Here is a 144,179-nt window from a genome sequence, read left to right as displayed (position 1 = left end):
ATTAGGCAACCGCTGAGATGTTGTAAAACAGCATTTTATTCGGTGTTCATACTATGTTATTCAGTGGCTTCCAGGTGTGGGGTGAAGATGTGAGTAGAGATGAATAAGCAGAGCACAATGGACGTTAGGGTATTGAAAATATTTTGTATAATATTATAACGATGGACATCCATCATTATACTTTTTTTCCAAACCTATAGAATGTACAATACCAAGAGTGAATGCTAAGGTAAATGATGAACTCTGGGTGACTGTGAAGGTTCAATATATGTTCATCTTTGTTTAAAAAAAAAGAGTGCCATTCTAGGCAGTAATGTTGATGCTAGGGAAGGTGTAGGGGCAGAGGGTACAGGTATATGGGAAATCTCTGTGCCTTCCCTTCAATTTTGTTGTATACCTAAAGCTTTTATAAAATAATAAAGTCTATTTTTAAATGAAAAAAGGAAACTCTTATAAAATAAAATGTTAAATAACATTTTAATAAGGTAATTACAAATAGCAAGCTGCATTTCATTTTTAAGAGTTTGCATATATTATCTTAGTTTCTTCTCCCACAAAGTGAATAATATTATCCACATTTTATAGGTGAGGTAATTAAGGCACTGAGAGATTAAAATACTTGCCCAACATCACAATCAGTGACAGATTTGAAAGTAGGATCTGAGACCCCCAAGTTTGCACTCTTAACCCTCTTTGTATAAATAACGCCAGACAGTAAACAAAGCACATCTATATATACCATGGTAATGCCCCAGGGAAGGAAACAAGCAAGTTTTCTTTTTCTTTTGTTTAACTGAACAATAAACTTTAATTACTTTTGAAATACAGGAAAAATAACTTTAAAAAACTAGAAAATTAAAAAAAGGTTTAAAACTCTTTTGAGGGATTCTTTAAAAAATAGTTCCTATTTTTATTTTTAGGAAAAACTTTCACCTTTTTTATTTAAAACTAAATTGCTCTGAAGATTTTATATATATAAATGTCTAAAGAATGAAATTATGTCATGACCTACTTGATTACATACCATTCATAGTTTTTGCAAATTAACATATGCATATTTCTTAAAATCAGTACATTTTCTTTTAAATATCAATAAAGATACCTATGAAAAAATGTAACATTGGAGACTGAACTGAACAATTAACCCCACAGGGGAAAATGGCATCTAGTTAGCCATGCCCCACCCCATCACCACTAACAAGTAAAATACAAAGATATACAAAAAACTACCAGTGAGTTTCCAATAAATATTCATAGAATTAATGAATATATCTTTTAGAAAAATATTCTAAATCTTCAATGAATAACAAAAAGTCTTTCACTCCATAAGGCATGGATATAAAGCTACAAAGAAAGTAAGCTGAACCCCAAAAAAGTAAGGGAATTGTACAAAGATAATTTAAAAGAAAATATAAGTAAAATGATGGAGTAATAGATAATATACAAATACTTTTCAATATATTTCAAATACTTATTCTCAGTCTATAACTTGTCTTTGAACTTATGTTATTTTTTAAGGTACAGAAATATTTAAATTTTATATACTACAATATTTCTTTGTTCTTTCTGGTTTCTCGTTTGAAATATCTGACAGAAAAACTCTTATAATACTAATATTATAAAAAAATTATTTTTATAATTTGTAATGTAAATCTCTTTAACCCAACTGAAATATATTATTTACGATGAGAGATTTGTATTTAATGATGTTTAAAGTAGTAAAATGTCTTTAAATAAATATTTCTATAGTGACTTCAGCTTCTTATAATATCAGATTAAGTAATTTACATCATTACTCTGAACAAAGACAATAGGAAACACTGAAACATTATTTTTTTAAAAATGTTTAAATTATGTTCTTGAAGACTTTGGAGAATTAACATGTCAGGGACAAAATAACAGGCAGAGACCCATAAAGAATTGAAATCTAGAGAGGGAAGGTTGGTATGTGGGGCTACTTTTCTTAGAAGTATTTACCAATTTGGGAAGTGGTCAGACAGCTGAGAGTCTGAGACGCCCAAGTAGGAGTCCAGGACCCGCCTGGATCAGAGGCCTCGGAACCTCCCCTGTTCTGGTGGCCCTTCAAGACCAAACCCAAGAGTTGACTATGAGCAGGAAGTAAATAAGCCTCAGAGCACCTGCAGCTCATTTCAAATCATTTCAGTGCCTGGAACTAAATTCACAAGATTTTGGATTACTAGGTGCCTGAAATTAGCAAATATAAATTCTCACTTTGCCTTCCTCACCGATTTCTAAGAAGCACCCTTATGAATACAATGTCTAACAAAAAGGGATAGCTAGGAATCCAAAAAGATAAGACACTAAAACTAAAATCAAGTCAGGATTCAATCAAAAAAGAGCACCTATGTATGCTACTACCAACCCTGGAAGATCTGAGGGACTGAAAATCTGAGAAGCTACCCCTGGAAATTACAGCACTCAGCCAGAGCACCAAAGTACGAGTCCTGAAAGCTTTCTCAAAGCTTCTGCAATTCTCAAGAAGTTCTCAGAAGCTCCCACAAACTGCCACAGTCTGCAGAAGTGAAATAGGCGGATCTCAAAGGCTCATCAGAAAGCCACTGTGAATCTCCCTGCAGCCCACATCTTTAGCCACAATAGCCTCTGGGAGAATAATGGCTTCTTTTCCACGTTCCAAATCATGTCCAAGAGTCTCTCACCTGCAAGTATGTGGGGAAGGGGATTTTGAAAACTGAGTAATTTGGCTTATTTTCTTAGTTTCTAGAAGATAAATAGAAACATGAGGGAATTTCTTAATGAGCAATGGAAGGGTTTTGAACTGTAAGAGAGCACTTTGGATGGATCTTGAGAATATCATACTAGGCAAAATAAATCAGACAGAAAAAAATCGAGAATGATATGTTTTCACTTATATGTGGGATATAAAACTGAAAGCAACAAATGAATAAACAAGACAAACAAAAACTCATAGACACAAACAGTGGTTACCAGAGGGAAGGGGAGTGAAGCGGAGGGTAAAGAGGGTCAAATATATAGCGATAGACGATTTAACTTTGGGTGATAAACACACAATGAGATATATAGATGATGTACTATAGAATTGCACACTTGAAACATATATAATTTTATTAACCAATGAGTTTAATAAAAAGAAATAAAAACTTTAAAAGAAAGCACTAATCATAAAAGATTAATTGATTGGATTGCATTAATATGAAGAAATTCTGCTTTATCAAAAATTATAAGGTATGAAAAGATGTTTTCAACATACATAAAGATTTATGTCTAGAATATGTATAAAGAACTATGATTCAATAAAGGGGAGAAAAGGTTACCCTGGGAGCCCAATAGAAAAATGGCAATTAAAGGCAAGTCACAAAAGAGACTATTCAAAGAGTTAATAAACATATGAAAGATATTCAAGCTCACAAGTAATTAGAGAAATGCAAATTTAAAGCATAATGAGATTCTATTACATAGCTATTAGAATGGCTACAACTTAAAAGGTTGAAAATACTAATTGTTGGGAACCAAGATGGTGGCATAGATAAACACCTATACTTGCTGCCTCTCACAACCACATCAAAATTAGAACTACCACCCAGAACCTCAGGAAAGCTGGCTGACTGGAAGTTCCACAACTAGAGAGGTGAAGAAAGTGCAGTGAGACTGATAAGAGGTGCAGAAGTGTAGAAAGTGCTGGCATCTGGATGTGCTGCTCTTTTAATCGGGAGGGAGATACAAGCTCCCCTTTGCTCTGAACTCCAGTTCCGGACGAGACTCTGGGGGACCCAGACATGTACAGGGAGAAACTGGACTGTCTGGCATCGAAATAGGAACATGAGGGCGGCTTTCTCTCAAAGGTGCTCGCAGCAATCATTGTTCCTGCACGGGGGCACGGGGGCACGGGACGTGGAGACTCAGGGACCTCTCTGGTGCCATTGCTGTTTGCTCTGCCCTGGTGATTCCCAGAGGCCCTGCCCCACCCAATTTACAACCCCACCCAAGCTGTGCCCATTGGCTTTTGCATATGAATGGCTTGTCCTTTCTCTGCCTAAAACCTGTCAGAGAGCCCCAGAGTTTCCAAAAGAAGGCCCAAGGCCTGGCAGCAGCAGCTTTTCTTGCTTCACAGCAGGGCCTCATCGTGGCACTTCCAAACCCCATACAAAGAGGAGGAATCTGCAGATGCCTCTGTAGCTCCTGCTGAGCAGCCCCAGACAGTGGCTGACCTTGCACCTCCTTGGTCCAAGAGCCAGTGTACCCATTGGTCAGAGTGAGACCATACCAGATTACAACTCTTCACATCCATAAGAGACACACTCAAGGAGCAGACTCAGTGAGCAACAAAGCCTGACTGAAGCAAGTCCTGCCCCATAAGGGTGTCTCCTGCACAACAGATCTTCCAGTGTAGACACAGCTGGTCATCATAGCCAATTGGCCTGGAGGTCAATTCCTCCTAGTGATACCAACAGCAATCAAGGGTTAACTACAACAAGACTGTGCAAACAGCCCACAAAGGGGTGCACCAAGAGTGTCCACGTCAGGTGACTGAGGAGGCTGAGCCACTGGGCCCTATAGGACACCTACCACACAAGGCCACTCTATCAACTCAAGGAGACTTAGCAGCTACCCAATACATAGAAACAAACACAGGGAAGCAGCCAAAATGCTGAGACAAACAAGTAACAAATGAGAGAAATGGATGAAAGCAAAATACTGGATATAGAGTTCAAAACCACAGTTATAAGGTTCAAGAATCTTCTAGGAATCTCCAAGAAATTTAGTGAGACCCTCAAGGATATGAAAAAGGACCAATCAGAAATTAAGCATACACTGACTGAAATAAAGAATAATATACAGAGATTCAACAGCAGACTAGAGGATCCCAAGAATCAAGTCAAAGATTTGAAATACAAAGAAGCAAAAAACACCCAACAGGAAAAGCAAAATGAAAAAAGGATCCAAAAATATGAAGATAGTGTAAGGAGCCTCTGGGACAACTTCACGTGTTCCAACATCTGAATTATGAGGGTGCCAGAAGAAGAGAGAGAGCAAGATATTGAAAACCTATTTGAAGAAATAATGACAGAAAACTTCCCCTAACTGGTGAAAGAAATAGACTTACAAGTCCAGGAATCGCAGAGAACCCCAAACAAAGAGAACCACACCAAGAAACATCATAATTAAAATGCCAAGGGCAAAAGACAAAGAGAGAATATTAAAATCAGCAAGAGAAAAACAGTTACCTACAAGGGAGCACCCATACGACTGTCAACTGATTTCTCAACAGAAACTATACAGGCCAGAAAGGAGTGGCAAGAAATATACAAAGTGACGAATAGCAAGAACCTATAACCAAGATTACTCTACCCAGCAAAGCTATCATTTAGAATTGAAGGTCAGATAAAGAGCTTCACAGACAAGAAAAAGCTAAAGGATTTCATCACCACCAAACCAGTATTATATAAAATGCTGAAGGGTATTCTCTAAGAAGAGGAAAAAGAAGAAAAAGGTAAAGATAAAAAATTATGAACAACAAAGTGATAACAAATACATATCTATCAACAAGTAAACCTAAAAATCAAATGAATAAAAAACCTGATGAATAGAACAGACTGGTGAATGTAATGGTTCTCTTGTGGGGTGAAAGGATGTAGGTGACTACAAGTGGTCTTTGGGCTGTCTCTAAAATGTGGGTAATGTTCTATCTTTTGACCTAATTATTCATTTTGTGATAATTAGTTGAGCTTTGTAGATAATTTTGTGGACTTTTCTGCATATTATGCTACTAAAAAGAAGTTACCTAGAGAGTCCTCACACGATGGTTGATAATTCTTTCATTGTATTATCAACTAAAGGGAGGTGGTTAGAGAGAAATAATGTAAAGAAATCTTGCTTCTGATATATTTGTTTTTGCCTTTGAGAGATATTATCTCAAGTGATACGTTTTCAACTTACCTTATTTTGTTATTCAGCCTACTCTAATCTCACACTTGGCCCTTTGCTGATACCATGTTTTAATGGTAATAAACATGCCCTCCTGTTTACCTGCCCTTCCCCTATATCTGGTGAAGTCCTGGTCTTTCCTAGAGTCTACCTACCTTACTTGTTATATACTCTAACTTGTCTTGATCCATTCTGCCTTCATGTCCTTCTCTTCCTTCTTAGAATTAGTCATTCCTCTATGCTATTTTCTGTAATATGCATGATCCTATAGGTATAATATCAAGCAGTATATGCATTAATTGTGTGCATATCTGCTTCATTCATATGACTATGGTCACTTTTGAGGGCAGGTACATATGTCTTAGTCATTTTCTCTTATACTTAGCTCACTGCCTCACTGAGATTAGGATCTCAATACTTTTGTTGAATATTCTTACTTGCCTATTTCATTGCCAGCTGTCAGTAAAGTTGAGAAATCTGGATCTGTTTGGAGTATACCCCCCAAAATTCTGCAAATAATGGTTTGTTATATCACACAAATATACCACACAGAGTGATATAACAATATCATGAGCAATTGGTCAAATATTTATGTCAAAGACATAGTTTAATCACCAAACTGCCACTACTCTTTCTCACTGGAAATATTTGACAGATTGCAGTGGGGATTGTGTATACATTCATTCTAACATAGGCCTTTCAAAGTAAGCTTTTAAAAAATCAGGGCCAGAAAAATTATACCTCTCAATCAAATTTTAAAGTTTTTATAATAATGGACATCATGCAGCTGTAGACCCATGTAAAAATATCCTAAAAGTAACAGATATCCTCAGGAATTTTCTCACATAATTCCAATCTTACTTGAAGATTAAGGAAAATAAATGTGTACTTTGATTTCAATAAAAGCTTTTATGAGGCAATCAGTAGGACACTATTTTCAACATCTAATTTAGGCTGTTGTTCTTCAAGCCTGCAGTACAGGAAAGAAAATCATATGTAGTTAATGACTGAAAAGTGTAATACTTTTCCCTAGTTGGTGAGTGCTGTGGTAGCAGCCCTCAGCCTCAGCCACACATGCAGCGTGAGCAGTTTGTGATAATGTCACAGCTTCTGTTCACCCCTCAAGTTCAGCAACTTCGCCATTAATTTTGCCAGAATTTCTGCAGGTATTCATACTGCTGGGTTTCTTTTTAAAAAAAAGTATGTTGCACCTAGCAAATTACTGGTTCTTTAAAAAGAAAAATGGTGTTGAACACATTTTATGTTTATAAAACTTCCCATATTATATTAGTCACCAAATATTAAACAATGATATGACAGTGTATGGATCCCTTCTCTCAGAGAGCTGAGAATTCTTGGAATCTCAGTATGACACAAGAATGCCAGAAATTCAGGGGTTTGTATTATCCATGTCATTTCTATTTGCCAGTTTAAAACTAGAGTTTTTAACTGTTTTTAAATTATATTTTAAAATAGGAACATATAACGGTGGTTAGAAACAGGAAGCGTAAAGCAGAACCTTGAAGTCTATTATGAAAACAGGCCAAAAAAGAAAATTCTGTCTTGTGACATGGCATCTCTTGTCTGATTCCACTGCTCCCTGGAGAAAGTTGACTGTGAAGACCAGTCTAGATGCTCAATGCATTCACTGGGAGTAAGCATAGCAGTCAAGTTGGGGAGAACAGACCACCCCTGTTTCAAATGACTGTCTTATGTTTGTGGAGATAAAAGTGATCTAAATCTGAATGTTACTTCTGCTGCAACATTTACACAGTTCTGACACAAATTCTGAGTGGTTTATTTTGGGGAGTGTGTGTGTGTGTGTGTGTGTGTGTGTGTGTGTGTGTGTGTTTTGTGACTACTAAAAAGAGGAAGAATTGGTTAGGAGCTATTACATGAGAAACTACTTTTAATGCTCAAATGTTTTCTTTCAAAATCAATTACAGAATCACCTATGGGATAAAGTTCATGAAATAAAAAATATATATATAAAACTGTGTGTTATAATGCCAATGGTTGATGAAACAAAATGACATTTTATGGCTCTCAGAAGACATATGGACAAAATGGTTCAGATGCTTTGGTTTACCTCAGTCATTACTTTAGAACTAGATAGATTCAGATGTATTAAGGACTTTGGTCATTTATTGATATATTCTCAATATTTAGAATGATGCTATGCATAAATGATGCTTAACAGTAAATTAAGCAAAATAAGAATTTAACTTACTATGTGAGATTTAAGTCAGCACTCTACCTACTGGTTCTACCTACCTTAAGCCCTGTACTTACTGTGCCTGCTGGATGCACGGCCCTTCAGCTGGAATATTTCTTTATTTCAGTCAGCTTATTGCATGAAGCATAAACATGAATGTTTGCCTGAGGGGCAGGGGTGGGTTATCCACATCAAACCCATTGGGCAGAGTGCTCCCCTCAGCACCCATCAGAAACCCTCACCTCTGAGGCATTGTCTTAATGTGCTCAATGGGCTAGTAAAACCGATACCTTTTAGTTATTAAAACATAGTTTAATATGTTTATGCAAATTTAGAATAAAATGCTAAGTATCTTTGAGACTTTATAACACAGATTTATTGTCTCAGACAGAGGGGTAGCCATGGTCGGTGCTTCCTACTTAGGGTTGCATCATTCTCTTTCAAGGAGAAAAAACAATATCACAACAAAGGGAATGGGGATGCATAAAGGAGTGAATTCACACTTCACTTTAATGATCTTCAATCACAATGCTGGCTTACCAATGGAGTTTTTCTTTAAATGTTATACACTCTCAAGCAATAACTTCAATGGAACACTGAGTATTTCTATCACCTATATAGAAATTGTTGTGGTAGTAAATTATAATGTAAGTGGAAAACATCATTAGATATCTTTACTACCTGGAAATGCACTTGGAAGGAGATTTTTTTTTTTTTTTGAGATAAGAAGACTGGGCAGTGCCTTTAAGTGATCCTGTCACATGAGCATACAAACCTCTCAGGAAGGGGCTGGGGCTAACACAGTTCTCACCCAGAGCAGTACTCCATTTGGGCAGCATTTTTAGCTTCTCTCTTCAATTATATTCTTGACTGAAGCTTTTAAGCAATTTAAACACATTGCAATTTGTTTCTGTAAGGTTACTTTAGTCTGTATTACTAAATATTATGATACCAAGAGTGACATGAGGATTTTACTGTATACTGAAACTTATAACAGAATCAATTCTCGTTAATTCTGCAGAATGTTCTGAAGTTATTGGCATCAGAGCTATAGCATCCCCTAACTAATGGGACATATAGACACGGCTGCATTAGGACTCATGGCCCTAGGCACTTTTGCCTTTGATGGGTTCCTTCCCCCAAATAAATAAATAAAATTAGATTTTATGAACATGCTAGTACAAAGACAAATATAATCTAGTCTGTTTTTATTGTTCTGTTTTTTATTATATTGATTTTAAGGAAACTAAAATCAAAATAGACTTTCACAAACCTTAAAAATGATCATGGGCTTTAAGCCCTGTACCTACTGTGCCTGCTAGATGCATTGGCCCTGCAGATAGAATATTTCCTTATTGCATTATGTCAAGAATTTCGAACATGAGTTTTATGTTCAATTCACCTCCATTCTGGATTAGATTGGTTCATAACTATGTCTGAGGACTCCTTAGTTCTCTGGGGGTGCTGCACAGACCAGGCAGGATGGGGGAGGTCCCCTCCCCTGCTTCAAGGAGAACATTTTTGTTGAACCTACTTTATATTTTAGGTCCTTTAATTTGTAAAGGGGGACCTTACTGCTTTTTAAAAATTTGAAAATCATTGATATGGAATCTGTATATTAAATAAAAATCTATTACTTCAAAGTATATATATATATATATATATATATATATATATATATTTAATTTAAATCTTTATTGTTGAAAGTATTACATATGTCCCCATTTTTTCTCCCATTGACCTCTTAACCTGACCCCATTCCCTGCCCCAGGCCTTCACCACCATATTATCTGTATCCATGGGTTATGTATATATGCATACAAGTTCTTTGGTTGATCTCTTACCACCCATCTCCACCTTTCCTCTGAGATTCTACAGTCTGTTCCATGCTTTTATGTCTCTGAATCTAATTTTTTTATTGATTTCAGAGAGGAAGGGAGAGTGAGAGAGAGAGATAGAAAGATCAATGATGAGAAAGAATCATTGATCAGCCTTGACCAGGAATCGAACTGTGATCTGCTGGTTCATAGGTCAATGCTCAACCACTGAGCCACACCAGCTGGGCCAAAGTATCTTTTCATTAACTTGGTATTTTATATACAGTACACCTTGGAGTTTACTGAGCAAAATGTGTTCAGTAAAATCTCACACATGCTGTCAATACTAAATACCGGAGTATGTATTCTCTTATCAGGGAGAGACAACTAGAGATGGTATTACACAAGTTCATTGCTTTAAACTCCTTATTCTTTGGTTTATTAAGCAAAACATTTTTGTCAAAGTTTTTCACCATTATTTTGAGTTTCATTGTCTATAAAAAATAAGGTAATGAGACTACTCTGTTGCTTTATTTTTTAGTGTGCAATCTCCAGTTAAACTATGCAAATAAGTGTATCACAGCTGATTGCATTTGTCAGCTGTTTGATGTTTTTGTCGTTTTGGGGTTTTTGGTTGTTGTTTTTTTCACTACCCTATTTTGGCAAGTATATTGAAGCCGTGACCTAGCTGTGTTCATAGCTCAAAGCTCTGATGAGCAATCTAGTAGCAAGAGATTATTAGAAGAGATAAGTGGAAGATAGGTTAATAAATATGAAAGCCTAAGGGATTTTAGCTTCTATTAATATATATGTCCTTGATAGTTTTTTTCATTTCTTTTTTTTAATGTATCTTTATATATGATAGTAGATGTCAGCATAAGTTTTGGTGTACAAGCTGTTATTTATAATAAATACATATTTAATCAGTTGTTCTTACATACTAAAGCCCCCATAAAACCCAAAAGGAGTGAGTTCAGGGAGCTTCCAGACTGGTTATCCAGAGTGCTCCCACATGCCATCATGGCACACCCCAAACGCCATGAGGACAGAAGCTCCTTTGTTCAAGACCTTGCCCTCTATGTCTCTTTTTTCTGGCTGTTGATTGGTCTCCTTTAATATCTTTTGTAATAAATCAGAAATCTAGTGAATAAATGGGTTTCCTGAGTTCTGTGAGCTGCTCTAGCAAATTAACCAAACCCAAGGAGGGGGTGTTGGGAACCTCTGCTTTATAGTCAGCTCATCAGAAGTACAGGTAACAATCTGGACTTGCAGTGGGCATCTGAAGTGGAGGCAGTCTTGTGGAACTGAGCCCTAACCTGTGGAATCGATGCTATCTCTGGGTCTATGTGGTCAGAATTGAGTTGAATTGTAGGGCACCTAGCTGGTGTCCGAGAATTGCTTGTTGCTGTGTGGGAAACTCACCTCCATCCAAACACACGCGCGCGCGCGCGCGCGCGCACACACACACACACACACACACACACACACACACATTGGAATTAGGTCCAGAACCCTTAGTGTGTATTGAAATCACCTGGTGTTAGCAGTAGAAGAAATTGTGGGGGAGGGGCCACAATATGTTGGAGAGAACAGTAGGCCAGGAGAGAGGTGATGCAGGCTCTGCCACTTACTACTTGCTCTCGGGGTAATCATACAGCTTCCCCAAGCCTCCACATCCTTGCTGGTAAAATCCATTACTGGCCAAGATGAAAACAAGACTATTAGAGACCAGCAGTGTTACAGACAGGATGATCCGAAATCGCTCCTAATATTAAAACTTAGAAATATTAGATAAAAATTCAACAAATATCCTTATCAATGGGAGCAAGAAGGCAAGATACATCTCCAGAGATCAGACAGAAAAAGGGAGCCATAAGCCAGAGACATTGGACTGAGAGTTGACTGTGTGACTGCCCTGGGGAGCTGGTCAATTGTGATTCTCTAGTTGGTGTCACTCAGGAACAGAAGACGGTGGTGGGCTGCATGGGATGGAGAGTTAAACACCTCTCATCGCCTGCGTTTAAAAAGGGGGGCCCTTTAAAATGCTATAGTCTCAGTGAAAGTACTAGGAAAAAAAATCTAACCACCCACACAGAGAGAAAAAAGAAAGAAGCTTGTCCTTTTTTGGCCTGAATTCTGTGTGTACAAGAAAACAAAAATCCTCTGAGAAATGTAATCATATCTGTACTACATTCCAGTTAGGGGGTTCAAATTTATAATATCTGCATGTTGTAGGATCCCCAAGTCAGAAACACACTTTTTCTAAACCAGTGGTTATCCCTGGCAAATAAACCCTCTTCTGAAGGATACTCCCCCCGCTGAAGGAGAACAGGTTCCCTACAAAGTACAGCCTGGTGAAGGTGCACTTACAATTCAAACTGTAAAAATACACAAGGTGAAATCTCCATAAGGAAGAGTTGAAAACAAGAAAATAATAACCAAAAAAAGGTATTTTCTTATTTCAGTGCAAATCCTCAAGATAGGTCATTTGACATTGAAAGCTGGCATTTGCAGCAATTGGTTCTGTGACTCTGATTCCATATAAGTGCCAGTTCACTCACCCACTAATGGACACACACAAGGGGGTGAGGGCATGAGTGGGGGTTGGGCCATGGGGAGATAAGGGCATATATGTAATATTTTAATCAATAAAGAAAAAAGAAAAAGAAAGAAGAATAAGTTAATGGTTGGAGTAGACCATAAACCAGTGTCTCTAATAGTTAGGAAATGGGTTGTACTACTTCAGCTATTCATTTTGTTTTCATACTCATGGAGAGATCCATTCTGTTTTCTTAAGGTAGAAACTAGAGAGTGAGCATTAAATAATTATATCATGGCACAATGACAGAACCAGGTATAGACAAGGAGAGACTCCACGGCGTATCCTAAAAGGAGTTTCAGTTAGCTATGTTTTAGAACAAATGCTGAGTTTGGGTTGTTTGTTTTTGCCATCATGCACTTTAAAACTGGCTAAGGGATGATGACTTGCTTCTGAGGTTCTGTGGATGGACTCTCAAGGTTCTGCTGTGAGCACCAGAAAGGCTTAGTTTCTATGCTGCCGATGCCATTTATGTCCTTAAATATCTACTTAAAATTTCACCAGATCAATCTCTTTGACAGATAAAGAAACCAAAAATATGGATTATCACCGATTATTTTCCCCAGTATCCTTTCTTTTGTACATATATTTTATTTATAACTCTCTGCCTATAAATATCTCTTCCATTATTGCATTAGGCATTCCTGTGGGCTTAAAGGAATTTAAGGTTAGAGTACTTAAATTCCAAAACTACTTCAGGAAAATGTTCTTTTAATATGATGTAAGTCAATATGTGGCCTCTGGTAGCCTATTTCAGTGCAGAAAATTTATTTGTTTTAAAAGAATATCCAGTCTAATGGAGCATATTGTTATCAAAGAAAAACACATTCTCAGAAATGTGCTGAAACAGGTACATAATTTACCAGAAATGAAGTTAAATTCAGAATATTCTGGAAAAATGAATCACATGAGGCTTGAATCGTGTGTTATGCATTTAACTTAAATAGCATTGTTTGCCTTTTACAGCCACAATGATTTTAGAGAAGCCAAACATATAGTCACATTGGAAAAATGGCTGCAGTGAACTCCGGCTTTTATATGCATCTTTCCAACAATGGAATTTGTAACAATACTTTAGGGTATAACACAGAGAGACATTTTTTAAATTGTTATAATTGTATGTTTGCATGTTTTTCTTTACTTTGCCAAAACATCTAAGCTCCTACAATCTTTTTCCTCCCTCTCACAACCATTCTTCTTTGAGTTGCCATTTAGTACTAGGGCTGTAATTTCAATATATACTCATTGTGGTTTTATGTGTTTCCTCTCTTTTCTTCTCCATGATAATTTTCAGCTCTTTCATTATTTTTATTTTCCCTATAACATTACATATTTTCTCTTCTCTCAAACTTTTTTGAAAATAACTGGCAATGAAGGTGGCCATTTGGGCTTTTCCCCATGGATTTTTACTTTTACTATAAACCAGGTTTCAGGAAACTTTCTGTAAATGACCAGATAGTAAATATTTTCAGCTTTGCAGGCCACATAATATATTATAACCACTTAAGTCTGCCATTGTAGTGTGAAAGCAGCCATAGATAATATGTATATGATTGAGCTTGGCTATATCCAATAAAACACCGCTTACAAAAGCGGTGTTTTATTGGATATAGCCAAGCTGTATTGGATATGACCACTGTTTGTTGGTGCCTGCTATAAACTATAGACTCACAAAATAAGTAAAATCTTCACCATTAACTAGAAAACATGCAAAAAATGCCACAAGATGGCCACCACAAGATGGCCACCCCAAGATGGCTGGCAGGGAAGGACAGTTGTTGGCGATCAGGCTTGTAGGGGAGGGCAGTTAGGGGCTAATAGGCCAGCAGGGGAGGGCAGTTGGAGGGGACCAGGCCTGCAGAGGAGGGCAGTCAGGAGCGACCAGGCCAGCAGGGGAGGGCAGTTGAGGGTGAGATCAGGCTGGCAGGGGAGGGCAGTTGGGGGCAATCGGGCCAGCAGAGGAACAGTTAGGCGTCAATCAGGCCAGCAGGGGAGCGGTTAGGGGGCGATTGGGCTGGCAGGCAGAAGCGGTTGGGGCAATCAGGCAGGCAGGTAGGCAAGTAGTTAGGAGTCAGCAGTCCCAGATTGTGAGAGGGATGTCTGACTGGTCCCAAATTGGAGAGGGTCCAGGCTGGGCTGAGGGACACCTCCCCCACACCAAACCCAGTGCATGAATTTAGTGCACCAGGTCTCTAGTATATGATAAATATATAGAATAGGCCCTTGATTTTCAGAAGGTATAGATATTAAAACCTTTGGTAAAACCCAGATTTATGAATATGACAAGAGTTAATTTCAGCCCTAGCTGGTTTGGCTCAGTGGATAGAGTGTCGGCCTGCAGACTGAAGGGTCCCAGGTTTGATTCCAGTCAAGGGCACATGCCTGGGTTGCTGGCTCAATCCCCAGTAGGGGGCAATGCAGGAGGCAGCCGATCAATGATTCCCTCTCATCATTGATGTTTCTATCTTTCTCTCCCTCTCCCTTCCTCTCTGAAATCAATAAAAATATATTTTTAAAAAGAGTTAATTGCCATTAGAAACCTCTTTTATTCCCCTACAAACATCCATCATTTTCTTATACTATTATCAGTCATAATAACAAAATTATAGGAATTGTAATAACTTCAGTTCTTTGTTCTCCCAAACAATATTATTACTTGATTTCCCTATGCTCTCTCAACCAAAGTTAAACTATCATTTTCTTCTTCAAAAGTGACAGTTTTGATGAAGTAAGAACTCAGATGTTAAGAAATATTTTTTAGATTCTTATAGCAGACACTATTTAGAAATTAACATATAGAAAATGCAAGAATGACATATTATGACATTAAACGTATTTGTCAGATGCTAAAAATGACATTAGGGACAACTCAGTGATTGCACTTATAGGTTGACATGATAATGAGATTTTGTGTTAAAACCATAAAAATGCAAATTATACATGAAAGAAGTATGAAAACTGAGACTAATATTGTAGTGTTTTTACATTATCTTGCCTTAATTGCCCATTTGTACCCCTTTCGCATTTTAAATAGATAAGTAAACATTCCCTTTGATATAGATCATGTGATTTTAATGAATAAAGGATGACCCTTACAATTAGCTCAAATATTGTATTATTACTCTAAAGATTTACCAATCAACTACCAAAACTAAATGTGTTTTTGCTTATGTAAAATGCCAATAATCTTGTATAAAAATCCAATGTGTGCAGTCACTTAGACGTTGGCAAGCTGTTTAATTTGGTGGATATAATATAAGGTGGCAACTCAGGCATTAAATATACTTTTTGTGGTTTGCTGAAGTGAATTTTTTATAAACATGGGGGAATTATGATTGGACCTACTTGAAAAATTTTCCAGGCTAAAATTATCTATAGCTTTGGCCCAGGGTGTTGAAATTTGAGATCTTAACTGTCCTTTCCTCTGTACACACTTAAGTGCACCTCAGTAGCTTCTTCTGATAGCTCTCAGTCCTATGTGTATGTACATCTTTGACTAATTTTCTTGTGGTTATTTGCTGGCCTTTTATTTAGGCAGACATTTTGAATATATTTATATATATTCCAAAAAAAACTGTATATACATTTTAACAGCTCAATTTTGAAAATGAAATGTACTAGTATTTTAATAAACAGTGCCTTTATAATTATTCAAAGTGTATGTGTAGATGGATAGATGATAGATAGATTGATGATAGATAGATACATAGATACATAGATACATAGATAGATACTGGAGACACAGTATATATAACATATTAACTCATCTGTAGCTTTTCCTCTAAAGTTAATTCCTGAATTAAGCCAGATAGTAGAGAGTAGTTTAGATACCATATTTTGCTCTTCTGTATGGCTGCTTTTCATTGGTATATTCTAAATAAATCCAGGACTTCTTGTTTCCAATTTAAGTCCTGTGTCAACACAAAATGTCATTCAAAAGAAATGCAATTCCAGTTCTGAAAGCACTTGTGAACTTTTATATGGTTTTCCTTGGAGTGGTCTATGGATTGGAGGCAGAAGTGGAGTTGAAGCTGGAATCAGGGCAAAGAGCACATAGCAAGGATTCCTAAAAGATCCTTTATCTCTATCCCCTAAAGGCTCTTTCATTTAAACAGTGGCTCCTCTTCATCTCAACCACAAATCTCCTAAAGCTGTTCTCAGCTCCCTATCACTCTGCTCTTACTCCATCTCCTTATTGGATCTTATTTATTTCCTTTTCAGACTTCTTTTGTAGAGACATCGATCCCACCTCTCATTCTCCCTGTGTCACTGTCTGCTATTCAGATCTCATGAAGACCTGGCAGAAAAGCAGTGAAGATTTTAAAAGGGAGGAGGTAGAGGAAGGAGCTAAGAATACTTTATAATGAACACAATAATGAATTTCAAGCACATGTGCATTATTATTTTCCGATAGTAAAATGTCAAAGTGAAAGTTTTCCTGTGGCAATGAGTTTTACTTTGACCTTATGCCATCGGAAAATAATAATGGGCGTGTGTTTGGAACTCAGGATTGTATTCATTATAAAAGTTGTGTTGAGCAATAAAATGTTCATCATTATTTCACTCAGACAGGAACATTCTTTTTGGTCTCACAACCAGAAATTGTGCTTTTTCTAATGGTTCGCTTTGTTTTTATCTTATGGAAAGTACATGTGATTCTTTGTATCAGGGACTAGAGAATTTAGAAATTCATTTGGCTTACTGCTCTAACCAGAGTACCCAAAGGTATGTATATCATCTTTTCTACTCTCAGTTCTTCTTTGCCCCATTGTCTTCTTACGTTTAAAAAAAAAATTAACACACAACATAAAATGTGCTATATTGACCAATTTTAAGTGTACAAGTTCAATAGTTTTAAGTACATTCACAATCTCTAGAACTCTTCATCTTGCAAAACTAAAAGTCAATATCCAATAAACAACAAAACAACACACACACACACACACACACACACACACACACACACACTACTCCACAGCCCCTGGCAACCACCATTCTACTTCTGTCTCTATGAATTTGACTACTTCAGGTATCCTATATAATAAAGAGGTAATATGCAAATTGACCATCACTTCAACACAAGATGGCCACCCCCATGTGGACACAAGATGGCCAGCAGGGGAGGGCAGTTGTGGGCAATCAGGCCAGCAGGGAAGGACAGTTAGGGGGATCAGGCTAGCAGGGGAGGGCAGTTAGAGGTGACCAGGCTGGCAATCGGGCTGGCAGGGGAGCAGTTAGGTGTCAATCAGGCTGGCAGGGGAGTGGTTAAAGGGTGATCAGGCTGGCAGGCAGAAGCAGTTAGGGGCAATCAGGCAGGCAGGCAGGCAAGCGGTTGGGAGCCAGCAGTCCTGGATTGTGAGAGGGATGTCTCAGATTGGAGAGAGTGCAGGCTGGGCTGAGGGACACACACCCCCATGCACGAATTTCATGCACCGAGCCTCTCTTCTCATATATAAGTGGAATCATACAGCATTTGACTTTTTGTGTGTCTGGCTTATGTCACTTAGCATAGTGTTTTTAAGGTTTATTCATGTTGTAGAATGTGTCAGAATTTCCTTGCTTTTTAAGGCTGAAGAATATTCTATTTTATACTGTAATTTGCTTATCCATTCATCCATTGATGTGCAAAGGGATGCTTCCACATTTCCACGTTTTGGTTACTGTGAAAAATGCTGCTAGGAATAATCGTATATAAGTTTTGCTATTGGTGGGCATATGCTTTTATTTCTCTTGGGTAAATACAGAAAAGTAGGATGGCTAGGTCATATGGTAGGTACATTTCACTTTATGTGAAACTGCTAAATGATTTCCCCTTTCACATTTCCTCCAGTAATGTACAGAAGTTATTGCTTTGTATTCCTGCCAGTGCTTGATATTACCAGTAATTTTTTTTTAATATTGACCATATTACAAATTTCTCCCATTTTCTCCCTTTTTGCCCTCCTCCACCCAAACCTTGCCCCCCACCCCCGGCCTTCCCCACACTATTGTCTGTGTCCATGGGTTATGCATATATGTGTATATGTTCTTTGGTTAATCTCTTCCTGTCCCTCCCCCCGCCCACCCCACCCCCGAGATCTGTTGTTCTGTTCTATGCATCCATACCTCTAAACCTATTTTGTTTGTCAGTTTATTGTGTTCATTAGATTACACATATAAGTGAGATCATGTGATATCTGTCATTCATTAGCTGGCTTATGCCACTGACCATAATAGTCTCTAAATCTATCCATGCTGTCTCAAAGGGTAAGAGTCCCTTCTTTTTTACAGCCACATAGTATTCCATCGTGTAAATGTTCAATACTTTTAAGTACATTCTCACTGTTGTGCAACCAATCTCTAGAACTCTTTTTTATCCACTCATCAACTGATGGGCACTTGGGCTGTTTCCAGATCTTAGCTATTATAAATAGTGCTGCTATGAACATGGGGATGCATATATTTTATGATTGGCGTTTAGGGATTCTTAGGATATATTCCCAGAAGTGGGATCGCTGGATCATTCTAATGAGTGTGTAGTGGCATGTGCTTGTGGCTTTAATTTGCATTTCACTGATGATAAATTATTTAAAGTATCTTTTCAAATGTTTGTTGAAATTTACATATGTTTTTAAATGGCTGCTCAAATACTTAGCCTATATTTATCAGGTGTTTGTCTTTTTAATTACTAAGTTTTAAGAGTATAAGAATTGTTTATATACTCTAGATATAAGTTTTTTAGCCAATATGCATATCACATTTTCTCTTTCTTTATAATGCCTTTCTAAGAGCAAAAGTATTTTATTTATATAAAATATAATCTATTGACAATTTATTTTATGTTGTGTGCTTTTTGTGTCTCATCTAGAAAATATTTTCCTACTTTGAGGTCTCAAGGATGTTCTTCTAATTTTTTTTCTCAGAATTTTATAATTATAGTTTTTTGTTTTGAATAAATCATTTTAAGTAATTTTTAATATGTTGTAAGGTAAGTATTGAGATTAATTTTCTTCAATGTGAAAATCCATTTGTTCTAGCCCCATTTGTTTGAAAGATGTTTCTTTCCTCATTGAATTGCCTTGGCACCTTTGTCATATATCAGTTAATTATATCTGTGACTCTATTTCTAGATTCTCTATTCTGTCTCATTGATTAGTTTGTATTTATTATAGTTTGGGTGCTATTATAAGTGGATATTTTGTTTCTTTTTTCCATAGATAAACTTTATTTAAAAACACTTATCATCCTTATAGCCTAACTAGAGGCCCGGTGCACGAAATTCGTGCACTGGGGGGGTGGGGGGGGTGCCCCTCAGCCCAATCTGCACCCTCTTCAATCTGGGACCCCTCAGGGGATGTCCAACTTCCAGCAGTCGGACATCCCTCTCACAATCCGGAACCGCTGGCTCCTAACCACTCACCTGCCTGCCTGCCTGATTGTCCCTAACCCCACTGCCTGCCTGCCTGCTCGCCCCTACCTTGATCTCCTGCCAGCCTGATTGCCCCTACCTTGCCCTCCCCTATCAGCCTGATCACCCCAAACTGCCTGTGCCTTGGCCCCCAGTCTGGCCTCCCTCTGGAGGCACCATCCCCATAACCCCAATGCTGCTGCCACTGCAGCTGGTTATGGCTGCCTGAGCCTTGGCCTTTGTAGCCACTGCGGCTTTGTCTGGAAAGATGTCCGGAAGACATTTATTAGTATAGATTTGGGGACCATTACAACCACGCAGAACTTGAAGAAAACACATGGCCCTGGTCAGTTTGGCTTAATGGAGAGAGCATCGGCCTGTGGACTGAAGAGTCCAGGTTTGATTCTGATCAGGGGCACACATGCCTGGGTTTCGGGCTCAATCCCCAGTAGGGGGCCTGTGGGCGGCAGCTGATCAGTGATTCTTTTTTTTTTTTTTTTTAATATATTTTATTGATTTTTCACAGAGAGGAAGGGAGAGGGATAGAGAGCTAGAAACATCGATGAGAGAGAAACATCGACCAGCTGCTTCCTGCACACCCCACACCGGGATATGTGCCAGCAACCAATGTACATGCCCTTAACCGGAATCGAACCTGGGACCTTCCAGTCCGCAGACCGACGCTCTATCCACTGAGCCAAACCGGTTTCGGCTGATCAGTGATTCTTATCATTGATGTTTCTATCTCTCTCTCCCTCTCCCTTTCTGAAATTTTAAAAATATATATTTTTTAAAGAAAACACATGATCTTCACTTTGGGCTTTGTCATCTTAAAATATCCTTTGTGCAGTGTTTTAACTTCCCTCAACTTTCCTTTACCCACCTTTAAAGTGCAATCTATTTTGGGGAAGATGATCAGGAAAGTGATTCCAATGGGTAGAAGTTTTTTTTGGAGGGGATGGGTCATGAAGATATTTAAAAATTGAGCATGGTGATGGTTGTACCACTCTGAATTTACTTTAAAAAGCCAGTTCATTGTACACTTTAGGTGACATGTACAGTATATGGGTTATATCTCAACAAAGCTGTTCTTTTATTTCTTTTTAAATAAAGACCAGTCTTATAATCAATTGCAGATGTTTTCAGAGGCCCCTCAAGATTTGCTCACCACGTCCCAAATCACGGCTGTGATTCCCAGTTGCCCCCAGTCCTGGTGGATCTGGATGGTGTGGTTTGCAAAGGAGAAGGTGGCAAGAGGCTTAGGGAATTTCGGCAACCCCATTCCCCCGGTCTCCTCATAGGGCACCAGGGCCATTCCCACTGTGCCAGCTCTGCTCCCTTTAACCTGTTGGGCAAAAGAATCCTGCGTGCTCTGGCCAGAAAGTGCATTCTTTCTTAGCTGGCCCCGATGCTTTTTTTAAGGTCGTTTTATGGATTCAAAAGAATAAACAGAGATGTGGAAAGCTTTTGTCAAAATCCTTTTACATGGTTCTTCCAGTCTCATGGGAAATGAGATGTGGCTCTGAATTCATCCCAAAGTGTGTATTTGGGCAAAAGCACCCAAAACGGCACAACTCCTGCAGAATGCCCCACACACTTTGCTGTCAGGACTCAGGGGGGCTTGAGGGTGAGCGAGGCGGAGGTGCCAGCACAGGACCTGGGAGAAGGTAGCGCATTCTACACTGCCCAGGCCACGTGGACTACAGCAGTACCCGCCCAGGTGGGCAGGGTGTTTCTGCTGTTTTGTTTTGGTCTGGCCTCCACCCCGTCAGCCACGGACCTGTGCCTGCACTGAGACTGAATGGTTTGATGGCCCTACTTTTTGGTGGACAGTGGATGCACTCCCAGAGACTGGCAGTTAGACTCTGGTGGCTTCTGAGTCCCTTGCGGGGAGAGCCCGGCCCTAGGTCAAGAACAGACTCAGGCGTCCTCGGCCAGGAGGCCTCCTTGGGCTAGGGGCCGCCACAGTTTGAAGGCTGGCCATGACCCCAATCCTGGCAGGGGTCTCCTCTGGGGTGCTGGCAGGCCTGGGCTAGGGCTGCGGGCGGTTTAGAGGCTGGTCACGCCCCCGATCCTGGTGGGGATCTCCTCTGGGGCGCTGGCAGGCCTGGGTTAGGGTCACTGGCGGTTTGGAGGCCGGTCACACCCCCGATCCTGGTGGGGGTCTCCTCTGGGGTGCTGGCAGGCCTGGGCTAATGGCCACCCTGGTTTAGAGACTGGTCAAGCCCCCGATCCTGGCAGGGGGCTCCTCTGGAGCGCTGGCAGGCCTGGGCTCTGGCGCTGCAAAGGGAGAGGTTCCTGAACCTGCTTCCCACACACCTAGGCTAGGATACATCTTGTAGGAGGCGGCTTCAATGCCGGGGGTCGGTGACCAGGTCCTCTGGAGCCTCGCTTTCTGGGCTGCAGTCCCACGTCTCCCAGTGCCCCAGCCTCGGATGCGCCCACGCAGTTGCCCCCACCACCAGCCACCTCAGCGCAGGCCACAGCAGCTGAAGCCAGCCTCTTGGAAGCCAGGCCACCACACCCACCACCGTTAGTAGCTCTCTGCTGCTCGCTCTCTGTGCCCTTTCCACTGGGGTGGGGGAGTGCTCCCAGCCCAGAGGCCCTCCCTCCCTCCGCAGCCTGGCTTGGGAAGCTAGCCTCATGCTGGGGCTACTAAGCCAGCATGCCCACTCGGCTACTATGGGTGCGACACGGGCCCCACGGAGGCCAACCTGGAGAACGTGGACCCCAGCTCTGCATCCTGCTGCTGCAGATGGCCTCGGTGGTCAACTACCACCTGCTCCCTCCACTGGCCCCATTGATCCCTCTCAGCACCAGCCATTTAGGCCAGGGTGGCGATTGCCCGGGGACCCCGCCCCCGGAGCGGCTGGCTGGGCCCGGACACGCCCCCGGGAGGCTTCTGGCTGTGGCCGGCCACGCCCCCCCCCCGGGTTATGATCCAGCCCGGGACCCCCCGGGAGGCTTCTGGCTGTGGCTGGCCACGCCCCCCCGTCGAGATCTGCCCCGGGACCCCCGGGAGGCTTCTGGCTGTGGCCGGCCACGCCCCCCCGGGTGGCGATCCGCCCCGGGACCCCCGGGAGGCTTCTGGCTGTGGCCGGCCACGCCCCCCCAGGTCGCGATCCGCCCCGGGACCCCTGGGAGGCTTCTGGCTGTGGCCGGCCACGCCCCCAGTCGTGATCCGCCCCGGGACCCCTGGGAGGCTTCTGGCTGTGGCCGGCCACGCCCCCAGTCGCGATCCGCCCCGGGACCCCCGGGAGGCTTCTGGCTGTGGCCGGCCACGCCCCCAGTCGTGATCCGCCCCGGGACCCCCGGGAGGCTTCTGGCTGTGCCCGGCCAGGCCCCTCTAGGGTTGCCATCGCTCCCCAGGACCCCCGGAACTAAGAGGATTTGGCGCCGCCATCTTGGTTTTTCTCAATGGCCAGATAGGCCACCCGGAGTCCCGCCCCCAGCCTCTCGCAGGCCCAATCATGGGCATAGCGGAGGTGCGGTCAATTTGCATGTTTCCCTATTATAAGGTAGGATCAGAACCTTCACTGATTACATATCAAAATTATAGAACCCCCCAACCAGTGAGGCTCAGTAGTTGAGCATTGACCTATGAACCAGGAGGTCATGGTTTGATTCCAGTCAGGGCGCATGCCCAGGTTTCTAGCTCGATCCCCAGTAGGTGGCATGCAGGAGGCAGACAATGAATGATTCCCATCATTGATATTTCTATCTCTCTCTCCATCTCCTTTCCTCTCTGAAATTAATACAAATTTTAAAAATGTAGAACCCTACTTAACCTGACATTGAAGTTTCATCATTATCTAAAATCTTCCTTTATAGATTTATTACTGGTATCCTATGTTTCCAATAAATTTGATTACTCATTGCTCCAAATATATACTTCAAATTTTTATATAAAACTGCATAGTATACTCTAAACTCACATAAGAGGATCAAGGAGGGGGTGTGAGAATACAGTACACATGAGGATCACTGAGAAGTGTCCTAGCGTAGGAGAAAGACTTAAAGATTAAGTAAACTCTGTGTGGCTATGGAGGGTTGAACTAGAATTAGTGCTGGAAACCACAGAGAAACACTTCAATGTGATGGTAGGATGATACTGTTGGACAATATAGCTAGAGAAATACAAGGGAAGTTCCCAGGAGACAGTGAGTTCTGCTACTGACCAAGCAGGGGCTGGATGATCACCCACTGAGAGTGCTGTAAATGGGGTAATAGTGTCAGCTGGTGTGAGGCCAAGTCTCCTCTATGGAGTTCTCCGTAGCCCTGAGATTGCATAAATATATTTCCTAAATTTATTTCTTTTAATCATTAAATGTCATTTTCACAAACAAAAAGTGGCTTTTGACAGTTTTGGGCTTATTTTCTCTTCCCTTGAGCCAGTTTTATATTTCATTTAATACTTAATTCTTCAACATGTTATTCATGAACTACTGCTGAAATTAATGAAGACTTTTAAAAACAGGAAGCTTCTGCAATAGCAGTTCCCATCTGAAGTTCCAGAATCATTCTTCAGGAGGCATTGTTAATGTAACAGTAAATAAGAGAAGCAAATTTTAAATGATTGTGCATGACTATTCTTTGTCACATCCATAACTTATATACCAAGTTCCCCACAACTGGTCAGGGCAGCAGGAGGCAAGAGCTTTGGCGTTTTTTGAAACAGTAATTAATTTTCAAAATACCAAGGCTAATTGGCAATAGTTAACATTGCCCCCAGAGCACAATCATGGTCTGGATGCCATAGAGACAAGTTGTCTTGTGTTGCCTATAAATGGATTCTCAGAAAACCTAATTTGAAATTACTGCCTTTAATTATATGGCAGATATAAATAACTTTGATAAAATTAGTGCAGCTGGCCTCCTGTTTGTTTTCCCATTTGAATGCACTGTACAATGTAATCATCTGAAATAAACATCCATTACAAAGAATGCTGTATTTCAAAGAATATATTATTCTGCTCATCCAGACAATTGTTATTTTCCCCTTCCCAACCGCATTTTAATCTTGCACCTATTAAAGGGATGAGCAAATTACCCAACTCTCATAATGTGCCAACCAGCAAATGAAAACAATTCATTGTTACTGAATAGGGCCATGCATTTAAGAAATTTTAGTTTCTTTTTATTCTCAATTATTATGTTTTTCTTTTAAACAGACTCTGCCAGCTTCAAAATTGATGAAAGACATATTCTTCTTTATACAATATAGTTATGTCACTTCCTCAACAAGAATCCCTATCTTTAAAAGAAAACAAAAGATATATCTTTAAGTTGATGTGTTTTTAAACACCAAAGTCCAAGAAAAGGGTCTCAAGTATTATATAAAAATTGGCCTCCATTCATTTATTTTGTTATAGAGCAGAACTGCCTCCTTTACAGGGGAGCGGGGAGCCCCCTTTCATCTTGGGTCACTGGATGTGATTGTCTGTCATCTTTATCTCTACTGCAATCAGGACAGGATTTACCAAGGTCAATTCAACTCAGTCCAACTATTACCAAGCACAGTTCAACCCCACAGCCCTTTATTAGCTATCTGACACATACAAGTCACTCTGAAAATTTCCAAAGTGAAAAGACATGGCCTCTCTTATAAATCTGATAGGGAAGCAAAAAAAAAATTTAATGGTAGAATGTCCTGGCAGTTTGGAAATGATCAGACAGGAATACAGCTGATAAAATAAATGCTAGAGCAAGAGTGATGCCAGCAGAAAAGTTTTAAAAAGTTTTGAACTCCTGGAGTTCAAAATGGCTGTGCATAAAGGTGGAAAAATTAACTGGACCTTGAGGAAAATTCCAAGCCTTTTCTCTTGCTACTTCCTTCACAGAGAAAGGCATGGAAATAAAAGTATGGGACTTACTGGTGATAACAAATAAGCTAGAAATATAAAAGCGAGATTTGGGAATTTAGAAAACCTTTGCTCTATCAAAAAAAAATCAGATTTTCAGGAATATGATCATTGGAGTCTCAGGGGGAAAAAAAGGTAATATGAAACTTTAAGTAGAATAATGTCCCTTTTGACCTAAGCCAATAATTTAGGTCCTTAATTTTGGATACATTGAATCACTCACTGGGGCAGCTTTTAAGAACACAGATCATCAGGTTTGATGCCCTGAGTCCCATTCCTCAGAGATTCTAAAATTAGACACAGCAAGAGGTATTTAAAAAAAAACACAAACTTCCCAGTGATTCTAATTTTCAGCCAGGATTAAGAATCCTTGACTTAAGGCTGTTATGTGTCTTCTCTTTGGATGAGGGTATACCATTGAGTCCATATATGTGGATAAAACATGATTTGTTCAGAATGAATAAAAAAAATTCTCATAATCCAAGGTTACTATTCTTAACAACCCTTGGACATGCTACAAAGCACTTACCTGATCGATGTTTTTATGATATCCTCCTAACAATCCTTTTATGTGGATGTCATATTGGCTATACATAGTTAAAGAAGGGAAGTGGAGTTCCAAGAGACTAAACAAGCAATGACTTTATCACTTAAATTGTGTTGTTTTTTTAAATCTCTTCACCTCCCAATGTGCCTTCTTTACAGTCTGGAAATGACTTACTACACAGCAGCCGCAACTGGCAGAAAACTAGGTGCCAGAGAAGAGCAGTGATGTAGTGTCACACCCTTTAGATGGCAGGGAAGGGAGCCAGGTCCTCGGTAATTAGTCTGGTGAATAATTGCATTGAATACATTTCAAGTCATTCTTGGATGTGTCTCAGGGGCTTTTATGCTACACATTCTTATACAAATCAATAATTTATGTATAGGTGTTCAGGTTATTTTGACAAAATAATTAAAGTAATGATATGGGAAAAAAATCTCATGTGTCATGATTCTTGGCATTAATAGGTGTCATTTATAACATCGCTAGAGGCCTGGTGCATGAAAATTCATGCACTGGAGTGGGGGGTCCCTCAGCCCGGCCTGCCCCCTCTCACAGTCATGGAGCCCTCAGGGGCAGAAGGCGACCTGGCGATCAGGGGAAGGTGACACCCCCATCACACCTCTGCTGCTACCACTGCCAGCAGCGCAAGCCTGGGCCGGCCCTGGTTACCTGAGCCTTGGGTGGCCCTGGGCAGCTAGGCAGCCAACATCTGAGGCTTGCCTGTGCCTCGGCCGGCCCTGGTCGGCTGGGGGCTTAGGGGACTGGGGGACTCTGGAGGCAGGTGTGCAGAGTGGCCAGAACCTCCTGGGGGCAGGCCCAGCCGTGCCACGCTCCTGTCGCCCCAGCGGGGACTGAGGGGACTTGGTGCCACCATCTTGTGGCCGTTAGCGCTGCCATATTTGAGGGCATGACAGTCAATTAGTATATTCCCTCCTTATTGGCTGTGGGTGCTGACGTTTTTGAAGGCGTGATGGTTAATTATCATATTCCCTCTTTATTAGATAGGATTAGTATTATTAAAATTAAATAATTAATTAAATATTTTAAATATTACAGAAATATGTAACCTGAAAATTAAGTTTCTCATAATTCTACCTCTCAAAGGTAATCACTGCTAATGTTTGGATGTATACTTCTCCAAATGTGTCCTATTCATATGATAACATGCATCATGAAAGCATTATTTACCCCCACATGAGATCATACTATATACTATTTTGAGACTTGACTTTTCACATAAAAGTATATCCTACGTGTGTGTGTGTGTGTGTGTGTGTGTGTGTGATTGTGTGTGCATGCGTGTGGTGTATCTCATTTCATTGAATGGCTTTTGTATTTTATTGTAGGTAACTAAACATTTGGGTTGTTTCCAATTTCTGGCTGTTACAAACAATGTTATAATGAACATTCTTGTTATAATGAAAATATCTTTGGGCAATTGTGCAAGTGTTTTAGCAAAATTGATTCCTATGATTAGAATTTCTCAATTGAATAGCATAGACATTTTCTGTTTTAATAGAGTTTACCAAATTGCCTTTGAACAAGTTGTGCCAATTTACAATGATGTACTTGAACAATATATGGCCACGCTTGGGCTCCCACAACTCAATACACTGGGTGTTATCAATCTTTAAAAGGTGCTGATCTGATACGTGAAAGTAAATACCATTGTCAACTGAATTTGCATTTGTTTGCTCATTATTAAAATTGAGCATCTTTTTTACATCTGGCTTTGGCCGTGTGAAATTCCTTCTCTGAGAACTGTCTGTGTGTTTTACTCATTTTTTTCAAAGTTCAATCAACTCTTCTTCCTTACTTTGTAAAAGATCTCTGAATACTAGAGAAAGTAGCTGTTTGGCTATCAGTTCTGTACCTTCCAAATCTCAGTTACCAAAGTGAGCTTTCTAGTGCCCAGATTTAATCATTTCCATTTGTTGCTGCATATCTGTCAATTTGTTTGAGGATATATCCCAAACATTTCAATGTGGTATACAGTACCTCTGTCTACTCTTTCATCCTGATTTTGTATTACTTTCATTCACTACCTTCCCTCCAGTCCTTACAAAACTCCTGTGTTCCCCAAACAAGCCACATTCTTTCTACTCTGTGTGCTTCTACACCCTTCTCCCTGCCTGGACTGCCCTCCCCCACTTTAGAGGTCAGGTGTCATCTCCTTTGTGACATATACTTTAAGCCTCTGCTCCCTTCGGCATCAGGTGTCCGTCCTTCATCAGAATTCCATCACTAGACTCTCAGGATATCCTAGACTATTAAAATCACCTGTTCATTGACATCTCTTCTCCACTAAATAAGAGGCCCCTCAGGATACCATCTATTTCTTTATTCCAAAAACTTATCATTGAATCTTTACATAATACACTCTTAATTCATGTTCACTGAGCAAATGAGTCAAAAGTGACACCAGCTGGGATTAATTTTATATCAAGCATCTGGTCAAATAGAATTCAGTCTTAATTCTGGCCTTTTCCAGCTTCTAGAAGCTATCTGAATTCTTCGGGTAAGGGACCCCTCCCTTCATCTTTAAAAACAGCAATGTAGCATCTTCCCTTCTCTCTGACCACTGCTCTTATCCTTACATTCTCTCTCTCTGATTCTAACTCTTCTGCCTCCACCTTATAAGGTTCTTTGTGATTGCATTGGGCCCACCAAGATAATCCAGGACAATTTCCCCATCTCAGAATAATTAACTTCCTCATATCTACAAAGTTGCAAAGTGCCTTTAGGATATATACTGACAAATTCCAGGAATTAGGATGGTAACATCTTGGTTGGTGGTTAGGGAGGGTGGGGGTTGCAATATTATTCAGCCTACCATGCCTTCCCTTGAAAGTTTTTCTGACTTCTTGTATTGATATTAGTTTATCTTTCTATGGATCCCACAATATCTCAAATATGGGAATTTTTAGAACAACTTTGAAACTTGGGATTAATTTTTCTACCTTCACTGTTTCTTTCTTGGTGGCAAAATTATGTATTTAATCTGGGCAGTCAGACTGACCTAAAAATGGAACTAAGACTTCCTTGGTTTTGTCCTTTGTAAAGGAGAAGTGTATTGCTAGGTGGATAAGAGAACAGATGGAGGGGCAAGATTCCTCATCCCAACCTCTGCTCTAACAGCTACTAGTAAGAAATAGCACCAATTTCTCAGTTTCTTCATCTGGAACATAGAAATAATTATATTTACTACATACATTTCTTGTATTAATAAGAGAACAAATATAAATTATTTAAAACAGTGCCCTACCTGGTTTGGCTCAGAGGATAGAGTGTCAGCCTGCAGACTGAAGGGTCCTAGGTTTGATTCCAGCCAAGGGCACATGCCAGGGTTGTGGGTTCAAACCCCAGTAGGGGGAGTGCAGGAGTCAGCCGATCAATGATTCTCTCTCATCATTGATGCTTCTATCTCACTCTCCCTGTCCTTTCCTCTCTGAAATAAAAAAATATGTATATATTTTTTAAAATTACTTAAAACAGTGGTTGGCCTATAATATTCACTCAAAACTGTTATTATTTCCCACTTGAGAGATTATTATAAGAGTTAAAGAGAGTAGAAAGTGCCACAACACAACGCAGGGCACACAGTAAATTCTCAATACACTCTAGATTTTTTTAAAGGTATTTTTATGGATTTTTAGAGAGAGGGGAAGGGAGAGGAAGAGAGAGAGGGGAAAAAACATTAATATGAGAGTGGAACATCAATTGGCAGCTTCCTACTGGGGATCGAGCTTGCAACCTGGGCACGTGCCCTGACCAGAAATTGAACCATCAAACTTTTGGTGCACGGAGCGATGTCCGACCAACTGAGCAACACCAGCCAGGGCTACACTCTAGCTTTTGATTGATCATCATCTGTATTAAATACAACAGGTTGAAGAAATCAAATAGAGTGAAGCAATAGGGAGTTTAGTGAAATGTATTCAACTTTGTGCCAATAATCTGAATTGTTTTAGACTCTCTTATTCTTAAACTCAGTATGGTCACAGGGTTAAAGGATATGAAAGGTCAATAATGTTGTGACAGATGGATTTTATTAGTTTTTATGATAAAGTAGAGATAACTGCAAGCCTTTAAATATTAGTGTTTTCAAATATTTTATCTCATGGGGCCTGGTTATGACAATGTTAACTCCAGGCAATATATAGCAATCTAATGGCTATTTGGTTATTTAGGTTTTCTAGATTATTATCATCATCCTTGTCATATAATAGCCTTTATGCCCTTTATATCATAGGATAGTCAGGTGTTACTCATTTGCTTCCAAGGCAAATTGAGTCATTCCACTCAAATGTTTACAGTAAGTAGAATAGAAACTTGTAGAATCATCTTCCTCTCTCATAAATGAAGCAACAGCAAACAAAGTGGCACAGCTTCTCAACTGTTGCAAGCCAGTTCCTCAAATAAGTTTTACTTTTGCAAAACGGACTTCTAACTTCCCACATTCCGTGAGCTGTGTTATAGTCAACATGACTTGCAGCCACGTTTGTTGTAATTTTTTAAACATGTGGAAAAAAAGAAAGATATCGACCATGTATTACCTTAACCAAGATGCCAAATTATCTAACTTGTTTCTCCAGGCAAGCAGCCCAACCACAGGGACAGCTCCCAGGAGCCAGTCAAGATTGTCTGTCTGTCCATCCACTCAGGACATCTGCAGGTAAGTGCTCAGCAAATGGTTCTACTCAATGTTTTTCAGACCAGTGTTTTGTATTCTTGTTTTACCTTCTGACTGTGTGGCTCTTGCTTCTGCCTTATGTTGGCCATGGATAATTTATACTGGCTTTATTTTTTTTTTCCTTTAGTGTATTTCCTTTATTTGATCTTTATTTACCAACTTCTGGTCCATGCTATCCTTTTCATTGTTCTTTCTCTCTCTCTGTTTTCCCATGGCTTTCTGTCCATTCCCATTCTTTGCCTGCTGCTTTGTCTAGATCTGCCCTCTTGCATGACATGTCAGAAGATGCTTTTGAGCAATGCACGCCTGCCATGGTGCTGAGCCCTGCTAGGAAAGAGTCTGGTAAGAAATCAGTAAAACAGAGGCCTAGGAGGAGGAAAAGGGCCTCTGAGAGATAAGAGTGTGCAGACGAACAAATAAAAGGGAGAAGAAATGATTTTCAACTGCAGATCTCGAGCCCCAGGTGGAGTGAGCTTTGTGATTCCTCAGATTCATCTCCCATAGATGAGAGTCCTTGGATGCAGGCCAAAAGAAGAGCCCAAGTGAAATTCCAACTGTCACAAAGAAGGAGAAATAATAATAAATCATGTGGAAGCTTGGATGGGTCTTCTGCTCCTAATGGAATTGATCTGGTAAATTTGGGATCCAAAGGTAAAAAGCAACAAGAACTGACTGAATGTGAGAGTTGCTCTTTAAACCTCTGCAGAGGAAAATGCCCCTGGGACCAAGAGTGCAGTCTTTCCCTGCCTAGAGGACCCTATGAGATTAAGAGATCCTCAAGGCACCATGAAGAAAGCAAAGGCAGATACCACCACAGGGATCCACAGCTCTTGCATAGTCTTAGGCAAAATGAGGCAATCAAGAAAAGATTTTCAGAAACAGATTCCAGCACTGAAATATTGGCAGTAACAGAAGGCGGCAAGTCTATGAGTGATGCAGGGTTCCAGGTGAATGACTGTTCAGAAGCCTCCTGCCAGCTACCATGACGGGTCTGATAATTTAAAACTATGCAGGTCAGTCACTATAGAGTAAGACTTGATGCCATGCAAATGTATTTCTTTCTGCTGTGAGCTATGTGTGTGTTTGACACTTAGCCTTAATGCATAACATTTATTCATGCTGTTGTCTGGTGGATATAAGGTGGTAAAATCAAAAAAGGTGCATCTGAGAAGAACAATAGAATTTGATTTCCCCTTTTTCCTTTTTGTTAATTGAATAATGGTTCATCCTAGTAAAGGGGCTGACAAACCAGTTAGTCTTGTACCCATTCTAGTTAAGACAAGACTAATAGAGGGAATATGAGTGAGAGCATAGGAAACCTTAGATTCTTCAGTGTAAATCTGGCGATCTGTTAGCACCCCAACAGAAAAAAATATTCAAGGTAAGGGGTTTTTAAGGTCAGAATTTTGTATCAGAAAAATCTCCTCCACAGTTGGTGCTAATTTGTTCTCTAGTTGTTTGATTCAGCGGGGTAATTTAAGACGGAAAGGACACAGAAACAGGTCCTGGACATACCAGTGCAGTTGCTGGAGCCTTCAGGGAAGGAGACCACATAGACTGTACTGAAAGGTCTCAAACATGCAGGCATTTCATAGCTGTAAAGCTGCTTTCTTGCACTTTTTACCCAACTGGACACATTTTCGTCACTTATTCACTTAAGCCTCCATTGTGCATCAGGTTTTATTCTAGGTTTGAAAATATCATAATGCCTGAGGTTTGTATAGTCTCTGACATCATAACTTATAGCCAGAAGAGGATAACAGATACAAAACTCTTTCAGAGTTATATATAATTATGACTGTGATAAGGAATATGATAACACAACAAGGAAGCTTTACTTATTCTGGGAGACCAGAGAAGAACTCTCTTAAGGAAGTGACAAGCTGACCATGGCTCAAAAGCTGACGAGTTGGTCAAGGAAAGAACCCAATGAGACCATCCAGGGAGAGTGCCACTATGAAGCCAGGATGAGGGGAGGAGTTTAGCAATCCAGGGAACTAAAAGCTGGCTGTCCTGGCCAGGGGGTAGGGGGAGGAGGGGCATGGGTGGTAGTGAGGAGAACTGAGAGGTGGAGAGAGGTATGAAAAACATGCTAAGGGATTTAAAGAGAAATGACATCATTTTATTTGTATGTTAATGTGAGTTTCTTGTAATCTTTTGAATATGATTTAAGTGTGGCTTGGCTAAAATGTTGGGGGATAGAATAAAGCACTCTTTCCAGTCTAGATTAAGAACTCCCACTTGCAACCATCTGTTGCCATTTTCCCAAACCTCCTTCCAACATAATTTAATGAAAGACAGTCAGAGAAGCTGGTTGTAGGCTTAATGGTAATTGGAGAAAAAAGTAATGCTTGCAATTAAAGTCATAGTGACTGGTTCTCCTAACTCAAAAGCACTGCTCTGGAGGAACATTTTCAAAGACAGGATATTTCACTTAGATTTCTATTAATGAAAGTGAGATCGATGGGCCTATTTTCTTGCTGTGAGTTATCATCAAAATATACCCACTAAGCAAATACTAAGGACAGCATATTGTACTAGATGCTGAGGCTAAAAAGTGACAAAAGATGTGATTCTTCCCGTAAGTGGCCTATTATCTATTAGCAGAAATTGAACACACACCTGAAAAGATGAAAGTTCAAGGCAGTTCAGGGTGAATTTAAGAAGAGGAATACTGCTAGCATTTGAAGAAAGGAAACTTGCTGAGAGCTGGAACAATCTGGAAAACCCCTAAGAAGGGGGATTATTGGGACTGAGAAAAGTAGAATTTAGTTTGGCAGAGATGTATGGATGGCATTCCAGGCACTCAAGGCAGGGAAAATACCATGAGCTCAGACTGGGATGCGGGAATGACTATGCACTTAAAAATATTGTGTGAATTTTTGTGACTAGTTTTGAAGGTTTGCATAGATTGATAACAACTAAACTTTTTTAAAGAGACATTATAAACAAAACATGCATATCCTTCCAAGGAGTTTAATTCTATTCTGTAGTCTTATTTTCAAACAGCCTCTTGGTGCCAAAGAGGCGGCCTGGAAAGTTGAGGACAGAGTAAGAGGATTGTACTTCCTTTAGCCCATCTTCAACCAGAGAAGTTTCATGATAATCTCATATAATGGGGTTCCACATTGTATTCCTTTAAGGAGAAAAGAGGATTCCACTGCAAAGGATAATACAGAACAGCCTTTGCTAAATAAAATAGGCTCAGTGAAGAACTGTAAACACAGAGTAGTCACAGTGCCCCGAGGGTGTCCTGGGAAAGGAACCTAGGTGTAGGAGAATGAGTTGGGATGAGGTAGAAGTATTCTACTTTGAGATAACTAGGACTAGGATGATACAGGGTAATGAAAGGGGGGTAACATTGGCATATTGGCATCCCACCAGGTGAACAGGAGCAATCTAAATGCTTGGCATTGGTGAGAGCATAAGACAAAGGCACCAATGATGACTCCAAATCTTGGAACTTAGGAGACACTAAATGCTGATGATATTGGCAAAGGCAGAAGAGGTCAGAGGGAAGCTGGTTTGGGAAAGACATGATGAGTTCAATTACAGGCAGGCTATTTGTTATTGCAGTGACATTCCAGGGTCAGCTGTCCAGCAGACAGTATGAGACATGTCACTGAAACACAGGAGAGCAGTCAGGGCTGGGTCTGTGTTCTTGTTCAAGAATTAGTGAACTATACACAGACCAACACTAAACCATCGCATTTTTGCAATTGTCATTAGTATGATATATTAGCACAGGGCAATAGCACAAAGATATTAAAAATGAAAATATAATTATGATCATAGAGGACATTTAGATTCTCAGGGAGGTGACTGTGAGGCCAGGAAAGTGAATGAAATCTGTAAATGAGGTCATATTTAGGTGGGGGGGAAACCTCTAGATGGACACAGCCTGAGCACCAGGGTCCCTGTGAAGGAAAGATGACCCTGAGAGAAGCAGCAATTGCCTTGAACTTGCAGTCCAGCTTCAGAAATGCATAGGCAGGACCAGTCTCAGCCACAACCACAAAGCAGAAGCTTCCGAGCCCTTCCTCCTTCTCTGTTCCGAGCACTGATTCCCCACGTGGACACTATGCTCCTTCCCACCTCATCAAAGCCTTATTTAGGGAAAGTTCCTCTTAGCCAGTTATAACTTGCAGGAAATTTAAATCATCACAGTTGTGCAGTGGGAGAAGCTTTTCCTTTTTTAATAGAAAAATTTACATTTAGAAAAAAACCTGAATTAGCTCATGTTAGCTCATGCTTGAAACTTTTTAACGGCCTCTTAATAGTCCTCAGTGGCAAGTTCAAAATCTTTAATATACTTTACAAGTCCTGAATGATCTATCAGAGCTGCCTCCCCAGCTTCAATACCCATCATTGACAATGGCCTATTCATGCTGGTCTGTCTTCAATTCCCTGAAAGTGGCCAGACCTGTCTCTTTTAGGCCTAGAATGCCTACACATTATCCCCTCTGCCCTTCACCAGACTAACTCCTAGTCATCCTTTCCTGATTTAAGTGTCATTTCTTTAGGGATGCCTTCACGATGCTCTAACCAATATTCAGGTCACCTGGGAGTCAATTTCATGGCATAATTTTAAATTGCTAATGTATAGATATTCTTGTAATCGACTGTATCATACTTGTTCACGGCAGTATTCACAGTGCCTGAAAGATAGCACACACTCAACACAGTTTTTTAATAAGTTTAGGGCTAATGAATTTTTCTAAGGGAGTCATTCTTACTGTGTGAAATCATAGCAGTAAGGGGTGGATTACCTCACTTTCTATGAAGCCAACTTGTAAAGAATACTCTACATCAGCAGTTCTCAAACCTTAGTGGATATCAGTTGACTACAGGGCTTGTCAAAATACAGATTGTTGGATGTACCCCCAGAGTTTCTGATTCACTTACTTTGGGGTTGAGCCCATGCATTTGCATTTCTAAAATGTTCCCAGGTGATACAGATGTTGTTGATCTACGGACCACTTCTTTAGAACTGCTGCTCTATGCTACAAATTCTCTCTAGGCTTTAAGTGAGAAAAGAAAAGAGTAAAAGTAATTGAACAGATGAGTGTGAGAAGCATACTTACAGTTTTCTATCATATCCTATTGAATTCTGATACAAAGCATAATTCACTTAGTTTTCTGTATTTCACCCTGTCATACCAGGATCGTTTGGGTCATCTCACTAAAGCCATAGACTGACAAAGTCTCAACTTTACAAGGAACTCAGATGCAATGGTTTGGGTATTGTTTCCCTTCAAATCCACTTCCTCATCTCAACTACCCCCATTTCTATCAGTGACTCCACAAATTCCCTGCATTTTCAGTTTTAACTATTTTCTTCTGCATTTAATATATCCGGTCTCTAACTAAGTCCTGTCATTTCTCCCTCCAGAGATCTGTGTGCCTTCTTTCTCATTGTCAGTGTTCCATTTTGGTCATATTCTCCACAGCCACCCCTCAGCCTGCTTCCTGCTTTGGTCAGGACTCTTCCATTAGATTAAAATGGACTGAAACCAATTCGAATGTGCTTAAGTGACAAAGGGAAGTATTAGCCACCAGAAATAGAAAATCCAGGTATACAGATGGCTTTAGGGACTCTAAAAAGTCAAACAATGTGATCTCTCTCTCTCTCTCTCTCTCTCTCTCTCTCTCTCTCTCTCCCTTCTCATCTTTGTCTTTTCCTAATTTCCCCCAACAGAGGGAAGAGGCCATGTGGATAGGAATAGCTTCAGGCTTACATTTTACCCATCAGTGACCTAACTGAAAAGAGGAATGTTCTCTTCCAGCAGTTGCTCATAAAATCTCAGCCTGCCTTAGGTCACATCCTTGGGCTAATCATAGTCACCAGAGGCAAGAGGCATTATGCTTGTAGCAAGTTCTTGGATAGGGAAGTTGGATTTAAAATGTAGCTGTTGGAAACCCCTCTAGAACCTTATGAATTGGGGATAGAACATTTCAACAACAAAAAGAGCAGCACTAGGACCAGAAGACATGGAAGAAGAATTATGAGCAAAAAAATATGTAGTAGTGTTCAATCACCATCAAACTCACGTCTCCCTCCCAAAAAATGTCTCTATCCTTCTCTTTAAATGCCCATATTTAGACATGTTGTCCTCATTTTTATCCTTTTTCATGAAGCTTTTCCAAACTTTTTTATTGGAATTCCCATAACCTTTGTAATAAATATCATATATTTAGTATTCAGTTTTCTTCTAATAGTTTCATGTGTATTAGCTCTCTTTTCTCTATAGAATAAGCTCCTTGAAGATAGGTAGGGATCATGTCTTATACCTATTTTGTACATTTCACAGTTCTCAAAATAATTCTGGACTTTAAAAATTACTCCAGTAGAATTTTGGGGTTGGCTTTATAATCAGTGAGTGCTAAGCCTTGCAAAATCCATGGGCATGATAATGAGAATTGGGTGATTCAGAGTAAAACAATTAAGTAGTAATGAATTACATCAATGGTTTCTTTAAAAGAAGAAGAATCTCAAAGTAAACAATAACTCCTTAGTAATATTCAAGTTCTAGCTTGGGTTGGATGGTGAGTTTATATTTTCTTCCTATAGCCTTCATTAGGCATATTCTCATTGAGAAAAAATGTCTTGAGAAAAAATTGAATGTAAAAATGGTAAAAAAAAAAAAAAAAAAAAGTAGTCTGTATTTTGACTTCTTTAATTCTATCAAGGTATAGGAACTATAAAGTGGGTGTGAGAATATGTATAAAGCTCTGGATGTTCATAGCAGGAGATCCTTTTCAAGAGCAATTGGATCAGGCTCTGTGATAAAGCACTAGCATCTGTTAGATTGATGTAGATAACTTTTGAATAATAGGCTTGAGCTTAAAATCAACCTTTTTTATCTCTGTCATCATATCTGTGTACTCATTCATTTCACACATGGAGCAACTATTTCTTGGGAATTTACTCTATATTTAGGCAATGTTCTAGAAGCTGGACGTATAATGAAAAGTACAGTAATGATCCCTGACCTCATGAACTTATATTCCAGTTGGTAAGACAAATAATTAAACAGGAAAATGTAAAAAAAAAAAATCATGAATTAAGCTAAAGGAACACATTGCATCTAGTAGAACAAAGCAGGTTTCCCTGAGGAACTAACAATTTAAAGAGAAACCCAAAGGAGAAGTAAAAGTAAGCCAAGCAAAGAGAAGAGATCATCTGTTCCAGGAAAATGATGTGGCATATGTGAACACGCAAAGATGGTATAAAAGGATCTCAGTGTGGCCTGGCAGAGAAGAGAAGGAGGGGAATGGTAGACTATCATAGAAGTCTTTATCAACCAGTAGGAGACTGGACTATGTTCTAAAAATAAGGAGAAATTTCTGTAGACTTTTAAGCAAAAGAATGACCCTGTTTGTGTTTTGAAAGATCACTCAAGCTGCTTTTGGAAAGTTGACTGGAAGGTGCAAGACTGAAGTCAATGGAGACCAATTAGAAAGCTGTTGTGGTGTTCTAGGGGACAGGTGATGGTGACTGAATAAAATTAAATAGATGGATTTTTAAAGTATTTTGAAAGGAAATCAAATAGGACTTGATGATAAAATACATATCTATATGATCTCAAGTTTCTGATTTAGAGAACTGTGTAGATTATAGTGCCATTCACTATTGAAAGAATGAACACACTGCTTGAGAGAGATTTAAAAGGAGAAGATGGAGCTCAGTTTTAGACTGATAGTTTGTGATGCAAAGCATATATCCAGAGAGATATTCAGGAGGCAAGCATATATAAAGGTCTAGCATTCAGAAGATGTATCTCAACTTTAGATGAAGATTATGAAGCTGTGAGCATATAGGTGGTGATTGTCAAAATCTCCCATGGAAAATTTGCAAACTGAGAGGATGAGAGCATGAAGAACCCTGTGGAATAGCAACATTTAATGGTTTTGGAAAAGAAAAAGGAATCAACAGAGAGAGGAGCAGAATGGATAAAAATCACATGAAAAACCCAGAAGTGTGTAAAGGAAAGATAAAATGTGATAAATGGAGGGAAGGATGAATTTGGGGGGCTTTTTTGGTTTGTCTTTTAATGTAGAGGACCCTTGAGCTGAAAGAGGAGAGAGAGAGAGAGAGAGAGAGAGAGAGAGAGAGAGAGAGAGAGAGAGAGAACTCATTGAACATGCAGAAAACAGAGGATTTTTATTTCTTTATTAAGGTCCCACAGAGAAGTTAGGAAAGGATGGGACTCAAAACTCAAAGTAGAAGGATCGTCATGGCAAAGAAAATAGGTATGTCTTTTTTTGCAATAGAGGTAGATCAGGATATGACAAATGTGGACAAATATGAATCTACAGATTGTTAGAGTTTCTTTTTTTTTTAATGAATCTTTATTGTTCAGATTACAATTGTTTCTCCTTTTTCCCCACATATCTCCCCACCACCCAGTTCCCACCCCCCCTCTGCCCTTACCTCCCCCCCTCTGACCTTATCCATAGGTGTATGATTTTTGTCCAGTCTCTTCCCATACCCCCCACACAGACACCCCTTTCCCCCTGAGAATTATCAATCCACTCCCATTCTATACCTCTGATTCTATTAAGTTCACCAGTTTATTCTGTTCCTCAGATTTTTAATTCACTTGACTTTTAGATTCACTTGTTGATAAATATGTATTTGTTGTTCATAATTTTTATCTTTCTTCTTCTTTTTCCTCTTTTTAAAGAATACCTTTCAGCATTTCATATAATGCTGGTTTGGTGGTGATGAACTCCTTTAGCTTTTTTTTATCTGTGAAGCTCTTTATCTGCCCTTCAATTCTGAATGATAACTTTGCTGGGTAGAGTAGTCTTGGTTGTAGGTTCCTGCTATTCATCACTGAATATTTCTTGCCACTCCCGTCTGGCCTGCATGGTTTCTGTTGAGAAATTAGTTGATAATCGTATGGGAGCTCCCTTGTAGGTAACTAACTGTTTTTCTCTTGCTGCTTGTAAGATTCTCTCTTTGTCTTTTGCTCTTGGCATTTTAATTATGATGTGTCTTGGTGTGGTCCTCTTTGGATTCCTTTTGTTTGGGGTTCTGTGCGCTTCCTGGACTTGTAAGTCTATTTCTTTCATCAGGTGGGGGAAGTTTTCGTTTATTATTTCTTCAAATAGGTTTTCAGCATCTTGCTCTCTCTCTTCTTCTGGTACCCCCATAATTCTGATGTTGGTTCGCTTGAAGTTGTCCCAGAGGCTTCTTACACTATCTTCAACTCTCTGAATTCTCTTCTCTTCATGCTTCTCTGGAGGAGTGTCCTTGGCCTCTTTGTATTCCAAATCTTTGAGTTGATTCTTGCAATCCTCTAGTCTGCTTTTGGGTCTCTGTATAATATTTTTTATCTCAGTCAGTGTATGTTTAATTTCTAGTTGGTCCTCATGGAATTTATCGGCCTTTTCCATGAAATTCTTGAAAAACCTTAGAACCATGGTTCTGAACTCTATGTCCAATCGCTTGTTTTCCTCCATTTCTTTGGTTTGTGATCTGTTTCCTTGCCTTCTCATATTCTCTGCTTCCCTGAGTTGGTAGGGTAGTTTTGTGTACTAGGTGTCCTATTGGTTCAACGGGTCAGCCTCCCAGTTACTTGAGGTGGACACTCTTGGTATACCCTTGTGTACTGTGTGTCCCCCAGCAGGAGCTACAGCAAGGGCTAGTTTTCTCCTCCTTTGCTTGGGCGGTTTTGGAGCAGTCTGGAGCTGCAGTTGGTTAAGCTGCCACAGAACAGGCCATTTATATGTAAAAGCCGCTGTGTGGAGCCTGGGCGGGTTTGTAGAATGTGCGGGGCGGGGCCTCAGGGCGGGGCCTCAGGGCGGGGCCTCAGGGCTGGGCGGGGTCTCAGGGCGTCACTAGGCTGGGGCGTGGCCAATGGTGATGGCTGCAGTCAGCTGTCTCTGCCTTTCCACATTTCCAAGTCCCTGCGCCCCGCGCTCCAGCGCAGTAAACAATGATTGCTGGGCGCACCTCCGCAAAAAAGTCACTCTCACTTTCCGACCCGATGGCCGAGAGTCCAGCTTCTCCCCGTAGGTGTCTGGTTCCCCCGAGTGTCCCCAGAAACTGGATTTCAGAGTGATCGGGAGCTTGTCTCCCTGCGGGTTGAAGAAAAGCCGCGCACCCAGCCGCCCGCCGCCGGCCCGATTCGCGTGCCTCCGTACCTCAGCTTTTCAGCGATTGTGCTCCTTTCTGTTCTTAGTTGTAAATCTTCCACTCAGCCAGCTTTCCCGTGGTTCTGGGTGGTAGACGTTTTTGTCTTTTAGTTGTGTTTTTGAAATTGTTGTGTGAGGCAGCAGATTAGTTGTTTAACTATGCCGCCATCTTGGTTCCTCCTTTCCAACTCTAGAGTTTCTTTTTGATGGCCTTGTAGAAAAGGGGGGTGGTTGCAGGGTCAAACATCCAGTGAAATTTGAATTTCAGATAAACAACAGATAATTTTTTATTAGGACATACTAAAAAATATATTTATTGTTTATCTGAAATTCAAATGTAACTGGGCCTCCTGTATATTTTTGCTAAGTCGGGCAATGCTAAACATAATCATACAGAAAAGCATTATTGAAAGTTCTGCTGAGGTTTGTAACTATGAATTTATGTGGCCACAGACTGCAGGAAGTCTAATTTACCTCCGCAGCACATCATCTAAATGCAGATACAACCATAAAAGGCAATTGAACATGGATCTAAGGTCATATATATATATATATATATATATATATATATATATATAATCTTGAAATTTAAAAACTAAGAAAAATATGCTCAACAAATAAGAGTTTTGAAGTAAAATAACATTTCAGTGAGTAGTTTTATTGTCAATATTTATTTAGAGAAAAATAATACTTCTCTTTACCTTAATATTTAAAGCAATTATCATAGTCACTGGGAAGATTGGGTTCCTAGATTCACAGATCACCTCGGTCACTTTCCTATCTGCTCTTTGAAGACCTTTGAGACACCCACACATATCATCTATCTCTTTCTTGGACATATTATTCCTGGGGCATTATCATCCCCTCTATAGCTCTAATTATGTGAACATTTCTCCTAATATTTAACCAGCCTATATTATTGCATTTTCTACCTGGTAGTCCTAGATTGATATCCACTCAGTAATAATTTTTTTTACTTTTGTAACACATTCTATTACTTATTTTTATTACTTTTTCTTTACAAAAAAAATAAGACTGATGTTCTATTTTCAAAGTCCATTCCATGAGTAAAACATAAGCTGTTCAGTCTTCAATGTTCATGTGAGCAAGGTCTTCCTAAGGGACCTTAAGAAAAGCATTCATTTCTCAAATTTATTCTTTTCCTTATGCCTCTGCCTTTCTTTTGTTGAGTCTTGTAGGAATTAATAACAAACCTTCTCCTGCTCATTTTAATAACAGCTGAGTTGGTAGGAAGTATAGGTATGAACACTGCTGGTAACCTGCCAGAGATGAGTTACTTGGGATGACCCAACATAGACTCACAAGGTCTCACTTCCAGCTCTGGCTTTCTCTCCACATGAAGTGTTCAAATTTGCAGAAGGTAAAATGTTCCTCTCTTCATTTCCATGATAAAAAAGAGAAAAATGGATGAGCATTATAAATGTGTGTAATACTAGTATGATACAAAGTTTTAGAACTATTTTCTTCGTTGAAATGAATAATTTTATTTATTTTCGTCCTCGGTAAAAATTCAGATAGATACTATGCTACTTTATTTTACAGACTAAAGTTTCTCCAACAAATAAAAGAAAAACATTTATCACAACACATTTTAATGTTATAAACATTTAGTGTGATTTCACACCATCTATTAACGTTTATCTCAGTAATTTGTATTTTGACACTGATGTATGTACACACACACACACACACACACACACACACACACTACGAAACTTACGAGAGAAATAAAAAGATTTGTAGAAATGGCATTATTTAATATATTTTTTTATATATCTTTCAAAGACATGCCTTGTCCTTGGCAGTTTTTTTTTTCCTATAATTGTTCTCAATTTTGGGAGATAATCTTCTCAGGAACGGAATGACAGTATCATCAATAATACTGATTGTCTTGACTGGTAAATTATCTTACATGACCAAAACCAAGTGGATTTGATTAATTACCTTTTAATTTGGAAAAATAGGTCATTCTGATTTTTGGAAATAGCATGTATTTATAAGCCAATTATTTGGCAAGTTGACTTTTAGAAAGGAAAAAAGAAAAAATAGATATTTCCCTGTTTGTACAATTATCTTAAAGTAGATTTGAGGATCAGGGGTTTTCCAACCTGATTTCAGGCAAAAATAAATAGAAGCATGAGGCTCCTTTAGACATATAAATTAGTATTTACACATTATAAAGCTGTTTTTACTGTGCTATATTTATCTTTTCTTTGTTAATTTCTAAGTTTATTATGCCCAATTATACCAAAGTGCAAAATACTAAATAAGAAGGAATATCAACCAGATGGAGTTTGTCTACTTCTTTATTTAAGAACAATATGTTTTGAACTTAAAAAAAAAACACACAATATTTGTTCATGATTACAGTTAGTTTGAACTATGTGCTTGCTTCCTTTAATAAACTTATATTTGTTTGGCAATATGGAATTTCTCCTCTGTCTCAAAAAGAAAATAGAAACACTCCCTCTTCTCTCACACAAATTCATTTTTAAACTATTATGTATATGCTAAATGTATGTATCCTATATATTTATGCAAACAGAAAATGGATAGTGTGCATTTTACAATCATAAATATTGAGTACAGTGATTTCTGCTTCCCAATTATGATTGATATCTGACAATTTAGTTATAGCTTGAACATTTCCTCCATTTGTGAGTACCATTTAGGTCCTCATCTTCCTTATAGCTGTGCACAGTGGGTATACAGTCATTTCAAATCTTCTGCAATGGTCCTCAGACAAGGTAAATTTAAATACCAGTGTCTGGTTTGGTTCAAAAATGTAAAAGTCCCTGGGACAGCCTGGGGGAGTTGGCGTTTGTTTATCACACTCTGACAGTCTTACCCTCAGCTCAGTGCTCTCCTTCCAACCTTTGTCATGCAAGGACCCCAGGAGTCTATTAGCTCCCCTTCATTCACTCCCAGGTTCATGCAGAACTAAAGAGGCCATAACCCAGGAGTCCCTGTGTTTGGGAAGCTTCTGGGAGGTGGATTTTACTTTAGACATTATGCTGAACATTTCCTTCTTTCCCTCATGGTTACCTAACAAGTAATCAAAACCTCTCTGTTTTCTGCCTCACTTGATGGGCTTGGTTTTATTTTGGCCCTTCTGAGCCTCGCCTTAACTAACTCTGACATCTTTATTTCACACTCTTTGATCTAAGCTAGCTCACAACTCTTTGATCTAAGGTGCTCACAACCAAATGAAAGTGTTTTGCCACACTGCAAGATAGTAACAATGAAAAATAAAAATAAAAGAGGAATAAAGACAGAAAAAAATAGAATGAAACAGAAGTCATATACACTGTCAAAATGTCCATGCATCAGAGGAGTCCTGGTTGCAATCAGCATTCCAAAGCCTCGGATTTCTACCAGATAGACTAGCAAGGATCAGAGCTCACCACACTTAGTGGTTCTCAATCTGGGCTGCATGGTAGACTCACCTGAGAAGTTAAAAAAAAAAAAAAAAAAACAGTTGCTGTCAGGACCCTTTCAAATCCCCTGGAAGTGATGTCTCACCATGGGTCCAGAGATGATTTTAACGAGCACCCAGGGCTGAGAGTCACTGATTTTTAGCCCAGTCTCAAGCAAAGCAAATGAAGCCAGTATGATAATATATTGCAAGACCTATACTTGGGTAGGAGGTCCACTAGGCAGCACTTCTATAATCTGGACACACCAAAATGGAGCCTGGGGGTGAGCAACAATTTATGAGGTCATTTGGGACAGTGATTCTCAAACTTGACAACTCTATTGGCGGATAAAAGATATAGTTGCTTTTAACAGCTTCCTCCTTGAATTAAACCTCAAATTTCTTACCTGTGTGCAAGTTTTTGACACTACAACTTAAAAAGACATGCCAAAAACTAAATCCATGGCTCTCAAAGCACAGTCCCTGCACCAGAAGCATCACAATTACCTGGGAACTTGCTAAACATGCATTATTGGGCCCCAACCTAGACCTGTGGAATCAGAAACTCTCCGAGTGGGGCTCAGCCATCTGGGTAGTAACTGGCCCTCTATGTGAGTGCGATGCACGCTAAAGTTTGAGAACCACTGAAGTAGAGACTATAGATAAGAAAACAGGCAGGGTAAGAGAGTGTGTTCATGCTGCAGGAGGCTAAAAAGAGGTGCTTTAGAGTACCAGGGAAAGGGCCTGATGTAAATCTGTGCATGAGGGACAGCCAAACATCTAATCTAATAATAGACAAATATGCAAATTGACCATACCTCCGACACACCCACAAGCCACGCCCACAAACCACGCCCACCATCTAATCAGAGCGAGTATGCAAATTAACCCAAACCAAGATGGCTACAGCCACAGAGAGCAAGGTTTCCTAGGTAACAGAGGAGGCCAAGCTTTCCGCCTGCCCTTTCCAGGCCTAAGCCTCCACTCAAGCTACAAAGTTTCAATTATAGAAGGTAAACAAATTCAAACAAATGGCGGCAGAACGGAGCTTGAGAGAGCAGGCCAGGGTTGCCGCCGGCAACAGGGGAAGCAAAGCTTTCTGCACACCCTGGCTGGGCCCACCCGCTTAAGGCAACATAGTTTCAATTATAACCCCAACACAAATGGCTTCCAGCCTCGGAGGGAGCCCCAGGCTTGGCTTGGCTCTGCTCCAGGCTACAAAGTTTCAATTGTAGAAGGAAAATAAATTCCAGATACCAGGGCCTCTGCTTGGGTTGTCAGGGGGCGTGGCCGGCCTGCAAACCACCACAGGCCCCTCGCTCAGGCCGCCCCACACCCCAAGGGAACCACCACCTGATCCGGGACACCCTTCAGGGCAAACCAGCTGGCCCCCACCCCTGTACCAGGCCTCTATCCTATCTAATAAAAGAATAATATGCAGATTGATCATCATTGCAACACACAATATAGCTGCCCCCATGTGGACACAAGATGGCCACCACAAGATGGCCAGCAGGAGAGGGCAGTTGGGAGGCACCCGGCCTGCAAGGGAGGGCAGTTGTGAGGGATCAGCCCTGCAAGGGAGGGCAGTTGAGAGGGACCAGGCCTGCAAGAAAGGGCAGTTGGAGGTGATCAACCCTCCAGGAGAGGGCAGTTAGGAGTGACCAGGCCGGCAGAGGAGGGAAGTTGGGGGCAAACAGGCTGGCAGGGGAGCTGTTAGGCATCAATCAGGCTGGCAGCGGAGTGGTTAGGGGGTGATCAGGCTGGCAGGCAGAAGTGGTTAGGGCCAATCAGGAAGGCAGGCAGGCAAGCAGTTGGGAGCCAGCAGTCCTGGATTGTGAGAGGGATGTCCGACTGCCCGTTTAGGCCCGATCCCACTGGGATCGGGCCTAAACGGGCAGTCGGACATCCCTCAAGGGGTCTCATATTGGAGAGGGTACAGGCTGGGCTGAGGGAGAACCCCCCTCCGTGCACGAATTTCATGCACCGGGCCTCTAGTCAAGCAAATAAATGACATGATATTTGTTGGTATTTGATGATTTTCCATTTCCTTTTTAAAAATGACATACTAGTACTAAATGTATAGTCACATAGACATAAATGTCTATGTTTCTATATGTTTCTACAGTTGGCCCTCCATATCCATGGGTTCCACATCTGAGGATTCAACCACCATGGATCAAAAATATTTGGAGGGAAAAGTTATGTTGTTGCTGGCAGGTGCTATGTAGTTAGGCCTATCATGGTTGTGTCTGTACTGAACATGTACCAATTTTTTTTCTTGTCATTATTCCCTAAACACAGTATAACAACTATGTACATCACATTTATATTGTATTAGTATTATAAGTAATGTAGATATAGTTTAAAACATAGGAGAGGATTGTGTGGGTTACATGCAAATCTATACCATTTTATATAAGGGACTTGAGCACCCATAGATTTTGGTATCTGTCGGGGATTCTGGAACCAATCTCCCACAGATACCAAGGGACGACTATATATACACATATACACACACAGACATATATATGTATAAACAGGGTAGGTTTACAGTTTCACGTATGTGAAACAGAGTTTATTCTAGTATTATTATTTATTAATTATTATATTATTTTCCATATAAACAACTATAAACCTCCTTTTGCCTTACTCTAAACCGAGAAAATAGAAGGCCAAGAACGAGATGGATTGACTCCATAAAAGAAGCCATAGGCATGAGTTGTCTATAGGAGCTGAGCAGGGCTGTTGAGGACATGATATTAAGGACATCACTGGGTCACAGCGTTGTCAGGAGTTGGAGCCAACTCAACAGCTTGTAATACACACATATATGTGCATGTGTATGTGTGACATATACATTTGTACCTACACACTCCACCATACTTGGGGTTTGCACTTTAGCACTTGCACTTTTCACTTTTGTAGTTTGTGTGTGAAAATAAAATGTCTACTTTACCTTTCATTAAACTCTATATTGAAGTTGCACATTTTAAATTTTTTTAGTGTTTCTATTTTCAAACAAGACAGCTGCTTTAGAGACATAATAGAAAGGCAAAAATATCAGGGAAGAACTATATGTAATGATTGCACCTGGCATATATGATTATTTAAGTACATTCACATTGGATGTGGAAGAAAAATGATATCAATTTATCATTTAGATTATTTCATAGCAGAAAATTTTGTCCAAGAAGGAGAAAGGTCAAAAGATGATGAAAATGCAAAGATACAAATGAAGGATAGAGTAAGACTCAGTGGACAGTGATGAGAATAGAGAAGGTTTAGACACACCCACAAATCCAGCCAGTTTAAATACTAATGATGCAGTTGAAGACACCCCTTGCAGCTAGCAAGGAACAGGATAAATAGGTTTTAGCTTCTAAGAAACTGAAGCAGGACCTCAAATACCTACAATGGAATGTCAGAATACCCATACTTGCATAGATCATAGATGTACACCATGCCTGACATGAAATAGCAAGTTTTATATACTTAAATTTAGATAATACAAGTTATTCCCAACATTGGCATATGTGTATAGAGTGAAGGTGGAGGACAAAGTATTCTTCATACTTTTCCGTCTTTCCAATAGGTAAGTATTTGGGGTATAGAATGGAGACTTGCAAAGAGGATTAACACCTGTGTAGCCAAAATATTAAAAGGATGACACCTGAAGCTAAACAGGAAAGCAATGCGCATGGCCTGATAACAGACAAGGCACTTTCCAAATCCTTCTAATATTTATAACTTGGTTAATTTACTAGAGACTAAGAGAAAAGAAAGGGAAGTGGAGCTGGAAAAATATTCTTCACTCTCTCTATTTTTCGTTTATTTTAGTATTTCCTTTAGTGCTTATTACAGTAGTTGTGGTTATTGTAAAGAAAATATAAAATAGAGAAAACTCCTATTTTAAACTTAATTATACAGATTTTGGTATATTTCCTTTGAATCATTTTATGCATATAAGTTTAATAGGATTATACAATGTTTTCATTTATGTTTCTTAATCATAAGATATAAAGTTCTACACATAGCTTTTGAAGAATGAAACCTGTCAGGAAAAAAAAATCTTAAAGGTTTTTGTCTAAATGGAAATTCTGTTTTCTCAGGATTCTGAATAAAATATAATTTTATTTTTATAAGCATTTTAATTTAGTTCCATAAAATTGTACTTTGTGTCTGATGATCAAGAAACAAATGATTGAAATAAACAAATGGAAATCATTCTGGATTTACTTACACACTAGGAAAATATGAATTAGAAAGAGGAAGTAAGGAGCTACATTATTAATTTACATATTTGTAATTCTATTACTAGTTGTAAAATATATTTTAAATATAATTATTCCTTGGAATAATGTCATTGGTAATTCTACCACTGTTAGGAAAAAATATTTTCAAATATAATTATTCACTGAAATATTTTAAATTCAAGATAGTACAAAATTACTTCCTTCTACTTTTTAAAATGACTGTCTCCATACATGTGACTAAGGTAAAAGTTAAATTATGAACATCATGGTTTCCAAATGGTACCTGTGGTGACAAACAAATGCTTAGATGCCCTATAAATAGATTAATCTTGAGCATCTCTCCTGAGGAGCTTTAATTAAAACCCTAAAGTCAATTTAATCTGTCCTTGACTCCCATTCTCCCATAGTTCATCCCCTTTACTTTTCCCAAATTGATGCCTGAGTTTTACCAACTTTACTTCATAGTCTCTTGTTCTCTTTTTCTATTTTCACAACTATTACACTAGTTCTTTCTTTTATTATTATTGACTTTAACTTTTATAATATTCTCTTCTTTTTCTTTCTAATACCTGAAGTAACACAGCTAGATTAATTATTTTTGGAGGGGAGACATAGACAAGCTGATTGTATTTTACTTTTTTAACTATATTTTTATTGACTTCAGAGAGGAAGGGAGAGGAAGAGAAAGAAAGAAACATCAGTGATGAGAGAGAATCACTGATCAGCTGCCTCCTGCATGCCCCACACTGGGGATCGAGTCTGAAACCTGTGCATGTGCCCTGACTGGAAATCAAACTGTGACCTGGTTCATAGGTCAGTGCTCAACCACTGAGCCATGCCGGCAGGGCTCAAATTCTTTTTTATTAATTTATTTTTTATTTTATTTTTATTTTTATTGTTGAATTACAAATGTTCCCCATTTTCTCCTCATTGCTCCCCTCCAGTTCCCACCCCACCCTAGGCCTTCACCACACTATTCTCTTTGTCCATGGATTACGCATATACTAGTAAGCATAGAAGTTCTTTTGTTATTCTCCCGCTCTACCCCCTTTTCCTCTAAGATTGGTCATGTGTTTCCATACCTCTGGAGTTATTTTTTTTCATCAGTTTATTTTGTTCATTAGATTCCACATATAAGTGAGATCATGTGATACTTGTCTTTCTCTAACTGGCTTATTTCCCTAGTATAATACTCTCCAGGTCCCTCCATGCTCTCAAAGGGTAAGATAGCCTTCTTTTTTATAGCTGCATAGTATTCCATTGTGTAAATGTACCAAAGCTTTTTTATCCACTCATCTATTAATGGGCACTTGGGCTGTTTCCAGATCTTAGCTATTGTAAATAGTGCTGCACTGAACATAGGGGTTCATATACTCTTTCTGATTGGTGTTTCAGGATTCTTAGACTATATTCCTAGAAGTGGTATCACTGGATCAAAAGGCAGTTTGATTTTTTTAATGTTTTAGGAAATTCCGTACTGTTTTCCATATTGGTGCAACAGTCTACATTCTCACCAAGTGCTTTAGTAAGTTGCTGTTACAATTGAATAGAGTTAAAGCTTTTTATGTGTGTGTGCATGTGTGTGTATGTGTGTGCACATGTCGCCACTGGATGAAGAAAATGTATTTTAGGTTCTCCAAATCTTACTTTATTCTTCAGCATGACATCCCACCCTAACTTTTCTCTTCTTTTCAAACTTGGCCACATACTTGACCAGTTTACCTGGTCAATTCTACTTCTAAGCATTCACTGAAAATATCTTCTATGTCTGGAGTCTTCTACGAACTTCCATCTCCATCTGCCAAAATTCCACCCAGGATCCAATTTCATTTCACATACTGCATCTTCCATTAGGCTTAACCACTCCCTACCCCCAATCTGTACTTTATCTTTACCTCCTTTGCATATAACAGCACTTGATATGACACACATCACATTGTAACTTGGACTCTAGGTAGTTGTGCAATTGTCCAATGTATAAACTATCAAAGTATAAGCTCCATGAAGGACACAAAGCCTGAGAATTATTGATCTTTTTATTTATCACAGCACCCTGTCTGATCTTACACATAGTAAATATGCAACAAATTATTTCTTGAGATAATGATCAAATAAATAAATAAACACACGAATAAATAAGTGAATGAATGAATTAAGACCTACCATTCTTCATTCAGAGTTCTGGAACCACCCAGCCACTGTGGCTCATTTGTTGAGCACCAACCTATGAACCAGGAAGCCACAGTTCAATTCCTGGTCAGGGCACACGCCTGGGTTGTGGGCTCAATCCCCAGTGGGGACTGTAAAGGAGGCAGACAATCAATGATTCTCTCTCATCATTGATGTTTCTGTCTCTCTCTTCCTCTCCCTTCCTCTCTAAAATCAATAAAAATATATTTTTTTAATTACTGGAACTACTGTAACATTGATATTTTGCTGAGACACTCAGTTGCCTGTATAGAAGAATTCATATGCAGGAGCATATTTCTGATTCATTCAATGCATTCTTGGTTGTCTGTAAATAAATTACTTTGTCAATTATCCATGAGCCTTGAGACTTCCTTTGATGTAATGCTCAGCCAGATAAGATTAATGAATGAACAAAATACAGAAGGAAGTCATGGTTGAGAATGAGGTTATGAGGATTCAAACACTTAGCAATCACAAAGAAAGAGCTATCACAAAATCAATTTGGAATTAAGAGTCTCTGCCACATGGAGAAAAGAAGACTAAAAAGTTATAATGATATTTTTCTGATAGGGGTGTTATTATGTATGTACCAAAGCCCTACTCTGTATCTGACCAAAATATATTTATTTATACCTACACAGAAAGCAAATGAGTGTGTATTATCTGTCCTTTTGTTTTTTTCTTTCCACCTCAATGTATGCTGGTAATAAAAATTGAGCCTATTAACTTTAAAATTACTTGCATAGAAAATTTTGTCAATCTTACTAACAAACCCCAAAACTCTCAAAACTTACATATAAAATCAATGTTAGCGATGTGTGAGAATGTAGAGAAAATCATTTATATGGATTATCTCAAAGGGAACATTCCACATTTTGATCTCTCCTGACTTGGAGGATTTGGACACTTTGAGCTGACTCTAAGACTAGTGAGAAAGATCTATTCTGTTATTGGGTACTTGGGGCTGGGACTCGAGGAGTGACACCTGCCATCATACAGGGGGGGAAACATCTAACGTACTCCATGAACTCACGGAGCCTTCAGAAAGTCCCCAAGGAGGGCCTAGCCCCCTATGAGACTGAATCACTAGGCTAGATGATAGCAGAGGAGTCCATGTAAAAATGCTCAATCCCAATCAGGGTTTAAACTCCTGGTATCAATAAAATTGAACCATAACCAGAGGTGATGAGGGCCACAAGCGGAGCAATTTACTAGTAAATAGAATATTCCCAATCCATAGCTGCGCACACAACCACGATAACCTTTGAACACAAATAAGACTTGGCCTCCTCTGCTTTCATTACTGGCACAGCAAGGTGATCATTTTCTTCTCCACGTTTTTCATCAGTGTGATATCTAGTGGGAAGAAAATGCAGCTGATTAGTTGTGACTTTGGATCAGCTCCAGGATCAAGCTAGGAGCCAGGGACATTGCTATGCCATTGTCTTTGGTGTTGATCATTCCCTCCAGCCTGTGCAGATGGTCTGAAGTGTTGACCAAGTCAGTGGTGACAAATTAGGGCATGAAATTAAACTCAGGAAGTCATTCTATGTAGCAGGGTTTTGTTTTGTTTTTTTAGTTGAAAATATTCCTTTGAGAAAAGTAAACACTTTAAAAAATCACTTGTGTGTGAAAAGCTGTCACTCTTCTGTAGATGTTAAAAAGATTGTAGATTCAGAGTGGCCAATCTTATGATTATAAAAATTGTATCAGCCGTCTATAAAATATTTTATCCTTATATCATAATTATATTTTTAATTAGAGTATATAAGATATTTTTAATCTCAGGCCAAATGGTAGCTTATAATGCTTAGCTTCATTTCTCTAAAGAAAATCTTTAAAAATCTGATTTAAGGTTGTTTGTATTTTGAAATCCAAAAATGTATGCTCACTCCATCTTAATCAGAGTTGCTGGGAACAGCTGTTAGTAAGAATACTATTATTAAATGCTGTCCATGTTCTTCTCTACTTATTAAATAAGAGTTACTTCTCCTTTCTTTATCCGATCAGTTTACTTGACTTCCTCTGATGCTCAGAGAGGGTATAAAATTGGTATACCTCAGTTTAGTTCCTCAAATGTTAATGAAAGAGTAAAGGGTATGTGCAAGGATCATGCATTTCTCACTTTCATTATAAGTGAGTTTTCCCGAAACATAAACAAAGTGCTGGTAGTTGGTAACAATTTCTGAGAATTGCTAAATCATCTCACTAAGCTATCTCTTTTGGTTTGTGCTCTGTAATACCTTAAACTATGTTCAAGTAACACCTTCAGCTATGCCATTCCCAGGCCATTTATGGTCTAGTAATTTGTCATCTTTACCCTGACTTTTTAACATTCTTATCATATAAATTACTCTTAATATCATGCTGTTCTTTCCATACAAAGAAGATTCTGCCCCCCCAAAATTAATAATTAATAGGAATTTATTCAGCTCATAATAACAGAACTTAGATAGATTAAGCAATAACAAACAACAAAGAAAAGATTAAGCAATAACAAACAACAAAGAAAAGAACTGTATGGAATACAATTTAAGAGCAATGAAACCTCAAGAAATGGAGGGAGCATTGTAGGGGAAGAAGATTCAGAGGCTCTTGCATTAATGCTGTGAGTCTTAGGATAGCTTCAACTTAGATTCGGTATTATCAAGAGAGAGAGGATATCAAGTATATGAGATTATATTTGAGAAAGTTCTCAGAGGCACACATCACCAGAATGCAGGAGGCTGGCAAAATAACCGTCTGAGCATTACCTTTAAAAAATACTATTTGTCTTTATTGACAATTAACTTAATCCTTATAAATAGTCCTATGAAGTAGATGATGCTACTTTCTTATTTTATTGATGAGGAACTTGAAAATACAAGTAACTTAAAAAACATACATATGATTCTAATGCTGATTGTAATTATAACAACCACACCAGCTTTTCCCAACGTTCGTCACATTGGGACACAAACAGAATATGACAACATTTGTGAGTTAACTGGGATTAATGGATAACACACCCAGGGCCTTTACACTGTCCTCTAGGCTCAGAGGAAGCAAGATCTTGGAACAGTGGTAATTTATTTGTGGCAAAAGTTATAGCTTATGATCTGATAAATATTGTAAGATGCTACTATGCCTGTATGTTAGGGATTAGTGGGAAATAATGACAATAGTATGGTCAAGGTAAATTTGGATTATGGAAGGTCATATTAAAATCGGGTGAAGTAATTTATTTTTTTTAATATATTTTATTGATTTTTACAGAGAGGAAAGGAGAAGGATAGAGAGTTAAAAACATCGATGAGAGAGAAATATCAATCAGCTGCCTCCTGCACACTCCCTCCTGGGTATGTGCCCGCAACAAAGGTACATGCCCTTGACCGGAATAGAACCTGGGACCCTTGAGTCTGCAGGCCGACACTCTATCCACTGAGCCAAACCAATTAGGGCTCGGGTGAAGTAATTTAGACTTGATTTGATTGATGATAGAGTTATTTTTTTAAATTTCTTTATTGATTAAGGTATCACATATTTGTCCTCATCCCCCCATTCCCATCCCAAACCCCTCCCCACGCATGCCCCTACCCTCCTGTTGTTCATGACCACTGGTTAGGCTCATATGCATGCACACAAGTCCTTTGGTTGATCTATCTCCCTTGTCCCCACCCTCCCCTACCTTCCTTCTGAGGTCTGACAGTCTGATCAATGCTGTTCTTGTTCATCAGTCTATGTTGTTCATCATTTCCCCTAGATGAGTGAGATCATGTGCTACTAGAAATACACTTATAAGAACCGAAAATGAGACAAGCAATAATGGTTATGCTGGGAGGCAAATGAATCAGTCTGTAGTGAGTTTCTTTCTGGGCCAACAGTTCTTTTGAAACCCAATTTCAATGTCAAACAGTTCCTTATGTGTACATGTCAGCAATGATATTTTAGTTCTGGATGGTGGACAAATGGTGGTAATGCAGGTCCGACCCTCTCTGGTTTAGTCCTGGGAAACCTGCAGCGACGCACAGCTGCTGACTGCTAGTATGGCAAGGCATCGTCAGCATCTTCCATCTCTGGACTGTTTCTCTTCTGTCTTCATGGCTGGAGCACTCCTGTCAATTCCTCTCTGTTGCAGGAATCCACATGGTCTAGGAGTTGTTTTCTAAAAATATACAAACATATTCTTGACCAAAAGTTAGTAAAGGAATCTTTTCTATAAATTTGACTTGCAATCCTTTTTCATTTTTTTGCCCAAACGATTTTCCTTTGGCTTGTTTTGACATCATGTATGTTTTACATGGGTGTCTTGCTATTAGCATTACAAATGGAAGTTAATTTTCTAAAGTAAAAATTTTCTACCCTTGGTCTGGGAGAGGCCACGCACCCCTGGGTCCGGGTGAGGCCATGTGTCCCTGGATCCGGGTGCGGCCTCGCGCACCTAGGTCCGGGTGAGGCCACGCACCCCTGGGTCTGGGAGAGGCCACGCGCCCCCGGGTCCAGGTGAGGCCATGTGTCCCTGGATCCGGGTGAGGCTGGGTCCCGGGTCCGGGTGAGGCCACGTGCCCCTGGGTCCGGGTGAGGCCATGTGTCCCTGGATCCGGGTGAGGCCTCGTGCACCTAGGTCCGGGTGAGGCCACGTGCCCCTGGGTCTGGGAGAGGCCACGCGCCCCCGGGTCCAGGTGAGGCCATGTGTCCCTGGATCCGGGTGAGGCTGGGTCCCGGGTCCGGGTGAGGCCTCGCGCACCTAGGTCCGGGTGAGGCCACGCGCCCCTGGGTCTGGGAGAGGCCCCGCGCCCCCGGGTCCGGGTGAGGCCATGTGTCCCTGGATCCGGGTGAGGCTGGGTCCCTGGGCCCGGGTGAGGCCACGCGCCCCAGGCTCCTTAAAGAAATGATTCATTCCAGGTCTGGGGCAACAACTATACAAAATGAGCCTGGGTCACCGTGTTGTGGCCAGAAAACAAAGAAGCTATTCAAGATTAATGGGGTCATGTCAATGATACAGGTCACTTACAGGCTGGGGCGGTCCTGTTCCCACTCTTCAAGGACTGGTCAATTTGAACATAATAAAGAACAATGACTGCAATGGAAAAAAAAAATTTCTAGATGTAATTTACTTACAGGATATTTTTCCTTACATGATATTCTTCTACTATCCCCACTTTTTTTATTTAAATATTGGGAAGCTTTTGGAAATTTTATAGTGTAGTCTTGATAGCTTTTAAATTTTAATTTTTTGCACTAAAATATGACTGCTTTAGGTTCATTACATGTTACACAATTTTACCATGACATGAACTACCAATAAAAATTTTAGTTAACACTTTAGGAACAGCTTTTTTTTTCCCCAGTACAATTAATTTTTCTAGAATATTCACATATTTCAATTAGCCAATTTAAATTAGCCTGAAAACTTGACTACTATTTTACTGTCAAATTTAATACTCTAACAACAATCTTATTTTACCCTGTAAATATTAGTGGAAAGGATTATTTGCCTTCTTGAGTAGGCCCTGAGCATTCCTGGTGCTAGGCTGGGTTTAGATATCAAAAACCCACTTCCCCACACCATGGGTACAAGACAACTCAAACAAGTCTTGTTGCAGCGAGAGGGCAGCTGCTGTCGGCCAAGTCTCTGTCTGTTACCTGGGTCCCGATTTGAGCTGGGCATGGGAAGCTAAGCAACCATGGGGGCAGGAGACCTCCCTTAGAAGGGGTGAGGGTTCAGGCCCCTGCAAAGTTGGGGGGGTGAGGGTCTGTGCCCCACCTCTGTCGACCCCCAAGTTCTCTCCTGATGGCCCCTCTGCGACTGTGCCTGTCTTAGGTTGTTCCTCCCTTGAGGAATCTTACCCGTCATTGACTAACCAGCCATCCTCCAGGGCCAACCAGGGTGATGTGAGGTTCAGTTCTGTCTCCTTGGTAGCCTATGCCCCCATGGACTCCACGCCCAGCACCTGCCGTGGGATCCCCTCGCCTGCTGGTGGGGCCCCAGCACTGATCACATATCTTGGGGAACCCGGGTTTCTTCTCCAGGGAGGGCCCAGCTCGCCCCACTGGGCAAGAGACAGATCCATGGTACCAGCCATCACGAGGCTTCAACCTTGGCTTGAACAGAAAGCTCAGGCAACAGCTGTGGGCAATTGGATTGTGAGAAGAGGGTCCCTCTTGGCCAAAAAGGCAAGAGGGACCAATATAGAATGCTCAGGTGCCTTCCCAGGGGGCCCTCTACACAATGGAAGGGATTAAATCCTTTCATATCCTTTTTAAATTGCTGCCAGACATTCAAAGAATTAGTTTGTAAGTTTGTTTAGGATAATTGTATATTATGATGTTGTAGTTCTAAAATATCAAGAGATGTGTTACCTTTGTCTCCAAGCACCAAAAAGATTATATTTTATTGATGATAGAGTTCTTAAAGAGTGGCCATATATTAAGAATAACTATGTTTTAAAAATGATTTGGAAGGAGCAAAACCTTAAAGATAGTTTGTGTCAAAGATAATTGATAGTTGACCATTCAAAACTACTAGAGAGGTGACAGTGAGGATGAAAATGAGGAAGATATGGAAAACACTGAGGGAGAAAAATATTGCCACATTGATGACAATTTCAGTATACAATCTGAAGTACATGGAAGGTTCAAAGATAAAGGCACACCAAGAGAATGGGATATGTGTAGAATGGCATCTTTGGGATGAATAGCTATTTTGGAGAAGATGAGATTTAGGAAAGAGTAAGTGTCCCTTTGAGGATACACTGTTATTAAAGTTAGAAAACTGGCTGGAGTTTTTTGCTATTAGAGGGGCAGAGGTGTTTTTGGAGATGGATGTTTTAAAATCACAAATCCAGGAGCAATGCTTGAAGTTGTGGCCCTAGATTGCCTTCCTACAAGAGGTAGTCAGTATAGAAGAAAAAAAAAAAAGGCCAAGTACAAAATTTCCAGGATAAGCAGAGAGGAAATGCTGATAAAGAAATGGTGGTGGTGGTGGTGTAGAAATCAGTCTGTGGGAACATGAGAATAGCAGATTGCAACATTGGAAACTAAATATGAGGTTGTGTTCCTTTAGCACAGTGATTTTCAACCTTTTTCATCTCATGGCACACATGAGCTAATTACTAAAGTTCTGCGGCACACCAAAAATATATTTTTTTGCTGATCTGACAAAAAATACATATAATTTTGATTGATTCACACCAGATGTCTATTGTTGTGTTGGCTGTTGTCGTTTTTTTATTTTAAATATAAGGGAGGAAATAGTCAGATATTGCATGTTTAAAAAATTCTTGTGGCACAGGTTGAAAATCATTGCTTTAACACTATGTCAGCCATATTGTGCTTGAGTACTTTCAATGATGGGAAATTTACACTCTCCTCAGGCAGCTTCTAACATCTTTTGAAAGCTCTCTTTGTTTCTTTGACTTTTACTCATTGGATGCTGTTGTAGAACAGAACAAGACCAGTTAGTTGCCTTTCACACAGCAGCCTTTCACACATCCAAAGAAAGCTGTCATGTAATTTTCGCTTCCCTCCCTTTTCTTCCCCTCAGAAGTTAAATGTGACTTAGTATTTCTTTTTATTTGTCCCCAAATAACTACACTCATACTTTAGAAGGTTGTCCCTTTGACCTACAGTTTTTAGTTATTGTAGAAGAGTCTGAGTCATGGATTTACACATGTTGAATTCCATGTTATTCTCCTATCTTCTCTCGCCATCAAAGCTCACCTATCATATCTCTCCTATCATTTCTCACCTTCTCAGGCTCCAGAATCCTAACATTTTTTTATCTGTCCTCCATAAGTATTCACTATTCCAAACCTAAAATCATGTTTTTTAAAATATTTTTTATTGATTTCAGAGAGGAAGGGACAGGAATAGAGAGATAGAAACATCAATGATGAGAGAGAATCATTGATTGGCTGCCTTCTGCATGCCCCCTACTGGGGATCGAGCCCACTACCTGGGCATGTGCTCTGACCAGGAATGGAACTGTGACCTCCTGGTTCACAGGTTGGTGTTCAACCACTGAGTCATGCCAGCCGGGCCTTACAATCATCTTATATGCCCTTCTGATTCCACTTTTCCTAAATTTAAGGTTAACAATATAAGAGCAATGTCACATGAGTCAAAAAGAGATAAATTTGAAGGGCAGATAAGTCAACAATGCAAAAAAATATAGGAAAGATAAAGAGCTTAGAAAGGGTCCTTAAACTTGGCTGTAAGGAGAGTGTTGGTAGTTTAGCAGAAAAGTGATCGAAGAAATAAAGTAGATGGAGAAAATGTTTCCTTTTCTTACATCTCAGCTCTTTATGATGAAAAATGACAGTCTGTAAGCTGAAATGCAGACACGAAAAATTGGGTTGCTTTTATAAAAAGCGTGTGATGTATTGCATCTGTTACCTAGTAGCAATTTTTGTTGATGTTATTGATTATTTATAGATTGACAATAAGGCCTTAATGTGGCATGACATTTATACTTTGCAATATATTCTCATATACCCTATTTTATTTGAGCCTCATGATAGCCATGTAAGATTTTACAAATAAATAAAACCTACTGTTTAAAAAACTTCTCGGAGGCCATCCAATGTATAGAAGACCAAAGCTAAATTTAATCCCAATTTTACCCTAACACAGTCTAAATCCGTGGTCGGCAAACTGCGGCTCGCGAGCCACATGCGGCTCTATGGCCCCTTGAGTGTGGCTCTTCCACAAAATACCACAGCCTGGGCGAGTCTATTTTGAAGAAGTGGCATTAGCAGAAGTTTAAGTTTAAAAAATTTAGCTCTCAAAAGAAATTTCAATCGTTGTACTATTGATATTTGGCTCTGTTAACTAATGACTTTGCCGACCACCGGTCTAAATGTACTCCCTGGACTAGTTTTATTTGAGACATGTCTTTGACTTGACCCACCTGGGGATTCAAATGTGTCAGTAAGTAACTCACCTGTGCAGAGTCAGAATTCATGACCTTGGTTTCACAAGCATTTGCTCTAAGCAACTTACAAACTATCTTCTAAAAACTCTGAGTTCCAAAGAACTGAAAGCAATGACATAGATAAACCAAATTAGTAGTAGTCTCAGTAGTATTAATCCCATGATAAAATTAATAATAATAATAATAATAATATAATTAACAAATGATTGCCTACGATATGCCATATACTATACTTTCTTATTTAATCCTCATGACTCCCTGAGATGTATTTTTAACCTCACTTTACACATGAGTAGACTGAGAACTTCTCTAGTTTCCTGGAACAAATAGTGAGGATATGAGTCAGAATTTGATTTGCTTGTTGTGAGTCTCAAGCACCAAACGATTCCATATTATTTTTCCTATGACAATGAAAAAAATACAATCAAAGGGATATGAAGTCAAACACAAATACTCTACATATAAACAGTTTTTGTCTCATTTCCTCCCACTTTCAAAACCAGTTCTCCACCAACATTGTGATTTGCAGTCTCCCAAACCCATTCTTTTCTCATAATACATTAACCATGCAATGGTTTCACTCTCCTTCCTACTATGTGAGAGTCTGTCTATTCTAGACCCCGTGGCCAATGGTTTTCACACCGTAATCTCTGATGCATCACAATGCTTCACTCGTTTGTCCTTCCCTTTTCTGACCCAGTGATCTCAAGATGTGAGATTGTGCTACGACCTGTAGGATTGCTGTCTGACTGCTGAACACCGCCAAGTCACAATGTAGTGTTAACAGCGTCTACTATGAATCCGTGCTGTCTCATCTCACCAGGGACCCCATGGCTGCTCCACATTTCTAATATTCATGCTTGGCTAATTTTCCATTACATTCTCCAAGTGGCACTTTCTAATTATTTACAGCCTCTATAAGACCTTAACCGTCTGCCTTCTGCCATCTGTTTAGTCTACATGTTGTGTCCTATATCACGCAAGATATTCAGACCTCCCAGACCCAGCCACTGCGATTTCCTCTGCCTCCACCCCCTTTGATGTTCACTGTCATTTTTTTTTTCTACCTCTTGCTCACAGGAAACTGTGTCTGCTTCCCTGCAAAGATAATCCTTTACCATACTTTCTTGCCTCATACTGTCTAAACTTCTCAAAAACCTTCATTTAACAATGGGGCATTCTCTTGTCTATGTGCCTTTTTTTTTTTTAAGGAAACCCTCTCTTTGGCACCTTTGCTTCTGCTTTATGAACAAGAAATCTGTTAAAAGAAAATGAAATTAAAAATAAAACTTTCTATAGTCTGCTCTCCTTTCATTGCTCTGCTGTATTTCTCAAAAAGAGAGATTATATCTCCTCACCCATTTACCTGAGCACTAATTTCTCACCCAAAGCTTAATACCTTTCAATATGGCTCTGACCAACATGTCCTCATAGTCATTTTTTTAGCTTAGTAAAGTGAATTCAAATAATAAATGCCAAACTCTGAAGTATGATGATTAGTTCTGAATAAAGAAAAACATCCAAATGAAACCATTACAAACATAGCAGTATCCATACTTACTGTGCTTAAAGATCATTTAGTTAGAGAGAAGTATGGAGAAAAAAATGTAGGTAAGGAAGTGAGGGGATATACCAGAAAGATTTGCCAAAAGAGAAACGGAAATGTGGCATGGAACATGGGAAGCGAGAGTTGACAGGCCTGTCCGTGAGATGCCGTCTGAAGATTACAGATGTTGACTTCCTTCAGGAGGCACATATTACAAATGTGCAGGCTGCCACAGCCAGTCACGGAAACCCAGCAAGGTCCTTGGGACCTCTGCACGCTCTGCAGGCCGTGTCCCATCTCCTCCCCAATGTTACCACAGTGTTCCAGATTCTTAATACCAAGATGATTGTAATCATTGCCCAAGTGGGGTACCTGCCTGCAAATCCTTTTCTCTCCCTCTCAATTTACCCTACATGCTGATGCTATTATCTGAATTTTCTTTGCATATAGCAAGAACCAAGAAAATGTGAGTGAATGCAATGACAAAGGAATGAATAGGGGGGGGGGGGAATGCCCAAAGTTACATAATCACTATGGCCTTCATGAATATTTTTTTCACTGGTGAATTATTTTTTTTAAATTATGCAGAAAAAAATTATCCTACCAGAACCAAGAAGCCTTGGTAAGGGAAGGGGTGGGGAGCAGTGTAGGTCATTTTGAGCTACATAAGATCCTCCCCCCCGAAAAAAAAAAAGCTTATTTTTCTTAAAACTTAAACATTAAGGAACTTTAAGTGCGCGCGCGCACACACACACACACACACACCCACACACACACACACAAAATTTTCAAAATTTAATTTCAAAAATGGTATTTTTGTGGTCTGCTCTTCACAGAAAGCTAGAAATAATATAGAAGTAGAAGTTTATTCAAGTTATAAAATGTGAAAGTCTCAATATATGCTGATTAAATTCTAAGCAGCCAGTTCATATGCTAAAATACCAAAAAATATGACACCAATGAAGTTCACCAATGATTTTATAGAATCACTCAAATCGTAAGCCATAATTTCCCATAAGGTAAACATGCATCAAAATTATGAATGTTTTGCAATGCAATTTTCTTTGTTGAAATCATTTTGTGCACACAATTATTCTTTTGGAAAAAGCATGTTTATGTTTTCATTGATAATTTAGCAATTGTAGTTTGTGCTAAGTATATCAATTTAAGAATTGTTTAATTCTTTCTGTAATGGCATTATCACATTATTTTTTATTTCTAGTAGATACCTGAAGTTTATAGTTAGCTCTTAAATTCATTTAGAACAATCTCAACATGATTTTTAAAAGTCTCCTGGGATCCAACATCATTTGGATAATTTGGAAAAAGTTCAAAATGTTAAAATAATGTAAAAATAAATCTTGTGAAATGGGAATGAAAATGAATTAGGCTCTTTAGGATTTTTCCTGTGGGAAATAATCTTAATTTTATGGGAAAAAAAATGCTGGTGCTACTTCAGGTAACAGTTTCAGCAAAAAAAATTTTAAAAGAAGTCTGTAAGGTACAGTAAGTTGGACTATGCAATCAGTAAACGGTTCAGATCAGTTTGAATTCAGTAACCATCAAGGTCGTTGTTTAAATCCGCTTATGAATAGATTACAGTTTTCATGTCAGTAAAAAATCAGAGCCTCAGAATCATCTTGACAGCTGTGCAGCATTTCACACAATCGTATTTTCTTTTTGACGTTTTAAAATTAAATGTACTGGGGTGACATTGCTTAATAAAATTATGTAAGTTTTAAGTGTACAATTCTGTGATACATCATCTGTATATTGCACTGTGTGTCCACCACCCAAGGTCAAATCTTCTTCCGTTACCATATATTTGATCCCTTTTACTATTTACTACCCTCCCCACCTTACTCCCCCCTGCTAACCACCATGCTGTTGTCTGTGTCTATGAGTTTTTGTCTTTCTTGTTTGTTCATTCATTGCTTTCAGTTTTATATGCCACGTCTAAGTGAAATCATATGGTCCTTGCCTTTCTTTTTTTGATTTATTTTGCTAAGCATAATATTCTCCAGGTCCATCCATGTTGTCACAAATGGCAGTGTTTCATCTTTCCTTATGGCTAAGCTGTATTCCTTTAACACGATTGTTTTTTAGTGATGAATTATCAGATGGCATTAACTGCTAGTTTTTATTTTTCAAATGAGAAATTGTGCCCTCTGTCCCTGCAGACTGTTCATGGTTCAGCAGGCTCCAAAGCCAGGTCAGGAGGGACTTTCACTTTTATTGTGTGCTTCTCTATGTAACCTTTACTTCAACTTCTGTTCCTTGCAGAAGTTGAGGTGATTTTTTATAACCTGGATTTTTATTATTGTTCATGATACTCATGCATTGTCTTTAACTCATAAACACCATGTTTAAGGCGGGAGTAAGTAGACGGGTTCTGTAAAGGGATGGATAGTAAATATGTTAGTCTTTGCAGCATGTTGCATATGGTCCCTGCAACAACTCTCAATTCTGCAGGTATAGTGCAAACACAGCTCTAAACACTACATAAACAGTGTGCATGGGTGTGTTTCAATAAAACTTTACTTACAAAGACATGCATCAGGAAGTACTAGGCCATAGTTTGCTGACCCCTGACCTAAGGGAGTATCTTTGTGTGGAGGTAGGGAGAGAAGAGTTTCGAGGACTTAAGAAATATCAACCTCTCATGCCCTATAATTCATTCAGTTTCACAGGCTCCAAGGATAAGTATTACAACAAAATGAAGTGCTACAGAAACCCGATTTGCTTTCACTGGTTGCTGTTATACTAAGTCAAAGTTGACGGAACAGTTCCTTTGCTTAACAGTCTTCTACTGGGCCTGATGGTGCAACCAACACTCTATTGGCAATGGGTGTGATACAGTGTATACTAAGCCTTGATCCCTACAACCTACACCTCTGGAGAGGAGGTATTTCAGGCTTTTATATTAAAAATTGGCTCTCAGATAATTTTCAATTTGTTCCCACCACATCAGCCATTTATTCTTGCTGCTACAACCCACACTGTTCCTTCCTAACTCGCTACAGGAGAAGGCGGACTATGCTTTCATCCCAGCACTCCCACCCCTAGGACTTTAGAAGTCAGTGTTTGCTTTTGCTTACTTTATTTTTACTTGAGAAACGGAGATTCAAGTACTACTGCCCTGTGTCATACTTCTTTATTTTGAGGTTGGGGAAGGGCTGGGTTTCGATTCCTGTATCTTGCTGCAGTAACCAGCTGAGCAGCCATTTCATTTCCCCTGGGGAGGCAGCTGAGGTAGATATAAGTGTATTTTAAAGATCCACTCTTTAAAACGCCTGCTTCTGGAGAACAGAGCACACAGACTGAAAAGGAAAGAGCAGTAGCAGCAATTTAAACATTCTTCCAGGGCGCCACTGCCACTGGGCTCTAAAAGTAACTATACAGATATATTTTCAATGTCCATTCCTGACTTAAATTTACCACATTGAGGTTAACTAATTATGTTTTAAAATTTGAAGATGAGAATAATGATTTCATACACTGTGAATCTATGAGTCTAAAATTCATGGTAATTCGGTAAACTAGTTGAACTCTGAATTCCTTGGAAGATGTAGTAATTAACATTTTGAAACAATAGGATTTACTCCACTTGAACTTTGTGCAACCAGTAATTTTTGTAACTTTTAAACAATGATGGTTATGACAGTTTAGGCCATTCATTGTGACCAAATTTGTGTGCATCTTTCTAGAGAAATATTTATAATATTTCCTAGGTGAGAGGTTATATATTCACTTTATTCTTTGGTAATATGTTACATTTTTCAGAATTCTTCCTCATTGGTAGGATACCCTATGTCTAAATTATACACCATGCCCCTGTAAAACTATCCTCTCTAATAAAATGGTAATATGCAAATTAACCATCACTCCACTACATAAGCCATGCCCACCAGCCAAGCCACGCCCACCAGCCAATCAGGGCGAGTATGCAAATTAACCCCATCCAAGATGGCTACAGCCACAGAGAGCAAGGTTTCCCAGGTAACAGAGTAAGCCACGCTTTCCATAGCCATTGCAGGCCTAAGCCTCCACTCAAGCTACAAAGTTTCAATTATAGAAGGTAAACAAATTCAAACAAATGGCAGTAGAATGGAGCTTGAGAGAGCAGGCCAGGGTTGCCGCCGGCAACAGAGGAAGCAAAGCTTTCCACATACCCTGGCCGGTCTCACCCGCTTAAGGCTACAAAGTTTCAATTGTAGAAGGTGAATTAACTGCCACAGAAATGGCTGCCGCCCTGGAGGGAGCAGCAGGCTTGGCTCTGCTCCAGGCTACAAAGTTTCAATTGTAGAAGGAAAATAAATTCCAGATACCAGGGCCTCCCCTTGGGTTGCCAGGGAGCGTGGCCAGCCTGCAAACCACCACAAGCCCCTCACTCAGGCCGCCCCACACCCCAAGGGAACCCCACCCTGATCTGGGACAACCTTCAGGGCAAACCAGCTGGCCCTCACCCGTGCACCAGGCCTCTATACTATCTAATAAAAGAGTAATATACAGATTGATCATCACTGCAACACACAATATAGCTGCCCCCATGTGGTCAAAGATCCTGCCCCCTTGTGGACACAAGATGGCCACCACAAGATGGCCAGCAGGAGAGGGCAGTTGGGAGGCACCCGGCCTGCAAGGGAGGGCAGTTGTGAGGGACCAGGCCTGCAAGGGAGGGCAGTTGAGAGGGACCAGGCTTGCAAGGGAGGGCAGTTGGAGGTGATCAACCCTGCAGGAAAGGGCAGTTAGGGGTGACCAGGCTGGCAGAGGAGGGAAGTTGGGGGCAAACAGGCTGGTAGGGGAGCAGTTAAGCATCAACCAGGCTGGCAGCGGAGTGGTTAGGGGGTGATCAGGCTGGCAGGCAGAAGCGGTTAGGGGCAATCAGGAAGGCAGGCAGGCAAGCAGTTGGGAGCCAGCAGTCCTGGATTGTGAGAGGGATGTCTGACTGCCCGTTTAGGCCCGATCCCACCAGGATCGGGCCTAAACAGGCAGTCGGACATCCCTCCAGGAGTCCCAGATTGGAGAGGGTACAGGCTGGGCTGAGGGACAACCCCCCACCATGCACGAATTTCGTGCACCGGGCTTCTAGTCATCAAAATAAAAGAATGAAATTATCAGATTACAACATCCCTTAGAAGACTTAGAATTTAGAACTTTTATGTATGAAAGCATATGCCATAGACACTGACCTGATAAACAGATTAAGCTGGGACACAGCTCAATAGTTGTGCTGTTAAAATTGGCTTTAGTGTAGAAGCGTAGCAGTGTTCATGCCTCCTAACATGACTTAAGAGTTGAGCAATGACTGCACAAATGAAAGAAAATTAATATCAGTCATAGATGCAGTTCTAGCATCAAGTTGGAATGAAACGGTCATGCCTTCTAAAGCTCAGGGTGCAGTTCCTCATACAGCCTGGGATGAACGAGGAAGGAAATCCATTGGTGGGAGATCTCACCCTGGCCGCTATGTCCTTCCCCAGGATCTGTCACTGCGAAGGGGATGAAGAGAGCCCTCTCATCACACCCTGTCGCTGCACGGGCACTCTGCGCTTTGTCCACCAGTCCTGCCTCCATCAGTGGATCAAGAGCTCAGACACGCGCTGCTGTGAGCTCTGCAAGTATGACTTCATAATGGAGACCAAGCTCAAGCCCCTCCGGAAGGTACAGTATTTGTAGGAGTTGTTTTGGAGGCGAGAAATTATAAAGCTGGCTTGTTTTAAAAATCCATTTGTTTCCCCAGCAAGGTTTTGCTACTATGCTAATATCCATGAAGAGTACATGCCTCATGTTACAGTCAATGTGTAAAATGCAGCCAAGTGTTTGCAGATAATGCTTCCTTCTCTGTTTATATTCCAGAGCCTCTGATTTTTACATCACTCTTCAAACTAAAAAAAAATAAATAGTGTGTGTATGAATGTATATTCATATATGTGCCTGTGTAGATATGTATATATGTGCATATATATGTAGATATATATGCACATATATACATATGCAAAATATTCTTGTAATTCAATGTAAATGAATTAATGGGAACTGGGAGAACATTTTATTTACTGAGGTCAATTCCCAAGAAGGTCAGATAATAGATTACATTAAATAATATGAACCCATCGAATTTCTTGAAAGTCAGGCATTAGCTAATAGAAGAGAATGATTTTTTTTTCTATACGGTGTGGACTCTTTTTTGTGTTTATCTTTATTTGGGGATTTGGTGTAGAGGTTCACATATAATTAGAGTACATAGAAAAAGTATTATTTTCCATAATGTTCACCAAACTCTAAGGCAGAGGTAAGTATACTTTTACCTATAAATTTAATCCTCGAATTCCTCATTTATGTTATATTTTTCTAAAGAATAAATAATTATATGAATAAAACATAAAATTAGCATCTCACTCAAAGCTAGTGGAGGAAAACTAGTAAAGGATACAAAGAAAATGAACTTCATGTAACTCATGCTTGATGGCTGGGCCCTTAGATTATTGCATGGAACTTATTCATCTTTTTACCCAACTGCAGCCTGACATATATGGATGCCTCAATTTCCAAATGAGAGTATAGAGACTGCGATTTAAATAATGAATCTGCCTACAGCTGCTTTTTCATTTGAATTATATGCAATGAAAAAGTGTATAAAGAGAACATTACTTGGAAATGAACATGATGGGTTTGGAGATGAGCAGAAATGTAAAGCAAACAAGAATATTCCAATAGGCATCTGACTGGTGGCTAGCCAGCTCAAGTCTTCATTAAAACTCTGTAAATTATGGAGAGAGAGAATAGCATCCCCTGCTTTTGTGGGAGCCTTAATTTTAAAATTCTGCAAGTAGTTTAGAGATGTCAAAACTGCTGCACAAAATGCCTCTGGGAAACACATTGTCTTGAACATCTAGGGTGACCTGAGTGCAAAAAGATGACCCTATGTTCCTCTGGCCCCAGAGCAATCAAATGACACAAACAGAAATGGGCCCTTGCTCCTTGCCCTTTGCTTTATCCACTGACCAGATGCTGTATGTTGTCTGGAGAAGCTACATGACACACTGTGCTCCATGATTCTGTAAATTTCTCTCCTGACCCTCCAGGGAACTACAAATTATTTCATATCATCTGTATATTTCTCCATGTTGTTTTTTTCTTAACCTAAATCTATATAAAATTTTCATTTCAACGTTGTCAAACATAACATTCAATTTGAAAGTTACAACCTAGAATAATAAAATATTTACATTTTCTCTTCTTCATGCTGTCTACCCTCTTCCCCACTTTGTATAATAAACAATACATGATGCTATATATAACTTGAAAAGTATTCTTATTCTACCTTCAGCTTTTATAGAATCATCCCTTATATACAACTCTGATCCTTTCTTAATATTTTATTGCCAATAATTTACAACACCATCGAGAAATTCTATTTTTGCCTCAACTAACCTATTTACAAACTAGAGAAATGCAGTGAATACATCTACCCTTTTTAATGAATATGAATATTCATTACATACTAAAGTAATAAATATATTCCTAGTAATGAATATGTTGTGGCAACCTACTGGGCACCTACTATCTGTTGATTAATGAAATATCCTAGTTTTCTTATAAATATTTCCTTTGAGTGGTCATAAATATTAATGAAGGACAGCATGTCAACATCCTTCATTTTTAATAGCATTTATATATCTACAGAGGATGTTAGAACCTCATCCGGAGGTTGCTTCCTAACAGCCCACTGATGTGTTTTATTTGATCCACAAAGATTAAAATTTGAATTAATTACCAATATTTAAATAGGTGATTATATTATGTAAAACTCTACACATTTGAAAATCACAGTATCTGGTTTTACTGGAACCATATTTCCATAGGACAATAGCCTGGGAGCTAGATGATGGCTAGACTTTCAAAAGTCTATTTGCCTTTAAGTTCTTCACATTTCTCAGCCTTTTCGCTTTTCCAATCCTGAGACTTTGTGCCATCTCCACTCATCTGAGTACTCTGTGGCTCCAGGGAAGGTATTTGAATTTTCAACTCCTGGTTTAATACATGACTCCTAGACATACATTCTCTTCCTACCTCTGTGGTTTATGGGTTAAAAGCCTAGAAAACATATTCCAAACTTTCACTTTCTTCCTTAAACCTGTGGGGCACTGGGACAATACTTAAATGTCAGTATCCAAAATGACTTTTCAGATTCTGAGGTGGTACAAACTGTATAGATTTGAGGCATTTTAAAACTTTTCTAGATGGTTTGTTTTGATGGCACTAAGATTCAGCAACAATTTTCTTTTGCTAGTTTTTAAGTGGTCATCAAGAATGAAAGGCATAGCTCTAGCGTATTTGGCTCAGTGGATAGAGTGTTGGCCTGCGGACTGAAGGGTCCCAGGTTTGATTCTGGTCAAGGGCACATGCTTGGGTTGCGGGCTTGATCACCAGTTGGTGGGGGGATGCAGGAGGCAGCCAATCAATGCTTTTCTCTCATCACTGATGTCTCTATCTTTCTCTCCCTCTCTCTTCCTCTCTGAAATCAATAAAAATATATTTTTTAAAAGAATGACAGGCATAATAACCTGTGGACACAGACAATGGGGTGGTGAGGGCCTGGGGTGGGGGGGTCGGGAGCAGGCTGGAAGAGGTTAATGGTGGGGTGAGGATCTACTTTCAACAATTAAGATTTAAAAAAAAAAATGACAGGTATAGCATTTGGTTAGAATATATTTGAAATATATCCAATTAATTGCTCTCGATTCAGCAATTCTATTACAGCTTATAACGGTCTAAAGACCAGTCACATGAAACAATTACTTTAGCTAATGATTCTGAATTTCTAACATTAGCCAATGGAAGTGGGATATTCTGTTAAGATGAAATAGCTTCTTAAAATAAAAAGGTGCAAAGCTTCATAATCTGATGAACATAGTTGCTTAATAGTTAGTCTCTACAGATATCAGCAAAACCTTACTTCATTAATGGCTAATAATACTACATGAAAAGCTATAGTTAGTAAATTCCTCAAGGTATGCTAATGTTTCGAGAAGAAAACCTTTAAAGTCTAAATAAAATCAAGAGTTTATTTGAGAAAAAAGCAATTTTTATCATCTTTACGTCAGTAGCGCAGCTACTTGTATAACATTTAAGCAATGTCCCATTGCTTTAGCTGGTTTGGCTCAGTGGATAGAGCGTCAGCCTGCGGACTGATTGGTCCCAGTTTGATTCCGATCAAGGGCACATGCCCAGGTTGCAGGCTCAATACATAATAGGGGATGTGCAAGAGGCAGCCAATCAATGATTCTCTCTCATCATTGATGTTTCTATCTCTCTCTCCCTCTTCCTTTCTCTCTGAAATCAATATAAAGATATATATTTTTTAAAAGAAAAGTTCCATTAATCTACTGAGTTACCTGCATCAGAAATAATTCCTAGGGCCAAGAAAAAAAAAGCCAAAAATATAGCAAGCAGAATGACAACTCAGTGAAATTTCAAAATGGACACAATATCAGTTTGGAAGCATAAACTAATATTCTGTTCTGAAGTTGAAGAATTGCATAGGGCTCAGGTTTGAATCACTCCTGAGTGGGAGAAACCAGTTGCTAAGCTTGAAGATAGCAAATGCTACTGACAATTTATGTCCTCCCCTAAAATGTTCCTTTATATAGCTTTCCATATACAACGATTTGACAAATATTCAACTCTATGTATCCATTTATTCCTTGCCTCATTTCTACAGATAAAATGAGGCAGTGAATCAATTACCTTTGCTTTAGTAACAATTAGGTTGAGCCATATGCACTTGTCATTTTTGCAGATCAAAAATAATTGAATATTGGAAAGCTCATAATAGATAAGTTCTGTGTGAACTTATTATGCCAAATAAAAAGAAATAATCATTTTGGTATTTCTACATTTCCATCATAATGACTTACGGTGATTTAGTTACAATATCTTTTTTTTAAAATAAAGAACTGTATATGGCAAATACTATGTTAATTCCTTCCTTTTCTAATTTGATGTAGCATCCCATCCTATCTAATAAAAGAGTAATATGCAAATTGACCATCACTCCAACACATAAGATGGCTGCCCCATGTGGTCAAAGATGGCTGCCCCGATGTGGACACAAGATGGCTGCCACAAGATGGCCAGCAGGGGAGGGCAGTTGGGAGGGACCAGGCCTGCAAGGGAGGGCAGTTGTGGGCTATCAGGCCTGCAAGGGAGGGCAGTTGGGAGGGACCAGACCTGCAGGAAAGGGCAGTTGGGGGGGACCCAGGCCTGCAGAGAAGAGAAGTTGGGAGGGACCCAGGCCTGCAGAGAAGAGAAGTTGGGGGGGACCAGGCCTGCAGGGGAGGTCAGTTGGGGAGACCAGGCTTGAAGGGGAGGGTAGTTAGGGGCAATCAGGCTGGCAAGGGAGCAGTTAGGCATCAATCAGGCTGGCAGGGGAGTGTTTAGTGGGTGATCAGGCTGGCAGGCAGAAGTGGTTAGGGGCAATCAGGAAGGCAGGCAGGCGAGCAGTTGGGAGCCAGCAGTCCTGGATTGTGAGAGGGATGGTAGTCAGATATCCCTCGAGGGGCCCCAGATTGGAGAGGGTACAGGCTGGGCTGAGGGACACCCTCCCCCCTCCGTGCACGAATTTTGTGCACTGGACCTCTAGTCTTTTAAAAGAGCCAAGAGCCTATATAAACTGCCCTAGTGAGTCAACTGCTCAAAGGTTATTATCGATTCTCTGCTAAGCTGCAGGTCTTGCAATTCATAGCGTTAAAATTGGACAGGGCAGGAAATGCGATTGGATTCTTAGTTAGGGTCTTTCAGTACTCTATTGAATAATGTTGCCTAATCATCTAAGAAATTTAAAATACATCATTTACGTAACCATTGTGGGGGATTTGTAATTTCACTAATACAACGATCACATACTGAATTTCTGCTATGTGCCAGATATTTAGAACAGGCCACTTAGTTGCCGAAACCGGTTTGGCTCAGTGGATAGAGCATCAGCCTGCAGACTCAAGGGTCCCAGGTTCGATTCCGGTCAAGGGCATGTACCTTGGTTGTGGGCACATCCCCAGTAGGGGGTGTGCAAGAGGCAGCTGATCGATGTTTCTCTCTCATCGATGTTTCTGGCTCTCTATCCCTCTCTCTTCCTCTCTGTAAAAAATCAATAAAATATATTAAAAAAAAAAAAAAGAACAGGCCACTTAGTTAATTTAATCTCCATTACAATCCCATTTTTATGTAGGTATGCATAAAACCCATTTTACAGATGAAAAAAAATGAGACACAGCATCAAACTTACTTGATATCATCACCCCAAAGCTCCCTGATGCTAAAGCTTATACTCATCACACTGACTTACCACCTTAAGTAGCTGAAATCCTGTCCCTTCAAGCATCAAAACGTTAGCTTTTGTGTAAATTTCTAATGGCAATCTTTCAAAAGAAATTTTTATAAAATAAATTTTTTTCTAAAAAATCTTCCTTCTTAAACATGCATGTTTTCCCCAATGTATTTTCCTAACAGTTAGTTACATCATTACATTGTTTTGCAGGCTAAAAAACATTAACCAACAGCCACAAAAGCTTGAAACATATATAAGGCTGTTCTGCTTCCACCAGTCTGCTGTGATTTGAAAGCCTTTCTATCTGCTTTTCTTTGTTTTTCTTAGTTCCCTGCTCTCAAAGCATCCACCGTCACTTCTTTGTTCCTCCACTAGCCCGTATTCAACATTTTAAATAGCTACTGCTTTTCTATTTCAAATAACAACAAAAATCAAGAGTTATAGAATTCCATCTAGATAAAGCTGAAGTGAGTTCTAGATGAACTTTGGCAGGATTCTTTTGATCATTGGGAAGAGTTTCATGGGCATGAACATTCTGGCATTATTCTTGGAATCTTGGAGTTCTCTTTGACATCCTTCTTAATTTCCAATTTCACTCAAATTACTGAGGATTCCAGGATTTATTTTTTTAAAACCTTTAACAAATGAAGATTTCCATTGCCTCCAGGCTATTTCCCCATAATCAGAGCTCAGTTTGGGGGCGTGGGTTTGCTGTTTAATTTCTTCACAAATATAGGAAATATATGTTCTACCCTGAGGCCAGACAAAGCTTTCTGTATATGTATTGCAAAAAAATCCTCATAATTTGCAATGCATGCTCATTCTCTCATCTTTTTTGCTATGCTTCAATTCCACTGCTATATGAACCCTAAGGGTAGTCTAAGTGATTTAGAATAATCCTAGGAAATGATTTTATTTTCAAACTCGCACTCCTCACATGAATAAGGTAAGTTTTCCACAACAACTTCCTTGCTGTTCAGTGGTGCTGTGTACAGCCAAACACTTCCCTTTACCTTCTCGCTGCTTTGTTCAATGAGAAAGAGGAACCCAACGGGCTACTTAGCTGACTGCTGTGGGAAGGAAAAAGATGGGTAAACTACAAAATAAAAAGAATATCATTACAAGAAAAGTATTCAACAAGAAAAGTATTCAAGTCAATTGAAGTATTATATTTTCCACTAAAATGTTTTCCTTGTATTTTATTTGTTTTATTGCCTTAATGCATTCATGCTGTCAGGACTATAATTGATATTTCAATTAAAATAATATTCCAGTGTGAGTAGATAACAATGCCAGTATGTCTTATCTCGAACGATTATGAAATGGAAAAACAAGTGGCTAATGTTTTTTTTCTAGTAGACACTTTGGACTTTTTACATGACCTCATCCTTTTGTCTTTTAAGGAAATTCTATACTAATAGGTTGATTAGTCTTAAAAATTTCAAAACAAAATTGTCTGGTCAGCTTGGATCAATATTATGATATTGTTTGTGCAAAATAGAAATATATTCTTCTCTCCGTAACAGACAAGCTTATTCTTTTATGAAGCTTCCATCCATAAACATGGTACAACCTCTAGGCAGATTTGAGCCCTGAGCAGCAAATTGTGTTCTGAGTAATTTTTCTGAGGAGGCTCCAATAATGCCCAGTTCATACATTTACCCACTGTACTATCCACTATATGCCAGTTGTGTTCAGTAGTGAACCAGATAGGAAAAAAACACTACTCCCAGAGAACATATAGTCCACTGCAAGAAAGATGAAAAAGGATGAATTACTTACAAGATTTTGTAATAAATTTGAAGGGCATGGTAGTGGTGTGAGGATCGAGAATTTTCTGTAACTTCAGAGGGAATGCTAAATAAAGGTAATTCAAAGAGAGCAAGCCACCATATGTTTGGTCTTTACTTATGAGACCATCCACATGAACAAATTTTTTTTACAATAACTATAAACACATAGCAAGATGACTGTCTTTTCTCTTTTATTCTCCATGCGTCGTATAATATAGGCTAATCAAGAAGGTATTAGTTAGCAGTTGGGCAACCAGGACATTAGGGAGAGAGAATTGGAATATAGAGCAGGACTTGATAGAGGATGTCTCGAAGGAGACTTAAATAAACAACCCCTGAATAACCATTGTTGGCGAAAACATTTCTCTTCAGTATTTGTTATTAGTAGGTCCGATAATATATTACTTCAGCTCTGTTCCTCCCTTTGAAAATTATCACTTGAAGGACTTAGCCTCATTTGCTTGGTAAGAATGCCACCTTATGCCACTGTTCTAGATCTGCAAAGGAACAGTTAACTTACGTTAGATACACTATTGAAGTATTTAACAGGATACGGTCCTCCCTTGGGGAAATCCGTTTTTGTTTTGACAAGAAGTGACACAAAAGGGAACTTCTTTTATATATTGTGTATTTTGAAATTTAAAACATAAACTGTGATTAAAATGATGGAATCAATATTACAGTGATCCATATGGAAAGCATAAAAGCATCAAATTAGAATTTGCAGAAGCATATGTACATCCATGTGTGTGCACACACGCACACACAGTTACAAATAAAGATTTCCCTAAAGCATCATCTTATGATTGAGTTTTTTAAATGAGAAAGAAGTTATATGTCTTTCATTTTAATTTTTTTAACATGATATAATTATTGAGTTTTAAATTACTTTTATATTTAAATTTTCCTCCAGCTAAAGATTTTTTTTTCTTCTTCAGCTGGAATTTTATTTTAAATTTATTATTCTAATTTCTCAAATCTTGGCATACAACTTAAGAAAAAACTTCCCTAAATTTTTGGCTTAATTTATTGAACCATAAGGCACTGAAAATCAATATGGCTTTCTATAAAGCAAATATTTTAGACAAATCAAAGTCCTTTCCTATTGGATTGACAAGAAAAAGAGAGAAGTGAGGAATATGTTGGTATGTTCTATCTGGATCATACTTTTTATTTATTTGTTTTCCTCACCTGAGGATATTTTCCCATTGATCTTTTAGAGAGAGTGGAATAGAGAAGGAAAAACAGACAGAAACATCGATGTGAGAGAAATACATTGATTAGTTGCCTCCTGCACGTGCCCCAACCAGGGCCAGGCCGGGGAGGAGCCTGCAAGCGAGGTACTCGCCCCGACCAGAATCGAACCTGGAACCCTTTGGTCTGCAGGCTGAAGCTCTATCCACTGAGCCAAGCTGGTCAGGGCTCCACCTTTCTTCATATCCCACAACTTCTGTCTTCCCATTGAGGATCTATTCACCCAAATTTCTCAATCGTAGACAGTTATCCGGTGACTTTGGGGAAATAGCAGAAATTCAGCTCCCAGCTTACCCCTTGATTTTAGCTCAATAAACATCCCAACCAAAGTCATCACATCCTTAAGTGTTCCTGCTCCTCACAGGCCATCATTTATCTATCTCCTTTAAAAATCAATCCTAAAACAAAACTGGCTGATGTGGCTCAGTTGTTTGAGTGTCATCATGTGCACCTGCGGGTTACTGGTTTAATTCTTGGTCAGGGCACATGTCCAGATTTCCAGCTCAATCGCTGTGGAGGGTGTGCAGGAGTTAGCCAATCAATGTTCAGCTCTCACATTAATGTTATCAATCTCTCTGTCTCTCTCTCTCTCTCTCCCTGACTCCCTCCCTCTCTCCTTCTCCCTTCCTTTCTCTCTGAAAGTCAACTTTTAAAAAATCTTTAAAAATAAATAAAAAATAAAAATTATTCCCCTACCAGTGTTGCTCAACGGTTGAGCGGAACCAGGAAATCATGTTCGATTCTTGGTCAGGGCACATCCCTGGATTTCGGGCTCCATCCCCAGTAGGAGGCATACAGGAGGCAGATGATCAATGATTCTCTCTCATCATTGATGTTTCTATCTTTCTCTCCCTCTCCCTTCTTCTCTCTGAAGTCAATAAAAACATATTAAAAATAAAAAAATAAAAGACCAAAAAAAAAGGATGTTTGTATGAAAGTTGTGATGGTTAGCTTGTCAATTGATACAGTGAAAGGACTTAGCTAAGAGCATAAATTATCACTTATAGCTTGGATTCTCTATATTCTTATCTTGATTGAGAAATCTTAATGAGTACGATTGAATCAGAAATTGTCCGTAATGGTAATGCCTACTTTGGCATACTTCCCAACAATATGCCTATTTTTCTGCTTGCTATACAGTTAGGGAGTCATTGTTGATGTCATGCCTAGTCATTTGTCTCTTCTAAAGATACTTCTAAAAAGCAAGTTTCCATTTATCCACTGCCACCCTTTAAATTATTCATAGACTTAGAGTGAAGGTTTTTCTGCCATGAATGGACACAAAGCCTCGTGAATCACAGTGGCCTTTAATGTAGGTGATGGGTTCATCTATTATGCTTGTCTATTACCCAGAAGAAAGAAAATAAATGTCACTTGGAACAAAAACATTGTTCTTGTACTCAACGGCACACTCTGCTAGGTTACCGAGGCCCTGCACATGTGGCAGCTGTCACTGTCCACCCGCTAACACCATCTCAACTCAGAGGAGCTTGTGCTAATGTTTCTCAACTTTGTAATTACAGAGGCAACTCCTCTGCCCTAATGTGTGTCCTTCCAGTCCCAGTTCCCTTCTATGACCTTAAAGCCAGGAAATACAAAGGGAAGGCCCAGCCACACATATGTCTTCTGCACCCAGGACCCATCTCTGATAATATCAGGTGGATCACAGCATGAGATTATGTTGGGGGGAGATGGGGGACCCTCAAAACTGCAGTGTAAGCCAAAGAAAGGCAGATCTCCGTTTACCTTTTAAAAAATCATTTATGAAAGAAAAATGCAAACTCCTCATTTAAAATTGCTTTATGGTGATTTTTAGAAGAAGAGTATCAACACTATGTACTAAGAACAGTGTCACCAAGGGACCCTTGTGAGGGAAGGAAACAAACTTGTTCAATAATGTAGGTTTTCAGTAACAGGCTTTGTCTTAGAGGCATGACACTGCAGATAAATCCCTCCTCAGCCCTGCCAGAATAATTGGACCACAGGACTCATATGTTAGCAGGTTTTGTTTTCTATTCAACTAATAACCAGCTTTGTTGTGGTCATCCTTATGATGCTCATTATTTAAGAATATGCACTACGGCAAGTGCTATTCCCCATAGAGGAGCTTTGTGGGAGACTCAAGAGAGTCTGGGCAAGACACACTTTTCTTAGCAGAATCAGCTTTCAGAGAATAGGCAGGGACTTCTGAAATCCTGTTGCGGGGTGCGATGGTTTAGAGGAGAGGGGGACAGACTCTTGAATAACACCCTTGCACTTTCTGTTTTCTTCCTGCTTTCCTGTCTCACCCACCTAGATTTTTCATCTCTTTCCTAATAAGGGTCATGATAAAAAGTGAGAACTGATATTTTATAGGTCAGGTAACACTGCCTTGCAGTGGGATTAGTTTTCTTTTAACCTAATTTGATAGATAGTTTCCAATCTTGACGCACTAGAAGGTCCTGCATTGCCATGGATTTCTTCACGCAACTAACCCATGTTGTCAAGGCAACCCACAGCACTGTGTTCTCCTCTCTACAAAACCAGTTCCAATGTTGCAAACCCTAAATCACAATCATCTCTCATAATATACGGGGTCAAAGACATTCCCTGTATGCACAAAACTATTGCTTTTTTATAAGATACCATGTCGTTACAGTGAAAGAATCTGACTTGGGGGTAATGTGTATATTAAAGCGTTAAAGTTAAAATAATTCCCTAACATTGATGTCCTGTCTCTGCATTTCCAGGAGATGTGAGGTTGTTGACTACAGGCCATTACATGTTTGAAGCTGTAGGAACAACGTCAGCATATTTGACTAATTTCTGAGTCTATTGACTGCAATCACCAGCTTTTCCAGGGTTTCTGAAATTAAGTCAATTAAAAGCAACGTATTTGCTCGGGTTAATATCACCCACCTGTTGTATATGTTTTTCCCCTTTTAAGAGTTCAGACCCGGTTTTGAGAGTTCTTTCTGTGAATGTGGGGGAACTCCACACTTCTCGGCAAGCTATTCCCACATCACACCTGAATTTAGAGACTGAGACCTGGGCTCCCAAGCAGTTGGTTTGAAAGAAAAATCCCCTCAGAGGGTATTTTGTTTGTTTGTTTGTTTTGTTCATTAGATTCCACATATAAATGAAATCATATGGTACTCATCTTTCTCCGACTGGCTTATGTCACTTAGCATAATGCTCTCCAGGTCCATCCATGCTGTCACAAAAGGTAAGATTTCCTTCTTGTTTACAGCTGAGTAGGATTCCATTGTGTAAATGTACCAAGGCTATTTGATCCACTCAACTATTGATGGGCACTTGAACTGCTTCCAAATCTTGGCTATTGTAAATAGCACTAAAATGAACATAGGGGTGCATATATTCTTTTGAACAAGTGTTTTGGGTTTCTTCAGATACAGTACCAGAGGTGGAATCTTGGTAATACAACTCCCAGGCTACATTTAACTTACACAGTGATTGGAAGTGATCCTTAGTCATTCATCGAGTACTGTTGATCTGGTTTTCCAGTTAATTTTTCAAACATTTGTAGGACTTCCTGCCCCTGACATTTTTGTTCAAAAGTTGATTACACAAAAAGTTGATAACATAAAGGGTGAAACATAAACTCATGTTTCATTTCACGATTCCCAAAAGTTTGAGATTGTAAACATGTGGCTTTAAAGGAAGTTTCTGTATGGGCCCTAGTGGCTCAGAGCACTTTCGTGTTGCACGTTTACTAGATATAACGTAGCTCAGCTCCTTTCAGCTGCCATTCTTATTTCAATAACCTAAGACATGTTATTCATATAAAATAGTACAAATTATCACATCCGCTATTGAAGAACTGGCATTATTTTCTTTCCATTATTGTGAGTTGATAGATCAGGCATTCAAATGTCAGTCAGTTTAAAATGCCTTATAGTTTGCTTAGCTCAGCCCTCTCTTGCTACAGACTTCAAGCATCATTACCACTCCATCACCATGCACAAAGGATTTGAGCTCGCTTACAAAAAGAACACCAAAAGTCAGGGGAACCGTTAAGGAGCTTGTAGTAAAAGAAAATGAGTGGAATACAATCATAAGGCAAATGTAAGGAAGATGCATACCGTAGGTCTTGTATACTATTTGTATGGCAAGTGTCATTTGCCTCCAAAATGCTTAGCAGCCGAAGCAAGGAGGGAAATGTAATCAATAAATAATGTATAGTATATAAATATAAATATTTTAGCAAATACACAGATTACGAGGTCAATGTGGTCCTAGGGAAATTACCACTGGAATTGTCATGAAGCAAATTTGATAGAGGTGTAGCTCATTTATAGTGATAATACACTAAGATGAATTCTGTTAATGGCCAGGATGTTGAGCCAGAATTTACTGGTTGCTTACTGATGCCAAGTACTGTGCTGCATGCTTTGTTATAAACCCAACCTCATTTAACCCTCTTAAGAAACACAAAATAGCCGAAACCGGTTTGGCTCAATGGATAGAGCGACGGCCTGCGGACTGAAAGGTCCCAGGTTCGATTCTGGTCAAGGGCATGTACCTTGGTTGCGGGCACATCCCCAGTGGGGGGTGTGCAAGAGGCAGCTGATCGATGTTTCTCTCTCATCGATGTTTCTAACTCTCTATCCCTCTCTCTTCCTCTCTGTAAAAAATCAATAAAATATATTTAAAAAAAAAAAAAAAAAAAAAAGAAACACAAAATAGGTTTTCTTATAGTGTCACAAATGAGGAAACACATGTGAGGCACAGAGAGGTTAAATAAATTACTTAAGGTCTTAGTTTTTATGCAAAGGAATTAGAATAGCCAAATCAACTTCAAAAAGCACAAAATTGAAAGAGTCATCTACCTTATTTAAAGACTACCAAAAAACTACAAATAACCCTACAGGAATTGAGGCAATGTAGTGTAATTGTCAAGACTGACAAATACATCAGTGAACCACACTAGGGAGTCCAGAAATAGACCCACACATATACAGCCCAATAATTTTTTTACAAAGAAACAAAGCAATTCAGTGGGGAATGTATGGTCTTTTGTTTTTTTCCCCCCCCTTGGCTCCAGGTTTCTTTATTATTCACATCTCAACAAGTCTTATTTCATTACATCTTTAAAATCCTATCTAATAAAAGAGTAATATGCAAATTGATCATCACTCCAACACACAAGATGGCTGTCCCCATGTGGACACAAGATGGCTGCCACAAGAGGGCCGACAGGGGAGGGCAGTTGTGGGCAATCAGGCCAGCAGGGTAGGGCAGTTGGGAGGGACCAGGCCTGCAAGGGAGGGCAGTTGAGGGCAATCAGGCCTGCAGGAGAGGGCAGTTGGGGCAACCAGGACAGCAGAGGAGGGCAGTTAGGGGCGACCAGGCCTGCAGTGGAGGGAAGTTAGGCATCGATCAGGCTGGCAGGGGAGTGGTTAGGGGGTGATCAGGCTGTCAGGCAGAAGTGGTTAGGGGCAATCAGGCAGGCAGGCAGGCAAGCAGTTGGGAGCCAGCATTCCTGGATTGTGAGAGGGCAGTCGGACATCCCTTGAGGGGTCCCAGATTGGAGGTGGTGCAGGCTGGGCTGAGGGACACATGCACACACTCCTGTGCACGAATTTTGTGCACCAGGCCTCTAGTTATAATATAATTTTGGTGATTAACTTTAAAGTGATGATTCTATGGTCTTTTTAATAAATGCAAAAAAGTAATGATCCATATCCACTCCTTATATAAAAATTAACTGAAAATGTACCCTATAAATGTAAAACCTAAAACAATAACACTTCCAGAATAAAACAGGAGAAAACCTTTATGACTTCGGGTTGGCAATGATATCAGGATATGACATCAAAATAAGATCCATGAAAGAAGTCCATGCTATATTGGACTTTGTCAAAATAAAAAACATATACTATTCAAAAGTCACTGTTTAGATAATGAAATGGCAAGCCACATATTAGGAAAATATTTTCAAATTATGTATCTGATAAAGAATTCTGAAAGTTTAACCATAAAAAAAAAAATCCAATAAATTAAAATGCACAAGAAATTTCAATGGACACTTCATCGAAGAAGATATACATCTGGCAAATAAAAATATAAAAAGATGTTCAGCAGCATTAGTCATTAGAGAAATGCAAATTAAAACCACAGTGCTACCACTACATACCTATTAAAATGGCTAAAATTAAACAAACTGATCATACCAAGAGTTGGGAAGGATATGGAAGAACTAGAATCCTCTTAATGTTTCCACACACTGTTGATGAAAACATAAGTGGTCTAACCACTTTGGAAAACAGCTTGGCAATTTTTTAAACAGATAAATATATACCAACCAGGCAGTCTAGCCATTTCACCCCTGGGTATGTATCCAATGGAAATAAAAGTGTATGTCCATAGAAAGACTTGTACATGAGAGTTCATTACAGCTCTATTTTTAATAGCCCCAAACTGGATACAACACAAATGTTCATCAAGTGAACATATAAACACATTGTAGTATAGCAATACAATGGAATACTATCAGCAGTTAAAGGAATGAATATTGATACACTAGAGGCCCAGTGCACGAAATTCGTGCATGGGGGTGGGGAGGTCCCCCCTCAGCCCAGCCTGCACCCTCTCCAATCCGGGATCCCTTGGGGGATGTATGACTGCCGGTCTAGACTGGCAGTCAGACATCCCTTTCACAATCCTGGACTGCTGGCTCCTAATTGCTCACCTGTCTGCCTGCCTGGTCACCCCTAACTGCCACCCCCCCACACACCAGCCTGGTCACACCTAACTTCCCTCCACTTCTGCGCAGGGCATCCCCAATTGCCCCCTCCCTGCCGGCTTGGTCACTCCTAACTACCTCCCCCCCGCCGGCCTGGTCACCCCTAATTGCCCCCCTCCCACCAGCCTGGTTGCCCCCAACTACCCCCCTCTGCAAGCCTGGTTGCCCCTAACTGCCCCCCCTGCTGGCCTGGTCACCCCCAACTGCCCCCTCTGCCAGCCTGGTCGCCCCTTATGACCTCCCCAGCGGCCTGATCATCCCACGCAGCCTGCTTGTTCAGTTGTTTGGTTGTCCCTCGGGGTGGCTGGGGGGCTGAGGGAACTGGGGGACTCTGGGGGACTCTGCCTGGGGCGGGCCTGGCCGTGCTGCGCGCCAGCCGCATGAGCGGGGCTGAGGGGACTGTGCGCCACCATCTTGTGGCTGTTGGCGCCACCATCTTTGAAGGCATGGCAGTCAATTAGCATATTCCCTCTTTATTAAATAGGATTGTACAACATGGGAATCTCAAAATAATTATGCTGAGTGAAAAAAGCCAGATAAAAAAGAACATGCAGTTAGCATTCCATTCATATCGTTCCATTCACCTAGGAAATGTGTACTAATTTATGGTGACAAAAAAGCTTATCACTGGCTGCCTGGGGAGGGGGCATAGTGAAGGGTGGGAGGAAATACAAAAGAATAAGAGGAAACAGGAATGATAGATATGGTTGTGTTCTTGATGGTGCTAGTTTCACAGGCGTAAAATACCATATATGTCAAAACTGATCAACTTTTTACACTTTAAGTATAGGGAGTATAAATGTCAATTATATCTCAATAAAGTTGCTTTTAAATGAAGTAAACAGAAAACAGTTTGGGGCTTGGTGTCTCACGATTGTTCAGTTCTTGCTTCTCCCCACTAGTGAAAGGATATCCAAGGGCACCCCCCACCCCTTCCATATGTACAGATGTCCTGGGCCATGGCAAAAGGGAGTGGCCAGGCCCGTTATGCAGCGAGGTTCTGAGAGAAGTGCTTTTGCACAGAAGGGGACACTCCTACTTGGTAGCCAATGGGGGGATCAATGGGTGGAGATCCTGGGCTCCAGGACACAAGTGCAGACAATCAGTGTTTTTAAAGTTAAGCAAGGATGGTCTTTGAGACGTGACTCAGACCCTGGGGGGCTCTCATCTGTTAACTTCTCTCCAAGTAATCCTCTGTTAGACCCAGTCTCCAAGTCCCTCCTGAGCAGTGAGAACTCTTTCTGCTACAGGAGCTTGTAGATGACCCGTATTGTCATCTGGGCTCCCAGCATGGGTCAAACTTTCCTCCTCCCTCCATTCTCTGACCTCTTCTCAGCACAAAAGAAACCTGCCTTTATACTTTCCTAATTGTCAATGTCAAGCACTCTCTATTTCTTCCCATCTCCATTCTGCCGGTGCTCCAAAGAAATAAAGATAAATAAGACTTAAATTTTGATTCAGGCCTGGCCAGTTGGCTCAGTAGTTGAATGTCGACCCATGAACCAGAATGTCATGGTTCGATTCCTGGTCAGGGCACATGCCCAGGTTGCAGGCTCAATCTCTCGTAGGGGGCATGCAGGAGGCAGTCAATCAATGATTCTCTCTCCCTCTCTCCTCCTCTCTCTGAAATAATAAAAACATTTTTAAAAAACTACAAAAAATTTCAATTTGATCTGAATGTTTACACTCTAATGTATGTTATGTGCACATGAAGAAAATTTAAGGTATACATTGCAGATGAGATTATAAATGATTTTGTTTTACTTTTCTGTATTTTCTAAATGTTCTATAATGAACGTCCTATCTAATAAAGAGGTAATATGCAAATTGAACATCACTCCAACACACAAGATGGCCGCCCCATGTAGACACAAGATGGCCACCACAAGATGGCTGGCAGTGGAGGGCAGTTGTGGGTGATCAGGCCTGCAGGGGAGGGCAGTTGGGGGTGACCAGGCCAGCAGGGGAGGGCAGTTGGAAGGGACCAGGCCTGCAGGGGAGGGCAGTTCAGAGGGACCAGGCCTGCAGGGAAGGGTAGTTGGGGGCAACCAGGCCTGCAGTGGAGGTCAGTTTGGGGCAACCAGGCCTGCAGGGGAGGGCAGTTGGGAGGGACCAGGCCAGCAGGGGAGGGCAGTTATGCGCAATCGGGCCGGCAGGGAAGCAGTTAGGCATCAATCAGGCTGGCAGGGGAGTGGTTAGGGGGTGATCAGGCTGATAGGCAAAAGCAGTTAAGGGCAATCAAGCAGGCAGGCAGGCAAGCAGTTGGGGGCCAGCAGTCCTGGATTGTGAGAGGGATATCCGACTGCCCATTTAGGCCCGATACTAACCCACTGGGATCAAGCCTAAACAGGTGGTTGGACATCCCTTCAGGGGTCCCAGATTGGAGAGGGTGCAGGCTGGGCTGAAGGACATACATCCCTCCCCCTTGCACGAATTTTGTGTCTGGGCCTCTAGTAGTTAATAAAATAATAAACTATTGTGAAATAAAAACTGAGAGAGACATACAAGCAGGTTTTCATGTTGAAGGGAAGGTAGCTATGTATAAGCAGAGTTCTAGCCACACCGGTGTGTAGCTCAGTGGTTGAGCTTCAACCTATGAACAAGAAGGTCACTGGTTTGATTCCCGGTCAGGGCATATGCCTGGGTTGTGGGCTCAATCCCCAGTATGGGTTGTGCAGGAGGCAGCTGATCAATGATTCTCTCTCATCATTGATGTTTCTGTCTTTCTCTCCTTATCCATTGCTCTCTGAAGTCAGTAAAAATATATTTTAAAAAAATAAAGAGAGTTCTATAAGGTAAAATAAATGGGAAAGATATAGGGTGAAAGATCATAGAGAATGATCTTTTAGACTGCAGGAGGGACATTTTGTCCTCTTCAATAACAGAGAAGGAAGTAAGAAGGGTGTGATGCAGTTATAAATACATGTTTAGTCTGAAGACAGGAAGTTATGGGAGTTTACCCATGAAAATACCAAAATTTTCCAAAACAAAAGTCATATTTAATAATACTTAGCTCAAGCATTGTCAGGATATTAGTTCCTTCCCTGACCTGAGGAGAAAGGCTAGCTGCAGGGGCTACTGTGTAGCCACCCTCTCTCCTGTTCATCCTCCAAGCAGCTGAAATAATGATCTTTCTAAAATCCTGGTCCTTTCTGCCTTACTCCTTGGAGATTTGCTTAAACTTGGCCCAAACTTCAAATCCATAGTCTGGGACCATCTACACCTTACACCTGCTTTCTGCAAGGTCCTACAACTTACTTTTCCTATTTCAACATACTCCATCTATACAGGCTGCTCCACGTAATCTGGTCTCTGTAGATTTTGTCCCCAAATTCATTCATCTCTGCATTTGGTGAGTTCAGTTGCAGGAGAGGAATCCAATCATAAAGGCAGAACCTTCCATCTTCTCCCCAGCAACTCCCCAGTACTCTCAGCTCTCACATCCCCCATCTCCTCCAAACTACAGAGAAGGTGTTCCCATTGTCTCACTCAAAGACATCAGCCAACCCCATGTCCCTTCTAGTCTTGCTTTTTCACCCTGATTAGTCATAAAGAAATTTCCATAGAAAAAAACTCCATGAAGGAAATACAAGAAGAACATTTTCTACTTCTCTCTGCACATTAGTTGCTCTGTGTCGATCCCATGCCCCACAGCCCTACAAGTTGATAATCAAGGCTCTTCATCATCCTGGCTGCCCACTCTTCCCACCTCACCTCCAGCCCTTTCAACTCATGCTCCTACTCAGTCTTTGCAGTTCCCTCAGTCAGGTCTCTATCCCACACAACTCCATGCCTTTTCACACACCCAAAGTTCACTGTCTTCTTTCCCCCTATGTCATGCTTAGCTCAAGCATTGTAAAGCTTTTATGGTCTTTGATAAAAATGGGATGTTTAATGGGAATATGATACCTTCCTGCTCCATTTTCAATGTGGGTAACTGAACTTCACCTCTATCTTTATAATAAACTAGAGGCCTGATGCACAAAGATTTGTGCAAGAATGGACCTTCCTTCCCTTGGCTGCCGGCACTGCCTTCACTCAGGCCGGAGCCACCTTTCCGCCTTTGCTCCAGCCCTGAGCCGCCTTTCTAGCTTCGCTCCGGCCCAGAGCTGCCTTTCTGCCTTCCCATTCTGCCCAGAGACCCGGCGTGGCTGGGGCGTTGCAGAACACCTGCATCTTCACCATGGCAACAATGCAAGCATCCCACCCATGGCCGCTCAGCTCCTGTGTATGTAAATTAACCCGCCATCTTTGTTGGGTTAATTTGAATACTCACTCTTGATTAGCTGGTGGGTGTTGTGAAGGTACGGTCAATTTGCATATTTCTCTTTTATTAGTGTAGACTAGTGGCCCGGTGCATGAAATTCATGCACAGGGAGGGCGGGGGGTGTCCCTCAGCCCGGTCTGCACCCTTTCCAATCTGGGACCCCTCGGGACTGCTGGTTTAGGCCGGATCCCACAACCAGCAGTTGGATATCCCTCTTGCAATCCGGGACTGCTGGCTCCTAACTGCTCATCTGCCTGCCTGCCTGATTGCCCCTAAATGCCCCCCCACCAGCTTGTTCATCCCCAACTGCCCCCCCCCTCGTTGGCCCGATCGCCCCCACCACCTCTGCTTCGAACCTGCCACCATGGCTTTGTCCGGGAGGACATCTGGAAGGTCTCCCAGTCTAATTAGCATATTACCCTTTTATTGGTATAGATAGAGGCCTGGCACATGGGTGGGAGTCCCGGATCAGGGTGGGGATCCCTTTGTGGGGTGGGGCCAGCCTGGGCAAGGAGCTGGGGCAGTTTGCAGGCAGACCATGCCCCCATTGGTGTGAGGGAGGTCTCTGCTGGGGGTGGGGCCAGCCTGAGTGAGGGGATGAGGGCTGTTTTCAGGCTGGCCACATCCCCATCGGGGTGAGGGTCCCCTCTGAGGGGCATGGCTGGCCTGGGTGAGGGACTGAGGGCCATTTTTAGGCTGTCCACACCCCCATCTGGGTGGGGGTCCCCTATGGGGGGCTTGGCCTGCCTGGGTGAGGGCTGTTTGGCAGGCTGTCCACACCCCTATCGGGTGAGGGGCTGAGGGCTGTTTGCAGGCTGACCACACCCCATTCAGGGTGGGGGTCCCTGCTGGGGGGCATGGCCAGCCTGGGTGAGGGGCTGAGAGCTATTTGGGGGTGGTTTGAGGCCCACCAAGCCCCCGGCTTTGTCCTGAAGGACATCCGGAAGGTCTCCGGAAGGTCTCCCAGGCTAATTAGCATATTACTCTTTTACTAGTATACGTTTTTAGGATAATACTAAATTGGTTTACCATTTACTTTCTATCCTTTGCAAGAATTCAATGATACTAGAGAAACTGACTGCTGAATCTGCAGCAGGGAAAGGTGTTTATAATCAGAATTTTAGTAACTGGGAATGAGGACATAGAGAAAGAAGGAAGGCCAACCCGTTTTTATTGGATTTCCAAAGAGACCGGCGTAAAATGACACTACTAAATAAGTAAGTAAACTTTTTTTTTTTTTTCAGAGAAGGGAGAGGGAGAGATAGAAACATCAATGGTGAGAGAGAACTATCCATCGGCTGCCTCCTGCATGCCCCCTACTGAGGGTCAAGTGTGAAACCCGAGCATGTGCCCTCACCTGGAATTGAACTGTGATCTCTTGGTTCATAGGTTGACACTCAACCACTGAGCCACATCAGCTGGGCAATAAACGTCAGAATAAGAATTCCTCTCACATTCATGTCTCACACATAAGCTTGGAGGTAGTAATAAGGAATCTGTTCTAGAATGTCACCTGTGCCCCCAAGAAACTGCACATAGAGAGCAAACAGACCTAAAGGATCATTACACAAAGCAGGCTTCTCGGCAAGCGCCCTGGGAGGTCCACAACAAAATTGCTCTGGTGTCTCTGAACTGAAATGGGATCTTAGCCACCCGGAAGCTTCCCTTGCTTCCAAGTGGCTTCTTCAATGAGGGAAAGTAGATTTGGGGCTGGTAGGATGGGACGAGGTTGTCTATCATATACAGCAGAATACTGGGACACAGATGAACTTGCCAGGTGAACATGCAGGAGCCTTACCCATCCTCTCCCACCACCCAGCAGGCTGAGAACCAGCATTTAGGATCTGGAATCCCATCTAAGTCCCGCAAATGAGGAGCCAATGATGGTTGCAGAGCCATTCTTTGTTTTCCAAACACGTTGACAAGGAGAAAATTCTGAGATGTCCTAAATTAAATTATGGCCGGCCAGAGGGCGGAAGGAAGAGACCAAAAAGGGTTAATCAGTTAACCTCTGCAGGACTCAACCAACAAAAGACCGCTCACAGGCCTTCGTGAATGTTGGAATTATTAAATTAACTTCCAGGTGGCTATTTCCCAAATGATCTGAAAAGAGCATAGGCAGGCACAGTTGAACCCCAGGAGCCTCCACTTCTTAGGGACACATTTGCTTTTCGGGCCCTGCTGTGCCCATCCTCTGCAATGTAGAAAATACTTGCAGAACTTCCGGACCACAGGTATGTTGTTGTTTCTACCTAGCCATGCTGCTGCTGGTTTAGACTCCCTGGCCCCAAACAGGTCTCTCCCCCCCCCCCCCCCCGCCAATTACAGTTGACATTCAGTATTATTTCATATTAGTTTCAGGTGTACAGCATAGTGGCTAAACATTTATATAACTTACAAAGTGATCCCCCCCTGATAAGTCTAGTATCCAGCTGGCACCATCCATGGTTATTATAGTATTATTGACTCTATTCCCTTGCTGTACTTTACATCCCTATGATTATTTTGTAACTATCAATCTGTACTTCTCATTCCCTTCACCTTTCTCATCTTTTCCCCTAACTCTCGTCTCCTCAGGCAACCTTCAGTTTGTTCTCTGTATCTATGAGTCTGTTTCTGTGTTGTTTGTTCATTTATCTTGTTCTTTGGATTCCACATATAAGTGAAATCCTATGGTATTTGTCTTTCTCTGTCTTATATCACAATGTAATACCCTCAAAGTCCGCAGTGGCCTAATAAACCCTTTCTTTACAAAGCCGTTCGGCCATGGAAGTTAACATTTTTGTGTAACAATGTCGAGCTCCTGAACCACAAGTTTCATTTCCAGCCTGTGGAGAGAATGTGTACCTTCTGCCCTCCCCTGGCCCAGTGCTTCCCTATTTTGTAAGAAGTTATGTTGCTAATAAAGCAATTCAAGGGAGAGCAGTTTAAAGCCAGGGCTTTTAATCTGAAAAGTGCCCTCGACCTCTTTGAGAATCCAATCAACATTATGGACCTCTCCCCAGAAAAAGAAAATGCAAACAATCGTTTTACATAAAATTTAGGGAATGTATACCTCTGGAAACTTGGAAGAAATCTGCTCTTAAAAAAAAAAAATCTTCAGTTTTACGGAAAAAAAATTTTTTTGTTAATCCTCATCTGAGGATGTTTTTTTCATTGATTTTTAGAGCGTGGATACAAAAGTTGAATCAGTAGTTAGATTAAAGCTTTATTGGTTGCCATTTTAGCTGAAGTTGCCACTTAATACTAATATATAACTTAAATCTGTTTGAGATTTATTTCAAAATTTTATGTCACTAAAAGACTGATAGTAAAATAAAACAATAACAACAAAACTCAGCCCAATCACATTACCTGCAATGTTTAATAGTGTGACAGCACTATTAAAGCAGGTTGGAAACAGGCGGCAAGAATTTTTTTTTTTTTTTGAACCATGAAAGTAAGCGTTGACAATAGGACCGTCAGTAAAACTGTGTAACAGATTCCATGGAGAAACTTCTCCTTCCTTTGCTGCTACCCAAAGAAATATTTTAGAAAGACAACTAAACACACACATGCATACACACACACCTACAATGAGAGACCAGTGGGGAAAGGGATGGAATCAAAGCCCATCATCTCTCGTTGAAGGGCAATTATACAGCCCCCTGTTCCAACAAACACACGATTACGACACTAATGTAAACATCACAAAATCAGGAATCTTGCCTGTGTTGTTCCCTGACTCCCAGGAAGCATCTGGTATGTTGTGATGCTTCACTAATTAGCTCCTGAATGGAAAAAAAAAATCTACTCAGTAAAACTAGAGAGGAAAAAAACACCTGCCAATCACTTACAATGCTACCCGGGGCAAATCCATTCCGTTTTCTGGGCCTTGTTTTCTTCTAGAAAACAAGGGAGTAAAATGGGGTCTTTTTAGGCATGTTCTAATGTTCCCAGTCTCTATGATTTTGCTTGGTGGTTGGGTACTTTTTCTTACACTGCAAGGCTCTTACCATTGTAAGCAGGAAAGTTGACACGGGCCTGTGTAGACCCCACAGGTGCTGTGGGTATTCACGAAGCAGCAGGAAGAGAACACACAACGGAAATAGAAATGGGCTTGAGAAAGGACATCGCAGATGGCAGTGGCAATTCCAACGGTCCCAAGCAAGGCCTTCAATCTGGAGAGAAGAGGGAATATGCCATCTAATGAAATGTAATCCAGTTATTCTTTGTTTCCTTTATGAAGTCACAGTCCGTAATTAGGTATTCCATGGACAGCACCATCGATTTTCTGCTGGTTCCACGTGCTTGAAGCGGTCACATACTGATATCTCTTCCGGAGAGAATATTTGTCACCATAACCTTCAAAAGAAAACAGAACACCCAATGTTAGTTAGAAATTTTAAAAGAAACTTTGTTTAAACCCACCTATTAAGTCTTAATAATTTGTGTTCTTACATGACAACATATTCATCAACCCAGATTTGGGTGGGGTTTTTTGTGGGGGGGTGGAAATATTTTCACTTTTGTGAAAAAGGATTATAAATTAGAGCTTATCTCTAAAATATTTGCCTGAATTTTTTCTCTCCTCAGGGAAATAGTTTGCAAACTTCAGTATACGTAAAAAGCACTTGGTGTGTTCATTAAGAATGCCGATTTGTAAGCCCGCCCCCACAGCCGGATGTAGACAAAGCCTAGGAATTTGCTATTTTAACTGTTACCATAGCAATTTCAATGCAGATGTGCCTAATGACCACATAGCATCTCCCTGCTAGATAGACCTATAAAATAAGTATTTGTTCCTATTTCCTTTTTTTCTCCAATCATTATGTGTGATATTATTGCACCCTCTAGTGGGCGATTTTACTCGTTGTTTTTGGAGGGTTTTGTTTGTTTTTCTATATTATAAATATCTGCCTCAAAACTTTTAAGAAATCCCATCTCATAAATTCCTTGAAGGGAAACCATGGGAAGAGAAGGAAAGGTTTATAGGAAAATGGTTTCATATAATGTCAGATTCACACATATTTAGCTATATATGTGGTACATAACTTACATATATTTTATAGAAGAGAAAATGTTAATCCTGATAAGGTCAACTGAATAATAGAGCTAATCTGTTTTTTACAGATTAAATATTTTCGTAACTTTGAATTTACTGGCCACAGTATTTTTAGAGAATTTATGTCTGTCAGCTTGATATTCTCACAGGACAGTCTCCAGCACATCAGAACAATAACTTAGATCTTTCTGGTTGCTCCCTCTGGGCACCTTTTAGTACCTGGTGGCCCTTCTGACACCTCTCCATGTTGGCTTCTAATACCCACAGCTCTTTTCAAGATCCCCAAAGCTTTGGGTGCATGTTGCACACTTTGTGGCCACCGTCTCTCTGAAAAACGCTGCTTATCGATGCTAATACCACAAGGGGCACAAATTCAGTTACTCACAGGCGCCCAGCAGGTACTATGAATGAGTAAAGTGGGCAAAGAGAATTGTGGGACTAAGGCATACTGAATTTGTTCCATTTCGAGGAATTCAAAAATAGTTATAATTCTCTAAAGCCCCCCTCTGGGTCTAATAAAACATCTGTGAATCATGTGAGACTTTGTTTCATAAACCAGTTAGGAACTCCTGGTGTACCTGAGGGCTTGCTCTGTGCTAACTATTGATGGGTATTGCCTCGTATAATTTTATCCACAGCCCAGTACGAGGGAGAGTGTCATTATCCCGATTTTACCAGTGAGGAAACTAGAGCTTCAGGAGGTAGGTCACCTGCCCTAAGACGGTTGCCCAATCCCAGTGCCCCCGGGGCCTCTCTGAGCATGTGGCTTCTGGCCTGTCCCACCTGATTGTCACTGCGCTGCTTTCCGCACCCACCACCCTGATCCCCGGCTTCTCTCCACATGTCCCCGCTCCCCCTGTTTTTTTGCAACATCTTCTCTGATCTTTCGGCCTCCGATTCTACTGTGTCTGCATTTGGACGGCTTCTCATCTGGTAGTTGCAACCTCTGTCTGCAACAGCACTGAGCCACAGTTCTTAGCAGCTGATAGCTCCCACGGTAAACAAGCGTTTCAATACAACATGTGTTTACTATTTCTTTAAATAAGTGCACCTATTGCCTAACCCAGTGGTCGGCAAACTCATTAGCCAACAGAGCCAAATATCCACAGTACAACGATTGAAATTTCTTTCGAGAGCCAGATTTTTTAAACTTAAACTTCTTCTAATGCCACTTCTTCAAAATAGACTCGCCCAGGCCGTGGTATTTTGTGGAAGAGCCACACTCAAGGGGCCAAAGAGCCGCATGTGGCTCGAGAGCCGCAGTTTGCCGACCACGGGCCTAACCGGTTTGGCTCCGTGGATAGAGAATCAGTCTGTGGACTGAAAGGTCCCAGGTTCAATTCCAATCAAGGGCAGGTACCTCGGTTGTGCGCACATCCCCAGTAGGAGGTGTGCAGGAGGCAGCTGATTGATGTTTCTAACTCTCTGTCCCTCTCTCTTCCTCTCTGTAAAAAATCAATAAAATGTGCCGAAACTGGTTTGGCTCAGTGGATAGAGCGCCGGTCTGCGGACTGAAAGGTCCCAGGTTCGATTCCGGTCAAGGGCATGTACCTTGGTTGCGGGCACATCCCCGGTGGGGGGTGTGCAGGAGGCAACTGGTCGATGTATCTCTCTCATCGATGTTTCTAGCTCTCTATCCCTCTCCCTTTCTCTCTGTGAAAAAAATCAATAAAATATATTTTTAAAAAATCAATAAAATGTATTTTTAAAAATAATAAAATAAAAATAAATGAGTGCACCTGTTTTTAAAGCTTTACAATGGCATTTCAATCATGCTTGGATTTTTGTTATAAGTTGAATTTGCCATTTTAACACCTCTACCTTTCTACTCAACCGGGCGTTCCCCAGTACTTTCATGAATACAGTAATGTGAGGTCTCACGGTAAAGTACTATTATATCAGTTGGCCTCAAAAAAAAGGGCAAACATTGAGTCTTCATCAAACCCAAATGAATTACCTTTGAGGAAAAAGCCATTTCATCTCCTTATCTATTCTCGGGAGCTGCTTGTGTTTTGCAGTCACTAAGGCAGCTCAATAAAGGTGCCTGGGGCACATTTCTGGACCTTTGGACCAGGCTGCCTCTCAGGTCCTGTGTTACTCAGAGGAGACATTGTTAGAGTCCACGCACTCACATGGATGCTTCCTTGGGTCTGGCATGTTAAGCCCTTTTTCAGCCTTTCATGAAAACTGTCACTCAGAACAGTACTGTATCCCTTTGGGAAATCATTACATAACATTTTGAATTAAATTTCCAGACAAAAAGAATGAAAATGTACCGGGCATAGATTATAACCTGTGATATATATTTTTTCAATCCTAACCCCCTTCCCACCCCCCCCCCAAAAAAAAGCTATAGTCTCTTAAATGAATCTACCTAGTATATGCACAGTAACTCGGCCACTTACCCTCCTTTTTCCATTTAGTTAGCAAAAACAGACTATATTTCCCCTACAATGAGAGTCATTATTCACAGAAGTTTATTCGTACTTAGAAAATAGATGGGGGTTGGGGGGAAGGGGAAGCTTTGGCTGCCTTAGTTCTGCATGAACAAGTCAGGACTCATCCTTTCTCCATCCAGTGATGTTATCAACATGAAGATAAAGACAATCAAGTCTAATTGGATGTGTGCTGCAGGTTCCTGGTTATGATAAGCATTTATTGAATTCTAAGTGCCTGATACTGTCCTGTAATTACATGTATTAACTCTCCTAAACTTGACCCTGTAAAATAGGTGCTACAAATGGGGAGCACGAACAGTGAGGACTGGACCATGTGCCTAGAGCACCCAAAATCACAGCACAGAGCGGCAGCGGCAGAGTCTGAACCCTGAGCTCTTTTTTTAACAAGCACACCTTGGATTCCAGACAGAGCACACTGTGAAACTGCCCAGTCGATGCCTCGGTGGTGGATTCAGCCAGGCCCGGGGGATGGGGGGGGGGGGTGCATTGGGAACTAGCTCCCCAGAGGGTTCTGTTAGACAGCCAAGGCTGACAACTTCTTTTCATTCTAAAGGACTCTCAGAACTGAATAACCGTCATCATTATCCCCCTCCATGTTCAGGTCAGGCCCGTTACCCAGCGTCTCTGAGTGCCACAGGAGACAGACTGAGGGGTGGCAAAATGTAGCCATTGACTCCAGGTTCCCAACTATTCCTTCTCTTTGCAGGAAAACTTTGAAACCCTTTCTCAGTAAGACTGCCACGTACAGTGTTCTCTCTCATCCCAGCCTGGGTGTCAATGGCTGCTTCCCAACCCCAGGTCAGCATGTGCTCAAACTGCACAGACGGTGGTTGTTAATCCTATAGGCACCGAGACTTCACAGATTCGTCTAGGCAGGCAGTCCAGCCCTCACTGCTCACGCTCCCTGTTTGTGTGGACGCGGGTCCCAAGGCTGGTGCAATGCAGACTGATTCCTCTGTCCTGCTCTCAGGAGAAGCAGAGCAGCTGCATCCAACCCGAAAGAGGACATCCCCTCTCACTGGGCCATGCAGGAAAGATGCTAAATCGTTATTATTGGTGGAAGAGAGAACTTTAGGGGAAAGGAATGTTTCCAGGGGGTAACCAGTAGACTCCCAGCGCGTTTATGTATATAACATTTGAGGTTTGGGCTCTTAGGAACAAGCCTCACACCTGTCAGAATGGCTGTCATCAGTAAATCAACAAACAACAAGTGCTGGCGAGGATGTGGAGAAAAGGGAACCCTCGGGCACTATTGTTGATGGGCATGCAGACGGGTGCAGCCACAGTGAAAAACAGTATGAGGTTCCTCAAACGATTAAAAATGGAATTGCCTTATGACTCCGCAATTCCACTTCTGGGAATTTATGGGAAGAAACCGGAAACACTAATTTGAAAGAATATATGCACCCCTCTGTTCATTGCAGCATCATTTACAATAGCCAAGATTTGGAAACAGCCCACGTGTCCATCAGAAGATGAGTGGGTAAAAGAGCTGTGGTGCATTTACACAATGGAATACTACTTAGCCATACAAAAGAAAAAAACTTTACCCTTTGTGACAGCATAGGGGACCTGGAGAGCATTATCCTAAATGAAATAAGCCAGTTAGAGAAAGACAAGTACCTTATGATTTCATTCATGTGTGGAATGTAATGTAACAAACAAAGTAGAGAGAGAGTCATAGATAAAGAGCAGGCTGACAGCTGTGGAGGGGGAGGTTGGGGGTTGGGTTGAGGGTGTGGGGGAATTGAGCAAAACAAAAAAAAGAAAAAATTTATGGACTCAGACAACTGGTGATTGCCGGGGGGGAGACAAGGTAGAAGAAAGCATAGGGGGGATAAATGGTGATGGGGGGGAAAGAAAAGAAAATGAAAACAAAGAGCTCCATGTACGTTGCTATTTGTAATTCTATTGAGAGAAAAGTTTGCATCGCGTACAATTTCTGATTTTTGACCCCCAGTAAGCACTTAAGTAATCAGGGAACTGCCCACCATCTACCTCTCAGCCTGGCTTGCTTGTTTCCTATCATCAGATGGTAGCCACTGTTTAAAAGTCTGAAGAGGTCATATTTTCCCCCAGGGTTCTTTAATCCATTTCTAAGAGGGACATTATTTACTATAGGCATCTTTATGAATTTAGGATTCATGAGGTCTCAAGAATTACTACTTATAAATGTTTAAAGTCTGTTGTTTGGTTCTCTCTCAAAGTATTTGAAATTATAACCAGTAAAACTAGATTTTAATAGGCTTATATGTACATAAACACTTATTTGAAAAGTGGAATTAAAAAATGGAACAATTTGTTTTAGTGTTTAATGAGCTTACTCCAAACAAATTCACTGATTTTGTGTTTACTTAACCTGAAATATTACAGGTTGATTAAATCCAGGTAATAAAACTGGTTTGTTGATTTTCCTTCCCTGGACTACTGATGATTTTATGTCCTACTTCTAATATAGACTCCATTGAAGTCACCATACAACTCTGCCAAGCGTCATTCATGAGACAGGTGATTCTCAAAATTTAGTTCGCATTAGAATCACCTGAGGGCCAATTAAAACACAGGCTGCAGCCCTGGCAGCAAAAGGTTGCTGGCTTGATTCTTGGTCAGAAGCACACATCTGGGTTCCGGGCTAGATCCCCAGCGGGGGGCGTGCAGGAGGCAGCCAATCCCCGTGTCACTGTCACATGGACGTTTCTCTCCCCCTCCCTTCCTCTCCCTCTGAAGACCAATAACATAAAATAAATAAATAAAACACAAACTGCAGGGCCCCACCACCAGAGTTTCTGATTCAGTAAGTCCGATGTGAGGCCCAAAATGATTGCATTTCTAATATTAAAAGACAAACTAAGGCATATTCAAATTTTAAGAGCTTACTTGAGTAAAAATCCATTGGAATCAGACAGGGCCAAACCAGAAGTAATCAGGAGTGCTCCAGCCAGAGGAGCCAGGAGAAAGACTCCTACAGAGAAAGTGCAGAAGCACAGCAAGGAAGTTATTTGACTGGCTACAGTTTCAAGTCTGGTTGGCTCTTTGTAATTGGTTCTCCTTAGGTTTTTGATTTTTTAACTTCCAGGCATTTATAGGCTTGGACTTCTTTTTATTATTATTATTGATTGGAGAGAGATAGAGAGAGACACTGATTTGTTGTTCCACTTATTTACACATTTATTGGTTGATTCTTGTATGTGCCCTGACCGGGGGTCAAACCCTCAACCTTGGTGAATCTGGGACGATGCTCTAACCCCGTGGTCGGCAAACTGCAGCTCTCGAGCCACATGCGGCTCTTTGGCCCCTTGAGTGTGGCTCTTCCACAAAATACCACGGCCTGGGCGAGTGTATTTTGAAGAAGTGGCGTTAGAAGAAGTTTAAAAAATTTGGCTCTCAAAAGAAATTTCAGTCGTTGTACTGTTGATATTTGGCTCTGTTGACTAAAGAGTTTGCCGACCACTGCTCTAACCAACTGAGCTACCCAGCCAGGGCACAGGCTTAGGTTTTTGTTTGCTTATGGAGGCCGTAGGCCACCTCAGGATTAGCGCCACCTCAGCCCAATGGACTCCTTGTTTAATCAACGTGAACAAGAACCAATGCCTGCTTCTGGGGAACACTCGCTACGAACCACTGCCCCAGACCCATGGGGCCTCTGGGAACTTCACCAACTTTATAAGCCCCAGAATTTTTTTAGGATTTACTTGTTATCCTCTAGCATAATATATCTTACTTAAGCATATAGATAATGAAATAAACCTTAGACTGGCTGATCTGTCTATTGTTGTCACTCCTATGCAGTTAAACTCTACCATAATGTGATAAGCAGGGGGGGGTCAGAATATTTTAAGCAGTTAAAATGTGATTTTTGCATTTATGCTGCACTGATGAAATGATCAGGAGCAGCTGGCTGGCTGGGAGCACCTGAGTCTGGTTGAAAATGGAAAGACAAAACAAAAAAGAACCCCAAAGATCACTAGTGCTCCTATTAGTTGGGGCTTGGCGCCACCTTGTGGTAATTGTTTGCTCTAGCACTACATAGATTTGCTGATGCTGGTTCTTTCGGTTGTTAATGGAGCTAGGAAATGTACTGGAAGTGTCAAGGAAGAAAAGAAAGTGGATAGAGTTAAGCAGTCCCTATCTCCTGTGTTTTGATATTGTGCAAATAAACTGCCTTTGTTCTTCATTGGCACAAAGATTTTAAAAGTATTCTCATTAAGCAGTATTTTTTGAATTTGTATTTCAGGACAATATATAAATACAAGTAATTTAAATTAGAAAACATGCACCATTTGATTTAGCTAGAGCAAATGGAAAATTTCACAGAAACAATATTTGCCACAATGTATACTCCAATGTGGAAATCTTTTCAGAAAAATACAGTAGCATACATACTTCTTTTTTCCAATAACAGTTTATATTCAATACTAGAGGCCTGGTGCACAAAATTCATGCATGGGAGGGGGGTGTCCCTCAGCCTGGCCTGCACCCTCTCCAATCCAGGACCATGCGGGGGATGTCTGAATGCCGGCAGTCGGACATTCCCCTTGCAATCCAGGCCTGCTGCATCCTAACCACTCACCTGCCTGCCTGCCTGATCACCCCTAACCACTCTGCCTGCCTGCCTGCCTGATGCCCCTAACTGCTCCCCTGCCTGCCTGATCGCCCCTAACCTATCTGCCTACCTGCCTGATTGCCCCTAACCCCTCTGCCTGCCTGCCTGATCACCCCTAACCTGTCTACCTGTCTGCCTGATCGCCCCTAACCACTTGCCTGCCTGCCTGATCACCCCTAACTGCTTGCTGGGGGACAGGGCCAGCCCTGCAAGGGAACTTCTGCCTACCTGATCACCCCTAACTGCTGGTCTGCCTACCTAATCACCCCTAACCACTCTGCCTGCCTGATCACCCTAACTGCTTGCTGGGGGGGCAGGGCCAGCCCTGCAAGGGAACTTCTGCCTACCTGATCACCCCTAACCACTTGCCTGCCTACCTGATCACCCCTAACCACTCTGCCTGCCTGCCTGATCATCCCTAACTGCTTGCTGGGGGGGAGGGGCCAGCCCTGTGAGGGGCCATCTGCCTACCTGATCACCCCTAATTACTTGCCTGCCTACCTGATCACCCCTAACTGCTGGTCTGCCTACCTGACCACCCCTAACTGCTGGTCTGCCTACCTGATCATCCCTAACCACTCTGCCTGCCTGCCTAATTGCCCCTAACCACCTCTGCCTCAGCCCCAGCCACCATGGCTTTGTCCGGAAGGACTTCTGGAAGGATGTTTGGAAGACATCTGGTCTAATTAGCATATTGCCCTTTTATTAATATAGATAGAGGCCTGGTGCATGGGTGGGGACCGGCTGGTTTGCCCGGATGGGGGCCCAAGATATGGGTGAGGGGTCCCCACTGGGGATGAGGCCAGCCTGGGCAAGGGGTTCCCAGGGGTTTTCAGTTCGGCCATGCCCCCAATGGGGTGGGGGTCCCCGCTTGGGGGTGGGGCCAGCCTAGGCAAGGGGCTGCAGTGTTATGGTCTCTGGTCTTTCGAGTCGTGATGGCATTACAGTCGCGGCTTTTTATATATATAGATTATTCTGTATTGGTTTCAGATATACAGCAGAGTGGTTAGACAATCATGTACTTTACAGAGTCTCCCCGATATTTCAAGTACCTCCCTGGGCCCATACATAGTTATTAAGATATTATTGACTATATTCCCTATGCTGTACTTGACATCTCTGCAACTATTCTATAACTATTTCTAAATGCATAACAAAGTTCTGCTTAATTCTTTCTACTGTTGAGGGGTTTCTGCAAGGGACCAATGGCCAAGAAAAATAAACCAGCTACCAAAGACCCAGAGATTATACATCCTAAAGCAAGGTCGGAGACCACTATGTGACACTGGCTTTGCCCACCTTAGCTTGTGCCCCACTGTGAAGGTGTAGAGGCCTTGGTGACTAATGGGGGCAGTGGGGGAGCTGGCAGTGTGAAGGGTTATGGAAAGCTGGGTGGTGCGCTGGGGTGTGTGTCCTGCTGTCACTGCTCAGTCTTAGCATTTCCACCGCTTCGCTGATACCACTTGGAGAGACATGTGTCATCTTAAAACAGAGGGATTTGAGGGCCGATAGTTTATTCATGAACAACCTAAATAGGAAAGGCCGTGACCCTGGTTCCCTGTGGGTGGCAAGGTGAACATGAGGTTGCTGTCTTGTCAGAGAGCCACACTTCATCCACTACAGGGTAGAGCAAACAGAGGACCATTTAAAGGAGGAGCTTGAGTATTTGCATCTCTAACAGGTGCCAGATGGTGCTGCCAAGCATCCTATGAGGCTCTGTTCTCTAATTACCCCTGCCTGCAGAGGTCACAGGGGTAAATATCATACACATGGTCATAGGGCATAAGCACATATCTATACTAATAAAAACCTAGGTGGTCCTCGCGCCCTCGCACACGATGTCATCACAAGATAGCTGCCACAAGATGGCTGCCACAAAGATGGCCGCACGCACAGCAGAGGTGGGGCCCGGTGGCCGCTCTGCACAGTGAGGCCTGGGGTTCCTGTGGCTCGGCATGGCACAGAGGAGGCCGGTCCCAGTGGAGGAGGCGGGTCGTGGCAGAGGAGGGCAGTTGTGGGCGATCAGGCCAGCAGGAGAGCAGTTAGGGGGTGATCAGGCTGGCAGGCAGAAGCGGTTAGGGACAATTAGGGAGGCAGGCAGGTGAGCAGTTAGGAGCCAGTGGTCCTGTATTGTGAGAGGATGTCCGACTGCCAGTCAGACATCCCCCAAGGGGTTCCAGATTGGAAAGGGTACAGGCCGGGCTGAGGGACACCCTCCTCCCCTGAACAAATTTCATTCACTGGGCCTCTAGTTATTTTATAAAATTGGGCAGGGGAGCACAAATGCTTATGTGCATTTTATCACTTTCCTATCACAAAATCTTTTGTGAACTCTTATTGAATGTCAACATCCCAAATATTAAACTAAGGCCCTTTTGTGACATCTTTGTTAAAATAAGAATTCTGTCCTTGCCTTCTCCAGCCATTCCTCCCTGTGTAGGCTTATAAAATTTGTTCACACTTTCTATACAAACCTGAAAATGCAAGGATATGGATGAACATTTTATAAAATACAGTAAACCCTCAATTTTGCAGACCTCAATTTAATGGACTTTGGATTTAATAGACAAAATTTCCAGTCCATGTGTCATATGTGAAAATTAACACCCTGTTAATTTTAAAATGCTTTTAACCAAGATTTGCTTATAATTAAATTAACAGGTTATATATATTTTTGTTATTAATTCACTGTTATTTTTAACAAATTTTAGCAAATGGGCCATATGTTGGAAAAAACGCTTTAGTAATTTCACCGACATAAATAAATGTTACCTATCTGCAACTATAGTCTACATATTAAAATCCAAGAGTCACGGGTCGTAAACAATGTTTGGCGAATGATCAGCTGAATGATTAGCAGGTAATCACACCAAATGATTAGCTCGTGATCACACTGAATGATTATCACGAGGTGACATTGCATCGCATGTGGGGTAATTGGTTCTGTAGTCTCCTGTTGTGGCTTTCTGCTGCGGTTTTTACGTGTGCCCACAATGTTCCCACGTGCACTAAGCCACGCCCCAGCCATATACATTTGTTTACTCTCAGTAACTGGTGGGTACATGCATTTACTAGATCTATTCAGTATAAATTTAAAATGACTGTAATACATATAGAAAACTTTTCTGTGAAATTAAACTTTCCCTGTGTACTTCATTTTAATCACACAAAAAGGTCTATACACATAAAGACAGGTAAACTAACTTGTCATTTTTTACATATGCATGTGGAAAACCTACTTTATTATTTAATGGACTTTCAGCTTTAACCGACAGCCCCTTGCCTGAATTAGTCCATTATGTCTGAGATTTTACCATGCACTGATTTCTGGTGATGCCCTGTGTTGACCATAGAATGCAGTAACTTGATCTTGCAGAGGAGGGCGTGGTGGTATCACATTTCCCTGTGTGCTGTCAGTGAATTCCTGAATAGTCCCTGCAGGATTTATAAAGTGGGAAACTTAGATGGTCCCTTCACACTTCACTTTTTAAAATACTCCTGAGATTAGGAAGTGACAACTTCAGAATTTCTACTGTCTGGAACTAGAAGTCTTTACCTGACGTGGTCCATCCTTGCCAGCCCCTGATACTTTTCTATTTGAGGTTCATTAATTTGGAAGAATGTGTTCCAGCCACAGCATCAAAATTCTCCTCAAATTTAAGAAGACACAATTTTTATGGATTTTTTTTCCTAAAGCCAGTTTTACAATTGAGGGTTGATTTGATATGCATATTTTGTTACTGAAGGTATTCTCATTCACTTGGAACACTTAGAATGAAAACTGCTTTTCCGTAGCAGCCTGCACTGTGTATTTGGTCCTACTGAATATTGAGGTGATGCAAGAAACAGTTATTAAATCACAAAATGCTATCACCAAATGATAATCAATTCTATACTTACACAGATTACTCAGATTAACATTACAATAGATCAATAACAAAACGAATTTTTAAAAATCAGGCTTATCTGTGAAAACTGAGATACCCATACTAAGATTTTTTTCAATTCAGTATTGGTTAATTAAAATAGATTTGATATTGAAGCATGTGGCTTTCCCCTAGCCCCGTGACTAAGATCTCTCCATTATTTATGTGGACTACTGTGCAAAATGTAGTTTGATGAAAAGGAAAGTACAAGATGAAGTATGAATTATTCATTGGCTTTAACAAACCCTTATAAAGAAATCTGTGCTGATTGGCCAGTGAGGGGCGAGAAACGATGGTGTTTGTAAATAAAACACTGTTTTCTCTAAAAAGCTTTCTGGAACCTCATGATCAGATTTGAAGTATTGTGCTCTCCTCAAAAAGAAATGATAGGATCTTCATTGTCATCCTGGAAGGGAAGTTAGGAAGCATCCACCTCAGTCATTGATCAGCAATTGCTTTGACAGCAAGTAGCAGAGACCTGGGAAATATGGCTCAATCAGATGGGGCTGTATTTTCCTCCCATGTGAGTGGCAACGGTGGAGGGGCTGTTGCTCATCAGGCTGAGGTCTCCCCAACACGCAAGGCTGTTCCTCCAGGTTGCAAGATAACTGCTGGTACTCGTACTGGAAACGATGAATTGCAGGTAGCAGAGAAGAGGAAATGAAGGAGAGGAGGAAGGGGCAATTCCAGGTCTGGATGGCAAAAACTCCATGTGCCCGTAGACAGCCGCTCACATCTCACTGTTGGAAAACAGCCAATGTCCGCCTCTGCCAGGGAAGGTTGGAAAGCAGCTCTGCTCTGGACACAATGCTGGCCCTTGTAGAATTACTAGTCCTATATAATAAAAGCCCAGCGACTGAAACAGTGGAACAACCAGAACGACCAGAGACCAGGGTGATGAGGCAGGCAGGCGAGTGGCTAGGGGCAGTCAGGCAGGCAGGTGAACAGTTAGGAACCAGTGGTCCTGGATTGCGAGAGGGATGTCCAAAAGGTCCCAGATTGCGAGAGGGTGCAGGCCTGGCTGAGGGACACCCCCCCCCCTCAATCCCGTGCACAAATTTCATGCACCGAACCTCTAGTCTGTTAATAAAGGAAGAAACGAATGACATCCTCCCCCCAAAGTGCTCTGTTGTAACCTCGGACACAATTTGCATCTTATAATGAGGCAAGTGGGCCTAGAGAGGTTAAAGGACTTCACCCATGTCTCAGAACCAGGGCTTTATGGACCACAATGTGTGCCCTCTTGTTTTCTATTGGATTGTGCATGAAATTTTATGTGGGGGTGGTGGTCTTCAAAGTTCTAAAGATTTTGCTTTAACAAGAGCACTGTAAATAAAGAATACAAAGAATCATAGATTATTAAAAGCTTAGCACATGAAGTCACCTCTAATAAGATCATAGTGATTAGATTTTCCTACAGAAATAATGCAAAGAAAAATAAAATCAGTTCCTCACGCAAAAATGAAGTGATAAACTCTAGCTGTCAAAGCATTGCAATTTCATTTGAGGGTCTATTTCTTCCTCCAAGTTAATAATAATGGACTTGCCCTGGCTGGTGTGGCTCGGTTGGTTGGGCGGGGCCCTGTACACCTAAAGGTCGCTGGTTTGATTCCCGGTCAGGGCTCAATCCCTGGTAGTGGGTGTGCAGGAGGCAGCAGATTGATGTTCTGCTCTCACGTGGATGTTTCTCTCGCTTCCTCTCTCTCTCTCAAAAAATAAAATAAAATAAAATAAATCAATAAAAATATTTTTAAAGTCAATAATGGACACATTCCCGCATGTAACCCTTCATGTATGACTCTAACAATAGTGCCCCTCCTCTTCTCCCAGACGGAGGCAGCAGCCCTCAACTCCCTACATAGGGGTTGACTGGGGGCAGCCATTGTAATCGTGGTGACTGCGGAAAATCAAGACTGCTCGCAAAGGGGCCTCGGCTGGTTTTCTCACATTGCCCAGATAACAAAAGTAGTGTTTTCTAGAAGACTTGTGAACCCATGTTGACTTCCTCTCACAGATAGCATACATTTTTTATACATTAAAAAATGCAACACTGTCTCAGGTTACGTATTCATCCAAGAAGAGATTATTTATTACTACTAGTATTTGTAACCTAGTGCCACAAAGAAGTGAGATGCAGAACCCTGGAAGGGAATTTTTTCTAAAAATATTACAAGTATTCCCATTCATGTTACGGGGTAAGGAAACTATAGGCTAGCAAAACAGAAATGACTTGATTTAGTTCATTTGGACACTAGGAAAATATTTTCATTCTAATAATCATCCAAGTTATCTATAATGCCACAGGTTATGATTTCATATCTTTCTAAACATGAAGACTAATTTGAACATGAGTGTCCTCTGGCAAGGCAAACATTTCATGTTTTCCCTCCAATCCTGATCTCTGTGTGGGGTGTAAATGGGGGCCAAAATGTCCTAGTTAGAAATTCAGTCTCCTGCCATTTGTTTCTGGTTGCAGTGGGAGAAACTACAGATGACCACGAGTGAAAGGAGGAAAATATTCTGCTCTGTCACATTCCACGTCATCGCCATCACCTGTGTGGTGTGGTCCTTGTATGTCTTAATAGATCGGACAGCGGAGGAGATCAGGCAAGGCAATGACAATGGTAAGAGCACCCCTCTTTTTCTCTCTCTTGGATTCTATGACGATACCCAGAGCTGAGTAGGAAAACCATTCCCCCGGTTTAGATCTTCATGGGTGATACACTAGCAAAAACCAGTACTGGAAACTGAGTCTTCTCCAACTGTGCTCCTGCTCTAAAGCATTAGGTGTATGGGGTCCCAAGCTGAGAGGCGAGATAATGAAGTCCATGTAAACCTTGGTGGGGAGAAATACTTGGATGCCATCCACCACTCCAGACTTCGCAGGAGCTGAATAAGGATCAGGTTCTTCCTCCTTTGCAAAGGCAAATAGTTGTAAAAATGGAAGGCCTTTTTATTTTATTTAGTTCACCCTAGTCACTGCTTCTTTTAGAACATGAATAAGATGACAGATACTCTGGTAGAGAATGTTATAGCTTGTTAATTAATACTGTGTAATAGATCAGACAGTGGTAGGATTAGCACTGTGGTTTGAAATTTTAAACATACTAGGTTTGACTGTCAAGTCTGCAAAGAAGGGTGTTTAAAAGTCATTAAGGCATATTCTAACATTTAACGTGCATAGGTGGTTTAAAATTGTCTTCACTTCTGAAGGTACCAGCTGTTTCTCACCGGGCTCTAAGTGTTACAAGAAACCTCAATCACAGCCGGTAAAATAGTGAGAAATAGTCCCCTAACCCCCTCTTCCTCGCGGGGGAAGGGGAAACACAAAATTAAACCCCTGGTGAATTTGAAAGGAGAAATTGTTCAGATGGTAACTGTATCTTTGCACGGTTATGAAATGTTTATTCATCTCACTCAAAAAAGGAGGAAAATTAAAGAAAGAAAAAGATGAGAGGAAAACAGTTTTAAAAGGGAAAGCTTTGTTACTTCTGTATTTCTTTGGTTTCATAAAAGCAGCAAGGAAAGATGTTGCATTCTCACGCTTTCCCTCATGGTGGCAGCAGTGCGCACCAAAATGTGCTCTCCTGGCGGTCTAGAAGCAGAAGGGGACCTGGGCCAGTAAAAGGGATTGTGAGGCCTTGCCAAATGCCCTGGGATGTGGTTTATGTAGTTTAAGGGGGGTGAGAGGCAGAGGAGGGGTGGTGACGGAGTGACAGATCCCGCTGCTCTTTTCTGAAAGAGAATGAAAGTGTTGTGGTTAGAAACTCAGGTAGGGTGAGGTTTTGTTTGTTTTTTTGCTCAATCTTAACTCATGTCTGCACAATTTATATCAAACTACATTGCTTAAAACTACATTATGCATTGTTCCTGAGGTGCTGGACTTAAGCATGTCTATTAGGTCCTTATTAAATGATTTCCTAGAGGGTAGGACCTTAAAAAAAAAAAAATCCATGTTCCCTATATTAACAGGTACTGGCCCAAGCCAAGTCACAGAAAATGCTCCAGAAACACTGCCTTGTATATGTATGGAGAGACAAAGAGGCATTCCACTACCCTTCCCACCTTCCTATCCCCGACATACGACCTCATGACTCCAGGGTTTTCCTAGCAATCAAGGGCTGACATGATCACCAGAGACTTCATATCTGTAGATGTCTAACTTGGAGTTCGGTGTTTGAGAATCATGAACTTGCCCAGGGTGGCCTTGCCCTCTCCCAGGGGTCACCCCGATTTGGTCCAGGTACATGAGCCTGCAGGGCTCTTTCTGTCCTCCTTCAGCCGCGTGTGAGGGGAAAATTAAGGACACCTTTAAAAAAAAAAAAAACTGCATCATTTCAAAGTCAACATATTTTCCACCCATCTTAGAAACCTTCAAAAATATTTGAAGAGGGATAAACTGCCCAGAACTGAGGTTATAAATCAGCAAAATCTTTTGAACTGTATTAATAATCCTGAAGTGGGGGGCGGGGGGGGGGGTCCTTTTTGTTTTTTTCAATATATTTTTATTGATTTGAGAGAGGAAGGGAGAGGGAGAGATAGAAACACCAATGATGAGAGAGAATCATTGATCAGCTGCCTCTTGCATGCCCTCTAACCAGGGAATGAACCTGGGCAGATATCCGGGAATGGAGCTGTGACCTCCTAGCTCATAGCTCAATGTTCAACCACTGGGCCACACCAGCTGGGCCAAACCTTTTTGTTTTTAACTGGTTGTTCTTTGAGATTAAATATGCATGATGCCCCAAATAGCTCACCTCACTCTCTTTCTGTTACTTGTGAAGGGTAAAAAAATAAAAATACATGGTACTTGAAACTTTAATATCCTGAATTACCCATGTTGCCAACTCTAATGAGAGAACAGATGCTCTTTGTACCTTATCTTCACATATTTTAGAAGAATCCTCCAGTATATTCTTTATGTGGTGAAAACAAAACACAGACCAAGAAAAAAAGTTTTATACTACCTATTAAAAAGACTGTTGGTACAGATTTTATTGTTGCCCAGAATTTTTAAAATGTATACACAATAAAAGATGAGCATAACCAATTGATTTTTTTTCCCATGCCTGACTCACTCATGAGCCTCTATGTATCCCCAGGGCAGGGGCCATGATGCATTATTCAGAGAGAGCTTGGTATTATTAGTAGAGGCTCCAAAATTTTTGCTGGCTGCAGCTGAGTCCAGCAGATAAGAACTGTGGCTCTTAACATCTGTTTCGAGTATGTGTTAAAGATCACTTCCCTGCAATCCATAAAATATTTTTCAGCATTATTGTTTAAACTATTCCTTTTCAAATTAATTACAGCAAACCTGATAAGCACTGATTTGGGCCGGTTGTCAGAGGCCAGGGTTCTAGTTTCGCCTTGGTCTCTGGCTAGTTATGGTGAACAAAACCATTAGTCACTCTGAAGCTCAGTGTCCTCATTTGTAAAACTAACCCTAAGCTCCAAAGGTTCTTTTTATGATTAATTTTTCAAAGACACCATGAACCTGACCTTGCCTCAGATAAATGGAAACACTATGTTTATACAATAAGGCACATATATCATGCCTGTTTACTCACTATGAGTATTACCCTTGAAACAAGTTAAGGAAAAGGTTATAAATATGTGAAACTTCTCCTTTCTTCCTTTCTTTCTTTTTACTTCTTTCTTTTTTAAAGTAATATACCAGCTGGAGAGAAGCAACCAGGAGAAAAGTGAAGAAGAAAACCACCTCCCAGTCTGATCAGTCCTACACACCATTATACAAACACATTTTGTAACTATAACCCAAGCACCCAGCTAAAAAGATCCCAAGTTAACAATGGGGTGCTTTTTCTAAATATGCATTGGTTCTGCGGCTGTGCAATGACAGGTTCTCTTCTGCTGTTGGGGACTCAGAAAGGCTTTTCAGACACACCCAGGTGCCTCCAGTCACATAAGATAGGAGAATTGGAACTTAAAATTACTGCTACATAAGATAGGAGAACGGGAACTTAAAAGTTGGAAGAGACCTTAGAGGTCACTGTTTTAAAGATGAGGAAATCAGTAATTTGCCTCATCTGCAGCTGTATCATAAACACCCACCTGGGAGCTTGTGGTTTACTCGATGGGACTTATAAAAGGAGTCTGAGAGGGGCCAGTGGGTACATCCCAGTTTTCAAGCCATTGACATTGTGGCCTAAAGGTTTAGCGTAAGTGTTTCCTATATCAAACACAATACCCAGAGTTGTCACTTAAATATTTTAGGACCTTTAGCTAACCTTTAGTGAGATTTCTGAGCTTTCCTCCTGAAGGGAATTAGAATTGCAAGGGATGCCTAGGGGCACAGGGTGAGGAGGTGTAGTGCCGACAAATGCTAGGGGTTTGGCTGGCAGCCATCAGGACTTTCTCCTTCCCAGGATTCCTGGTTTTTGTTGCCTGGCATCCAAAGATTGAAGCTCAATGCAGTAAAAATGTCTTAATATAGGCACAGTGAAAGTTTTGCTCTTAATCTACAACCCATTAAGCCAGCCAAAGATGGGTAGCATTTAAATCACTCAGCAACGAAAACAATTTACATTCTTGTAGCAGTTTCTATGTGTTGAGAACTATTAATTCATTTAATCCACACTAAAACCCCATGAGGTCAAGACTAGCATTACCTCCATTTTTAAAGGATGCATTCTTTATCTTTTGCTGTATAATAAACATATCAATGATTTTTACATTGAAAACATGTTTAGATGACACTAAAATTTTTATTAAATTTTGACTAAAGTGACTGCAATCCTAAATTTTATGCAGGTCTGTACTTAGGAATTCTCTTTCTCTGGTGAGATGTGGTATCATCTTCTTCTTCTCCTTCTCCTCCTTCTTCTTTCTCTCTCTCTCTCTCTCTCTCTCTCTCTCTCTCTCTCTCTCTCTCTCTCCTTCTCCCTCTCTCTTTAAAGGGAATGAGGGTGGGGAAGCAGGCTCGTATATACAATCTCACACATCTACCTATTACTTTACCTTGTTAAAAGGATTTTAAATTCTGATTCTTTCACTCAGTATGTTCACTGTCCTCTTTAAAGATTTAGCTACAAGGAATAAATGTCAAAGTACATATCAAAAGTCTAATGCAGTATCTGATCACTTGATAACAGGTGGAAAAATATGAGAGATCATTACAGTGGTAGGAAAGATAATTTCTTCACATACAAATTTAACATCTTTAGAATATTTGAAAGCAATTAAGCAATTCAGGTTATAATTCTTATCCACAAAATTTAACATTTATATAGCAATCTATTCCTTACCCCCAATTATTTTAAAATATGTTTTTATTCATTGCAGAGAGAGCAAGGGAGAGGGATAGAAACATCAATGATGAGAGAATCATTGATCGGCTGTCTCCTGCACGCCCCTTACTAGGGATGGAGTCAGCAACCTGGGCATGTGCCCTGATGGGGGATCCAACTACGACTTCCTGGTTTGTGGGTCCACGCTCAACCACTGAGCCACAGCAGGCAGGCATGGTCTTTTGAAGGGGTCATGGAGAAAAAGATTACCAAATCCATTGATAACATTCTCTCTCTTTTTGCTTCAAGGTGTCCTAGAATGGCCATTCTGGACAAAACTGGTTGTGGTGGCCATCGGCTTCACAGGCGGTCTTGTCTTCATGTATGTACAGTGTAAAGCCTACGTCCAGTTGTGGCGCAGGTTGAAGGCCTACAACCGTGTAATCTTTGTGCAGAACTGCCCAGACACTGCCAAAAAGCAGGAGAAGAGCTTCTCGTGTAACGTAAACACGGACACCAAGGATACGGTCGTGGTGCCCGTGTCACAAACGGGTCCAAATCCCCTGCCCTCCGCAGAAGACGGCCCTCCGGATGTGATGCCGGTGTGATTGATGCAACAGGTGGGAGTTCCTTCAATGAAGATCTTTCTAACCCTCGGCCACAACAAATGACAGAGATGGTCCTGAATTACTCACTTTCTGTATCTTCTCCTCTTTCTCTCACCGACTCATTTCCCTTATTTGGCTTAGAAAGGAAAGGAGGAGAAGACACCAAATGACCAAGACCCCATGCAACAGAGTCTGAAGTGATACAGAAACGTGACAAGTTTGCTGAAGAGTAGTAGCCTCTGAAAGGATTAAAAGTCGCCGGAGCAAGGAATACTTTCAGGCAACGTTCATCATCAGACCAAATGGGCACATGAGTCTTCACAGTAGCAGGGGAGAGTTTAAGAATAAAGACTTGAATTGCAATGTGTATTTCTTCTAAGGTCTCGTAATGTTAACTATCTCATCTGGAAATAGCAAGCATAGTTGGTTTTAAGCTTGAAATTGTCCACAATGTCCCTCAGGCACATCAGAAGCACACTCGGAGGATGCATCTTTGATATTCACACTTTGACAGAGAACAGAATTTGATGGCATTAGTGCAGTCCAGTTGTTTTGACAGATGCATGATTTTAAAAGACACAGTATACATTTGAAGATATTAATACTTGGAATTCTATTTAAATGGTGAACAAAAGATTTTTCAGAGATTTTGGGGGGGATTATTTGGCTGTTAAATATCCACAGAAGTTGAAATCAAGTCTCAGGTTCCATATTTTATCTGGACCCTCTAAAACAGTATAGTCTAGCAGAAGTGTAATGTGATCTACAAGTGCAGGCTACCTATGTAAATTCAAAAATTTTTAGCAGCCCCATTGGAAGCTTTTAAAAGAAATAGATGGAATTAATTTTGAGAATGTCTTTTATTTGACCCTATGTATTCAAGTTATTTCAACATGTCATCAATATTAAAAATTATTGACTCTGGCTGGGTAGCTCAGCTGGTTAGAGGATGGTCACGCAGGTTTGATCCCTGGTCAGGGCACATACAAGAATCAACCAATGAATGCATAAATAATTGGAACAACAAATCGATGTTTCTCTCTCTAAACTCAATAAAAAATTATTGAGGTAGTTTAGTTCTCTTTTTATGAACCAAGTCTTTGAAATTCAGTATGCATTTTATCCTTACAGCATATCTCAATTTGAATTAACCATATGGGCTTAGCACAGCCCTACACTTGGAGACTGAGCCTCTGATTCATTCAACAGTTGAATACTTCACAACAGCAGCTTAATTCACTCTTTCACTCAAAGTCTCACAAATGTTATAATTTTACAAAGAACTAAATCAAATTAAATAGGCTGGTTGAAAAGTTAGATGAAGTCACTAAAGGATGAAAAAACGAAAGTATAGAAAGATACAGCAATCTGCCTGGGGCAAGGTTCTGAAAGTAACTTATTTGCTATGATGAAGCACTTCTGAAGGGGAAAATAACAATTAAATATTTTGTTATTAAGTCAAATGTATAAGGCTTTTTTAAAAAAAAATCCATACAATGTGTCAACTTGACAGATGAATAGTTAAGCATTTAGACTCTATTTTTAAAAGCTGACAGTATTTCCCTTGCTCAGCTGGGAAGCAAAAACATTCGACGGATTCTGTGATAAGTAATAAATTGAGTTGTTTAGGTTTGACAGTTCAGTTGATTATTGTGTTCTTTGCATATTCATGTAAAACTGAAGTGTGAATGATGTTGCAGTGAGCTAGACTAATGATTATAGATATAGTGGCCTGTCAAACAAAGATGTCTTACATTTTAAAGAGGTGATTTATTTTTGTTAGCTGTCATATTTATTATTGTGAAAAGACAACCGTGATGGCCATAAGAACCAAAGCATGGGTATTGCATTGCACAAATCGGGTATCACATTGACGCACTTTGTAATTATCCTTGTGCTTGTTCTTCACTGATTATCATAGGAAAAAGGGGAAAGAAATAACCTTTTAATGAGAAAGATGATATGACTATTAGTAGTGGCTGACACTGAGTCCAACAGTCCTGATTCCTAGAAATAAAGGGAAACAATGTCTACCCTGTGTGTGTGTGTATCCATGTACATACATGAGAAAAACATTCTCATTCAGGCAGGAAACAAGGTTTAAAACTCATCTTTCTTAAGACGTATTGTAGGGATGCGGAATAAAGGCAAAGAGAAAACAAAGTTGAGGTAATTAACCTGGACCAAAATTTCTGTACGAATAAGAACATGAGCGGTGTTAATAAAAAACAAGTACCTTAAACAAACTAAACTCCATGCCCCCCTCCACCCAAGGGATTAACCTTGATTCAACTGAACTGTTAATTTTCCTAAGCTTTTTACTAATCCATGTTTCCTATGGTTTAGAGATGGCAACATGCTGTTTACCAATATTCGTGGGTGGAAAAATCTAGCCACCAGCAAACAAAGAAATGATTTCTCTTTTGTTTGCTCTGGAAAGAAAAGGATTGTTAGCACCACAAATACTGTGTATCTACTGTGCAGACCTAGGCAAGATAGATCAGTGCATAGCTCATTTCACAGTGGCAGATGACTGGCTAAAATAAGGCCTCGTGTATTAAGGGCTTCCCTCAACACTAAGAACACATTTCTGGGATGAAAAGTGAAGGTGAGCATTACTGTATGAATGACAAAAGATGATAGGGTATTATTTTAAAACCATACCTAAATTCTCAACATGAAATTGTACAGGCTTTGACTTTTTTTGCAATGAGAAAATAATAGAGCTCCCTAGCAGGTTAAAAGTCAGTATTTTATTCTGCTATTCTTCTGTTTTGAACCCTGAACTCCTGAATTTAAATCTATTAAAAAATTTTTCTGCAATGGATGTTTATGGTTCCATCTACTAGTAATAGCTCTGTGCACTTGAAACCTAATGTGGATTCTTTTCCTCTAGTTCTGTGTGGCAATGGTGCATCTGCCCTTTCGAAGGAGTTGGCTTTGTAACAGGGCCTGTGTGGACTGGACATACCCTTCAAAGAGAAGAGCTGCTCTCTAGGAGACGCTTCTTCCGAAGCACGTGTCCCTGCTCATGGAAGAAACAAAATGGGATTGAAACAAAGGACTGACACTGAAGAATGAGCTGACAGTTCTATTCAAAACTGGAATTTTATAATCATGAACCTGTGGTATTACCCATCCCATACATCACATAGATTTATGCTGTTAATTTTTTTTTAAATAACTGCCACTTTTATTGTATAGGATCAAAGATTAAATTATAAAGGATTGAGATTCGGGTATCTTTTTAAAAGTAAAGTGCAAAGGGCCACGAAGCTTAAGTACAAACACAAACCAAAATAGAAAAGAAAAAACAAACAAAACAGAAATGATCCCATCAACCTGAGATAGCAATGGACAACTGAAAGAAGATGAGTCTCTATACTGAATGCCCCAGGATTAAATCTTCACTCTCAGCTGCTGGTACATGTGATTCTAGTCCCAGAGAGATGGCCCCATAGTTACATTTATCTTGTGCAAAAGGTCCTTGGGTTCTCCTCAAACAGTGAGGCTTTGGTTCGGAGATGAGCTAATCAGAGCAATGACATTATCATCATTGTCACTGGGGTGAGATGGGGAAGATTGTCCCATCTGCCTGGCACAGTTTACCTAGCCTTGCCTTGCCAATGAATATTTTGGAACAAAGTGGAGCTATTAAAACTCATTATTATCATTATTGTAGTTGTTATGTAATAATGATGTAGGACTCATACTTTAAGAAAGATGAAAACCTTTTTTCTTTCCTTAAATCAGCCCAAAGGTGCTATTTTACATATCAATACAGTTGAAAGGACATCCTGTTATTTTGGGCTGTTTCCTCGCATCTGATGAAAGCCCGCTTTGAGATTGGATTTTGCATTTAAACAAACAAGAAACAATTATTTTGACTGTGTGCAATTTTTGAGGTTGAGCATTTGTACTTTTTTGGTTTTACCTAATTCTCTTGCATTAACACTTTACTGTTTTGTGAATAATGTGTATTAAGACTTATTAAGGAAAAGATAATTATCTGTGAAAGATTTGTATATTAAACAAGTGACTTGTACCTTTTTTTGTGGTTTCCATAGTTTTTTTATTAACTTACCAGAATGTCTGCTGATTTATATCTGCAACATTCAAATGAGGGAGTTATTCAGATTTTTCAATAGTCTGGGTTTTTAATCAGAGTGTGAACATATTTTAAGACCAACATAGACTGACTAACCCATGACACTGTAGAGACTGATAAACATGCACCAACGAGGGAAGACAACAGAATTATACAAACTTTCAAACCCTGCTTTAAAAATGACAACACAGGCAGAGAAAACAGCAAGTGCCAAAGTCCTGACTGGGAAATGTCAAGCAAGGTTCAGCCGGTAAAGAAACCACAAGCCCTTGTTAGGGTCAGACAGTTCATTAGAGATAGCAAAAGAAACCCAAACTATGGAGCCAGCTGTCTATGAGCCTTGCCCCAAGGAAAAGACACAAAAAGGGCCAGATGACAGGATAATGAAATGTATGGGTTGGGGCCCACTGTTCCTGAGATGCTGATTCCACATGCAGCTGAGTGATTTTATAGCCTGCAGCTACACCCCGAAGAGATGACAGGTGGAAACACTGCTACCTCATCACAACCCAGGAGGCAATGACAAACTGGGCCACAGGTCATCCCTGTAAGATAGGGAGGCCAAAGTGGAGTGGCGATTGGCAGTTTCTCACGAGCATCCCATATCGTGTTCCAGGAGGATCACCGGGCATTCTTCTAAAGCTCGAGTTGGCTGTGATCAAACCTGGCCCAAGTGGCCACACTCATGGTCATCAGGCTGCCAGCACAGAGCTGTCCCACTGTAGGAAACAGCTTGGGCATTTTAGGAATGGGCAGAAGGCCAGCGTGTCTGAAGGGCTAGTGGAAACTGAGGTTGGAGAGGCAGTCAGGAAACATTGCAGGCTGCGCTCCGAACCTGAATTTCATTCAAAATGTGATGGATGTCATTGTAGGCTTGTCAATTGTAACCAGTGTACCATTCTGGTGGGGGATGTAGATAATGGGGGAGGCTACGTGTGTGTGAGGGCAGGGGCTATATGGAAGATCTCTTACTTTTCTCTCCATTTTGATGTAAACCTGAAATTGCTTTATAAAAGTAAAATCTTTTTAAAAAGTGATTAGAAACAAAATCATATATTAAAGAAATAGACACATCATTAACAATGTGATGGAATGATACTGCAACAACACTGAACAAAGGAGCAGCTTATCCTAGTGTACATTTTTAAAATGCGCAGCTCTGGAAAATGGGTTAAGTGGAGCAAGAATGGTGGCATGAAGGCGCCAGGAAGCCAAAGGCATGGTGGCTCAGGGGAGGGTGACCAGTGGAGATGGCCTGACATGGGCTGATTTGACATTCTTTTTGGAAATAAGGAACCAGAAATACCCTCTAATTACATTAGGCTGGAGGGAGGGCAGGAAAGAAAGAGAAGAATCAATGATGATTTATATGCTTTTTTTTTTTTTTGGCTTGAGAAATTAGGTGAAAAACTTGGGGAGAATCAAGGTTCCTGAGAAGGCAATAGGGAGTGGGATCCAGAACAGGGGTGGAGCTGGCCTTTGAAAGGAGAAAAGCTATTACACCCATTAAATCTAAAGAAAGTAAGTTTCTGTTTTCTCAATTATGTATAAAAAGTTAACAGCTGAACACTGGGGGAGGTAGTATTAAAGTCAAACTAGAAAGCATGAAAAAGCAGTAAAAAAAAAAATATCTCACAGTTGAAAAATGAGCTTCTTAGGAGAAACCCAGTAGAATTGCTAAACTGTGTTGAGAATCCACTTGAGATTTGGAAACATGAATGGGAAAATGGTCTGACAGTCTCCAGCAAGGCTGAGCTGCTTGGGAGCCGGTAGAAGGGGACAGTTACATGCGCCTTACTTGGTTTGGGTGTTGAAAGAGGAACACTGTGCAGTCAGGCAGGAATGGAGAGCACATGCAAGGAAGCCACTAGGAACTTCAGCAATGGAGAGGGATAGGAGGCAGAGAATGGAGAATGAAATGCTCAAAGTCAAGTTTATAGAAACTTCAGGTGCTAAGGATCTGGGTGGGCATGACCACCTAAAGGGCCTCTGGTGGGAGAGAGAAAAAGACTGAGAAACTTCAAGAACACAGTGTTAGATCTGCTATTCACAAGGCTACTGGGATCACTAACATTATTGAAATAGGAGAGAAAAAACTGAGCCAAGAGCTAAAATCTTCAAGGAATGAGCAAAAGGTTCTTCTGGGAGGTAAGAAAATAAGGAAAGGGGAAAAAATAACAGAACTGCAAGGAACTAAGGGAGACATTATTGAAAGTGGCAGTAGGCAGTAAGGCAAAGAGGACACCTATCCAACCTCTGCCCCTGAAGTATAAGGGACAGGAGTAGAAAAAGCTTGTATTTGAGGCTAGAAAACTAGAAAAACACCTAAGTTTGTAAGGCGAGGAAGTGACTAGGATATTAGGAAAAGAGACCACAGATGTCAGAGTTAGTTGCTCTGAGATTAGAAATGTATCACTGGTCTATGTCCATGGAAGTTCAGCTCACTGACTTAGAGCAGCAGTTGGCAAACTATGGCAAGCAGGCTAAATCCATCCTGCAGCCTATTTGTGAATGGCATTGAACTAAGAATGGTTTTTACATTGTAAAAGGGTGGCAAAACACACACACAAACACACACACACACACACACACACAATTATACAACAGAAAGTACACCTGGCCTGTAACACCTAAAATATTTACTATCTGGCTCTTACAAAAAAAACAAAAAAAAAATTTTGATAGGCCCTAGTTTATACAGAAGTGCTAACAAAGTGAGTTACTATGTCTCTGTTCCATGGCCATGGACTGCAGAAGCCATCGTACAAAGACAGAGTAATCTAAAAGGAGTCTAGATAAGACAGCACAAGTTATTGCTGCAGAAAGGACATGTTCCATAGATAATGACTAAGTATATCACTTAAAAGCATTACTCCAAAGACAAAGTATGTCTTAGGTTACTTTGGTCCAGCAAGAAGTGACATGGCAAGTGTGGTTCTAGAGATGATCAAGTCAATCATTCAACAAATATTTATCTGTTCTAGTTCCAAGCACTGTATCTTGTTACATTTTTTTTTTTTTTTTTTTTTTTTTTTGCTTTGATAGCATAGGGAAAACTAAGAATAAATGCTTGAGGGGAAGAATAATATGTCATTTTACAAGTTACTCACCTGACAGTATGGCTTTTTAAATATCAGACCACACAGCACACTTATTATTCTCTTTACTGTAATTTATGACTCAGTTTTTATAGCTGTTTGAGACTAAATATAAATCCCCCAAAAAAGAAAATTTTCCAATGATTAAAGAGATAGAGACCTTCTTATGTAACCACTAGTGGCCTGGTACACGAAATTCGTGAAAAGGGGCGGGGGGTATCCCTCAGCCCGGCCTGCACCCTCTCCAATCTGGAACTCCTCAGACATCCCTCTCACAATCCAGGACCACTGGCTCCTAACTACTCACCTGCCTACCTGCCTGATCGCCCCTAACGACTCTGCCAGCATGATCACCCCTAAATGTCCCCCCCCCCGGCCAGCGTGCTCGCCCTCAACTGTCCCCCCACTTGCCGGCCTGCTCGCCAACTGCCCCCCTGCCAGCCAGCTTGCCCCCAACTGCCCCCCCCCGCCAGCCAGCTCACCCCCAACTGCCCCCCCCCACTGGCCTGATTGCCCCCAACTGCCCTCCTCCACCGGCCTGATCACCCCCACCTGCCCCACCTTGCCAGCCTGACCACCCTCAACTGCCCCCCACTGGCCTGCCTGCCCCAACTGCCCATCCCTGCTGGCCTGCTCGCCCCAAACTGTCCCCCCCCACCAGCCTGCTCACCCCATACTGTCCCCCCTGCCAGCCTGCTCGCCCCCAACTGCCCCCCTGCTGTCCTGCTCACTCCCAACTGTCCCCCCTGCCAGCCTGATCACCCCCTAACCACCTCTGCCTTGGCCCTGCCACCATGGCTTTGTCCGGAAGGACATCCGGAAGGTCTCCCATTCTAATTAGCATATTATCCTTTTACTAGTATAGATAACCCATACTTTCACACAGATAACTAAAGCAAAGGCAAGTCAGCAGCAGTTACATCACTGCAAATGAAATAATTAGAAGTGAAATTATGAAAATAAATTTTATTTTTAATTTTCAAAAGTAAAAAATCTATAACATTTTTAATAAATTGTTAACATAATTTAGTTGATACCTAGTTAACCTCATATGGCATTAATGTTTTATTCCTTTTTCTTGAAAAGACTTCAATACACTTGCATTGCATCCTTCAGAAATAGACTAAAGGATACTTGCATGCAAGTTCTGTGAAGAACAACCTTCTACTACATCCATGATATTCATGGCACCTGAAATACTAAGTTATACTAGTTGTCATTTAACCTACCTCTTAGAAGAAAAAAATAACACAACTGAAAAAATTGGTTCTCTAATCTTTAGGTCTGTTTCCACAAATAAAACCTATCACTTTTCACAATGAGAAAGTAGAAAATATACAAACAAAAAGAGCTAACCTGAAATCATTTATTCAATTTATCAAAAGATAGCAGATTATGTGTGGAGATCAACCTAAGAATAGACACTGAATTTTTTTTTCTTACCATTTAGCTCAGGTTCAAAGATAATAAATAAAAATAATATACAATCCATTAGTGGATAAGCATTCCATATTATATTTAGATTTAATGTTTAAGAGGAACATTAGTGAAAGGCAATATTGCTATCATCACTGCTGAAGGAGTATCCACAGGACCCTTTCAGAAAACAGGTTGCTGTCCATGCCTCCAAATGTGAGATTAGGTGATCCTAAGTAAACATGAAGAAAAGAAAGAAAACATTTTTTATCCTTATTCATAATGCTCCTTCCTGGCACAGATATTAAGATAAAATCGATCTTAAAGGTCACTATTTTATTTTATGTCACTGTTTCTACTTTAGCAATTTAATGTAAATAAAAAGCAACACTCATTTTTAAATAAAAATCATAACATTGTTTTTTAAGCTGCAAATGGTATTCTCATCTTGTAAGATGAGCTAAATAGCAAATTCTTGTATCTAGACAATTCTTTAACATAATCAATTCTAATGTAACTTGAGGTTCTCAAATTACCTATTTTCAACTCAAGTAAAGAACAATTAGGCCACTGCAGTCATTTCCTCATCTGAGTCACTTGATTCCTCATGTAGCTGTAGCTCCCCTAAATCTTTGTCCACAGGTGTAGTAGTTTTCTTCTTGTGCTTCTTGGGAACTGCATCATTAGCACACATTTTTCTCATTTTAATGTTTGGCAATTTCTTCAGATCAAAATCCCATTCCCTATGCAAAAGAAAGAGTATAGATGGTTGGCAGGCTATGAGATGGGAAGCAAGAAAAAGTCAATATTCAAAACTCTGAAAGTAGCAGAACAAAATTTGTAAATTTACAGCAGATTCAAATGCCCTAGAAAGAAATAATATAAAGGCATTAGAGAGAATCCCATCTATTCAAAACTCCCAAAGCAACATAGGAAAATGTTACACAAAAATTACAAGGAGGCTCTGTTTCATGCTTTTACTCTCCCTAACCTGAACACTTCCATCAATAGGGCTCTATGGTATCAAGAATCTCACAAGTAGGAACTATATCATACCTGGCAACTCTCCAAAATGCATAGTCAGAAAAGTTTTTTCTTTTCACACACAGTGGTAAGTCACAGATAAGTTTCAGTCATCAAACAACTTTTATGGTTATAATAGAAAACTGAGTTTTTCAATCTCAGCATTTACTCTAACAATCCTACATTTATTTACTTGAGGGGCAATGTGAAGATTGTTTTGAGAACTGAACTCCAGGAATACTAAAAATAGTCTATGCTAAATTCTTCTCTCTTTTCTGGCTTTCTTTCAGAGAGGCAGAACATACTTGTTTTAGAAATAAAGAGCACATTTATATATCTAATTAATTAATATTACAGGCAAATAAAGTAATCCTATATAATAAAGAGGTAACATGCAAATTAACCCTCACGCCCTCACAAGATGGCTGCCTATGACCAGGCTGGCAGGGAGGTTAGTGAGGGACAACCAAACAACTGAACAAGCAGGCTGCATGGGGTGACCAGGCTGGCGGTGAGGGGGGAAGTGGGGGGAGGGAGGGCAGTTGGGGGCGACCAGGCCAGCAGGAGGGGCAGTTGGGGGTGATTAGGCTGGCAGGGGGGCAGTGAGGGGCGACTGGGCTGGTGGGGGGGTGCAGTTGGGGGCAATCAGGCCGGCAGTTAGGGGCAACCAGGCAGGCAGGCAGGTGAACGATTAGGAGCCAATGGTCCAGGATTGGGAGAGGGATGTCTGACTGCCGGTTTAGGCCCGATTCCCTGAGGGGTCCCAGATTGGAGAGGGTGCAGGCTGGGCTGAGGCCCCTTCCCTCCCCCCAGTGCACAAATTTTGTGCACTGGGCCTCTATTTAAGGTATAAAAAGAATCTTAAACTCTATGTATCTAAATTATAAATACATATACATGAGCTAAAAAGTAAACTACTTCTTAAATGATCGGTGAACTTTATTAGAGCCAATATTTTATAAGTACTAAATACCAAGTATTTTTCTATGAATTCAAAAGTATAAAATTATAAAATGAGCTTAAAAGTATCAAAGAATATGACTAGACTTAATTTATCTAATTTCAATTAACATAAAATTTCAGACCCATCAACATGATCTAGTTAAGACTAAAAAGGTTAATAGGAAACATTTTTTCAAGACAAAGAAGCCAAGCTGGAAAAAACTGAAATCCTACGCAGGGGTCTTGCTGGTCAGAGTGCTGTTAAAGAGACCACGGACCACCTGGTTCAGAAGACTCAGTCTTCAACTGGTATTACTTTCCATTAACCAACTTCTCCAACAGAGGATCCTGAAAACAGTCTGGGATGTGACTCTGAGCCATCAAATCAGTTGCTTTTATTTCTTTTTAAAAAATAAGAATTGGTGAGGAATAGTGAGATCAGGTTCTTTTAAGTACTACAGTAAAGCATTTTAAAATATTTTGAAAAGGAAATAAAAGTCTCATGTCACTAGCATTTCAGTGTATATCTGGTGTTTCAAATAAACACAACTTGGAAAATTCTACTTTGTCTGATAAAAGAGAAAAGGTTAAAAAAACAACCTGATTTTCTGTCAGCTCTGATGTCTACACTGAAAAAAAAATTTTATGTCTCATGTATTTGACATGCTGTTTCAGGGAACAATAAAAGTGACAGACTCACCTAAAAGTTTTCAGATTACCTGCATTTAGAATATCTGGGATCTCTGGGAAAGAAAATAATTTATATCAATTAGATAATGTTTTCTAAATTACAACATTTTATAGTTTCTTCATTTATTCTATCAGATGCCACAAATAATTGACAAACAGCAAGATCATCCAAAGCAAAACAAAATTCCAAAGCATTGTTATGCTACATGAAAGTAAGTTTTGCAACAATAAAAGGCTTAGCGTAAGGTGACTTAAGAACGCTATTAAATAATAAATTCTAGCATAGAATCTGTAAAAGAAAACAAATCTACAGTAATCCTCTCTTATCTGTAATTTCACTTTCCAAAGTTTCAGTCACCTGAGGTTAACTGCAATTTAAAGTTATGAAATGGAAAATTCCAGAAATAAACAATTCCTAAGTTTTTAATTGAGAACCATTCTGGCAGCTTGATGAAATCTCACAATGCCCCCCTCTGGGCCGACTGGGATGTGAACCATCCCTTTGTTCAGTATCTCAACCAACCTGCTGTTGGCCACTTAGTAGTCGTCTTGCTTATCAGATTTACTGTTGTGGTATCCCAGTGCTTGTGTTCCAGTAACCCTTATTTTACTTAATAAGGCCTCAAAGCGCAAGTCATGATGCTAGAAATTCGGAAATGCCAAAGAGAAGCCATAAAGGGCTCCTTTAACTGAAAATGTGAGTATTGTACATCTATAGCAGATTATGCTGCCAGACCATCTGATTTTTTAAGGCAAGCCAGAAATCTACATTTTTCATGAGAAATCACCAGATTTTTTTATACTAACAATTAATAAGCCAATCAATGCCATTTGCAGGCTATATTCAGGCTTTATGTTTTCATCAGTCTGTGGGCTTTGTAAGCCTTAAGTACCTTTTCCTTTTAAGTGCCTTTCTTCAGACACTGTTGGTAAACTAATGACATACTTGTCCTTAGGAATGGTAAGAAGTGCTAACATGCCCAGAATGAATAATGGATTTCTATATTTCTCAAGAATTACTGCAACAACCACTGCTTGGTTCTACAAGAATTACAAAGATGACAAGGACACAGTATCACCTTCTAAAGAAACATAGAGTTGGAGATAGTAACTCTATAACAAAGCAAACAGGTATGTGCCAGAGGCAAGGAAAAACTTTACTTTCACAGTAGAAAGAAATGATGTCACTGTCACAATGGACAGTTTTGGGGAATGTAGAAAAACAAAAGAATTGAGTTAAAAATGATTCCATATACTCACAAAAAAAGAAAATCAAAGGAAGAAAATCAAATTAAACTAAATAGAATAATAAACCTTTGAAGTGCACCACAAGTCTGATACTGCTGTGTATGTCAGAAAGAAAAAGGAGCATGGCAGTGAACACACCGAGGCCATAGCCTTCATACTGCTGTCGCTCCCGCTCCATCGTCTGTTTGATGACTGTCTCCCGGGAACAGTGCCGCCTTCCCTGCCTGTCTTTGATGCTGTTATGTAATTCAATCTGCTCCAGCTCACTGCTGAATCGATTTAAATACCTGAAAAATAAGAAAATGATCTGAGTTACAAAGACTGCATTTTTGGCTTATGCTATTTCATTGAAAACATAATTCCCAGCCTTCGCTTGTCTAAATCTTTACTAGTAAATTCCTCTGAGTTCAAGTCTTTAGACCTCAGACCTTCCCTGGATAACTCAACCATTCTCAAAATTTTTGCAACCAAATCACCGCCTGCTATTAAAGTATCTATTAAACTACAGATGCTCATTTTCAACCACCTCCTGAACATCTTTATTTCAAAGTCCTGTAGAGGCTTAACACATCAAAACTGAACTTGTCCTCATCCCTGACCCCACCCATCCCTACCAAGCCTGCTCCATCTCTTTAGCACCCTATCTCAAGAAACAGTATGACCATTCATCCAACTGCCCAAATAAGGAATAAAAGTGACCTCCTTCATTCCTCTCCCCCTCCCCACCTTTTATGCCATATCTGTTTTCACTAAAGATTGAGACTCTCCCTTCTTTATATCTCTGGAAACCTCCCCTCCCCTCCCCTCCCCTCCTCTCCCCTTCCCTGCCCTTCCTTTCCCTCCCCTTCCCTTCCCTTCCCCACATTGCTACTAACCAAGCAGAGGCTACCACCATCTCTTGCCTGTAGTATTTGTTTCGTAAGCCTCTCAACCGTCTCCTGGCTAATGCCACGTCTCTCAGGCCATTATCCTCATTCTCACTACTGCAACCTTTCTCAAGTTTAAACATGATTGATCATCTCCAGTGCTTGCTGTAAAAGCCTCCCATGGTTCTGAATGTCCTTTGATAAAATCCAAACTCTTGTAATGATATCTGAGGTCTTTCATGAATTGTTGTCACTTATCATACCTGTCACAACTCCCTCCTTGAACCTGTTATTTCAGTCATATTAGATGCCTGCCAGATCTCTATCTATGGCACTCTCACCTGTGGGCCTTTTAGATATTCGTCTCTGCCAGAGGCTCTTCAATCTGCCCTCAACCTGCTGACCCCTACCCTTCAGCTGTCGTTTCAGATGATATACTCCCAAGAAGCCTTTACTGACCCCAAGAAATTGGATTAACTACCACTGTAAGATGGTACGAATGGTTACAACCTGCTAAAGTGAGGAGGCCAGGATATCAATCCAAAGTCCTTTTTATTATAAAGCCCGTTTGCTCTTCTATAAATCCAGAACACAACTGTCTCTTGAAGAACCAGAGTGAAAATTTCCCTTTTCTGACCCTTTTCTCATAACATGCCCATGTGTACCTTTCAATTAATTCACAAGCATCTTTCTTTGAATATCCTCCTTTTTGGGGATCCAGATGATTTTGAAACCACTGCAGTTTTTCACCTATAACAAATAGTACCAAAATAAACACCACAGTCATCATTTAAGTAAAGAGGTATTCATTTTAATTTTCAACATCAACGTGTTTATAACAGTATCAAATTTTATTTCCACGCTAAATATAAAACCTCGTGTGGGCTCAAAGCTAATTAAGCCAGTCTGTAAGAAATTAAATTGTCACATTACATTTGGGGAAGAAACAGGAGTGAGAGGGATGGTTCTCTGTATATATTTCTTATCCAATATGGATGCAAAAATTTTTTAAAAAGAATACTTTAACAGAACATGAAGTTCTAAGTATTTAAAAAGCAAAGGGTAGAACTTGTCTAAAAAAAAAAATGAGAACATTAGATTAATAATGAAAATGGTATCTGCAGAACATTTTATAGGCAGCAAGCACTAAGTCAAGAGCTTCAGAATCCTATAATTAGTACTATTATTATTCCCACTTACAAATGAGAATGGTTAAGTAACCTGTTTAAGGCCTCAAAGTTAGTAAATACATTAAGTGTACAAGATCTGCCAGATACAAAGAGCTAATGGACCTCATTCTTTTGAGTAAATCAGATCATCAGGGTCACTTGCAGTGATTTATCAAAATTAGAGATGAAGAAATGGTCCTTCCCCAGAGATTGATAACCCACTTAGAAATACTACTCCATTACCTTATGAAGTGTTAGGTAAGGGTTCAAATACCTTTAATTTTAGTAATAAAGCCTAATAGTCACTATTTTGAAATTTCAGACTTATCAGTAAAAATTTACTAACAGTAAATTTGACACCCTCCCCCCAAAAAAGAGATTGTGATACTGAGATATAAACTGAATATTTGGAAACATTACATATGGACTGCTGTTTCCAAAATACTTAGGCCATAATTCTAATGGTTAGGGAGCTAGAATTAAACTTCAGCCATAGAAAGATAGATAGACAGACAGACAAAGGCAAATAGGTAGACAGGTAGGTAGATAGGTGATTATAAACCAAACAATTTTTGAAAAACAAAGTTAGATATTATTAACAACTAGAGGCCCAATGCACAAAATTCGTGCAAGGGGCTCAGCCCTTGACGCTATGGCTTTGTCCGGAAGGACATCCGGTCTAATTAGTATATTATGCTTTTATTACTATAGATGTTCTAAGAGTTTAACAATTGATTTTATTTTATTCTGTTTTAATCAAGCCTGGTAAAGAAAATTCACTTAGATAAAAATAGTATTTCACTAGGAAAGTCAAAAGAAAAATAGGTATAGGGCAGAATTTCACTATACTCTAGCAAAAATGTTAAATAAGTAAATCCACTTACCAATAAGATTGAGACGCAATGCCTTTTCATTCTTCAACCTTGGAAGAAAAGGTGCATAAATATGTTAGAGAATTTCCAAAGCATGTTTTTAAAATCTGTCAAAACAACAAAAAGAAAAACTGCCTCAAGAACTTTAATTCAAAGATCATTCTTTAATACACATGAAATTAATTTTATTAATATGGAAGCAATGAACGTCATGCTTTTTAAATCACTGGAATGAAATGTTATTAGAAAATTTTTCTTAGCTCTTCAATGACTAAAGGATATGTAACATAAGTTTTATACAAATAGAGAGGAGAGCTTGACTAGATTATGAAGTTGAGATGGATTTTGTAGAATATTATGCACAAGAGTGATGACGTAATTAATACCTTCTAGAAGACTTGAGTTCTGCCACCAAGACCAAAATACATTACTGTCACTTTTAAACTTCCACAAGAACAAAACAGAATGTTTACTGTTCATAAATGTGAAAAAAAATTATAACAAAGAAAAAGAACTCATTTATTCTCAGAAAAGTTTAGACCGTGTGTATCTCCTTTGTTGATATTCTAAATACTAATTCACCCAGAAGAAAGCTTTGTATAGCTGGTGTTTGCCACACTATATGCCACCCACTAAGAATACAGTCCCTGCCCTAACAAAGCTGACCAGATTTACTCTCCTACTTTAAACAACTTGAAAACTGGATAATAAAATGAAGCCTCTTTTATAAAAAACATTTTAACCATAGAATGGGAGAAAATATTCACAACCTAAATAATTAACAAAGGATTTGCATTCAGAATACACAAACAGTTCTTCCTACTTAATGAGAGACAACCCAATATTAAAATGCACAAAAGATTTCAACAGGTGTTTTTTTTTTTTCATCAAATCAAAGGCATACAAATGACCAATAATCATATTAGATATTAACATTGTTAGCCATCAAATTACTAAGTGTGCAAATTAAACCACACTGAAATACTACTTATACTGAATAAATTTAAAAAACTGGTAATACAATGTTTTTGAGAGGATATGGAGCAAATGTAAAACATACACTGGTGGTTAAAATCTAAAATGGTATGATCATTTTGGATAAGACAATTTCTTACATACTTAAATATTATACCTATCATATGACCAACAATTCTTAAAAACTTAACTAGAAGCCCGGTGTACAAAATTCGTGCACGGAGGGGGGTTGTCCTTCAGCCCAGCCTGTACCCTCTCCAATCTGGGACCCCTGGAGGGCAGTCGGACATCCCTCTCACAATCCAGGACTGCTGGTTCCCAACTGCTTGCCTGCCTGCCTTCCTGATTGCCCCTAACCGCTTCTGCCTGCCAGCCTGATCACCCCCTAACCACTCCGCTACCAGCCTGGTTGATGCTTAACTGCTCCCCTGCCAGCCTGTTTGCCCCCAACTTCTCTCCTCTGCCGGCCTGGTCACCCCTAACTGCCCTCTCCTGCAGGGTTGATCACCTCCAACAGCCCTCCCTTGCAGGCCTGGTCCCTCTCAACTGCCCTCCCTTATAGGCCTGGTGCCTCCCAACTGCCCTCTCCATCTTGTAGTGGCCATCTTGTGTCCACATGGGGGCAGGATCATTGAACACATGGGGGCAGCCATCTTGTGTGTTGGAGTGATGGTCAATCTGCATATTACTCTTTTATTAGATAGGATAGAGGCCTGGTGCACGGGTGGGGGCCAGCTGGTTTGCCCTGAAGGGTGTCCCGGATCAGGTGGGGGTTCCCTTGGGGCGTGGGGCAGCCTGAGAGAGGGGCCTGTGGTGGTTTGCAGGCTGGCCACACCCCCTGGCAACCCAAGGGGAGGCCCTGGTATCTGGAATTTATTTTCCTTCTACAATTGAAACTTTGTAGCCTGGAACGGAGCCAAACCTGCTGCTCCCTCAGGCCGGCAGCCATTTCTGTTGCAGTTAATTCACCTTCTATAATTGAAACTTTGTAGCCTTAAGCGGAGACCTGGGCCCGGCCAGGGTGTGCGGAAAGCTTTGCTTCCCCTGTTGCCGCTGGCAACCCTGACCTGCTCTCTCAAGCTCCATTCTGCCGCCATTTCTGTTTGAATTTGTTTACCTTCTATAATTGAAACTTTGTAGCTTGAGTGAAGGCTTAGGCTGGCAACGGTTCACGGAAAGCTTGGCTTGCTCTGTTACCTGGGAAACCTTGCTCCCTGTGGCTGAAGCCATCTTGGTTGGGTTAATTTGCATACTTGCTCTGATTGGCTGGTGGGCATGGCTGGTGGGCGTGTCGATGGTACAGTCAATTTGCATATTACCTTTTTATTAGGTAGGATTTCTTATATTCTTAAACATACAACATCTATCATATTACCCAGAAATTCCAATTCTAGGAACTAAAAGAAAAATTAAAATATATGTCCACGTGAATGTTAATGGCAGCTTTATTTATGATAGGAGGGGCTGGCAAATATTTTCTTAAGTGGCCAGATAGTAAGATGTTAGGCTCTGCGGACCATGTGGCAACTACTTGCCTCCACCACTGTCGCCTGAAAGCAGCCAGAGACAAAGCAAGAGGAACAGGCATAGCTACTTTCCACTAAAACTTTTTTTTATATAAAAACCAGTGTTGGGCCCTTATTTTGCAGACAATATTACCTACAATACGATTTCATTTATAGGAAACATTAAGAAAGACAAATCTCATCTATCAAAATAAAGAGCAAATCAGTGGTTGCCTGAGGCTGGGGTGAAGATTGACTGGGAAGAAGCATAGGGAATCTTTTGGGAAGATGAAAATATACTATACACTGATTATGGGGCTACATCAGTTTATTATCAAAACCCCAGACCGGTACATTTAAAATATGTTTGTTTTATTGTATGTTATTTATACCTCAAAGTTGATTTAAAAAAAAAAAAAAAGATGCTTCAAAACTGGGCAGAGAATGGCTTTGAGAAGAATTCATTCCTTTTAAATAAGCCTGGAAGGAAGAATCTAGTGAGAGGTCAGGCTGAATGAACTCAATGAGGGCCTGAACCAGAAGAGAATGAGTTGGGATAAAGAAAAGTAGAGAAATATGAGATTAATTCTCAAAAGTACTAGTAGATGTTTCCTAGATTCTTACCCATTATGCTTAGTTTTCCTTTGTTAACTTTTCATACTAAGTCATTTTCATTTGGTATTTAGAATTCCTTACTACATACCCTGTGGGACAAGATATGACAGTACATAATGAAATGTTGCTATGCTGGGAAATCCTGAAATAAAACTAAAATCATTATATAGAATAGCCATTTGCTACTATTATAAATTTATTATAAATTAAGCATTGCTTGAAATGTGCTAGTCTTCAAACCATACCAGTTTCTTTTAATATGAACAGAAGCAGTATTTCACATAGTTCTAAATTAGAGCATTCAAATACTGAAGATGAGAATATGTTTGAACTCTTAACTCTGTTGTTATTCACTCTTTCAACATCTTTAAGTAATCAGAGGTCATCAATAAGAGTCAATGTGATCAACCCAGCAGATCGGGTTCTGTATTCTCTACCACTGGATAAAGGCACTGCACCCTAACAGATGTCCTCCCAGATCCCTGCCCCCTCTATTTCTCCCTAAAAAGAAGCCTTAGGAAGTGGTACAAAGAACCCTGGGTTCTGTGAAAAAAGTATGGATATTCCAAGCTGCCTGGCTACCTTTGTTCCTTAGAAAACCAAGTGTCTTTGGTAGGCAGAAAGTAACAAAAGGTGGTAATATCTTAAAATGGTCCCCACTGATCTTGCCTCTTCATATTCATGTCCTCACTCTCCAACCCATAATCCTTTTATTTTTTCTTCACTGCACTCATCACAACCTATTTAAATTTATATGTCTGTTTTAGGTAAAATCTTTAAGTGCTGGATTCTTGTTCACTGTTTTTTCTTTAGTGCATTAGTGCACAGAACTTACTTAACATATCTCTTATTTATTTATTTATTTATTTATTTATTTATTTATTTATTTATTTAGTAAATCCTCACCCGAGGATATTTTTAGAGAGAGTCGAAGGGAGAGAGGGAGGGAGGGAGGGAGGGAGGAAAGGAGGGAGGAAGGGAGAGAGGGAGGGAGAAAAAAGAGAAACACTGATGTGAGAGAGAGACATAGATTGGTTGCCTTCTGCACACACCCAACTGGGGTCAGGGATAGAGCCTACAAACCAGATACATGCCCTTGACGGGGAATCAAACCATGACCCTTGGTGCTCGGGCCAACGCTCTATCCACTGAGCACACTGGTCAGGACTAATATAATTTTTAAAGAAAGAATACTAATGAAGAAGAAATGTATAAATGGGCTTTTCACCAACACACAATACAAATAATAAAAAGACACTTACTTTTCCTTTTTTTCTTGTTTGTGGGCCTCCCTCGTAATTTGAGCTGCTTTTCTACTATATGGATGGATGACTTTTTTTTCTCGGCCTACACTTTTTCCCTTTAGTGCTTTAGGCTAAAAGGTAGGAAAACATATGACACATATAAGTCAGATATATAACTGATTAATGTCAAAAATTTTTCTTCAGAAATAAATGTTAAAAATAGTAACGTAACAGGAATACTTTGAGCCTGAAACACTACACCAGGATTCAGAAGATAAGCCAGATCTATTAAATAATTCAAACAGTCTGTTTCCATGGTCACAACAGAAATGATATATCCAGAACTATTCTCTATGATGTAAAAAAATAAAGAAACAAAAAGGGTCAATAAAGCCAGCTCTTCAGCTGTTCCCTCTTCAAAGTAGGTACAGAGAATGCCGAGAGTGAAGGGACTTACAACTGGACATTTGTGTTGCAATTAAGAAAGTTAAGGGGGCAGAAAGAACATAGGATATTAATAGGAGCTTGACTGGAGAGGACGCACATGGAACAGAGTGGGCAGTGAATCAAACAAAATCAAAGTTGGGCACATAGGAAAATAGGAACAGAGGAAATAATAGGAGCCGTCTCAAAATTAGCACCCCCCCCAAAGGAAACAAGTTATTTTCCCATTCAAGCCTTAGGCCAGGTACCATAATTCATTCAGTTCTCTAAACCTAGACATTTCAGGAAGTCTATTCCTACTAACTCTGTATCCTATTACACCTATTTATTATTTAGAAATTGGGTTTGGCTTCCTATAATAGAAACCCAAAATAACAACGGCTTAACCCAGATAAATTTTAGTTCTCTCCTGTAAAAAGCTGGAGGCTCTGTTCCACAAAGCCCTCAGAGATCCAGGCTACTTCCATCTTATCATCTAATATCCTTAGGCTATAATTTTCTATATATACCTATACAGGGTGTCCAAAATAATGTATACACACACTTTGAGTAATATAAAGGCAGTGTTTATTAAAATACATTTCCTTTTCATTTAACAGCTATCAGCTGTTAAAGTGTGTATACATTTTTTGGGGACACCCTACAGTTCAAGATGACTTAACAACAAGTCTAAACTCCAGCCAGTGAGAAATAGAAAAGAAAATCAAAAGGCATACCCCTTTCCTTTAAGAGCAAGATCTGGGAAGTTGCAGTCTTCTGCTTGCATACCACTGACCAAAATTTAATCAGAGTTGTATGAGAGAGAATAATAAATAAAATCTTTATTCTCAGAAAATATAAATTGCGGTAGAAGAGTCTATTAGGAAACAGCTAGCAGTCTCTAACATACCTAATATTCAAAAAGGTCAAATGTTTCTAAAATACCCTCTTCAAAATATTATCATTGCTTTAATTCAGCTTCATGACCTTTCATGACTAGGATGGCCTTTAGGTTCTCACTGCTAGTCCTTTTTCCACGGAAGTCACAGAGCTTACTTTTCTACACTCACTCACTCTACTAGCTGACAGTTAGGTCCAAGTACTTAACATGGAAAACAATCTACCCCCAACCTACTGCTCCAGCATTATCTCTCTTCCTTCAAAACATCCACCATCCCATTCTTACTAAACATTCTAACTCTTCTGTAAGTTCTTGAAACTGTACATGTCACCTCTGCCTACAAAATACTTTGCTTTGTCCTTTCATAGGACGAAGCTCACAGTAACTTCCTTTGTAAAACTCTCCAGACAGAATTAATACAAGGACCACCAATTCCTCATTCACACATGTACCTATTCCTTCAACAAATATTTACTAAAAATTCCCACAAAGACTTGTTGCTTGCTTCTTGATAACCCTGACCCAGAATGGCACTGGAATTGGTTACAGGTGTAAGGGAAGAGTAAAACCATCATAAACAGTATGTGGATTCTTTTGAGTGCCTCTGCTCGTGTGGAGGTGAGGGGCAGGGAAGAAAGGAAGGTGTGATAAAAAAATTTTTTGAATGAAGTTTACCTAGCAAATATGTATTAAGTAAAAACTTTCAGAACTCATGGTAGGTTGCCTCTAAGATGGTCCCCAATGAATTCCACCTCCTGATATTCATGTTCATGTCTAATCCTCTCCCTTTGAGCGTAGTCCTAGCGACTCGCTTTTAGTAAACAACATTTGGCATAAGCGATGAGATTTCAACTCCAAGGTTAGGTTTTGAAAACAAGGACTTTGGCTTCTGTCTTGCCTACTCCTTTGACTTTTACTCTGATGGAAACCAGCTATCATGTGGTGAGCTGTCCTATGGAGAGGCCTATGTGACAATTACCTAGAAGCTTCTAGTGAAGAACTGAGGCCCTCAGTCAGGCAGTCCAAGAGGCACTGAATGTACCAAGAACCACATGAATGAGCTGGGAAGTGAGTGGATCCTCCCCAGTTGTTACTTGGGGTTAACCAGGGATGGGGAACCTTTTTCTGCCAAGGGCCATTTGGATATTTAACATCATTTGTAGGCCATACAAAATTATCAACTTAAAAATTAGCCTCCTATATTTGGTCAAACATTTAATTAACTCACCCCTAATGCCTTGGCAGGGCCAGACCAAATGATTTTGCAGGCCTTATATGGCCCTTGGGCCAGACATTCCCCACCCCTGTTAAACTAAAGCCTCAGATTGTACCTCGAATACAACCTTGTAAGAAACCTAGAGGCAAAGACATGGTAAACCATGCCTGATCCCTGACCCACAGAAACTGTGAGATAATAAATGCTATTGTATTAAGCCATTAAATTTTGGAATAGCTTGTTACCCAGAGAGATAAACTAATTCAAGACCAAAAACCAAAACAACAATAAAAACAAAGATAAGATGTGCTCTTTAAAAAGATATCTTTGTTTCATATCCTAACAAATAAAATTAAAGTCATAGGAAGAAAAAAAGATGCTCTCTGAAGCTGCTAAAACTTAGCAACTACAGTTAGGTCCATAAAAATGTTTCTTTAAAGATTTATTTAGAACAAGAAATACTCTGATACCCTTAGAGTATGAAAATGTCCTCAGAGCTTTAGAAGATCTCAGGTAAAGAACCTTCGAGACTTAGTACAAAGAAACTGAACATGTATTCTGACTCAACTGTGCTTTAGGATTCCTTATAATAACTTATTCATAAAAAGGTTTCCTCAAGGCAGGATATGTATATTTAATAAGGGAGAGAAATAACACTAAATTTCAAAACATTTTCCTATTTTTCAGTATATCACAATAAAATAAAATAAAAATGCTTCAACAGGGAAACTGAAGTAAAACCCTGTGAATAAAATGTTAATCTATTAAGCAGTCTATTCAATATCTCTTAAGTAAAAAGCAATTAGTCTCTATTGGTTAGAGGTTCTCCAAATGAATTTTGTAGAGCATCTGATGATTCATGAATAATACAGAATATAAACATATAACAAAACTAGGGGAGTTAAAAGTGCATTTTCAATGGAAGATTAACATTTTATGTTTTAAAAAGTACCAAATTTAACTTTCAAAGAGATAGCAAAAATAAAATTTCTTTTCATAGGCATAACTAATAGATTGTTCTGAATAACTGACTACATCATACTTCAAAAAGTTTCTGGCCCAGAAGTATTCTAGTCAGAAAACTTGTACTGAAAGTATCTTTTCTCCACAATCTTTAGTGATTACTTCAGAAAATTCTAAACTATTCTTTGAATTCAGAATTGAGAGTTACAGAAGAAAACATAGTTTATTCAAAAAACAGCAACAGACCGGGTGAGGCGGCGCCCCTGGGTCCGGGCGAGACCAAACCAGAGGGAGTCGGACCTGCATTACCACCATTTGTCCACCATCCAGAACTGAAAAGTCAGTGCCAACATGTACACATAAGGAACTGGTGGACATTGAAATTGGGTCTCAAAAGAACTGTTGGTCCAGAAAGAAACTCACTACAGACTGATTCATTTGCCTGTCAGCATAACTATTATTGGTCGTCTCACATTCGGTTCTTATGACACATGATCTCGCTCATCTAGGGGAAATGATGAACAACATAGACTGATGAACAAGAACAGACCCAGAAACAAGGAGGCATCCATCGGACTGTCGGGCCTCAGAGGGAGGGTAGGGGAGGGTGGGGGTAGTGGGGAGAGATCAACCAAAGGACTTGTGTGCATGCATACGAGCCTAACCAATGGTTAAGGACAACAAGGGGATGGGAGCATCCGTGGGTAGGAGTGTGGGATGGGAATGGGGGGATGAGGATAAATATGTGACACCTTAATCAATAGAGAAATTTAAAAAATAAATAAATTTAAATAAATTAAAAAAAAAAAACAGCAACAGAGAGGTATTTCAGGGGCAATATGCTTCACATATTCCTGTTAAAATAAAAAATAACATAGAGAAACTGGGGTAGAAAGGTGGCTGTCAGGGATGAGGTGGGGGGTGGGGGGAGAAATGGATAGGTGGCAATAGATACAAACTTCCAGTTATAAGATGATTATGTTCTGGGATTTAATGCATGGTTACTACAGTTAAAAATATTATAGTATATACTTGAAAGTTACTAAGAAAGTAAATCTTAAAAGTACTCACAACAGGAAAAAAAGGTAACATGTGAAGTGGGGGATTGTTACCTAAGTTTACTGTGGCAACAATTTCACAATATATATGACAAATCATGATGTATATCTTAAACTTATACAATGTTATATGTCAATTACATCTCAATACAGCAAACAAGCAAATAAAAAAAACAAAACAAGATGTTTAAGCTGACTTGCTATTATAGCTCACATTTATAGGTGTGAAACCAACAGCACACAATTCTTGTCAATAAGGAATATATAGGTAGTCAATTATAGTTAATACCCACAGTAATCAAGGAAGGACAATGGCATATGTTTTAATGGTTTATAATCTAGCCAAATAGAGAAGCACATTTAAACTCTAATAATGGGCTTATCCTAAAAAAAAGAAGAAAAAAAAAAAAAAGAGTATATCTATGCCTGCCTAGTAGCCTAGCACACACGAAACTTAAAAGCACTAGAATCTTTTTTTAAATGCAGAATAAAAAGTGTTGCATGGGATAAATTTGAAGATTCATGTTAGTTAAATTTTGATATAAGGAAAAGATATGAACTTGTGAAGCTCTAGGATTCACAATAAACAAAAATAAATGAACAAAAAACAAAAGTGGACAACTACAAACTGTATTGTTACTATTGACTACTATTACGAAAGTTAATTACAACAACTGACATTTACTAAATACCAGACATCGGGATAACTGGTTTACACAATTCTCTGAGGTAGCCACTATGGTTTCCCCAATTTAATAGGCATGACAACTAAGAGGGATGTAGTAAGTTCACCAAGATCATAATTTAGTAAAGATAACAGGTGCCAAACTCAGTCCTCTGGGATGCCATTGCCCACATTCTGAGCTGCACTGAAAGAAGTTTAGAGTAACTGATTTAAAGGTGTAGATGGAAAACTCCCAGTTCCAAGCTGGGTTTAAGTACAAGAGAGGGCGTAGCAGAGTCACAGGAGATATACCAGAAAAACGAAAGGACAGGAAATGTGCCAAAGCGAACAGATTTATATGCCACTCTTTTGACTCTTACCAGGCAATACACTCCTATCCAGCCTGACAAAAGTGAAGTTCTGATAGACAAGGACTGCGGGCGTATGCCAAGCAACCCGAACCACTCACATACAATGCCATTATTCATGTTTTAATGTTCCATTCTGAAAAGGAAAGGCTATAAAAGAAAATTATAAGAGGCTGGAAATAGCACAAGCGTAGTGATAAACAAAAACTGAATTTACACAAACATGAATATAATCGAAAGCCAAAAGACTGCAGACATGAGAGACAAAAAGAGCCCCACAACAAAAACAAAGGGTCAGTGAAAGAGGAAAAAGACGTACGTTGTAGCCAGAGTACCCCAAGTTTTTATGATGGTGTTTATATTAAACACTAGTTATTATAAAACATGTTCCTATTTAAGAATTATTCTCAAGAACATAATTATAAGTGAAAAAAGCAAGAAACAAGAAATAGTTTTGGATTGCAAACGTAAGTGGTAACCATAAAGGAAAGCAGGGGAATTATAAAGACAGAATTTGGGTACTGTTGACCCCTGAAGGGCTCCTGATAGTTAATCAAGAAGGGGAACACAGAGGCTTTCAAACGCTATGTTGTTTTACTTCTTTAACTGGGTAATGGACAAACAAGCGTTCCTTATACTGCTCATCTTTACACGTAAGTGTGCTTTATATAAATACTCTTTCACATCTCAGTTTTTAATGAAAACAAGTTTCAGTGCCCTGGTGGGAACGGGGGGCGTGGAGGCAGGGCTTGGGGCGAGCAAGGGTCCCCGGAGGGCGGTGAATGGAGACCCAGGAAGAGGCGGCGGAGCCCACGCAGTCTACACGGGCAGGAAGGGCGGCACGGGGGTATGGAAGCAGCGTTTTGACGAGTTTTGCCGAATAGCGAGAAAACGTGCAACTGCGGATCTGCCGCGACGGGGAAGAACTTAAGCACGAGGGAGGCGAGAAGGGGCAGGGCGCCCTGCGAGGGCTTGGGGACTCAGAAGCAGAGCTTAACGGTCCGGACGCCTGGCTGGGACCCTCCTCCCGGCCTCCAATCTCTGGGCACCCCCTGGGACAGTCACTCGGCGTGCTCCTCTCTCCCAGCTTCCCCAGACCACCCCCTTCCTCCCCCATCCGGAGCCAAACGGGTTCAAAGGAGCGGGAGGGGCCCACCATGGTGACGTCCTCTGCACTCCACGTCGGGCAGCCTCACCGACGGCGGCGCCTCAGCTCACACAGGGGTTCCTGGCAGAACACACGTGGGGCCCGGAGAAGCCGGGGCGGACCCGACCGGAAGGGGAGGGACGAGTGCGTTGCTCTAAAACGTCCGGGGGAACCGCGACCTAGTCTTTTTTCGCCCGCGTTGGCTTGGAAGCCCTAGCCCAGCGGCAGCCTCCTCTCGGAGAGATCCTTGCGAAGCGAGATGGCCTGGAACTTGGGCAGGAGGGTGCCCTCCGGCTCGCTGACGCTCCAGGCTCGTGGCGTCCAGGCCAGGACGCGGATCCTGGGCAGCAGCCCAGGTGCACAACTCCAGGGCCGCACTAGCTCTTCTCTTGGGGCACCTGCCTGGCAAAGATTGGCCTGTTCCCAGGAGGGCGGCTCAGGAATGACAAAATGAATCCCCCTGGTCCTCCTCTCCAATCCAACACTCAGTCACCCAATAATTACCCAATAACTACCCAATAAAATACACCGAGTGGCCGGATTATTATGATCTCTGAACGCATAATAATCTGGCCACTCAGTATATATATTAGAGAGCCGGTGCATGAATTCGTGCATGGGTGGGGTCCAGCCAGCCTGGCCAGGGCGAGGGGACATGGGCAGTTGGCCCGCCTGCCTGCTGGTCGAACTCCTGGTCGAGGGGACAATTTGCATATTAGCCTTTTATTATATAGGATATACATTGAGTGGCCAGATTATTATGCATTCAGAGATCATAATAATCTGGCCACTCAGTGTAGTGTGGAGACATCTTTCGAGATATTTCCCTGTGCTTTAACAAATACAAAGATATGTGTGTGTTTGTGTAGACTGGTTAAGTATTTGTTATATATAGATATAGATATAGATACAATGGGAATACATGCTTCATTTCTAGGATAACCATTAAAAGAATAGAAACAGTGTACCTAACTGAATAGAACACAGAGAAAATAAATGGAATAATTTTTTAAAAACACATTCAAAGCAGGAAAATTTAAAAAAGAGAGAGAAACAGGAATGTAAGAGAAATGGAAAATAAAAATAGGGTGGTAGATTTAAATCCATATGGTTGTGGACTAAGTGCCCTAATTAAAATATTAACGTATTATATTGGATTTAAAACACACAACTATGTCCTGTTTGTAAGAGATAATCTAAAATATAAGGAAACAAAATTTAAAAATCAAAGATGGAACAGGTATGCTAAGCAAATACTAATGAAAAGAATGTTAGTATAGATATATTAATGTTAAACAAAAAAAGACAAAGTCAAGTATTATGGTAGTTAGAAAAGATTACTTCATAAAGATAAAATGTTTCAATTTTAAATATATGTGCTTAATAATATAGCTCTAAATATATAATGGAAAAAACTGATAAATTTTCAAGAAAAAGAAACCAACTGCCTTGGTGGCAAATTACCTTTTTTAGTAATTAATAGGAAAAAATCTGGTAAAATGTTAAAAATGCTTTTGAAAACAACCACAACACAACTTGACCTAACAGGTATATTTAGAATACTATTTCCAGTGCTTGCAGGAATACATTACCCACCCCCAAACCTATTGTCTTACACAAGAATCTTATCCTCACTTGCTCCATACTTGGCCTACTAAACTAATTCAAAACATGGAAGGAAAAAAATGAACTCAGCATCTGTATATTTCTTTTACAAAATTTTATTTTAACAAAACTCAACAGTTCAGATAAAATATAAGTAAACTTAAGTGTTCCCAACCTCTAAATGCAACTCACCTCACAAAGTGAATATGTGTATATATATTTTTTTCCACAAATCATTGTAGACCTCTGGAGTAATCATTAGGTGTGTTGTTTCCTCTACTAAAACCAAGTAGAAAGTGAACTTACCAATTTTGCAATTTATATTTTCTCTCCAAAGCTATTTTTATTAGTGATGCTGATAGGTTTTATTTCTATTTGAAGTATACACTACAATAAATACTTTTCCATACTATTTGAAAAAAAAACATTAGCAAATAAATTACACAAAGGTAAGATAAAACATTTAGTTTTAATAGATTTTAAATCAAGGATCAAAACTGGCACCTTGAAGATATGTTTTGTGTTATGGGTTTTTTTTTCCAACGAAGTGTTCAGAAATTTAAAAATTTTAAATGCCTTTAGATGGGTTTATATTCTCTAGTTTGTCACAGGACCTTTCTCATATAATATCTGACAGCCATAAACTCATGGTACCTTTCTAGCCCAGTAGGCACTTGAGTTTGCTAATCCCTACTCCGTGTGGATAAACCAAAAATAATATATGAATAGTTTCTTCCTATTTGCAGAAAACTTTTGACTGTCTTCCAAAATGACTTCTAAAATGAGTAATGGACATTTTTCCAAGACAACTAAATTTTGGACATGTTGACTTAAAAATATTTGGCTTGCCTTTTGTAAGTGATAACCTCTTCTTAGTAGGGAAAACAGAATGTGGTATCATGTCTGATTTATTTGGCTAAGTTGTGTTCACAGTCACATTACATAATTTTACATTATCAAATTATGCATACTCTATACTTATATGGTTATTTTCAATTGTATACTAGTACTTGTAAATATAAACTAAAAGACGAAAATGCTTAAAGGAAATATTATTAAAAATTAATACAGCCGAAACCGGTTTGGCTCAGTGGATAGAGCATTGGTCTGCGGACTGAAGGGTCCCAGGTTCTATTCCGGTCAAGGGCTTGTACATTGGTTGCGGGCACATCCCCAGTGAGGGGTGTGCAGGAGGCAGCTGGTCGATGTTTCTCTCTCATCGATGTTTCTAGCTCTCTATCCCTCTCCCTTCCTCTCTGAAAAATCAATAAAATATATTTTTTAAAAATTAATACATAACTTTCCACACTTTCTTTTAAAAATATCACTTTAAAATACTTTACATGTCATTTACAAAATATTATTTTATTTATAGTATAAAAATCCACAGTCTTATAAAATGACAACAGGAAATTCATATTCACTACCTAGGTTATTAAATCTCCAAGACCACATTCTTTTCTTAACAAAACTGACCTTTTGGAATGTTAAAGACTTTCTATTTAATACTTTGGGAAATAGTTGTGCAATACTTTAAATCAGTGGTCGGCAAACCGCGGCTTGCAAGCCACATGCGGCTCTTTGGCCCCTTGAGTGTGGCTCTTCCACAAAATACCACGTGCGGGTGCGCACGGACAGTGCAATTGAAACTTCGTGGCCCATGCGCAAAAGTCGGTTTTCGGCTCTCAAAAGAAATTTCAGTCTTTGTACTGTTGATATTTGGCTCTGTTGACTAATGAGTTTGCCAACCACTGCTTTAAATGAATGGAAGAATTTGCAAACTTGAAATGTAAAGCAGATCCTATTTCTCTGGTCTTTTTTCATATGAACATTATCTCATAGATCATGTTTAAATTATCATGTTTACTAATTGGATTTATTAGAATTCTTCTCAGCCAAAATAATAGTGAGCTACCTTTGTTAATATTAACTGCTTCCCAGTCACTCCCTAGTTGTTTGCTATGAATGGGTGTTTTTTTCCCCTCTAATTCCTATCTTTACTCCTAGTCCAACTCTACTTCGTTTTTCTTTTCTTTTCCTTTTTCTAAAAGTATAAGTGAACATTAATTTGCAAAGGGCACTGGGAGTGATGAATACAAGATGACCTCTTAAGGACTTTTCTTTCCAACATTCCTTCAGCAAGTATTAAAATCTTGTGAATGTCATACCATTATGACTTATTTGCATATGTATCCTTGAAAATAACAAAACTAGTTTAAATAGCAAATGACATTTAAAATATTTTTTCTGAGTTATAATGTAAGAGACATATAAAGAGTCGCAAAACTCTTTAGTTGTTTACAACCTGATTGAACACTGAAATCGTCTGGGGAGCTTTAAATATTACTGCTGCCCAGACACATCACCCAGAAATGTCTGGTTCAGAGTGCATCCCAGACATGACATTTTTAAAAACTCCCCAGATAGCTCTAAAGTACAACCAACGTTAGGAACCACTAGTCCATCTACAGATGACTATTTACAACTTTGACTACACATTAGAATCAATGCATGCATTTAAAAAATATAGCTTCCCAACTCTACTTCTAGAAATTTAAGTTCACTTTGTCTGGGGTAGAACCCAGTATTGTGTTTGTTTGTTTGGTTGGTTTTTGTTTTGTTTGTTTGTTTTCAGTGTCGTGATTTTAATGTGAAGTCAATGTTAAGAATTATTACTCAAGAATCAAGATGTTTAACATCAAAGCATGGGAGATGATATACTGTCATTGTGTTTCTTTTTTTTTATATATATAACAAGCTATAACCCTTGCCCAGTAGAAGAACTCAATGACATAAATTCAGTTTTATAACTAAAGTAAATAAATTAATTTTGTTTTTAAAAATTAATATTTATAGTAACAGTAATAGTATTTTAGGGTATACTGGGGGAAATGGCAGTTCTAGATACCCTGCCATTGAGCAGTTTTGGATTTGATCTTGTAATTTTTGGTCGAATTTGTCATTGTAGTTTTACCTCTAAGTTGGAATCTTCTATTGCTCTAAGGACGTCTATGTTGACATAGCATCTCCATAATTGGCTAGATTGAAAGCGACTTTCGATAATTTCTATCAATGCTCTGCTGTAAAGAGTGATGTTTTCAAAACAGAAGCAATGCATATGAAAGAACCACAACCTCACGAATAGTTTCCTATAACATATGGATAGAAGAATAACTCCCTTTGGAATGATGCGTAACATGAGGAAAGGTATCAAAAAACGTAGCCATTGTTAATAATGCTGAACATGCAAGTAACAAAGCAAATATTTAAAACCCACTCCATTGGGCTTGGAAGGAGGTGGTCACGTGCAGAAAGAGCAGCAGAGTCACAGTCACGTGGCGGAAGGATCCCGAGGCAGGCGGTGCGTCCTGGTGGTCAGTCTCGAGACAAAGTCTGGCACGCATGCACGCATGCACGCACGCACGCACGCAGGCACATGAACCCTGGCTGGACAGTTGCTGACCTCCTGACCTCGAGGAGGCGGGGCAAGGACGTGGGTGTCACGTGACTTAACGTGACTGACTTAACGGCCTAGGAGCTGCCGCCAACGTCTGCTCTGCGGGAACCATGGACAGTGCCACCGTGGCCGACGTGGCCGACGACCCCAAGCCCGACGCGGACACCGTGCAGGTGCTGCGGGACCTGGCCAACCGCCTGCGGATCCACTCCATCCGGGCCACGTGCGCCTCCAGCTCCGGCCACCCCACGTCGTGCTGCAGCGCCGCCGAGATCATGTCCGTGCTCTTCTTCCACACGATGCGGTACAAGCAGGCGGACCCCGAGCACCCCGACAACGACCGGTTCGTCCTCTCCAAGGGCCACGCCGCGCCCATCCTCTATGCGGCCTGGGCGGAGGTGGGCGACATCAGCGAGGCGGACCTGCTGAGCCTGCGGAAGATCCACAGCGACCTGGAGGGACACCCCACGCCCAGGCTGGCGTTTGTGGACGTGGCGACCGGCTCGCTGGGGCAAGGGCTAGGGGCCGCGTGCGGGATGGCGTACACCGGCAAGTACTTCGACAAGGCCAGCTACCGCGTCTTCTGCCTCCTGGGAGACGGCGAGTCCTCCGAGGGCTCCATCTGGGAGGCGCTGGCCTTCGCTTCCCACTACAGTTTGGACAACCTCGTGGCGGTCTTCGACGTGAACCGGCTGGGGCAGAGCGGCCCCACGCCCCTGGAGCACTGCACGGACACCTACCAGAAACGCTGCGAAGCCTTCGGGTGGACCACTTACTTGGTGGACGGCCACGACGTGGAGGCCCTGTGCCACGCCTTCTGGCAAGCAGCGCAGGTGAAGAACAAGCCCACGGCCATCGTGTCCAAGACCTTCAAGGGCCGGGGCATTCCAAACGTGGAAGACGCCGAAAACTGGCATGGAAAGCCCATGCCGAAAGAGAGAGCGGATGCCATCATCAAATTAATTGAGAGCCAGATACAGACCAACAAGAACCTCACACCGAGGCCTCCTGTGGAAGACTCGCCTCCCATCAGCATCAAGAATATAAAAATGACCTCTCTGCCTGATTACAAAGTTGGCGACAAGATGGCGACTGATAAGGCATACGGCTTGGCTCTGGCTAAACTGGGTCATGCAAATAAAAGGGTTATCGTCCTGGATGGCGACCCAAAGAACGCCACCTTTTCTGAGATATTCAAGAAAGAACACCCTGAGCGTTTCATTGAGTGTTTCATGGCAGAGCAAAACATGGTCAGTGTGGCCCTGGGCTGTGCCACACGCGATCGCACCATTGCTTTTGTCAGTACCTTCGCCGCCTATTTGACCCGAGCATTTGATCATATCCGCATGGGAGCCATATCCCAAACCAATATCAATCTGATTGGTTCCTACTGCGGGCTATCCATTGGTGAAGATGGACCCTCCCAGATGGCCCTGGAGGACCTAGCCATGTTCCGAAGCATTCCCAATTGCACTGTTTTCTATCCAAGCGATGCCGTCTCGACAGAGCATGCTATTTATCTGGCTGCCAATGCCAAAGGGATGTGCTTCATTCGGACTGGCCCACCAGAAATTGCAGTTATTTATGCCCCAGAAGAAAATTTTGAGATTGGACAGGCCAAGGTCATCCGCCACAGTGTCAATGACAAAGTCACAGTGATTGGAGCCGGAGTTACGCTGCATGAAGCCTTAGCAGCTGCTGACCATCTTTCTGAACAAGGTATTTCTATCCGTGTCATTGACCCATTTACCATTAAACCCCTGGATGCTGCCACCATCATCTCCAATGCAAAAGCTACA

The 144,179-nt window shown here is 40.5% G+C and overlaps 3 protein-coding genes across 4 annotated transcripts in view; 2 read left to right on the top strand and 1 right to left on the bottom strand.

Moving 5' to 3' along the window:
- The first annotated feature begins 30,824 nt into the window (after nucleotides 1-30,824).
- On the top strand, nucleotides 30,825-114,852 carry MARCHF1 (membrane associated ring-CH-type finger 1). Its single transcript, XM_054717665.1, is given in 6 exon segments — nucleotides 30,825-31,026; nucleotides 31,301-31,999; nucleotides 32,001-32,057; nucleotides 67,013-67,193; nucleotides 105,429-105,576; nucleotides 110,509-114,852. Coding segments are annotated over 6 exon segments (1,575 nt in total). The 5' UTR covers nucleotides 30,825-30,835; the 3' UTR covers nucleotides 110,808-114,852.
- A 4,660-nt stretch (nucleotides 114,853-119,512) lies between these two features.
- Nucleotides 119,513-137,433, bottom strand: TMA16 (translation machinery associated 16 homolog). 2 transcript variants are annotated; one of them, XM_054716957.1, is made up of 8 exons: nucleotides 137,328-137,433; nucleotides 130,597-130,709; nucleotides 126,252-126,289; nucleotides 124,864-124,948; nucleotides 123,471-123,619; nucleotides 122,095-122,137; nucleotides 119,966-120,172; nucleotides 119,513-119,661 (listed from the first exon to the last, which is right to left on the bottom strand). In XM_054716957.1, exons 1-7 carry the CDS (start codon nucleotides 137,328-137,330, stop codon nucleotides 119,992-119,994), a joined length of 612 nt encoding a protein of 203 aa, XP_054572932.1. In that variant the 5' UTR covers nucleotides 137,331-137,433; the 3' UTR covers nucleotides 119,513-119,661; nucleotides 119,966-119,991. The 2 variants fall into 2 exon arrangements, with proteins under 2 accessions (XP_054572932.1, XP_054572933.1); XM_054716958.1 differs by having other exon boundaries at nucleotides 119,966-120,104; nucleotides 122,114-122,137.
- Nucleotides 137,434-142,472: 5,039 nt separating this feature from the next.
- TKTL2 (transketolase like 2) overlaps nucleotides 142,473-144,179 on the top strand; it is a 2,645-nt gene continuing 938 nt past the window's right edge. The window contains exon 1 of the mRNA XM_008146669.3: nucleotides 142,473-144,179. This exon is cut by the window's right edge and continues 938 nt beyond it. Within this exon, the coding sequence (XP_008144891.3) occupies nucleotides 142,491-144,179 (1,689 nt within the window). The 5' untranslated portion in view covers nucleotides 142,473-142,490.

This window comes from Eptesicus fuscus, chromosome 6 (assembly GCF_027574615.1).
Source record: "Eptesicus fuscus isolate TK198812 chromosome 6, DD_ASM_mEF_20220401, whole genome shotgun sequence".
Taxonomy (NCBI): Eukaryota; Metazoa; Chordata; class Mammalia; order Chiroptera; family Vespertilionidae; genus Eptesicus; species Eptesicus fuscus.
Note: the sequence above shows the minus strand (reverse complement) of the source record. Positions and strands in the feature narration are given on the sequence as shown.

Coding starts and splice junctions, on each gene's coding strand:
- TMA16 (XM_054716957.1), bottom strand. Junction 124,949..126,251: donor ATTGCGTCTCAATCTTATTG/GTAAGTGGATTT, acceptor TATTTGTTATAG/GTGAAAAACTGCAGTGGTTT. Junction 120,173..122,094: donor GGTAATCTGAAAACTTTTAG/GTGAGTCTGTCA, acceptor TCTTTTGCATAG/GGAATGGGATTTTGATCTGA.